We start from the raw sequence: 144,179 nt of genomic DNA on the forward strand, positions 1-144,179 counted from the left end.
CAACTGCTCTTGCAACTGATCTTGTGATTTCTCATTAGACTGCTCCATTGCTTCCATTTGTTTGTTCATGATGATGAGGAACAGAATGAATGAATGATCTTGTTATTATTATCACATAATATTTCATAATTTATTTTCATGTTTTCATGATTAATGCATATAAGATGCTTAAATACGTACATGCAATGCAAATGCAAATGCAAATGCAAATGCAAATGCAAATGCAAATGCCAAATGCAAATGCAAATGCAAATGCAAATGCAAATGCAAATGCAAATGCAAAAGGTGTTAATTCCAAAAGTGACCACTATAGAACAACCTTCATTTAGACAACAAGATTTCATTACGCCATATAGTCAAAATACAATTATGATTCTTCATTTCTTCATTTCCTTGAGTCGTACTCTTCATGGAATCTAACATTGCACCCGTCAGTTGTTGACGTATTTTATCACCTTTGATGACGTCAGACGTCCTTAAATTGAATCTTGGGATCTCCATCTTCACTTTCAATGCAAAATAGTCTTCATGTCTTTGTGCATGGTCTTCTCGTCTTTATGAATGGTCTTCTCGTCTTTATGAATAGTCTTCTCATCCTTGTGAATGGTCTTCTCTTCCTTGGTATGGCTATATATATATCTTCTAAGTCAAAATCTCGGCCTTTGCACCTTTAAAGGAAATCTTCAATCAGCTTCAGATTCTTCATTCATCGGGTGTCTTTCTTCGTGAATCATTTGAATGTCTCTGGGTCTCCCGATTTTGACTCCATGGCTAAGAATTTCTTGCCTCATTATGACCAGCCTTCATATTAGTCAATCACTTGCGAATTAACATCTTTGAATGACATGAAGATGCACATGCAATAAATCAACAATAAAATAAACATAAAATAAAAAATGGATTAGTACTCATAAGATAAACAACAAAATAGTAAGTACCGTAAATATCAAATAAAACCTATCCTTACATACTGACTACCCAATCATGCTTAGTAGATCCTACCCAACATGATATCTACCCCCATGCTTTGTTATTCACAAAAAATCCTAACCGCATGATATCTAATTCGCATGCTTGTTCGAGAAAATAAACCTAACCGCATGATTTCTAGTTCATATACATTTATTTAAAAAGCGAAAATAAATGACTCAAAAACTTTTCCTTGTGTACCCTCCTCACAGGATTCTTAAGGTTCGGGTTAGGCTCGACCTAAGTTCAGGCTCTACATTCACTATATGATGGGTTCAGTTCTAAAGCAATAGGTTATCGAATTGTCCTTGTCAGTGCCCACTTGGGTTGCTGAACCCTCAATCCTGGCCCATCATAGGCTTTAGGGATCAAGTACAACTTCGAGGGAACACACCTCCTTATGTCCATGCGGAGGTGATTACCATCATGAGGACCATAAGGCATGAGCTCCAGGAGTGATCCACTATCCCATGCGGAGGTGAAAACCACACGAGGGAGTAGTCTCTCACTCCTACTTAAATAGAATGGAGCGGGGTTTTAGCTCATGTCATGCAAATGCAACTGTGCAGTGTGTGAGGAAAAACGAAAATAAAATAACACATATTCACAAAACACTCAAAAGATCAATCCTCTTTAAACACATAATTAATCTGAAACCATTAACAAACATATCAGTACAACTATTTATTAGTTAACCAAATTATGAACAAACGATATTAAAACCAAACAGGGGATCAAAAACCAAATTAGAACGGATTTATAAATTTCAATTACAAAGACGATTAATTAATCGACTATAGGCCTGACTCTCTAAAAAAAAGTCCCCAGCGGAGTCGCCAAGCTGTCGAAACGATTTTTTAAAGTGGGGGGAAGTGAGATTTGGAAAACCACGTCATTTTGAATTATGATCTTTATAATTGATTTTTAATTAAAAACAATGCAATTTTAGAAAACCTATCGTTTCGAATAATTTGAGATTCTTTTTAAAATAAAACGTACGGTTCGAGGAGTCGCCACCAATATTTGATTAGGGTGTGATTTGACACCCAAAAATGTTTTGCCATTTTAAATAAAAGTCAGTTTTAATTAAAACAACAATTTAAAGTCTGTGTTACCAGAAAATGAGTTCGGGAGTCGGTTACGCATGGGGAAGGATTAGCACCCCCACAATGCCCTAAATTGTTACCTCGTCGATTAATTAATGTCTTTGCAATGAAATTTACAAATTCGATTCTAATTTGGTTTATGATACCCGACAAAACAACAACACACTAACTTTATTATATTCAAAAGCACCAAAATTGATTAAGTTAAAATTACCCAACCTTTAGAAAGATAAAGAATATTCGATTATTTACAAATATCGAGACCAGATCTTAAATAGTTATAATAACCTTTCTCGATAAATTTAAATAGCCGAACATTTCTTTTCCTTCCATTCCCAAATTTTAAAGTGATGAATCAATTTCATAGGTGTCACTGATGGGATACACTTTTAATTTAAAATTGTTAGAAGCGGATATCTAATAAGTTAAGACAACCCGCTTAAAATAATTTTAAATTAAAAGGGTATTACCCTTAATCTAATTATGAATAATGTCGAGTTGTGCAAATGAGGATATCATGCATATTATGCAAAAAATGATGTCGTACAAAGATTAATTAAATAAAAGGATACATTACATCTAAATATATGCATATGAACCACGTAGTAACATATACACACACATCACCATCGCTCAAACCTAGGATAAGCATACACCCTAAACGAATCCTAACTAATCATACATGCATACACATAAGAAACTTAAACATGAACTAAAACGTAACATGTAAAAACTTGGAGCCTTAATGTCTAAATGACAAAAACAAAATAACAAATATTTATGACCTAAATTAAATGCGCATGAAATACAAAGATCAAGTTAGAAACACAACAGATTAGATTTAAAGACTAAAACACCAATTAACCAAAATTACGTGCCAAATGCAAAAAAAAAACAGATGACTAAAGAAACACTTACAAACATGAAGATCAAATTATAAACTTGGAAAATGTGATTTAGTGACTAAAACGTGGCATGCAAAACAATGAAAGTCAAAAGTCTAAAATAAAAAAATTTAAATAACATAACACCTGGGACCGAAATGAAATGCATGAAAGATACAGAAACAAAATTTAAAAACATACAAACTGCGACCTAGGGACTAAAATGTAACATGCAAAAATTAACAGTTCAATGTCTAAAACAACAAAGATTAAATACAACAATACTTAGGACTAAAATTAAATGTGGGTAAAATAAAGAGACCAAACTATAAACATGCAAATGTTGATTTATGGACTAAAATGAAAATGCAACAATTTAGCAGTTAAATGTCTAAAATAACAAAAACTAAATGACATAACAATTGGGACTGAAATTAAAAAAATGCATAAAATAAAGATGCAAAATTAGAAATAGGGAAATATTCAGTTTAGGGACCAAAATGCATGAAACTTGAATTTTGAATGACTCACTCACTAAATAACCCAAGCGCGAAATGGGATCCTAAACTCCTATACGACGTCGTTTCACTTAAACCTTAAAATAATACCCAACCTAAAGACAAAACCCTAACATCTAAACCAAACAATTTCCCCTCCCATCTGCGCCGTTTCTCTCTTCTCTTCTTCCTCACTACCTCTATACAAACCAACCCCTTTCCTATCTCTCATAAACATCGACGCTTAACCATTGAAGAAACCTAAACGACAGAGGGCCAAACTCTATTGCTTTTCCTGGTGACCCGAGGAGACCTCGACTCTAACGATGAACACTCACATAGCAAGGTAAGCTTAAATCGATCCCCCCTTCAATCGGTTTTGTTCATATAAGAAAAGAAAATATTGATAAAAGATACCCGAAAAGGCAAAGGTAAAAATAACTTTGAAGATCCCTAATTTCATTTATTGTATTACTTCTGCTTGGGTTCCCCTATCGACCAAGGTTCCAGCTACTCAAAGAGAATGACGCTCCGACGGACCCGATATGAGGTCGAAGAGAACCGAGCCACCCAGGTAAATATACTTCTTCCTTTTGGTTTTGTTTTGATTTAGAAATGTTCTTTTGAAAATATGTTGTTTTTGTGTGTTTCTTCGAACGATTAAAAATGAAAGTAATGCAGGGTGCTTTTTTGTGTTGTTTTTTTTTGTCAAAATGGATGCAAGAAAAATTGTTTTTATTTCTTTTGGAATTTCATGCTTACACGAACGAAGGGGAGCCCCTTGTTTTTACATTGTTTTCCAAACAGGAAATTCAAGATGGGAAGTAGAAGCCCCTGTTACAATTTTTTCTGCCCTCTGTTCTGTAGAAAAGTCGAGCCTCTCACTGTTGGTTTCTGTTCCTTGCTCTCGTGAACCTCTCCTCCCCTCTGGTTAATTTCGGTCCTCCCTATTATATTCCATTTTTTCTTCCTTTTTTATCCTTTGATTCCACGTTCTATACCCTACTACATCTTTGAAATATGTTGATTTCCACTGAATCTTCGTAGTGGAATGATAGGTACTGCCTTTTTTATTTTCGTCTTTGCATGCATAATTGATGGATACTAATGGGTTTAGGCGAATTTGGCTTTAATGATAATATTTTTATTGATTTGGTGTAGGCTTCACGTGAAATATGGGTAATAGTAGGGTAATGGGTTAGGTTTGGGGATTTGTCTCTGACTTGGAAATTTACTTCAACTTTCGGTGGATTTGTTGGTGTAGGTTGATAAAAATGGCTTTGATGGTGGCATGATTGGTGGGCGGCGCTGGCAGATTGAACTGGAACGAGTATGGGTCTACAACAAATAAAAATAAACAATATTAATAGTATTAATTATATAATAATATACCAGACAAAACGAGTGTCTACAGAGTTTCCTCTATAACCAATTGCCTTAGCGGAATAGCTCAGCTTTATTGTATACATATAATATAATCACCTTTATCAGGCTTTATTATATACATATAATATTATAACCTGGGCATACACATTCAATTTCTTAAGCTTGTCAAGAAGAACCTGTCATAGTCTAGGTGTTGTTGAAAGTTAGAAAATCTCATCATTAGAGTTCAATTTCCAAGCAACTGACCTAAATTACATTCACTTACTTAACTATTCCATCTGTAAAGATTATAATCATCATCGAACGTCATCAACAAAAGTATATTCTATACAGTTTTATGATGTTATACACAAAAGATGCCCCATGTTTTCCGCTCCTATACATACCTGAATACCAAGCCTATTGTTCATTTCCTTATAAGAGGAGAAGGCTATATCGGTCCCTGCAATAAAAAGGTATGGTGTTCGATTGTATCTTCTTGGGATAAGGTCAAAGTCCTTGTTTTATCAGGTTTCAATCTTGTCACTTTGTCAAAGATTTATAACTCTAATCATTAAAAAGATTTTAATTCAATTGATATTCAAAGAATTTCAAGTCATAAATTTGATTCAATGCTCACCATCCTTAAAGTAACATGAATTCATTTAAATATCATTACAAAGAACTGATGAGAAAGTAAAAAACATGTTCAAACAAGATGTTGCAAATGACATAAAGTTCCATGAAATGACTTCTTCCTAATTAGGATGCCCCACTCTAGCTCGTCATCCACTGTTTCACCAATTCTTGTGTCAGCGTCCCATTTTCCACAAACATCTCTAATTTTCCACAAACATCTCTATCTCCTTTAACAACGGACTACAATTTCCCGTAGAATGCCCTAATGCCCCCAAGTGAAAATCACAAACACTATCTTGATCATAGCTGTGAGCAGAAGGGTCTGGTTGTACTTTCACTGGCCTCGGTGTGAGGTATTGACCTTTAATCAAATGGGAATACAGATCCGAGATAAAAGTTTGGAACACTTTCAAAGTATTTTTTGATCTTGGGACTTTCTTTAGACGACTCGAGTAACTTGCTCCTCATTTTCTTTTGCGGTTGTGGGAGTTCTAGATGTGATATTCATTCACCTCACCAGCCTTTCCTTTTGGTCGGTTGGACGTTTGGAAGTGACTTTCAAGTTTCCTTTATTGATTGCATCTTTAATTCACTTTCCAGCCATCATAAGATCCTTAAAGCCATTCGTCGAATTTCCCAGCATTAACTCAAAGAAAGGAGCTGGGAGAGAATCGTGAAACATACATGATATTTCTTCTCCTAACAAAGGCGGCTGAACTTGTGCTGCCACTCCTATCCAACTTAGGGCATATTCTTTAAAGCTCTCAGTAGCTTTTATCATTATCCTTTAAAGGGAATGACCTTTTGGGGCTAAGCCTTTAACATATCGATATTGCCCCAGAAAAGCATCAGCTAGGTTGACCCATGTCTTGATCTGCTCTCTATTCAAATGATTGTACCATACTAAAGCTGGACCAGCAAGACTATCATGGAAGAAATGAATCATCAAATTATCATCTTTTAAGTATCCTTCCATTTTTCTATAAAACATCTTTAGATGAATTAGGGGGCAACTGGTGCCATTATATTTCTCAAAATTAGGCACCCTAAATTCATACAGGATGCCCAAATCAGGGACCAAACTGAGTTCCCTAGCTTCTACCTCCTTGTGAGAGGAATTAACAACCTTCATATCTTTAATGGCTTCATTCAACCACTTAAACTCGACTTCAAATTACCCAAAATTGACGAGGCTCATCCCTAGGTCTGAGTTAGATCCTCTAGGGAAAATTATCGCTCTTGATGTACCAGTCTGATGAGATTGATTTCCTTTATCCTCTATTTTCTCTTTACCAACATCTTGTGGTGCCAGCACCTGGATCATTTGATTCGATGTGTCTTGTAGAGAACCCGATGCTTGATTCCTCGTATCTAGTTGTAACCCGACCAACTGCTCTTGCAACTGATCTTGTGATTTCTTATGAGATTGCTCCATTGCTTCTATTTGTTTGTTCATGATGATGAGGAACAATATGAATGAATGATCTTGTTATTACTGTCACATAACCTCACATAAGTTACTTCCATATTTTCATAATTAATGCATGTAAAAATGCTTAAATAAATACATGCAATGCAAATACAAATGCTAAATGCAAATACAAAAGGTGTCATTTTAGAGTGACCATCTTAAAACAACTTTAATTGAACACAAAGGTTTTGGTACATCAAACAAACTTTTACAGATAATGGACAACTTTCACTCCTAGCTTTTCTATCTCCTTCAAAAGCCAATTTAACTTCCACTCATACTCATGGGTTGAGTTGTCAATCTGCTTCAATTCTCTTGCAAAGCCAGCTAAATCAACCCATTTGTGAGCCACGTTGCTTGCTTGGGTCATAACCTCTTTCATGGCGTTGTCATTTTTCTCTATCTTGAGTGTCGATTCTCGGAGCTGTAGGCACTGCTGTTGATTTTTCGTTGTAAGAAAGCCATTGTAGTTATGAAACTCTTGCATAAGATTACTACAATCATCCACCATCTTCATCAACTTCTTGTTCTTGGCTTTAGTGGATTCTAGCTCAGCTTCACTCTCTCGCTTGTGGCGTTGATGTGAGATTTCCATGTTAGCTATGGCCAAATTCAACGTCTGATTTTCGGCTTGATATCTACCCAAATCATTGATAGTTGTATCACGTCTTTTCTCTGCAATCTGTAAATCATAAGAAAACTTATCCGCTCGGCCTTCATGCACCTTGCAATTCTTTCTCCACTGTTCAACATCATTATTCAATTTAGCGACCCCTGCTATCCACTCCTCTGGGGCATTTCCTATGCAGACAAATTTAAAGGCTTGGTTGATCCTTTGAAATCTATCTCGTATGACTTCTATCTCTCTGCTCAATCTATCATTTTCGCTCCTTAAATGACGAATCTGAGCTTCATATCTTGACAAACTATCTTCTTCTTGGATGTCCTCACTAATACCCTTACCTTTGAACACTTTTGGCTCCACCTTAATTGGATAATCAGTCACCAAACCCAGTAGACCTTTCATTTCAAACTCCAAAACTTCATGATCCAAAAGATATTGGACTCGATGTTTGAAGGCGGTGCAATTCTTAATGGAATGTCCTTGAACCCCGGCATGATATTCACAACGAACATTAACGTCATACCAATTTGGATACGGAGGTCGCAAAGGCTTCACATAATGCGGGGCCATTTATCGGGCTTCTAACAGTGCATCATACAACTCCTTATATGATATTGGGATAGAATCAAAATGAGAGCCACCTCTCGACTTGGGTTGAACTGTAGTTTCAAGTTTTACTTCCCCTGATGTCTGGAGTAGACTATCAAATACCATTGAGTTCTGATCACATGGCTTCTTTTTATCCTTCTGAATTTCTGTACTTGTCAATATTTCTTTGGCGTTTCCAAACAACTTATTGATACGAACTATGATTGTGTGTGGCTTCTCATACTGACTAAAATCAGCAGGCTCTAAAGTAGCCCCTTGCGTATTTGACACCTCAAGGTTACTTCCGTCGAGCTCTTTCTTTCTTATTGTAGAAGTCCCACTTCCTTTGGCCAAAGCATCTATCATATCCATCATCCTGGACATCTGCTCTTTTATCTCTCTTATCTCCTTTTGCTTTTCCTCAACCATACAATCTTTGGGTGCAGAATAGTCATCCACCATTCTCGAAGCTTTCTCAGGATGCCAATTCTTGACTATGTTATAGCTTGCTTGATCATAAAACCCTTTGTCTGTCATGAAAACCTTTTACTATGATGAACACTCACAAATCAACACCTTTTGATTATGTCATGATCATGCAATGCAGACAAAGAGAAAAATAACATAAAAACAAGTTAGTACAAATAAGACATCAAAATGATCCAAAAGTAACAATAACACAATGAATAAATTAATAATCATTATAAGAATGCAAATGCAAATGCAAATGCATAAGGTGTTAATTCCAACAGTGACCACTATAGAACAACCTTCATTTAGACAACAAGATTTCATTACACCATGTAGTAAAAATAAAATTGTGATTCTTATTTCTTCATTTCCTTGTATCGTACTCTTCATTGAATCCAACATTGCATCCAAATTTGTCGGAATAACTTGTCACCTTTGATGACGTAGGATGCCCTTAAATTGAATATTGAAATCTCCATTCTTACCTCCAATGCGAATTGGTCTTCTTGTCTTTATGAAGGGTCTTCTTATCATTGGCACGACAGTATCCTTCCCTTGAGTCAAGATCTTCTCCTTTGCACCTTTAAAGGAATATTTAGTCAGGTTCAGACTTATTCATTCATCAGATGTCCTTCTTCATGAATCACTTGAATGTCTCTGGATCTCCCAATTTTGAGTACACGGTTAAGAATTTCTTGCCTCATTATGACCAGCCTTCTCATTAGTCAATCACTTGCGAATTAACACCTTTGAATGACATGAAGATACAAATGCAATAAATCCAAACTAAAATAGACATAAAACAAAAATGGGTTAGTACTCATAAGATAAACAACAAGATAGTAAGTACCGTAAACCTACCCTCACATGATATCAACCCAATCATGCTTTAGTAGATCCTACCCAACATGATATATACCCACATGCTTTTGTTATTCGCAAAAAATCCTAACTGCATGATATCTAATTTGCATGCTTGTTCGAGAAAATAATCCTAACCGCATGATTTCTAGTTTGCATACATTTATTCATAAAAGCGAAAATAAATGACTAAAACCTTTTCCTTGTGTACCCTCATCACTGGACTCTTAAGGTTCGGTTAGGTTTGACCTAAATTTAGGCTCTATGTTCACTATATGCTGGTTCAGTTCTAAAGTAATAGGTTCTTGAATTGTCCTTACCGGTGCCCCTTGGGTTGCCGAACCCTCAATCCTGGCCCATCACAGGCCTTTGGGACCAAGTTCAATTTCGAGGGAACCCACCTCCTTATGTCCATGCGGAGGTGAATACCATCACGAAGACCATAAGGCGTGAGCTCCAGGAGTGATCCACTATCCCATGCGGAGGTGAAAATCACACGAGGGAGTAGTCTCTCACTCTTACTTAAATAGGACGGAGTGGGGTTTTAACTCATGTTATGCAAATACAACTGTACAGTATGTGAGGAAAAGCGAAAATAAAACAACACATAATTACAAAACACTTAAAAGATTATTCCTCTTTCAACACATTATTAATCTGAAACCATTAGCAAACAAATCAGTAAAACTATTTATTTGTTAATCAAATTCTGAACAAACAACATTAAAACCAAATAGGGATCAACAACCAAATTAGAATGAATTTATTAATTTCAATTGCAAAGACAATTAATTAATCGATTATAGGTCTGTCTCTCTAAAAAAATTTCCCCAGCGGAGTCGCCAAGCTGTTGAAATGATTTTTTTAGGGGGGAGCGAGAATTGAAAACTACGTCATTTTTAATTATTCTCTTTATGATTGAATTTTAATTAAAAACAATGCAATTTTAGAAAACCTCTCGTTTCGAAAATTTGGGATTCATTTTTAAAATAAAATGTACGATTCGAGGTGTCGCAACCAATCTTTGATTAAGATGTGATTGGGCACCCAAAAATGTTTTGTCATGTTAAATAAAAATTAATTTTAATTAAAACAACAAATTTAGGTCCGTGTTACCAGAAAAAGAGTTCGAGAGTCGATTACACGTGAGGAAGGATTAGCACCCCCACAACGCCCTAAATCAGTACATCGTCGATTAATTAACGTCTTTGCAATGAAACTTAAAAATTCGATTTTAATTTAACTTGATCCCCAACGAAACAATAATACAAATTTTATCAAATTAAAAAACACCAAAATAGATTTAAATTAAAATTACCAAGTCTTTAGAAAGATAAAGAATGTTCCCAGATCTTAAATAGTTATAACAACATTTTCTCAATAAATTTAAATAGTCGAACATTTCTTTTTATTCAATTCCCAAGTTTTAAAGTGATGAATCAATTTCTTAGGTGTCACTGATGGGATACACTTTTATTTTAAAATCGTTAAAAGCGGATCTCGAATGCGTTATGACAACCCTCTTAAAACGATTTTAAATTAAAAGGATATTACCCTTAATCCAATTATGTAATAATGTCAAGTTATGCAAATGAGGATATCATACATATTACGCAAAAGGATGTCATGCAAAAATTAATTAAACATATGATTAAAATAAATGAACAATTAAATCTAAAGCTGAAATCATAAATTAAACAAAGATCACGAAAAAAAAACTCAATACATTACATATACTAAAATCAAAATAAACCCGAGACTGCATATAAAACTAAAATGTAAGTCTGACAAGAAACATACCAAATGTATAAACAAAAGAAAATTCACAACTAGATTCTGGGACTAAAATATCAATTAAAGAAATTGCATGCTAAATGTAAAAATGACATATAACTTAGAATCATCATAACAAAGCACCAGATTGAAAGTCATACTAAATATAAAGGCATAAATAGAAAATCGAAAAGGCTTAATCTGAGGACTAAAACATAGCATACGTAACATATGAAGACCAAATTAAAAAGCGTGAGATACTCTATTTGTGAACTAAAATGAAAAGCCGAATAAATGCTTGACTACCTAGGAAATAAACCCACAATTACATGCTGGACCAAAATGTAAATTTCAACAGCCGCATAACAAATGTACAAACAAATAATAATTCAAAATAACTATGTTCAAGGACTAAGATGAAACATACACAAAACTTAGTGATTAAATGTCTAAACAACAGAAATTAACAATCAACATTTAGGACGAAAATTAAATGCACATAAAATAAATAGACAGAATTAGAAACGTGCAAACTTCGACCTAGGGACTAAAACGAAACATAAAAAAAAAGTGAAATGTCTACACGGCAGAATTTAAATACATTTATATTCGGGATTAAAATCAAACTCGCACGAAATATAAATACCAAATTAAAAATAGAAAAGACTCGATCCTAGGACTAAAATAAAATAGATGGCAAATGCCTAGTGTCCTTAAAGCAATTAACCCTAAACACCTAATATAAAACTTACTTTAGACTAAACCTAACCGTCATTTACTCCCTCAGCCGTTCTCTCCTCTTCTCCCTCACAAAGGCGCCGTTCCTTAGCTCTCCAAACTCTCAACCTCGTCCTCTCGATGGAAACCCCTCACCCTAGCCTCCATCACCGAAAATCGATGACTACGATCACCAAACACAGACCACCAGCGGTTGTTTTAACCGCAGCTTAGACCTCAACAAAACCCGAGCCTTCCCTTCGAAACCACAATCACACTAGGCCGCCGTGGCCTCCGCCCTATAGCCGCTCCGACGAGGAGCCAAGGTTCCTAAAAGAAACACGAACGAAACCCCAATCCTAAATCCCTCGTTCTCACGACACTCCGGTGACCACCCCTCACGGCTAAGGTAAACTACTTTGCTTCCTTTCTCTATTTATTTTCTGTTTTACACGAAATGAAACAACATGCTCGCCCCAAAACGGGTCATCTACTCCACTCAACATCCCGACTCACCGGCTACCGATTCCTCAACTAGGTAAATAAACCATCACTTGTACCTTCTATTTTGTATTTCGAATCAAAAGAGGAACAAATGATGAAATGGCTGCTGGAAAATAGAATAAAAACTCAAGAAATGTTTCTCAATATTGTTTCACTTTGATTCTGTTATATTGCTTCATTACGAAAATAGGGAAGGAAACCCCTGTCTTTACACTGCTCCGAATGGGAGGAAAAAAACTCCTTTACACACTTGTTTGTTTTTGTTTTAAATCCCCTAGCCTCTGTTTTTTCTCCTTTCTTTTCGAACAATGCTCTCTCCCTTGCTGATGGTTAGTGTTTTTTTTCCCTCTCTCGATGATCGCCCCCCTTTTGTTGTGCTCAAAAAAATGGTTTAATATGCTACTCGTGAGCTATTTGTTGCTGCTAATGGTTGATGTCTCCTCACTGATGATCAATCCCTTAATTTTTTAATATCCCCATAATATGTTGTCCCCCAGTTCATGTGTAATCTTGTATTTTGCAGGGGATGGGGTCTTCACGAGGGAGCATGGGCAGCATGGGTGGTCTTCAAATGGGCGTTGTAGTGCTTCACATGGGCAGCTCGATGGTGGACCACTATGACACTAAGTATGGGTCTTTCTTGGTGGGTGACAGCAGCACGGGCTTTGGTGAGTGGCGCACTGTCTCGGTGCTCTGAAGTGGTGTTGGGCGTGTAGTTGGCAGTGGCTTCTGCTCGGTCAGTGTGGCGCATCATAGGTTCTTCACGTGGGCAGCAGTAGCATCGTGTTAAAGCTGGAAATGGTGCAAAATGGGTACATTATTTGTAATTTGGTTTGGGCTTGTAAGATGGACTCTAGACAATTAATTTGGATTTTTGATTGAATTTGGGCTTCAATTTCCAAAACAAAATAAATATGGTTTCAATCTAATTAAGCACCTAAAATCTTTCAAATGTAGGCTTTCATGCTTCATCATTTGAATTAATTTTTCATCGAGCACCAACACCTTTCAAATTATTTCTCGGCCATCTTCAAACAGTTTTAAAAGGTCCAGATAAAATTAAGGTTAGGGTATTATAACTGTCCCTCTTTGCTTGTTGTTGTGAACACAAGAATGTAGCTAAGATAAAAATAACCTAATTTTGTCTGACCGCAACGTCTGTTTCCATTCTTCAATCTTCTTTTTGACTTTCGTCTCAATCTCACGTGTATAAACCCTTTTAATTAATTGCTCTGCTTCTTCGTACCCGAGAATCTTCGATTTCTTTCCACATCTGATGATATGGTGGCTTGCTCCAACACTCTTTCGAGAAGGTTTAAAATGACCCGAAGGATTTATTATTTTGCTCGAAAGACTTACAAATGACCCGAAATATTTCATCATCATGCTCGAAAGACTTACTGATGGCCCGAAGGATTCTTAATCATAATGCTCGAAAGACTTACAAATGACCTGAAGGATTTCATCATCCTACTCGAAAGATTTACTGATGGCCCGAAGGACTTATCATCTTGCTCTAAAGGCTTACAGATTGCCCGAAGGATTGAAGCATCATGCTCGAAAGACTTATTGATGGCCCGAAGGACTTACTAAGTGTGAAAATTTGGAAATCAACTTCTTAATTTTCAAAAATTTCATCTTCTTAAAACATCATTTTCTCATTTTCATGTGAAAACATCCTACCCGAAGGTCTTATGGATTGCCCGAAGGACTTATCATCTTGCTCTAAAGGCTTACAGATGACTCGAAGGATTTAAGCATCATGCTCGAAAGACTTATTGATGGCCCGAAGGACTTATTAAGTGAAATTTTGAAAATCGCCTTCTTAGTTTTCAAAAATTTCATCTTCTTAAAACATCATTTTCTCATTTTCAAATTCATTTGAAAACATCCTTCCCGAAGGTTTTATGGATGGCCCGAAGGACTTATTATCTTGCTCTAAAGGCTTATAGGTGACCCGAAGGATTTAAGCATCAAGCTCGAAAGGCTTACTTATGGCCCGAAGGACTTACTAAGTTTGAAAATTTGGAAATCGCCTTCTTAGTTTTCAAAGATTTCATTTTCTTAAAACATCACTTTCTCATTTTCTCAAATTCATGTGAAAACATCATACCCGAAGGTCTTATAAATGGCCCAAATGACTTATCATCTTACTCTAAAGGTTTACAGATGACCTAAAGGATTTACTCATCACACTCGAAAGACTTAATGATGGGCCGAAGGACTTGTATAGCGCGAAATATTGGAAATCGCCTTCTTACTTTTAAAATATTTCATTTTCTTAAAATAATACTTTCTCATTTTTCAATTTCATGTGAAAATATCCTACCCGAAGGTCTTATGGATGGCCCGAAGGACTTATCATCTTACTCTAAAGAATTACAGATGGATTTGCTTCACTACTCTTTGGTGAAGGCTGAAAATGGATTCACTTCTTCATACACGAAAATCTTTGCTTTTTCTCCTACGTCTGATAGTCCTCACTTCAAAGTAATACTTCTACTGTGGATTAGACCCCTACGTTCCTCAGGGTATGCCTATCTAAACATGATTCCTTGCGTTTGAGGTTTAAAATCTTCATTTCAATCATCGAGATTTTAACATCCTGCATCTTCTATTTTCACTGGAAGATCTGACAAAATCATGTGTTTATGCATGAAACACGAATGCAATTAAATTTATCAGTGTAATGCATTTTCTCTTATGCAAATGATGTTCTCATGAATGCATAAATGTCGATATAATCTTCATTTGCCTTCAAAGTAGCGAACTCAATCTTCTTCTTCTTGATCATTCTTTCTAAGGTCTGCTTCATATACCCGTGTAGCAACTCATAGTTTCCAACTTGCATTTTTGACGAGCCCTCTGATCTTCTTCTATCTTCTTATCGTCTTTGGTTTCTGCCTTCATTTCGGAGAAAATGTTTTCTCTCTCAACTTAGTGATTAAATGTCTAAACAACAAAAATTAACAATCAACATTTAGGACGAAAATTAAATGCACATAAAATAAATAGACAGAATTAAAAACATGCAAACTTCGACCTATGGACTAAAACGAAACATAAAAATAATAAAAGTGAAATGTCTACACAGCATAATTTAAATACATTCATATTCGGGATTAAAATCAAACCCGCCCTAGCCTAGCCTCCATCACCGAAAATCGATGACTACGATCACCAAACACAGACCACCAGCGGTTGTTTTAACCGCAGCTTAGACCTCAACAAAACCCGAGCCTTCCCTTCGAAACCACGATCACACTAGGCCGCCGTGGCCTCCGCCCTATAGCCGCTCCGACGAGGAGCCAAGGTTCCTAAAAGAAACACGAACGAAACCCCAATCCTAAATCCCTCATTCTCACGACACTCCGGTGACCACCCCTCACGGCTAAGGTAAACTACTTTGCTTCCTTTCTCTATTTATTTTCTGTTTTACACGAAATGAAACAACATGCTCGCCCCAAAACGGGTCATCTACTCCACTCAACACCCCGGCTCACCGGCAACCGATTCCTCAACTAGGTAAATAAACCATCACTTGTACCTTCTATTTTGTATTTCGAATCAAAAGAGGAACAAATGATGAAATGGCTGCTGGAAAATAGAATAAAAACCTCAAGAAATGCTTCTCAATATTGCTTCACTTTGATTCTGTTATATTGCTTCATTGCGAAAATAGGGAAGGAAACCCGTCTTTACACTGCTCCGAATGGGAGAAAAAAAACTCCTTTACAAACTTGTTTGTTTTTGTTTTGAATCCCCTACCCTCTGTTTTTTCTCCTTTCTTTTTGAACAATGCTCTCTCCCTTGCTGATGGTTAGTGTCTTTTTTTCTCTCTCGATGATCGCCCCCCTTTTGTTGTGCTCGAAAAAATGGTTTAATATGCTGCTCGTGAGCTATTTGTTGCTGCTAATGGTTGATGCCTCCTCACTGATGATCAATCCCTTAATTTTTTTAATATCCCCATAATATGTTGTCCCCCATTTCATGTGTAATCTTGTATTTTGCAGGGCATGGGGTCTTCACGAGGGAGCATGGGCAGCATGGGTGGTCTTCACATGGGCAGCTCGATGGTGGACCACTATGGCACTAAGTATGGGACTAAGTATGGCTCTTTCTTGGTGGGTGACATCAGCACGCGATTTGGTGAGTGGCGCACTGTCTCGGTGCTCTGAAGTGATGTTGGGCGTGCAGTTGGCAGTGGCTTCTGCTCGGTCAGTGTGGCGCATCATAGGTTCTTCACGTGGGCAGCAGTCGCATCGTGTTAAAGCAGGAAATGGTACAAAATGGGTCGGGTCTGATGTAGTGGGCTTCCATTTTGAGAGTGCTGTTGGGCTCTGTAATTGGGTACATTATTTGTAATTTGGTTTGGGCTTGTAAGATGGACTCTAGACAATTAATTTGGATTTTATATCGAATTTGGGCTTCAATTTCCAAAACGAAATAAATATGGTTTCAATCTAATTAAGCATCTAAAAGCTTTTAAATGTAGACTTTCATGCTTCATCATTTGAATTAATTCTTCATCGAGCACCAACACCTTTCAAATTATTTCTCGGTCATCTTCAAACGGTTTTAAAAGGTCCGGACAAAATTAGGGTATTACACAAACATTTAGGTAGATTTTCGTTGATTTTAACTATGTTTTGTGAAAAATCAACTTAAAATGATGATAAATGAAATGTGAATATTTTGGTACCAATCTTGTTATAAGCATTTATTGATGGTGGGTGGCGATTGATTGACGGTGGATATTAAATGAGTTGATAATTTTCTCTAAAAATAGGAAAGATAACTATATGAGCCTTCAAACCGTTAATGATTTAACGATTTAGTGACGGAAAATCCAAAAAGTTTAATAGTAGAACTAAATTTTGTTATAGTTTAGTGACCAAAACGAGACAACGTCTATAATTTGGTGGCTAATGGAGTAGTTTACTTTTTTTAAAATAGAAACAAATAATTTTATTAAAAAATAGAAAATATCCAAAATTATAGTAAAGATTTCCAACAATTGTAAACTAAACACATAATTAGGATATTATTCTATAATCATTGACACAAGAAATTAGTCACTAGAGATCATACAAGGAAAAGATGAAAAACCATCCAAAAAACTTGAAAAAAAAGATAGATACGAACATATCTTACTGCATTAAAAAATGAACCACAATATGAGACAAAACAACTGAAAGACCATAAAAAACAAAAATTAGAGCCAAATATTGTGAGAAAATTTTCACGAAAGCAAATCACGTATCCAAATCCAATCTGAGGGTCCAAAGCAGGGAAGATAAATAGGATAACAAATAAGTGTCATCTTACTCAATCGTGATGACGTCAAATTCGACCCAAGAAATGTAAAACAAAAACGACCAAAAGATCAATAAAAAAAATAAAAAAATATGTCAAAAACAAAGAAAAAATGTCATAAAAATAGAGTTATTAAAAATTTAAAAAATAAAGGAAAAACAAAAATGCGATATAAGAAAAAAAATAGAAAACATAAACTATAGACAATCAACATTAAAATTAACAGTATCGTTGTCTTCCAAATAAAGATGAAAGAAAGGAGTAAGCGAATAACAGGGGCTGATACATATGATCCTATAGGTGGCCAAATGCATACTCATTATTTTATATTAGTTATTAAATATAGTTTAATATAGTAAGAGAATAAAAAAAATTAAAAAAAAATTGTATACTCATTATATTGAAAAAATAGAATTAAAATTTTTGGACTCATATTTATAAATTTTTGTATCCGCACTCATTTTAATTTAGAAGTATGATATACCTTTTATTTCATATGTATCGTCTCCTACTTTTGTAACTGTAATGGAGGTGTTATTATTTGAAAATGAATCTAAAATTGCTTTTTATTAAGTGTGGAAACGTATATGACTAAAATAATGATTGTAAGTTATATTACAAAGAATATGAGTAATGTTAACAATAAAAATTTCTTGACTACTATAAAATATAAATATTAATATTTGTAGAATGATTAATTATGTTAAAATCATAATTAAATCTCTAATGTAACGTAAACTATGACAGGTTTATTATCGAAGAAGAAGAAGAAGAGCGATAAATTTGTTGTCATGGTCCATTTCAATATATAAATGTGATATGCAAAGACTCGTATTATTTTCTAATCTACTCATTCGATAAGCATGAGATTCAAAACGTGCGTAAAACTTCCAAAAATAAATAAATAAAGCAAAAGATAGTTTGGAAAATAGACGTAGATATGAAAGGATTTTATAAAGAATATTTTATAGATTTTGAACATCCACCAACCCACTGTTCATTCATGCTTCTTGAACATGTTGCCCTGTAAATATATCAGTAACCCATACACAATTGTCGGACCAAAACCCGTGGATTACAACCAAAATTTGAAGACCCAATGCTGGAAGCAAACCCAATAGTTCGTCTCAGGTCTCATGGTGGAATTAAAACCCATCGACGAGAGACTTTGGTCGGGTTTAGACGTTAAGTTGATGTTTTATTTAAAATTTAAGGGTTGAATTGATGTTTTATTTAAAGTTTAAGGGTTGAATTGATGTTTTATTTAAAATTTAAAGGTTAAATTTATATTTTATCTAAAATTGAGTCTGATTAATATTTTATCTAAAAATCAGGAATTAAATTAAAAACTAATTATTTTTACTAATGTGTTACGTCATCAAACTAAAAGCATTTAACATCTCAATGATTAAAACATTTGTAGACACTCATTTTCATCTGGATTATTTTTAATACAATATAGTATTATAATATATTATATATTATTTCATATAGCATATATTATATAGTATATAGTATGATATTATATAGCATATATATTATAATATTTATATAGTATGTAGTATTATGTATTATGTTTATATTATATATTATAATATATATATAACATATAATTATATAGTATATTATTATATATATTACAATATTATATTATATATTATATACTATATGTTATATGTTATGTTATATATATTAGTATATATATTAATGTTATATACTATATTATATATATTTATATTATAATATATATTATTTATTTAATCATTTCATGTCGAAATCAAAGGCAAAGTCCAAGTCCAGCCGGTCCAAAAACGGAGCCCAATCAGGTAGCCTGGCTCAACAAGCCCGGTTGAAGCCCAGTAAGACCCAAGCCCGTTTGCCTGACCCAGCAAGGGCTAGGGTTTCATCCTTAAGCATCAGCGCCGCAATCAACCAGGGTCGTTGGAACTGGCCTTTTGATCCAACGACCGAAAATGCACCAACCGGCCAATAACGACGCGTGGAGGCCACACGCCAGCAAAGTTACCCATCGGCTGAGATTTTTGGCACCTGAAATTGGAAAAAAAAACAAAATCGGAGTAGAGAGGAGATATCATCCCCCATTTTCGGTGATGAAATTAACAAAACAACCAATATACTTTAAAAAAAATCAGAGCATGGAGGAGATATCCTCCCCCCATTTTTGGCGACGAGATTAACAAAGGAGCGACGAGTTCCAAACGTGTAGAAATGAACAAAAAATCCCAACAAATCGAGACTGCACCATCACCGATTTAAGGGGAAAATAACCCCGGTGAGGGGCTATATATACACAACAAACCAATCGAAGCAACACACAACGAAAAGGAGAAAACAAGTTACAAAAAAAAAACATTGAATGCACAAAAATCATCAAGGTTAAGCTTCGGTCTCGGTTCGGAAAGGAGGAAAGTCGTCGGAATTCGGAAGGTCACTGTCGAACAAAGGTCAAAATCGTAACTTTAGGCTTAGATCTACTTCGATTGAGGTGTTATTTCGATTTTTTGGGGCTAGATTCGGTGTCGGGGAGTTGAGAGGAGTATTTGGGGGGTGTTTAAACCGGTGGCCGAAGCGGCGGTCCCGACGACGGTGTTTCGTCAGGGAGTGGCCGATATTCGACCGGCTAAGTGAGAGTTGAGAGTATTTTGGGGGGTTTAATATTTGAGAGAAAGAGTGAAAATGAATGATTTTTCTGATTTTGTGGCTATTTATAGGGGACCTTGGTGTAATTAGTAAATACTTAAATTATTTCCGCAGTCTATGCAGTTTTGATGCGTAATTCATTTTGGTCACCTGTTGTAATTTTACCCTTGAATCTTGAATTAATTCAATTTAATCTTTGTTTATATTTCTTATATTTTGCAAATTAACCCCTAACTTGTTTTATTTCTCCTTGTAGCTTTCATTTAGCATAAATTTGACCCCTAATCTTTTGATTATTTTCAATTTAATATTTCTTTAAAATTTAATACTTTTTTATTTTTATTTTATTTTCTTGTTTAACATTAATTTTATTTTTAAGGGCAGTTTTAAATTGGTCAAAGGTAAGTAATTCAGATCGATTTTTTTAAGTTTTAATTTCAATTGTAATTTTCACAATTAAGAGAACCGAGAAATCAAATTGACACTGAAAGGGCAGTACAAGGTTGTTAATCCTTCATTAACTATAATCGGCTCTCGAATCTGATTAATTTCTGGTAAAACGTAGATAAGATAAATGGTGAGTTAAGGTGTCCGATCAACCTAATTTAAAATGATCGGTGGCGACTCCATCACTCATTAATTCAAGTCGGAACCCGATTCCGAGACCACCCGAAGGACGGTTACGACAACATTGTATATCGATAATGTAAGTGACCAACTTATTATTTCTTTTAAATTTGATGACCAAAAGTAAAGGCTTATAAAATGAAAGTTACCGTTTTAGTAGTTCCATTAAAGTACAACACCTAAAATTTTGGATGAATAAAATAAATATAATCACTAAAATTTGAGTAAATTTTAATTTTAGTCACTAAATGTTTTAAAAGTTATATTACGGGCATTAATTTTATTGATAGATTAAAAATTAATTATTGTGTCCTTGATTCATGTTATAATAACAAGCATACAAGTTAAAAGATGTTAATATCTAAATTAGCTCTTAAATTACAACTAAAACATCAATTAATAATGGGTAAAGCATATAAATAGTCCCCAAACTTTTAGGACACTTGTATTTCGGTCACCCAACTTCTGAAACTTGTAATACAATCATCGAACTTTTAGTTTGTTTTCAGTAAGGTCCCTGCCGTTACATCCCGTTACTTTTTGCTAACGTGATACTTAACTCCCGTTAACCCCTCCTCCTCTTCTTCTTCTTCTTTTCTCATTTTTCTCATTCTCATTGTTACCAACGACGGACGAAGGAGGGACGATGTCTAGGAGGCATGATCGACTGGGTTTTGGTTGGAACATTGTAGGACTCAAACGGTGGTGGCGGTGGTTGAAACAATTTAGGACTCCAATCGACCGAAAATCAATAAAAACATAAAAGCGGCGTTGGGGTTTTTTGGCGAGATTCGTGGTCCTCTCCATGACGAATAGAGGTGAGTTTCGATGAGTGGCTAGCGATTTTTTGGTCGAAATGGGGCGGCGCTTCTACTGGTACCGACGTTGACGGTCAGCGGTGACTGACGATAGAGATCAGAGATGGGTGCTCAAACGGTCTTCTTGCGATTTGGGATGAACGATGGAAGGTGAGTATGAATCGAGGGTTGTCGGGAGGCGACGCCGGTGACGATGATGGCGGTGTGAGTCATCGCTGACCAGAGATGGGGTGAACGAAAGTTATTTGTGAGAGAAGAAGAAGAAGAAGAGGTTTAAATGAAAAGAACCTTAAATAGGAGGTAACGACAGGGACCTTATTGAAAACGAACTAAAAATTCAATGATTGTTTTACAAGTTTCAAAGTCAGATGACCAAAATTTAAGTATCTGAAAAGTTTGGGGACTATTTATATACTTTACCCAATAATATATTAGCTAAAACAGCTTCTTGATAAGCCTTTTACATCAACCATCAACCATGTTCCCCAAATTCATTTGGTGGTTTGATTCTTATAAGAATCATTTTCCTTTATGGTAGTTGTTTCGATGATCTAAATCCCCACTTTTCGAAACGCAAACATTATTCTATTCAAAATAGATTCGTGTGCTCGTTCTTAAGAGTTGATATTTAGCAAGTTCAGGATATCTGATTGAGAACTATGACTCCAAGTCAGAGATGGACCAAGGTTGACAGGACCATCATCTCTTGAAAATTTTTAAATTCTCATACAGTTTAAGTGTTTTTATATTTGAGAAAATCGCCTCAGTGACCAAAAAAAAGTTATAATATACGATTTTAACCAACTTTTTTTGGATTTGCCAAAATGACCAACAAAATCGCAACGCGAAATAAAAATCGCAACGCGATCCCCAGAATCGCAAATCAGTTTCCAAAATCGCAACGCGATTCTTGAAAATCGCAATGCGATAGTACAAATTCGCATTGCGATTTTCCAAAATCGCAACGCGAATATGAAAATCGCAACGCGAACACATAAATCGCAACGCGTATCCGTAAATCGCAACGTGTATCCGTAAATCGCAACGCGTATGGGTAAATCGCAATGCGTATCCGTATATCGCAACGCGTATCCGTAAATCGCAACGAGAATCTGTAAATCGCAACGATAATCCGTAAATCGCAACGAGAATCTGTAAATCGCAACGATAATCCGTAAATCGCAACGAGAATCTGTAAATCACAACACTGAAATTTTGGGTATATAACACTGAAATCATAAACTAAATCCCTAAATCGCAACTCATTCCATCTCCATCTATCACTCTCTCCGGCGACATCCGTTCCTATATCCAACGACATCCTTCCCAATCCGGCAACAGGTTTTAGTTTCGCAGCTCGTCAGTTTAGTAAATTAATTTACAACCATGAAATCATCTAATGTTGATCATGTTTGGATAGATTTGTGTTTTGGAGGGTCATGGGATAATGTTCATGGTGTTTTACAATATATGCCTTTACCCATGAATCTTCAACTAAAATTGTCTTTACAAAAGTTAACTTATGAAACTCTAATGCTACGTGTTTCAAATAAATTGAATTTAGAGCCCCTAAGTGGATTTAGGCTATCTTATCAGAGAAATGGTAAAGTTTATTTGTTAACCGACAATGAAGATGTTGAACGATTCATTGCTTACATTAGTGTTTCACAAGATGATGTTACATTGTATGTTGTTGAACCTAGAAGTAGTATTGTTGGGTCAGTAGCGGGTAGTAATCAACTAAGTTTTTCTCAAAACCCACAACCTTTCTCTAATCCAAATCCCAATCAACTTTCAGCACCAAATTCCGGTTTTCGTATTGACCAGTTAGACGATGATGAGCCAACAGAAAAAATTGTGAGTACTAGTCAGTATTCGAAATTTGGTCTTGGTCAATATCCGGACTTTGATATTGGTCAATACACGGATTTTGATGATGTTTCAGAAGAAGAAACAGACCATGTGTGTAATGATTTTAATATTGGTCAATACCCGAATTTTGATGATGAAACACCCGTTGCCGAGGAAGATGTTGTTGATGATAATGAGGAGGAAGTTACGACTGTGAATGAACATGTTGAACATCCATTCTGTAATTCATATAATCCTGAAGAAGAAAAAGAAGAAGAAAAAGTCCCCGAAGAAAAGAAAATGCCACGGGAGTATAACTGGAATATGCCAGAATTACTTCAGTTACCGGAAGAAGAGTTGGCAAAGAAAGCAGTTGATTGTTACACAAAAGTTATTCGTGTCAAGAAAGATGATTGTTTTGATACAAAGGAAGACTTGAAGATAGCTTTGTATACGAAATGTGTGGAAGATGGCTATCAACTAAAAGTTAACAAATCAAGCAAAGATCGTTTCGAAACAAGGTGTATGATTGACAAAAACTGTACGTGGCGTATGATTGCAAAGAGAATAAAAGATTGCAAAATGTTTCAAGTTAGGACTTTTATTGATAAACATACATGTTCAAGAACCCAAGTTTTTCCTCACCATAGACAGGCAAACAAAAAGGTGTTGGGTGGTTTTCTGGCTGAGTTAATGTTTTTGAATGGCAGGGTATATCGGGGACATGAAATTATGACTGACATGAATGCTCGGTTCAAGATTAGTATATCATATTCTCAAGCTTGGAGAGCCAAATGTTATGCCTTGGAATTGTTGAGGGGTCGCCAGAAGCATCGTTTGCCCAACTGCCGGCTTATTGTCACAATTTAAAGCTGAAAAATCCTGGGTCGGTAACTCATATCAAAACAGATAGAGATGGACGCTTTGAGTTGTTGTTTATCGCCATTGGTGCTACGGTTAGTAAATCAATATAATTTTGTTGACTCATTTTTGTTAGTTACATGCATTTCACATTTAAATGATTATATTTCTTGTGTATATTATTTTGTAGATTCGTTCGTTTATTACTTGCATGCGCCCAGTTATTATAGTTGACGGAGCACATTTGAAAGGTCGATACCTTGGAGTAAACTTATTAGCAGTAGCCATGGATGCTAACAATGGGATATTGCCAATAGCTTACGGGGTTGGCAAATCTGAAACCTCTGATTCATGGACATGGTTTATGGGGCATCTTAGGGATTGCATAGGTCCTATTAGCAATCTGACAATCATATCCGATAGGGCAAACTCAATTGACAACGATGTTAGAAGGTGTTTCCCAGATGCTTTTCATTGACTTTGTGGTGTTCATTTGTATAGAAATCTAAAATCAAGGTCTGCTGGTATAAAAAAGCACAAATGGACATACTGGAAGGCTGTAAAAGCTTATCGGGAAGTGGATTTCAATAAGCATATAAATTGTTTAAGACGTGTTTTGCCTCAGTGTGCTCAAACACTAGAAGATGTCGGGTTTGAAAGATGGTCAAGAGTACATCAACTTGGAGCAAGATATGGTTTCATGACGTCTAATAGTGTAGAATCAATCAACGCTCTAAGTCGTCATTCCCGGAAATTACCCATTACTATGTTAATGGAGTTTTTTCGAGCCTCTATTCAACAGTGGTACTACAAGAAAAGAAACCATGCAGGTATTATTTCTTTGAATTCGTAACTTATCATATTTATATTTTACTAAGTATTGTTTATTTAAATTTACAGGAACATTGGAACATCGTGTTACACCATGGACTGAAAAAAAGATAACGAAACGTGTTGTGAAGTCAACGTCATGGAGAGTTGAACCATGTTCAAACACTTTGTTTCAAGTACTGGATAATAACTTAAATGGGCTAGTCGATCTAAATGAAAAGACGTGTAGTTGTATGAAATGACAAACATCTGGTTATCCGTGTGGCCATGTTATAAAAGTTGCTCTTCATTTAAACCAAGATGATTCAAGCGCATACGCTATGGATTGCTACACTACAGAAGTTTATCGACAGACTTATGCCGAGATTGTCTACCCTATTCCACATCCTTCTGAGTGGGACATACCAGATGACTTACAAACAGTTTTGCCACCAGCCATGGACAGAAGGCTACCTGGCCGACCAAAAAGTCACGATCGTATACCGTCTAAGGGTGAAGAGAAGAAGAGATCGACATGTAGTCGGTGCAAGGAAAGTGGTCATACAAGGTTGACATGTGGATCACCAGTGCCATCAAAATCATCTTTTCCTCTACCAAAATATGGATCCTCATCAAAATCCAAAGCTCATATGGTGTCAAGCAAAAGGCAACCATCTTCAAAATCCCAATCACAATTGGCTTCACCTTTTGGGACTGTTAACTTAGGTGATTTTTAAATGCAAACGTTGTATTATGTGGATTTTATGTGTGAACTTTTAACATTTTCAGTTGAATTAATGACTCAGGCCAACCATTTTGACTTAACCAACTCTTGTTATTCAGTTGTTATCACTATTAGGCATGCATTTGACTATCGCAACACGGAAATTACAATCGCAACGAGAGAATCGCAATGCGAAATGAAAATCGCATTGCGATTCTTTCGTTGCGATTTTCATTTCCGCATTGCGATTTTCATTTCGCATTGCGATTCTCTCGTTGCGATTTTCATTTCGCATTGCGATTTTTATTTCGCATTGCGATAGTCAATTTTGCCTTCAACATAATGCAGATTGAAATCAACAAAATCAACCATTACATTTCAATCAATTAAACAAGCACAAATAAGAATTATATTCGCATCAATTACACAAATCAACTTTTACAAATCATCTTTTACAAATCAATTAAACAATCAAAAAATAAGCAATAATTCTTATTTCCGATCATCTACTATTGAATCAACTTTTACAAATCAATTAAACAATCAAAAAACAATCAATTAAACTATTGAATCAACTTTTGCAGCCATACATCATTTTCACGCAGTTCACTTCTGAGATTAACCTGCAGAAACCAAACATTTGCTCAAACAACACTTTCTACACATCTAAAACCTACAAACAGCAAATTATTGAATTCTAGGTACTTAACCAAACATTTTCAAACCAAAAGTATATAAACTTACCAATTGTTTATGGACATTTTTATAACGCGGATGCAGGTAGGCAGCGTCTCGTATATATCGATTTAGCCATATAATGCCGAAACCACAAGCCTACTGCAGCTCTATCTCTATCGGTGGGAGGTAGATACTTGATGCTTCCCGTCGTCAAACGCTCCAACGCCAAGCATACGAGAGGACCACAATCTCCTCTGGCTCCGCTCGTTTGTTGTGGCGCGGTCTCGTCTCTAATAACTGTAATATTGAGCTTCTTTGGCTTCTTGTTTCCAGAACGAGTCCAATAATTGATCGCATCCAAGAATTTAGCCAAATGAGAGCTCCATCCCTTAATAACATCTCTTAAATCAGCCAATGATATGTAATTTATCATGCTGTCATACACTATTGTCTTAAGGGATGGGAGCTGAAGCTCGACGAGAATCCAATGTTTACGTTCCAAAACAGGGATAAACACCTGCAATCATAAGTAATAATTCATTCATTTGCGCACTTATTTCATAAAACCTTTAAACTCAATCTAAAATAAATACTAACCTTATCGACCTCCCACCATGCAGGATAAAGTTTAGCTTGTCCATTGCCCAAATCAAATGATTCATTTCGTGCATTCTTCAAGTGAACGGCGTGAAAAGACGTCGGCATAATTGTATATCGTATATTTTTATTTTTCTTAAGTTTTCTTATTATTAGAAGACGTGTCACCCACGCATCGATATGCTGTTTTACAAAAAAAGACATATATTAGTGACTTACATAAATTTAAAAAAAAATTAATCAAATTGAAATATAAGAAAAATATAAGACTTACCCCCCCATCGAAATAGCCATTGTCTTCGACCCCTAATAATACGCCCCACCAAGACCGATCAAGCAACAAATAGATATCATCGGTGAGCTTGCATATGTCAGTGAAACACCCCTGGCTCCGCTCATGTAGATAAAAATCAACAGCGGTCTTAGCCCAAAGGGTGTTATCCAGAATTGTGTCCGGTAGTTGTTCCCTCTCCTCTTCAGATACCGGTATGGTACTGGCCGGTAACTCATACAAGAGCCAACTTGAATCCATCATGTCCGGCACGTCAGAGGGTTTCTCAAGAAGCCTACATATGACGCCATGTGAATCGGGCTCTTGAATGGTGGGAGGGACCTCTTCAATGATGACAGTGGCCTCTTGAACGGTGGGAGGGGACTCTCGAGGAATGATAGGGGGGCCTCTTCAACGATAGGAGTGGACTCTTGAGGGATGACAGGCGAGTCGGGCTTCTTCTTGCGGTGTCTTCGCACTATTGGGGTGTACGGAGACTTAATAGCACGTGCACGCTGTCTGATGCGTGAACTCCGTCGTGCAAGCATAACCCGACGTAAAGCATCCACTCTATCGGGCCGCTAAATAATTAAATACAAAAATCAGTAAATAAACAGACATGATATTTAAACAGTGAAAACAAAGACAAATATGTTTCAAACTTGCATTGTATTCACCCAAGTCATTATTCTATCATAGTTCACAAAATGCATCAGATAACAAAGAAAAATATGTTTCAAACTAATACCCTGAAGTTAGTATTTGTCTTTGTTTTGTCTTTTGGTTGAAAGTAAATTTATCCATTCAAGTTTCAATTTGCAGAAGAAGAAATAGTTTACTTTCGCAACACGAAACTTAAAATCGCAACGCGAAATGAAAATCGCAACGACAGAATCGCAATGCGAAATGAAAATCGCAACGAAAGAATCGCAACGCGAAATGAAAATCGCAATGCGATTTTGGTTTCGCGTTGCGATCTTGTCGTTGCGATTTTGGTTTCGCGTTGCGATTCTGTCGTTGCGATTTTCATTTCGCGTTGCGATTTTGGTTTCGCGTTGCGATTTTAAGTTTCGTGTTGCGAAAGTAAACTATTTCTTCTTCTGCAAATTGAAACTTGAATGGATAAATTTACTCTCAACCAAAAGACAAAACAAAGACAAATACTATTTCACAGTGTTAAAGAATACACAGTTTAGCAGAATTGGTAGCAACCGAACAAATTTACTTTCAACCAAAAGACAAAACAAAGACAAATACTATTTCACAGTGTTATAGAATACACAGTTTAGCAGAATTGGCAGCAACCGAACAAATTTACTTTCAATCAAAAGACAAAACAAAGACAAATACTATTTCACAGTGTTAAAGAATACACAGTTTAGCAGAATTGGCAGCAGCCGAACAAATTTACTTTCAACCAAAAGACAAAACAAAGACAAATACTATTTCACAGTGTTAAAGAATACACAGTTTAGCAGAATTGGCAGCAACCGAATAAATTTACTAAGCAATCTAAGTGAAATGGCTAATCTAAGTGAAATTACGAGTAAATTTATCATTAAGTTAAATATGGAAAATCTTAAACTTACCTCGTTGCGTAGAGTATGAACCTCATTCTGCAACGATACTATCATCTCACGTAGAGCGGCAACCTCACCACGTAAAGTTGACACCTCCACACGCCATGCACCATCGTTATCGCGTAGAGTACCGATCTCCTCACGCAAGGCATTGACCTCATCACGTAACTCCCTTGACTCATCCCGTTGAGGTGGAGGTGGAGAACAGGGATATAGGAGTCGTGGCATCTTTGTCGGTCGCCTATCATGAGGTGATGGTGGAGAAGAGGCTCGATGATGTGACGGGATAGGTGATGGCTCTCGTTCTAGAGGTGTATAGTCGGGTCGATCGGGTGATGGCTCTAGGTGAGGTGATGGCTCTCGAATTGGAGGAAGTGGATGCTGCTCATCATCCGTGCCATTAAAAAAATTCTGACTAGCTTGCCACCAATCAGTGGCTAGCTCTTCCTCCGTGGGTGTCAGTCTTTGTAATGGAATGTTAGCCTCCTAAAATATAAAAACTCAAACAAAGTTAAACGTCTACTATTAATAACTTGTTTATATATTATATGAAGTATTTGTGTTAACTTACATTATTTATTGTGGCATATGGTATTAAGTCTTCCCAATCCAACAGAGTTTTCCTCTTCCAGGAAATAGCCCTGGGAATATCATTTGACGTTTTTATTGCATATGTACGCATGCTGGGGAAAGCCTCGAATATCCAAATCTACAAACAATATAATAACAAAATTAGTAATTGTTAAATAATTAATTATAATTTTAGAAACATTATATAGAAATTCTTACCTTAAAGGCCCAAACAAAGCCTGACAAAGTGTATTTGGACCCATCGCCCCGCAAACTTTTGCGGTCATCAAAGGCAGACGACAACTTAGTCCAGGTAGCTTTCCATATATACGAACCCCACGGAAACAGATTCCATGCATTCAGGTCCTCTACCAATATTATTAGCTCCCGATGAATAGGTTGTCTGGCCTCTCTGCCTAAAAAGCTGGCATACACAAGTAGTAGAAGGCATACTCGGACAACATCGACGTCATCCATCCGAGTGAAACCAGCTTTCTTATTAAACAATTTCTTCAGGTCGTCGACATGTAGGTTCGGCTTCTCCATTGACTCATCCGGAAAAACCCGGGATAACCATGATGGGCGGGCGATATGACGAGTGTACCGGCCTACATCATCGTGTCCGAATCGTAGACCAGTGATTAAGCAGAACTCCTTCCGCCCAAAACAAGTATACGCTGGTGGAAAATGAAACCATATCTCTTCCTCACCACGTTGTATACTGTCGGGTAGATTTGATGTCATGGTCTGAAGCCACAAATGGGTCAAATTAGCATCTCCACCCGGATGCTGTACTCTCAGCCATGGCCCGAAGCAGGTTTCCTCAAACAATTGTCTTTGAGCAGGTGAAAGCTTCTTTGCAATTGTAGTGGCCAGGCTGACTTTATTTCTCAAGGTCAATTGAGCCGAAAAAAATTTCTACAAAAACAATAAACATACCAAGTTAGATATACCAAAAACTACACTGTGAAGATATACCAAAAACAATAAACATAAAAGTAGTAGTTTATTCTTGAAACTAAAATTTGCAACACTGTTTTGTCTTTTGGTTGAAATGAAAATCGCAACGAGAGAATCGCAACGCGAGATGACAATCGCAACGAGAGAATCGCAACGCGAAATGAAAATCGCAACGAGATAATCGCAACGCGAAATGAAAATCGCAATGCGATTTTGGTTTCGCGTTGCGATTTTCATTTCGCGTTGCGATTCTCTCGTTGCGATTGTCATTTCTCTCGTTGCGACAGTCATTCTCTCGTTGCGATTTTCATTTATCTCGTTGCGACTCTTCTGCAAATTGAAACTTGAATGGATTGCATTACTTCAACCAAAAGACAGAACAAAGACAAAGACAAATACTAACTTGAAAATCGGAACGAGAGAATAGCAACGCGAAATGAAAATCGCAACGACAGAATCGTAACGCGAAATGAAATCTAAGTGAAATGGTTAATCTATTATTGAAATGACCAGTAAACTTATCATCAGTTTCAATATGAAAAACCTACAATAATGCAAACATTTCAAAATAAAAATAATTAAAAAAACTAACCCTCGGAGGTTGATTTTCCATTTCTGAATATTGTGAGGGATTTCTGACCGTGAATGGTTGTGAGGGATTTCGCCGGAGATGGGGACGGAAATCTTCGGAGATGGGGACGGATTTCTTCGCCGTAGAGAGTGAGAGATGGAGATGGGACTGAGTTGTGATTTTAGGTTTTAGGTTATGAGTTGCGATTACGGGATTTTGTCTTAATATTCTTTTTGTAATTTGAAAATAAAATACGCGTAGCGATTATAATGGCGCTTTAAATATCGCGTTGCGATTTACGGATACGCGTTGCGATTTTATGTATTATCGTTGCGATTTACGGATACGCGTTGCGATATACGGATACGCATTGCGATTTACCCATACGCGTTGCGATTTACGGATACACGTTGCGATTTACGGATACGCGTTGCGATTTATGTGTTCGCGTTGCGATTTTCATATTCGCGTTGCGATTTTAGAAAATCGCAATGCGAATTTGTACTATCGCATTGCGATTTTCAAGAATCGCGTTGCGATTTTGGAAACTGATTTGCGATTCTGGGGATCGCGTTGCGATTTTTATTTCGCGTTGCGATTTTGTTGGTCATTTTGGCAAATCCAAAAAAAGTTGGTTAAAATCGTATATTATAACTTTTTTTTGGTCACTGAGGCGATTTTCTCTTTATATTTTCTGTTAAGAATGTATTTGCATTCCTATAATTTTATAAACTCGTCCTTAATATAAAATCTCATACTCTAGTCTATGTGACTTCAAGCATTAAAATCCAAGAAAATTTAAATGGTAACTTTGACCTTCATTATTTTGAGAAATGTGATAATATACATTATTGAACTGATATAGATGGAGAAAAAGGCAGCTCTTATTTTGTTAAATAAGTATTATATTTTTAAGATAAATAATGAGATTTAAACTCACACAAAATGAAAATATAAGCAATCTTAATTACTCGACTAATTAATGGATTAGAAAAAAGTCTTTAATTTAGCTTATCAACACTGAACACAATGGTCTAGGACAGCTCACTGGCAACCTGCAATAACTCTTCTATGTTCACCAGATCAAACAGAGTATGGCCTCCACAAGTTTTCTGCTTGCCACTTTTTTTAATATCTGCAAGTTCATGTCGAGATAGTTAAAACTTTTATTTTAAATGCAACTACCGATGATGACGGTGCCAGAGAAATGGTTCCTTTGGATTGCATTTCAAGGAATAGGTGTTAATTTTTCAAATTACAGTTAACAAGATTTGTTAAAGGACCGAATTGATGTTTCAGTTATAATTTAAGGGCCAATTTAGATATTATTCCTTTATTAATGTACCACGCAATCACTCTACCTGACATTAATAATACATTGACCAGCCAATTTAGACATTAATCAGTGTAACGAACTTTAACCATACAGCTAATATTGTGATTTATCGATAACTTTAATGATCATAATATAAAATTTAAATATTTAATAATTAAAATAAGCATTTATTCAAACTTCAATGACCATGTGCGTAGTTTTCTCAATTTGGATATTACAGTGAATGTCCACACTGGTTGCAGATTGCAATGTGCTTGACGGATATCGTTTTTTAACAACAAGGTATTCAACTACGAGGATTCTTAATACATTTTAAACATGTTTTAATTGCTTTACATATTATCATAAATTATAAGATAATCAATTGAGTACTAGTTCTACTAAAAGTTCTTAGAGATTGTGAATTCTAGTCCACTTAAATATAATTACATCTGATTTAGTCCCAAAAGTTTGCCGGTGAGGCGGCGGCACCAGCCCTTAAGGCTGGTCGTTGGCCGCCGATCTTTTTCTTTCTTTTCTTTTTTTTTATTCCTTTTATAACTTTGTCTTTCAGCAGCAAGGATGGTGGTGGAGGCAGCCTTCGCATCGCGAAATAGGCCATTTCCGTCTTTCAAGCGGTTCTTTGTTCGTCGCCGTTGTTACCTCTTCATCGTCCCTTAGATTTATTTGAGTGAGTGGGTTTGGTCGAAAGGTATTTCTATCTGCTGAAGCTTATCCTATTTTTGATTTTCATTAGTCGTTGCTGGTAGAAGCTTGATTTGAGTGAGGGGTTGTTCATATCGAATGGGTCTTTCTGGAATTGAGTATGAAATTAGGGTTGTTGGGTTTGCTGTAGAAGGATAATGCTTGTTTTTGTTGTTGGTTGTTGTTGGTTTATTCTGTTTGGCTATATCCATGGAGTGAGCGTCAGGAAGATTTCTAGTTTTGGTTAGCCTTCTACGGTTCCTATGTGTTGGCCGTTTTGTTCTCAATTTCGTTAGTTTAAGAATTCATTCGTCAATGCCTTAAGGATGCATTTCATTATAAGATATTCAGTTGGATTTTCTTTTGCTTTTCTTGTGCTTTGGTGAGTTGTTAGATGCGTTTGAATGCGTGATGTTGCTGCAGCCGTCTTTTGTTATGCTTTGGTTGGATTTTTGTTTTTTTGGTGTTGCTATTAGATGCCGTCCTTTGGCAGCTCCTGTGTTTGTGTATGCATTGTGAGTTTTGATGGCTGTCCGGCCGGTGGTGGAGAGGCGAATTCTGTAGTAGTTGGTGCTGAGATGCTGCCTAGGATGAAGGAGGTTTCTGCTGCATTTGCTGTTTTCGAGATCCTGTTGTGGGCAATGAGATGGCTGTCGGTATTATTTTATTCGATGTGCCCATACTGTCGTATGATGGGCGTTTTGTCCTGGGCTGAGTTTATTGGCCTTTCTATTTTTTGAAAAGTGTTCATGGAGTTTCAGCAACTGTTTTGTATTTCGAGCTGCTTTGTATGGGTGAGGCAGTGTGTGTCACTTTCCTCTGCTTTTCAGGTTATCCAAAGAGCGGGTGTATGAGCCCTTGAGTTAGCATTGTTTTGGAAAACAAGTATGTTGTCGGAGATGGTGCTCTGACATGTAGGTCCTCGCGTGATGTTCTGCTTGTGGGACATAAGGAGGTTGTCGGGTGTATGTAGTCCTATTTCAAGCTTCAATTTGTCCGGCCTTGCTCCCAGATTTGCTTGGGGTTGGTTTTCTTGTGTGTCTTGTTTCTATTCTGGTTTCGCTAGGGTTTGTCCCACGCTGTGCTGCTCTTTTTTGTTTGTGTGTAATGGTCTGTTCTTTGCTCTATTGCACATACTCTTTTTCCTCCAAGTGGGATTAGAGAGGTTTTTTAATGAGGGCCATGGGGTATTTACTTTGTTAATCCCATAATACAAAATAACCTTTTACAAAAAAAAAAAAATGTTAATCACATTCTGATCTCTTAATATCGTTAATATGGAATTCACTGCCATACAAACTCTGTAGAGCTGGTATTTTTGGGGCTATTTAAAACTAATTAACATAATATTTATATTAATTATGTATTTTAATACAATTAGATTTTATGACACACATACAACATGTGTGCGAGCAAATGAAATATTTAATTTTTAAAATAAAAATAAAAAATAATTTTAATTGTTTAAATTAATTAAAATAAATAATAATCTAAACATTCACGATTTATGAAATTAATAAATTTTAATGATATTTTTTACAAGTACAAATAGAATTGAGTCAGTACCATAATTTTATAAATATATATATATATATATACTTTTTATTCATATATTATACTCTAGTTTAATTGTAATTGCCGATTTGAAATTATATTCATAATTTAATGACATCAAATTGAAGTAAACGTTTTAAAAATATGCATTCAAAAATTAGAAGAAATATCTATTCAAAAAAATTAAAAGGAAAAGTTTATATAAATAATTTAATTTTTAAAAGTTAAATTATTAAATAATTATTTTTTGTATAATTTGAGATAATTATAAGGTAGCATCTGTTTGTCGTGTTTCTTATTCATTAATAATATATACACATCTTCTTCTTTTTTTTGATCAAATTATAAAACAATTATCAGCGGAGGTGATAGTAATATTTATGTGTAATTGTTTTTGATTATATATTCAGTTTCGAATTAGATCTTAAATAATAAATTTTATTTAAAAGCTTATAAAATGTTAAAGACAGGTACATATTTATAACAATATTTATTGCAGCTCATAAATGAGTAAATGACAGTAACTTCAGAATTTTGAATTAAATTAGTAATGAGTTAATCTATGATAATAAATTTAATTAAAACGTCAAATAATAATAGTATATACAAGCATAAAAAGGAAAACGATATATTCAACCAACTACCAAGAAATTTCACTTGCAAGTTGCAAATCGGTGCAAACTGAAATTCCTTGTCAAGGATACTTTCGTCTTTCCACGTCTTGCCTCTTTAACGCCTATATTTTTTATCCCCCAATTTAGCTGGCCAAGTCATCAGAACACAATTCTCATTTCTCCAAGTTTTTTTTAGGATTCTCTCTCACTGCTTAAACATTCTTTCTCTTTTCTTCTCTCTTCTCAATGCAGAGACTCAAACGGGGTCAATCTTTTAATTTGAACCCATCTTTATAAAGAAACCTCTCCCCATTTTTTTCCTTTCTTGTTTCAAAATTTGTTCACAAAGCCTTTGGGAAAATGCGGGCTCCCAGTCTGCTGCTGATGTTGGAATTTTTAGCATCGTTGTCGGTGGTTCAATGTGTTGTTATCCCACTGGAGAGAGCTTTTCCTTTGAACGGTTCAGTTGAGTTGAGCCAACTCGTAGCTCGTGACCAACTCAGACACTCTCGAATCTTGCAGGGTTTAGCTGGTGGAGTCGTCGACTTCTCTGTTCAAGGCTCCTCTGATCCCTATTCCGACGGGTGATTTGAGCTTACCCCTTTTTTTGTTTATTTATTTATTGTTTTCACTTTTACGGCTTTCAGGTTCTCCTTGGGTTCTAACTTTTCTCGCTTAATATGAATTTATAGTTTATGTTCTTCATTGGGTTTTCTTTGATGAATTTGTAGAGTACGAAACTGGCTGAATTTAAGTTCTTTGTTTATCAATTTTGTTTCCTGGCTGTTATTTACTGAATTTTGCGTTTACGTATTTACTTTGTTTCGAGCTTTATCTTTACGCTTCTTTTGAAAGCTGAAGGAGTGGAAGGTAATGAATGTTGAAGGAAAAGAAAAAATATTACTTTTTAACCCCTTTGGGTTATCCAAAGATGAAAACTTGTCTTATTTTTCCTTAATTATTTTCGTCCAATTGCTAGCGTTATTGTCATTCAATTTTGTCTACTGTTTTCTTGAATTGCCTTTTCTTTTCATCGATTATTTTAACACGTATTGGAATCTAGATAGTTGCATTGGTTTTCTTATTGATTTTTTTTGTATTTAATTTGTTTGTTTAGGCTTTATTTTACAAAGGTGAGAATTGGATCGCCTCCTAGAGAATTCAATGTGCAGATAGACACTGGAAGTGATATATTATGGGTGACTTGCAGTTCTTGCACTAATTGTCCCCAATCCAGTGGACTTGGAGTAAAATTCCTTCCTTTTACCTCAATAAATTTGACAAGTTTTTAGGGCAAAGTGACAGTCGAGAATGTAACCGCTAACTTGTTTTGTTGTGAACTGTACAGATTCAACTCAGTTTATTTGACTCTTCAAGTTCATCATCTGCTAAGCTGGTTTCTTGTTCGGATACAGTGTGTTCTTCAGAGTTTCAAACAACTGCAACTCAGTGTTCTCAGATTAACCAGTGCAGTTACTCATTCCAGTATGGAGATGGAAGTGGGACTTCTGGTTATTATGTAGCTGATATGTTGTATTTTGATGCTATTTTGGGACAATCTTTGATTGCCAATTCTTCGGCTCTTGTTGTATTTGGGTGAGATTCCATGAGTCAATAGAGATTTGCTTTTTTCTGATAATATAGGATTGGAAGAGACCATTAAGATAAATGGAAGAGAAGGAGGAAACATAATAAAGGGGTCAATCATGTTGGTCTATTATGAAACTCTGGCGTGATCCTCAATGACAGTGGTGGATCATAAAGTTAAAATGCTTAAATGCCATGCCATGACATGGATTGGATATTAGGCAACCGTAAGTAGTTGAGCAATTGGAATGAGGTTAATGTCAAATTGGTTGAGTTCAGCTAGTGCACTTTGATTTTTCCATAGAAGAAGGAATATGAACTTTGTCATTTAAGTTCATAGTATCTTTCATCTTCCAAAAAAGCAATTTTGTTTATATCTTCTGTTGGCTATATCTTTCATCAAATAATATCTTAATTGCTGTTTGGCTTATGCTAATCTCACCATGTTATAAAAAACTTATTCCTATCCGGACATTGTTGGAAACAGGTGCAGCACATATCAGTCTGGTGACTTAGCTAAGACGGATAAAGCCGTGGATGGGATATTTGGCTTTGGCCGAGGTGATCTGTCTGTTATATCACAATTGTCATCACGGGGAATAACACCTAGAGTTTTCTCACATTGTCTGAAAGGAGATGGCAATGGAGGGGGTATAATGGTTCTTGGTGAGATTTTGGAGCCAAGCATTGTTTATAGTCCACTTGTCCCATTACAGTATGTCCACTTTCTTGCATACCTTTTGTAGCCTTTGGTACTTGCTTCTTCTACTATGATGGTTTTGTTCTATTTTCTTGAAGCAGAACATTTATAAATATTTTTGGTAAAGCAGTTCAGATATGTTCTGCAATGACATAAGTTTTCTTATTTCCTCGGTCTAAACGGGTCAGATGCTTTTGGTTATTTTGAACTTTATTCTGCTTATTAGTGCACGTTCCTTATATTACCACTACTTCTAGGAGTCAAGGTTTTCAAAAGCTTGGCCTTTTTCCTATCTCGTTTCATTTTATCGCCCACTTTTTCTGATAGTGGGATGGGAAGGAGTTTATGCGTATGAAGGGGTGATGGAAATGCTGTCAACTTGCTTATTTGGTTATTTCTTTTTTTGGCGGTGAATAGATGTTTACATGAATCATCTCTGGCTTTACCGTGCCAGCATTTCTTTTGCGAAAAATATGATCTTTCAGTTTTACTTGGAATATATGGCTACAAATTTTGCAGCAGGCTTGACAGTTTCTTTGTTTAACATTTTCAGGCCTCATTATAATTTAATTCTACAGAGCATTGTTGTCAATGGGCAGTTGCTGCAAATTGACCCAGGAGTTTTTGCAACATCTAGTACTCGTGGGACTATTGTTGACTCTGGAACAACTTTGGCATACCTGGTGCAGGAGGCATATGATCCATTTGTTAGCGCTGTAAGCTTGAATACCATGAATGTTTATTCAGTTCTTGTCAAACTAAAAGCAATGTTGAGACCTCCTACTTTTATCAAAAAAAAAAAAACAAACTATAAGCAATGTAAATGGTGACATAGGAAATTCTTGTCAAACTAAAAGCAGTGTAAATGGTGACATAGGAAACAAACATGTCTTCTGAGATTGCCACCCTGAAAGCATTAGATGTTTAGTTATATTACATCACTTTATTAGTAATGTGTTCTGAAGCTGACTTGCTTGTTTGAATTTGCAGATAACTGCTACAGTTTCACCATCTGTTACTCCCATCATTTCTAAAGGAAGCCAGTGTTATCTAGTCCCCACCAGGTCAAGTCTATAGCTTTATCTCTTATGTTGTACTCTCATAGCTATCTTTACTTTTTGTTATCCCATGCTAAATAAGACTGATATTTGATTTGTATTCAGTGTAAGTGAGGTATTCCCCCCTGTTAGTCTAAATTTTGCGGGTGGTGCATCAATGATGTTAAAACCAGAAGACTATCTTATGCGTGTAAGTTTTTTTCTTTTCTTTTCTTTTCTTTTGGTTAATTCTATGTAAGTTATTATGAAGTAATAATGACCGATGTTAATGGAAATTCAGCTGCATGTAGTGTAATGGGTCCTTTTTGTTTGTTTGTGCAGGATGGTGCTACAATGTGGTGCATTGGTTTCCAAAAGGTTCAGAGTGGAATGACAATTTTAGGAGGTTAGTTATGGTTTTCTTTGAATTGAATATAGTTTGGAGTTTGGGACTTATTTTTTGTGTTTTCTCCATAGTATATAATGAGTGCTGTATTTGTGCATGAACTCGTAAAAATCATCAAAGTTGAGACTTTTTTATGGGGTTCTTAAATACAATAGGTTAATACAAGGCTTAAAAAAGGTTGCAATTGGTTGTAACCAAAAAACTTACCAAGTGTGTAGCTCTTTAGAGTATATTGGGTAATATTTCAGGTTGAAGGCGGAAATGTTACATTCTCCATAATAGATCATGTAAATTGTGTAACTATTTTGGTTGCAACCTAAAAAGTTACCGTCAAGAAACGCATGTAACATTCTCGATTAAATCCAAAATTATTACAAATTGTATAACTTTTTAGAGTAGACATGATAACATTTTAGGTTAAAACCCGCCGCAATGTAACTTCTCGGTTGTAACTGAAATTATTACCAATTGTATAACTTAACTTTTTAGAGTAGACATGATAACATTTTAGTTAAAACCCGCAGCACAGCAGAACTACCGGTTTTTTATTGGAGGTTATTGACAAAATTGTACCTTACATCGGACTGGTGTGAGGTCCATGGTCAGCGTTCGTTGATAATCTCAGTAGGAGAGTGCTTCGAACTGCATTATGGAAATGTTTTAGTTATCATGGCAAAGTTATTAAGGTGTTCATTCCTTTTATTAATAAGAGACCGAAATATAAAGTGTGTACTTTTGCATTTGTTCATTTTGCAAGTAAGGAGGATTTGCACAATGCAGTGGATAAGATGAACAATGTTATGTTGGATGGGAGAAAAATAACAGTGGTAGTAGCAAAATATGAGAAGGTATTTGGGTCGAGGAGTCGGGTAGGTGTTAGAAGAGAGGGTGCTGATAGTGCTGAAGGAGGAGGGGTGAAGGGAGGAATGCATCCATCTTCAGTGGAAGTGGTGGGGAAGACGGATCTGTTAAAAAGGTTTCTTGATGGAAGGACGTATAAAGAGACGCTAGTAGGGGTGAACAAAGATCAAGAGGGTGTTAAACAGAACAATCATAGTATCTTGAAGGAGGTTAGAAAGCCTTTGGAATTTTTTATGCCGGTGGAGGAAAGGGTTTGGCTGAAATCATCCCTGACTGGGATTCACAAGGCACTTTTTGAAGTGGAGTTCGTGCAAAAGGCCATTTGGAATGATGGTTTCAAAGCTAAGGTGATAAGGTGGGGTTTTGCAATGAACGCTTGCCTGGTAGTTTTTCCGTCGGAGAAGGAGATGAAAACTGCGCTGGAAGAGAGGTGGGATGCTTTGTCTTTCTGGTTTGAAAGACTGGAACCTGTTTCGGATGATGGGATTATTCCCTTAGCTTATTGTGCGATCTCCATGATAGGAGTGCCTCTAAACTGTTGGTCAGTTCCTTTCTTTTCCAGTTTGGCATCCAGATGGGGCAAGCTAGTGAAGATTAAGGAAGAAACTGCTCAAAGAGCGGATTGTAGAGTTGCTCAGATGCTGCTTAGGGTCCAAAGTCCTTTTGATATTCCAGAACATGTTATTATTAATACGTATGGGAGGAAGTTTTGTACCAAAATAAAGGTTGAATGTTATGAGGATTTTTTCCCTGAATTAACAGACTTGGTGGGAGATGATATTTCTGAAGAAGATCCATGGAAAGATAATTCTTCGGATTGGAGCCAGGAAAATATTCATTCGAGACAGGCAGAACAAGTGGGATTTCAGGATTTGTCAGATTCACAAGAAAGGGTGGAGGCATGGGTACAAGATTCCCCACTAAGAAAAAGCTCAGATTTTGAGGAGCGTTTGAATTTGAACAAAGATTCAAAAAATATGTCTTTTGTTGACTTATGTGAGGGTTTGACAGCTGTAGGAGCTGTCCACACTCACCAGAATGAGCCAGGAAATTCAAACGAAGGCAGAGGTGATTTTATAGAGCTTGACAATGTTGACCGGGATAATGGGCTGCAAACAGGCCTGCAAACTATGGGGAAGAATGGGTTGGATAAAGAGGGTATTAGAACTAGTATTGTTTCTCATGGTTCAACATCAAATAATATAGCAGAGAAGTTTCAGCCTGCTGTTCAGTCAGGGACTGTCCTCTCGTCCCAACCCAGAATTTCCAGCAAGAATGTTGCCGTCAGTAAATCGGAAAGAGGATTATGTAATCATGTCTATTCGAGATCAAGAAGGGGGGGAGTGAAGAGTTGTGCTGGTACAACTTCAGATCATGTATGTCAAGATGAGATTGAGGGAGAGGTAGAGGCTTTAGAGTGTTGGAATGTGAGTAAGTTAATGGGAGTTACATTCAGAGGGGGAAAAAAAGCATTCATGAAAAAGGCAGTTTCCTCTGTAAAGGGGAGAGAGTTGAATGGGGGAAGTTAAGGGGATAAGCCTAATAAGGTTGATGATTGCGAATGATGATTAATTGGAAGATAATGTCCTGGAATGTTAGGGGTTTGGGTAGGAGGGAAAAAACTAGAGCTGTTAGGAAGTTTATTGATGAGAAGAAACCTTTAATTTTATTTGTACAAGAGTCGAAATTGGAAGTCGTGAGGAATTCTGTCCTGAGGAAAATGGGAGGAAAATTCTTAACAGGTTCGTTAGTTTCACCAGCTGAAGGTTCTGCTGGAGGAATAATAACATTATGGAATGAGAAAGAGTTTGTAGTGCAGCAAGAATTTATACAGCAGAGATTCACGGCAATTATGGGCTCTTTTGAAGGGGATTCAGAGGCTTGCTGTTTTATAAATGTGTATGGTCCAAGTGTGGAGTCAGAAAAGGAGCAGTTTTTTAGAGAGCTTTTGGATTTTGTGGAGACTGTGAATGGCCCGGTCTGTTTAGAAGGGGATTTTAATGCAGTTCTAGCACATGAGGAGAAAGTAGGTGGTGCTGTAAATTCGGTTTCATTGGGATTATTCAGAGATTTTGTGTATAAAGCAAATGTGGTTGATTTACCGTTGTCAGGAGGTCGTTATACTTGGTGCAATAACAGGGAAGAACCTACGTATATCAGATTGGATCGTTTTCTGGTTAATCAGAGGTTCCTATCATTGTTTCCCAAGATTATTCAAACCTTACAGCCGAGGTCTGTTTCGGACCACAATATGATTCTGCTGGAAAATTGTGAAATTAACTGGGGTCACAAACCATTCAGGCTGTTTAATTATGTAATGGAAGAGGCTGGTTTTAGCAAGATGATGGAGGAGGAATTGCAGAATTTTCGAAAACAGGGAAAAAATAATGACATTACTAATCTGTTGATGGGAGTCAAAGGGGCGGTCAAAAGATGGTCTAGTAAAAGTTATCTTCAGTTTCCTGCAAAGATTAACAGCCTTGAGAATGAAATTCAGGCGATGGAATTGGATTTACAAAAAGGTAGTTCTTTGGTTTCTATGAAGGTTTTAGTGGAAGCGAAGAAAGAATTATGGGATTTGTACAAGAAAGAAGAATCGATTTGGTTGCAGAAATCAAGAATGAAGTGGGGTTTGAAAGGAGATAAGAACACAAGATTTTTCCACCAAATTGCAGGAGCGAGAGGAAGGATGAATAGGATCAAGTCTCTAATTGTGAACAGTGATGTTATTTCGGATCCTATTTTACTTAAAAAATCAGCGAAGGATTTTTTCCAAGGGGTGTTCAACCAAAACGATACCTTGGTTGTGGAGGAATTGGATTTGGAGTTTTTAAAACTTTCATTAGATCAAAACAGGGCTCTTGAAAATTCATTTTCTGAAGAAGAAATTTGGGAAGCAATTGCGCATTCGGACAACAATAAAGCACCAGGCCCAGATGGTCTGAATTTAGGGTTTTTCAAGAAGTTTTGGGCAAATTTGAAAGAAGACTTGGTGCTGTTTTTTAGAGAATTTCATCGAGGGAAGGTATGGGACTCGGAGGTAAACCATTCTTTTATCTCTCTCATTCCAAAGAGGGTGAATCCGGAGGAGCTACAAGATTTTAGGCCAATTAGCCTTGTTAGAGGATTATATAAAATTCTTTCTAAGGTTCTAGCTAGAAGGTTAAGCCTTTGTATAAATGAAATTATTAGCCCTTCGCAATTTGCGTTTATACCGGGAAGACAGATTATGGACTGCTCGTTTATTGCAAATGAGGGTATCGATTATTGGAGGAAAAAGGGGTTGAAGGGGGTCGTATTCAAAGTAGATTTTAAAAGAGCTTATGATTCTGTGGATTGGGCTATATTGATGAAAATAATGTGCAAAATGGGGTTTGGGGATAAGTGGTCTTCGTGGATTAATCAATGCGTTTCAACAGCCACAATTTCAGTTCTCGTTAATGGGTCACCGACAGAAATATTTAAAACAGTAAGAGGTCTCCGACAAGGCTGTTCATTATCTCCAATGTTGTTTAATTTGGTTGGAGAGTTGCTTCATTTGATGTTGGCTAAAGCAATGGAGATAGGGTTGTTTTCGGGCTTTGAGTTAGGAAATCAAGAGAGGTTGTTTATGCTATCACATTTGCAATTTGCGGATGACCTCATTATCTTTAGCAAGGCTACTGTTCGAGACTTGAAGAATGTCAGAAGGGTGATGTTAATTTTTGAATTGATGACATGTTTGCAATTGAATTAATCTAAGAGTAAAATCTTCGGCATTAATGTGGATCCGGATGAGTTAGCAAGTTGGGCAGTGGAAATTGGCTGCACAGTGGGACTTTTTCCAACAGAATATTTAGGTTTACCCTTGGGATCTAAGAGGAATTCTGCAGTATTGTGGGAACCAATAGTCCAGATATTTTATTCTAAATTGCCTGGTTGGAAGGCTAATTCCTTATCTTTAGCTGGTAGGGCAGTTTTAGTGAAGTCAGTTTTGTGCTCTCTTCCGACTTATTTTCTCTCCCTTTTTAGAATTCCAATTGGTGTGGTTAAGAGATTGAATTCTATAATGGCAGCCTTCCTTTGGGGCGGTTCGGCAAATAAGAGGAATATTCATTGGCTGAATTGGAAGTTAGTATGCAAGCCGAAGAGGTTGGGGGGTTTGGGAATTCCGAATTTGGCACTTCTAAATAGAGCTCTTTTGGGTAAATGGGTATGAAAATTTGCATCAGAGAAGAATTCGTGGTGGAAAAAAGTTGTGTGTTGCGTGTATAATTTAGACTTTAATACATGCTTAATTACGAATTCTTTGTCTAATCGGGCATCTTGGATTTGGAAAGGAATAATTAATAATTTCTTTTCTAATGATGATTTTGGGGACTGTATAAGGAAGAATTTGTGTTTGAAGGTGGGGAATGGAGAGACAGTGCAATTTTGGCATGATTCTTGGTTGGGTTCGTTCCCTTTAAAAGTTAGGTTCCCAGGGATCTTTGTTCTATCACTGAATAAAGGGGGCAAAGTTGCAGAATTCATGGAAAATTCTTCTTCAGGGTGCTTCTGGGACATTAAATTAAGGAGGAATTTGGTGGACTGGGAGGTTGAACAGTGGATGCAACTTATGTCCTTGTTGAATTCTACCTCTCTATCATCTTTGCAAGATGACTGTTGGGTCTGGACAGGGAATGGGGAGGGTTGTTTTTCAGCTAAATCTTGTGTGAAGTGCTATTTTGATTGGGCTGGTAATGAGGAAGATGATGGTATTTGGGACAATATTGTATGGACAGGGGTTGCTCCTCCTCGAGTCGAAACTTTTGTTTGGCAGGCTGCTCATCAGAGAGTGGCAGTTAGAGAGGAATTGATAAAGCGAGGAGTTTCAGGGATTGAAGACTCGTTATGTCCTTTGTGTGGTAAGTGTGTGGAGTCGGTTTCTCACCTATTTGTTCATTGTGAGGTTGTCAGCGGCCTGTGGTATAGATTCTTGTCATCTTGGAATGTATCTTTTGTGCCACCTCAGACTTTGTTGGATTTCATAATCGTTTGGAATGATTTAATCCCGAAATCCACCATTTGGAAGTTCATCCCTAGGGCGGTGCTTTGGACGGTTTGGAAGTGTAGAAATGATATTATTTTTGGGAAAGGAAAGGTGGATGGCCCGTTATTGTTCTTCCTTGTTCGTTTTAGAATTGCATCATGGTTTGTCGCGAGATTCAATGATGTGCAGATAAATTTTGATTCTCTAGTGGGTGATATTCAAATAGCTGATTTGGGGGTAAGAATGAAGAAGGATTCTATTTCTTCCTCGTGTTGGACTGCTCCTCCCTTGGGTTACGTTAAATTAAATGTTGATGGTGCGATGTTTAAGGAGTGGGATAAAGGAGGCATTGGTGGATTATTAAGGGATGCTCAAGGGTTGCAGCAGGGTTCGTTTTCCGAAAGGATTGGGGGGGTCCTCCTATTCTTTCAGAGCTATTAGCTATAAAAAGAGGGCTGATGTATATCGAGGAGAAATCTTTGGTTTCATTTCCAAAGGTCATATTGGAATCAGATTCCCTTAATGCACTGAAATGGATTAAAAATCCGGGTGTATGTACTCCTATGTTCCAGCCGTTGGTGAAAGACATTGTTGCATTAGTGGAGAGTAGAGGGGTAATTGTTAGGCATATTTTGATAGCTGCTAATTGTGAAGCGGATAAACTAGCTAAAGAAGGAATAGGATGAATATTAGATTATTGGCTAGGTTGCACAATTATTGAGCTGGTTTTTATGTTCTGTGTTGGTTTTTAAGTTTTATGTTGTAACAAAACTTCTTAGGATGGATATGTATTATTCTGGTATTAATGAATTTTTAGGCACTCTTTTCCTCCTTCCCATGCCCTTCATGTTATTGTTGTAACATGGAGGTGAAGAAGGGGGTTTTTAACGAGGCCTATCCAATTTCTATCAAAAAAAAAAAATGAATCATCTAAAATTTGGTTGCATACCGAGGAATTCTCACTAACTCTTTGAATATGGATAGTAAAAGGGGAACATTCAATTTATATAGAATCAGTCTAAAATTCAATTTATTATTATTTATTTGTTATTGTATATCATTTCTGTGAAATTATTGGAAAAAATATTGAAATAGCTCCTTTCCTTTCCACACACACCAAAAAAAAAAAAATCTAAAATCAATCTACTTATAAGGATTAATTAAGGAAATGGGGTTTTGTTGATTTTATCCTTATCCATTGAAAATTGAAGAAGCCTTTTTTCGGTCTACTCACATGATAACCCAATCATATGGTATCGAAGCTAAAACTTTATGACTCTAGTATCAATTCGGGTCTCTCGGACCCTAGTTCGTGCCTGCTATTTTGCATTAGTGATAATTTCACCATTTTGTTTACTTTCTTAAAGATGATTGTAACCACTTTGTAGCTTACTCATTTTGCAGATCTTGTCTTAAAAGATAAGATATTTGTTTATGATCTTGCTCGTCAACGAATTGGATGGGCTAACTACGATTGTAAGTTTAGTTTATTAATTAGATTATATCCTTTTTTATCCTGGAGTTCTATTACTTCATTTTTTGCAACATTGTATCTGAAATTCAACTTGTTAGGTTCATCATCTATAAATGTCTCCATTACTTCCAGTAAAGATTTCATAAATGAAGGACAGCCGAGTGTGAGTAGCTCGACGCGAGAGATGCTCTTCAAGCTTATGCGTTTCAGTTTTATAACTCTCCTTATACAACTTTTAGAGTTTGTGGGATTTCAGGTTATGTGATTTAAACTCTACAGTCTGTAAAAGTTCATTCTTTCTTCAATCTATATAGTAGATTGTCCGATCTTTATTTTCGGTGGTCGGGAAGGCATTTACGCTTTTTACTTGGATAGAAAAGGGTAGTTATACCCCAAAGTGTAAGGTTCTCATCTGGCCTAGATTGCTTGTGAACGGATGGGGACATACATCTAAACTTCTTACAGATATCTTGGCTTGCTCCTTGTAAACGACCCTTCATGTCCAGGCATTGCGAAAGCTGTATATTATCTCTCTACCGGAATTGAGGTGTAGCAAAACACACTACTTCGGAAGCAGGAAAAAACGGGTACTCGGTTCTCTTTTCCCTGTCTCTAGATTAAATAGGCAATCAGTGTCCATGTTGTAAACATCATTTGTTTGTCTGGTTTTTGGTGAAATAGGCAATTAATGATGATATTTTTCCTTTTCATTTCTTGTGTTAAGCCATAGGCCCTAACCTTGTTGGTAGTAACAAGTAAATACAAGAAGTTGCTTTAAAATCCTTCATGTTGAATGTTATTTCATTTTGGGGTTGGGAAATTTCTGAAGAAGTGATGGGGGTTTACCAACTCCAGATTTTAAATATACAAAATTCAGATTTTGCTAAGCAGGCAACTGTGAAGGTGTTTAAGAAATTGTACATGTAGGAAGGTGGCACAAAACAAAGCAGCACAGGGCATATATTGCGCCATATTTTTGAGCAAGGACTCAATCAAATTACTTTTATTTTAAAAGATATTTAATATTATTATAAAGATGCTTTTATTTTTTCTATATAAACAAGTAAAAAATAATATTTAAAAATAATATTATCGAATGAATGCTATTTTATTTATAAAATTATAAAAGAATCTGAATAAATAATTTTTCAGCACAACTAGTGGAAAATTGACATGGGGTCGTGCAAAATTTTGGTTCCAGAAGTATTCCAGTTAAACCCAAGATTGAACACTGGGGGAATGTTTTAGTTTTAAAAAGAAATAATTTCTTATTTTACAAATTTTATATTATTTATAAGGATACATTACATGTTTAGTACTTAAATTATCAATTCTGGCCCGTTTTAGTACTTATACTTTTAATTTTTTAAAAAAATCATATCTAACGTTTAGTTTTTATTTTAGTACCTCGTCGTTAAAAACATAGTGAATTGTTATAACTTAACACTTTTTATGGATAAATTACATCATTCATCACTCAACTATCTTCTCACTCCTATTTTGGTCATTGAATTTTTTTTAATTTAATTACTTAACTTTTAAATTACTCCTAATTTTTAAATTTATATTTTATTTTAATTATATATTAATAAAATAATAAAAATATCACGTATCAATATATTATAAATAAAATAAATTAAATTGATTAAAACATGAGCAATTTGAGAGTTGAGTAGTTAAATTAAAAATTTGTAAACTTTAATGACCAAAATAGGAGTGAGGAAATAATTAAGTGATGAATGATGAAATTTACCTATAAAAATGTCACATGGAAAAGTTCCGTTAAGTTTTTAGCGACAGGTATTCAAATGAAAACAAAAATTAAACATTAGATACGATTTTGAAGAAATCAAAAGTTTAGGTATTGAAACGAATGAAAACTAATAGTTTAGGTACTAAATGCATAGTTTACCCTATTTACAATGCACTGATACTGATACCATGTTCAGCCTCTTTGTAAACGTAAGGTTTTCACATGCAGCTGGACATCTTTGCACACGTGTTTTACACACGCATCCAGCAATCAAATACAAATGATTATGAACAGATTTATTTGGAAAACCCAATGATAAAGAGAACGTTTATTAACTTGTTTGAATCAGTGAGATGACACAACTTACAAAAATAATTCAAAAGACACCAAACAAGTTTCAAGTTTATGATTTCGACGCCCCAAAATTTAAGCTCCAGCACCACTTTGATCTGTTTTTTTGGTGCTTATGAGATCCCTGAACTCACAGCTCTACTACCTTCAAAAGAAATCAACATCGATAGGGAATATGATGAATGAAACAGGGTGGGTAAAGGCTCAATTCCTGCAATTCTTTTATGGGTATGTTTGGAAAATCGTGAATCCCTTTGTTTTTAAGTACGTCAAAGTATCCTAGTGAAATGGCCTCATCATTTGTAACATATTTTAATCAATTAAGTCAACCTTTTAATTTTGTTTGCAACTCATATTACCCGGGTTTGAGAAAAAAATGTCAGACAAGTGTACGAGTTCACATTTTTTAAGCTTTGGGGGTCTTTGGAGTCTAGACATACGACAGAGACAAGTATGGGGTTGGGAAATAAAATAAAAGAGATGAATCAACATAATTGGTAACCAATGGATATTAAAAGAGAAGAAACAACTTCAAAATTGGCCACCTCTGGATGACGGGATCATGCTCGTAGAACACGATTGGAAAATTTGTTGAAGACACGCAACCCTCGGACGTTATGCAAAATGTGGATGAAACGGCAACCAAGCTCTTTTTAAAAAGGCACTTAAAACTTTAACTAATTCTATTGTCACCTGAAGAAAAACGGTAGGACATGGACTGCACTTTGTTTGTTAAGGCTAATGGCAGAAATTATGGGTCCTTACGGAATGCTAAAACATGTCTCTTCTCCTAGAAATAAGCACCTTTAATGGAACCATTCTCTTAAAGACATTTGTATCAGTTTCACCATAACTCTCACCCATGGCTCCTTCTCCTTAAATTCTCCTTCACCTGCCCCTCCTTTCACCCCCCCTCCATTAACTTCTCTCTCTCTCTCTCTCTCTCTCTCTCTGGTATACAAGCACTCAGGTTTACTGTTGAAACAAAGGGCAAAGGAGAAAAAACAGAAATGAGAGTTTCAAGTGAGTTTTTGGCTACCTTGGTTATTGTACTGGTTTCATCACTGGCTAATGGCGATCCCCTTGTTCCTGCACTCATCATCTTTGGGGACTCGGTTGTTGACGTCGGGAATAACAACAATCTCAATACGCCTATCAAGGCGAACTTCCCACCATATGGAAGAGATTTTGTTACTCACAGGCCAACCGGAGGATTCTGTAACGGGAAACTTGCCACGGACTTCACCGGTAATGTTTTCTTGAGAACCGTGTTTTTCTCTCTCTCCATTCATTTACGTTCTTTCACTCTTCTTTAATGGACCTTTTTCATTCCTGCATGCACAGCTGAGTACCTTGGATTCATGTCTTACCCACCAGCTTACCTTAGTCAAGATGCCAGAGGAAATGCTCTCTTGACCGGAGCAAACTTTGCTTCGGCTGCCTCTGGTTTATATGACAGAACTGCAAACCTATATGTAAACAATTAAGATCTCAACCCCTCTCTTTTTCTCTATCATTCTGAATATGAAGCCTGCTCATCTAACAAGATGAACTGTTTTGTTGAATCCTGTAGCGTGCCATTATATTGAGCCTGCAGTTAAACTACTACAAGGAGTATCAAACGAAAGTGGAGAACATGGTAGGAAAAGCTAAAGCTAACGACAGTCTCTGGTGCCATACATCTTTTGAGTGCAGGAAGTAGTGATTATATTCAGAACTACTACATCAATCCTCTACTCAACCGAATCTATACACCGGATCAATTCTCTGATATTCTCATGAGATCCTACTCTAGTTTCATTCAGGTATCATTTAGCTTTCACTTATAGGGGATATTATGCTATCTTCGGCAATATCTGGACCATTTACATGAGAAATTAATGCCTGTTTTGAATTATGTTTGTACCCTTACCTAATTCTGGACAGTAGACACTATGTAACTAGAAATGTTACAACGATAATAGTAAAAAGAAATGCATTTGTAATTGAAGCTCATAGCAATGTTTAATGAAAATGAAAGAAAAATGAGAAGCGAGCTTCTTACATGCCGGTTTCTATAAAGCACACAACTATTTCATGTTTGAAACAGAATCTGTATGGACTGGGAGCAAGGAGGATTGGAGTGACATCCTTGCCACCAACAGGTTGTTTACCTGCAGCAATCACCCTATTTGGTGGAGGAAGTAACGTCTGTGTTGCAAGGTTAAACCAAGATGCCATAGCCTTCAACAATAAACTGAACAGCACATCTCTAAGCCTACAGAATAAGTTTCCTGGTCTCAAACTTGTAGTCTTCGATATATACCAGCCTCTCTTGGACATGGTCACAAAGCCTAGCGACAATGGTAAACCACCTATTGTGCAAAAGACTAGTTAATCAACAGAATGAATCAACATGCTGTATGAGTAGGAATAATTTAATTTTCTTTAAATATTACTCTGCTAACTTTAAGCGAATAGAATAAACAAGATCATATATTTTGAAAGCAATTTTTAATTACCAAATTTCATTATTTAACTGAGGAAAACCTAGTACTAAAAGATAAAGTTTTATTCACACTAGTAACATGAAACTAGTAAACTTTTGGGGTTATTATCTGATAATTCATATCAATTTCAAAACGATGTAGTTCCTTTCAATGTTTTATTCAAGGTTCCATCATGCATGATTTTCCAGTTGAATGAAGTGACTTATTAATATAATTTTCCCCTGCGAATTTGGTATTATTATTGTTGCAGGTTTCTTTGAGTCAAGAAGAGCTTGCTGTGGTACGGGTACTCTAGAGACCTCCTTGCTTTGCAATGCCAGGGCCCTGGGGACATGCTCCAATGCTACATCATATGCATTTTGGGATGGATTCCATCCCTCTCAAGCAGCTAATGAAGTATTATCAGGCAATTTGCTAGCACAGGGAGTGGGACTCATCTCTTGAAGCTATTTCCTTCATGGTTGTAGAAAGGGAATAAAAAGAAGGAAACACTAACAGCAGTTTCTGTAATCTTCTCATATGTAGGATATTAGACATTATAATGAGTCTAAAATATTTGCTTCATCGGTATGGCTGTTTTAGCAGGAGAATTTTAGTGTTTTTCACATGTAAAACCTCCTTATTATGCTTTTAGCAGGGGTAAATTGCTGCATTTCTGTCGGGGAAATTGATGCATCAATCCTTGCGTCAATAAAATGATATGGTTGCTTTGTGAACAATTTAGTTAGCTTTCTTAGAGTATGCCAGAAAATGCAGATTGTTAAATGATATAGACATGGTAGTGTAAACATTGTGAAAGACATATGAACTAGTTTTCCCCGACTAGCACACGACTTTGGGTTCACAACTATCTCACACTCTGCCCTATCATACAACTTTGGGATTCACATCTAGCGCATATTCCTACATAATCAAATTTTAAGATTGTTGAAATCATTTCACATCTCACACGCTATTTAATCAATTCTTCCGTTCCTATAACAATTCTGTTCATCCAGACAGTCTACAAAATTAACCATCAATAAACTAGATGACAATTGAAATTTGAAAGAGACATGATCTTTAGTAAGGGTATTTCTATAAAAAAATTAATATATTAAAATCCTTGTAGCAGATAGAAATGAATTTAGACAATAAGGAAGTCGAACTCAAATGGTACTAGAAGTTCACCTGCACAATTAAATATCTCAGGCCCCTATGAAAGTTGGAATCCAGCATTAGAATTGATTGCTTAACGAAGCTTTGCTTTCAGAGTTCTTAACCGCTTATATGTTGGAAGCTGTGACCCTTCAACAGAGCAAGAAAGATGGATGTGATTAGTTTAGAATTTAGAATCTCAATTCACCCCTCCATTACGCAGATATGAGATGTTAAATCACGTGTCTTAAACTTTGATATTGTTATGAAGCCTTTTAACATATTAATTACTAGGCTTGAGGGCATCCAATCCCAATTTTAATACCTTGAGAGTGTTATAGCACGTAGAAGCTGATGGAAGTCGCTCTAAATCTTAACCTCCAATCGCAGCCAGAAAAAGGAGCATCACCTGCAACCTATACAAGATCAAGATCCTGACTTAGTTTAGCTGTTGACAAGGTATAAGATGGTCACGTACCCCTTTCTGCATTTATAATTCTCGTTTATCCCTCGTCTTTAAAATATATTTTCTTTTAAACTTGGGGAATTTCCTTTTTTTATTCATTTTGTTTTTTGTTTGTTGCAATCTAATTCATTAAATTGATTTAGCAAATGGGAAAACTTTTAACAGATATAATTGCATACCTTATGAATTGTGAAAGATGGTTGCAAGCATTTGAACCCCAGTAAAGGAGCTCGGGAACAGCTGGTCACAAATTTTAGCAGCATACATCGCTCTATTGGCTCAAAATCATTCATAACCTAAATGAAATTTTAAAACAGAACTGCTAAATGAAATTTTAGCAGTAAATGAAATTTTCTTATGAATTGCTGTTTTCATGATTAAAACATTTGAGGGACTAAGCCAAACGTTAGAAAAATCAGTTATACTTCCATTATGCTAATACCTCCCAGAAAAGTTTAACCATTCGACTTCCCTCGGAATAACCACCAGTATACCGTGTGTTATTTCTTAAGTCATCAACATCAATATCATGGTCTCCACCAGAAAGTAACTGCATAAAGAAATGTGGGTCAATGTTGTGTGCTATTAGTCAACCTCTATCATTAAGTGATAGGATAGGTGAGGCAAATTGAATAGAAAACTATTCGGCGTATCATTAAGTAAAACTATGCACAAGTATGAATCCTCAAAAACCACATCGAGTAAAAATACCTGATTGAATTCACTTACATTAAATAACTTCAACCAAGAGGGAGATATAAGATCAGTTAACTCCCTATAAAATGCATTTGAAAAGGGAAGTACTGCGATCCAACATTAAAAAGAAGTTAATATAATGATTTTATGATGCACAGATATATTTCTATAATATTAATGAAATAACTAAAAATTGACCTGTCGGTTGAGTTAGTAATCTGCCATTGCATGAACATACTGCCTCTTCTTCGTATTGGTCACACAAACATTCTTGCCACCAGGTTTAAGCTCGATAAAGTGCCGTTTACCAAAAGATTCTTCAGTAACTGTGAAAACTAGACAGAGCTCCTCAACATCACCATTATAGTACTGCAGTTAAAGCATTTAACAAAATTACAAATTTGTAGGATTTTCCTTTGACAAAAGCCATGAATTTTACTGTAATTCACTCCTATTAAATGTGTAGGAAACTTACAATTATATATACAAGCCTAAGCCTTATCTTAGGTAACTTCTAAACTAGGTAAGAGACTAATTCTAGTAATAAAAAGAATCCCTTAGATTTAGGGATACTAACTAGATAGAATATTTACAAATCCAACTCAATCTTCTTAACTTAGGTAACTAATCTCTGACACTCCCCCTCAAGCTGCGAGCATGGATATCTTCCATCCTCAGCTTGCCTGTTAACTTCTGAAAATACTTACCAGGTAGACTCTTGGTAAGTATGTTTGCATGGATATCTTCCATCCTCAACTTGCCTGTTAACTTCTGAAAATACTTACCAAATAGACCCTTGGTAAGTATGTCTGCAACTTGATCTCAAGTGGTCACATAGGGAATACAGATCAGACCACTGTCAAGTTTCTATTTTATGAAATGTCTATCCACTTCAACATGTTTTGTTCTATCTTGTTGAACTGGATTATGAGCAATGTTGATTGTTGACTTGTTATCACAGTAGAGTTTCATTGGTCCATTCCACTTTATCTTCAAGTCTTCTAAAATAATCTTCATCCATAATAACTCACAAATTCCTAATGACATAGCTCGAAATTCAGCTTCTGCGCTTGATCTAGCCACCACATTCTGTTTTTTGCTTCTCCAAGTAACTAAGTTTCCTCCCAAGAAAGTGCAATAACCTGAGGTTGACCTTCTATCAATGATGGATCCTTCATAATCTGCATCAGTGTATGCTTCCAGAGTCAAGTTCCCCCCTCTTCTAAATAGAATTTCTTTTCCTGGTGTACTCTTCAAGTACTGCAAAATTTGGACTATAGCCCTTAGTTATGATTCCTTGGGATTGTGCACGAATTGGCTCACAACCCCAACAACATATGCTATGTTTGGTCCAGTGTGTGACAAATAGATAAGCTTTCCCACGTCTTTGAAAAAAAAACTTCTGTCAACTATCATATCATTCTTCTTTGAGTCTCCAATCTTGTGATCGACTTCTATAGGAGTTTCTGCTGGTTTACTTCCTAATTTTCCAGTTTCCTTCAACAAGTCAAATGTATACTTCTGCTGAGATATAAAAATCCCTTGTTATGAGTGAGCCACCTCAACACTAAGGAAGTATTTTAATCTTCCAAGGTCCTTTCACTTCAAACTCCTTTATAAGACACTTCTTTAAATTCCAAATCCTTCAGAATCATTACTTGTAACAATTATATCATCTACATACACCAACAATGTAGTTACTCCCCCTGAAGGAGAATATTTCACAAACAGAGTAGGATCATCTTGATTCCGTTTGAAGCCTTATTTTAGCATTACTTTAGTAAATCTCCCAAAACAAGCTCTTGGGAATTGTTTTAGACCATAAAGAGCTTTTCTTAACTTACACACTGCCTGTCCAGTATTCGAATCAAATCCGGGTGGAATATCCATGTAAACTTCTTCAAGGTCCCCATGAAAAAAGCATTTTTGATGTCAAATTGTTGTAAATTCCATCCCTGAATAGTTGCTAAGGACAATAGGACCCTCATTGTGTTCATCTTTGCAACAGAAACAAAGGTTTCAAGATAATCAATTCCATAAGTTTGAGAGTACCCCTTAGCCACCAATCTTGCTTTGTACCTTTCTAGAGAACCATCTGATTTATACGTAACAGTAAGTACCCATCTGCATCCTACTATTTTTTTCCTTTCTGGCATCTTCACTAAATCTCATGTCTTATTCTTCTCCAGCGCCTCCATTTCCCCTTTCATAGCCTTTTTCCAGTTCTCATTTTCTAATGCCTCAGATAAATAGCAATGTCATTTAGGCTACAAGGAAGGTTCTGTAATTGGGGGATAGGTTTTTATAGGTCAAAAACAGATAAATAGGATGTTTGGTGGTGCAAGTTCTTTTTCCTTTTCTAATAGCAATGGTAAATTCAAAATCATAATTAGATATAGTATTTTCAGCATCACTTTGTTCAAAAAGAGTTTCAGAGTGTACCTAAAATTGTATAAGAGCATGAGCATGAGAAGGGGATGATTGAATCTGCATAAGTGCCTTTTTCCTCGAATAGACCCTTAGGGGACAAGTAGTGTCCTGAATATTGGGTTGTGATGTAGTAATGTTTGGTTGAGGAGTACTAGGTTTTGACCGGGGAGAGGATGAAGTAGAAGCAGGCTGTGTTTATGTCTGTGTTTCTGTAGAATGTATAGGTATAGGTGTAGGTGTAGGAAAATCAACGAGGGGTTGAAGTATAAAAAAATTTGCATCCTTATCTTCCCTTGAAGATAAGGAACTGTAAAATAACTCTATTTTTCCACAAAAGTGACATCAGATGAAGTGTAGTATTTTCTTGTAGGAGGGTGGTAGCCCTTTTAGCCCTTTTGAGTAGAGAAATACCTAATAAAAATACATTTTAATGCCCTTAGATCAAGTTTACCTCGGCCTTGAGAATGAATATAAACAAAAGCAACACACCCAAATACCCTTGGTTTTAGGTTAAGAGAGAGAATGAAATTTGGAAAGAACTTTGTAAAGGTTTGAAGGGGACTTTGGGATTCAAGGACTTAAGTGGGTAGTCTGTTTATCATGTAAATGGTTGTTAACACAGCTTCCCCCAATACCTTTTAGGAAAATTGTTTTGAAATAAAAGGGCCCTAGTTATGGCAAGAAGATGTTCATTCTTTCTTTCTGCTACCTCATTCTGTTGGGGAGTGTTTACACAAGAGGACTAGTGTAGAATACCTCTTTCTAAGAAATAAGGATACAAGACTTGATTAAAGTAGTCATTGGCATTGTCTTATCTGATTCGTTTTATTTCAGCCCCAAACTGAGTCTTGATCATGGTGTAAAAGGTTTAAAGGTAGATGTAACATCATAGTTTTGTTTTGGTAGATAAATCCAAGTAACCCGAGTACAATCATTTATAAAATACACAAACCACCTAGCCCCGATTATGTTAGGAATAGTGGATGATCCCCAAACATCAATATGGATAAGGGTAAAGAGATTGTTGGTTCATTTATTACTTGCTGGAAAAGTGGAACGTTTATGCTTTGCAAATTCACAAACTTCACAATGAAATTCTTCAACATTTAAGGAATTGCACAAGGAGGGAAACATAGTTTTTAAGAGTCTAAAAGGTGGGTGACCAAGGCAAAAGTGATGTAGATAGATTTGGTTTTTATTGGTTGTATATTCGAATAAAACAAACAATGGCTGAGTATTCAAAACTCTAGTTGGTCCACTAAGATCTTCAAGGTAGTATAACCCATTTATGTCCCTAGCACGCCTAATCATCCTCTTCGTTTCTTACTCCTGAAAAATACATTGTGTAGGATGAAATAGAACACTGCAGTTAGTGTCTTTGATAAGCTTTGGAATAGAGATAAGGCTAGTAAATAGTTTTGGCACATGTAGAACATTTTTAAGTAATAGATTTTTACTGATGGCAATATCTCCTTGGCCAGCAACCGTTACCATAGTATCATCTGCAATCGTGATTTTCTTGTTGCTAGAGTAGGGTATGTGGGTGAGGAAGTTCAGTGAAGAATTAATCATGTGGTCAGTGTCTCCTGAGTCAATTACCCAGGTGTTTTGTCCAAGGCGTTAGAATTCTGAGAAGAGGAAGAAGATATATATGAGAAAACTAAATTTCATGTACCTGAAGAGGATATTTTTCTAAGGATTCCAGTAGGTTCTTTAATTTTTCTATTTCTTCCCGATTGAATTTAACAAATTGTTCATCAGACTCTTTAACCACATGTTTAGTTGCTTAAGCTCTGTTTTATCCTCTTACTGAACCTACTTTCTCTATAGAGTTCTTATTTGTAGTCTGAGGCTTTCCATGCAACCTCCAATATTTCTCTTCGGTGTGACGAGGTTTTTGTAGTAAATACACCGTAAAGAGTCCTTGTTAACCGTCATTATTCCTTATCTGCCTTCAATATTCTGCTGCTCCATACAATTTGTTTCCTCATAAACAACCCTAGTAACCAAGGATGAGCTTTCTACTTGATTATTTTCAACCACCGTCACTCATCTTCTTCTTTCTTCAGCACGAATGACAGCAATAGTTTCATTCAGTGAGGGCATGTCTTCTTTTCCTAGAATCTGGACCCTTACTGCATCAAATTCTACATTTAGTCCAACAAGAAAATCATAAATCCTATCTTTTTCTACAAACCTTTTTAGGATTGTTCCATCTCCACTGCATTTCATCTAAATGCATTGATAGTGGTCCATTTCTTGCCACAAATTCTGCATCATATTAAAATACTCTATTATAAATTTGCTTCCTTGTTTAGTGGCAGAAATCTTGCTATTAATTTCATAAATCTGGGTAGCATCTCAAACCTTTGAATAGGTTTGTTTTACAGCCTCCCAAATCTCTTGGGTTGTTCCAAGAAACATGTAGGTGTCACTAATTTCAGGTAACATTGAATTCCACAACCAAGACATAACCAATGAGTCTTGTTCATCCCAAGCCTCAAATCTGGGATCTCTTTCCTTTAGACCCGTTTCGAGGAAATAACTAAGTTTAACTCTCCCTTTTATGAAAGTTTGAATCAGTTGTGACCACTTAAGGTAGTTTTTTCTATTTAACCCAAGAGCGACTTGTATGTTTTGTAAGTCACTTATTGAATTAGTGACTTCCCTCACCTATTGTGCCTTGAGCAGTTTCTGTGCTACTGAAATCACCTGTACCGCCTATATTTTGCTGATTAGGTGTCATACTCTCTTAAGAACTATGAAAAAATGCTCAACAATGAGATTAAGACCCAAAAACGACTAGCTCTGATACCATGAAAAAAGTCATGAATTTTAATGTAATTCACTCCTATTAAACGTGTAGGAAACTTATAATTATATATACAAGCCTAAGCCTTATCTTAGGTAACTTCTAAACTAGGTAACAAACTAATTCTAGTAATAAAAAGAATCACTTAGATTTAGGGATACTAACTATATAGAATATTTACAAATTCAACTCAATCTTCTTAACTTAGGTAACTAATTAGGATTTCACTTTAGTTATGTTCATAGTAGATATATTGTAATATTAGATTTAATTTGCTAATACTTAATTTTCCTCATTTTCCTTGTCAATTTGTTCGTGCATATAGATCTAGACATTTCAAATATGTATGAAAGCCTCATAAACATAACTCAATCAATTTCATAATTGGATTAAGGGTAGTATTTATTTATTTTAAAATATTAAGAAATGACCGTCTTAAAGTAACTAGATGTCATATTCCGATGTTTTAAAATAAATGAATACCCTACTAAAACAAACCCTAAAAAATTAATTACATTTATAAATTAATCAAGTTTGAAGGGAAAAAGGAAATATTCGCTTATTTAAACTTATCGAGACAATTCACCTAATTTTATTAAGGATTAAGTCTTGATATTTTTAAATAATTGAACATAATTTATCTTTTCTAATCATATATAATTTGGATAAATTGGCTTAATTTCTTATTTTGGTCCAATCAAATTGTTTAATCTTGAATTCTTGGGAGAAATTATTATGTTCCTTTTATTTCAATTGGAAATAGAAATATTCATCTTAAAGTATTTTAGGATTATTTTCTCTTCGATTGGAAATATTGGAAAAGTTTATATTTCTCCTTAGAATTTTTCGTTTAATAAATATTACATGGTTGAATTTGGAATAATGGGATCGTAACTTAAATTTGTATTTGAATTCTTAGATTTCTACTATTAGAGACAATTTATAATCGATGAGGTACCAATTTTGGGCGTTGTGGGGGTGTTTATCATTCCCCACACGTAATCGATCCCTGAACCCCTTTTTATTACAAAAAAATAAATCTCTAATTACACGTAGACGAGTTTATCTTTTAAAATGATGTTTTCTTAAAAAATCTTTTAAAAGAAAATTTTTAGGTATTCGACCTATATAACTCAAAAGGTCGATGGCGACTCTTCACATTTCAAAACCTTTTCAAAGAAAAACCCTCAAGTCGTACTAAGTTTTTCCTCGCCCGGGCGAAAAATGATGTCGACATATATATATATATATATATATAATATTGTAGTAGTTGGGGTTATTAATACCCCAAACAACCCTTGTAAAAGGCTTCCCCTTTTCCCCGAAAATTTTAGAATGAAAGCATATTTTTTATTGATTTTTTTTCTCTGTATTTTGGCATTCATTCATTATTTTCTTTCTTTCTTGGCAGTTTGTTCGTAGCATAGGGAGTGGCCACCACTGAGCGGTGGCCGGTGGGCGAGGAAGACTGACCTACGGTTAAACAATGCCGGTTGTTGGTAGCCGACGGAGGTTTGGGAGTTTCGACCAAGAGGTCAGTGTTTGAAGCTTTGTTTTTGGGGTTCAATTTTGTAAGTGATGAGCGAAGGTTGGGGGGCTTTTTACGTCAATTAGGTCTTCGTTGGTCGGTTAACGCTAATAGTGAGGGAGTGAGGGGGTCACCAAGGCATGGTGGCTGGCGTTGAGGTTTGTTTTTTAGCCTCCTCAGCCTCTAAATGAGGAGGAGAAAGAGTGAGATTAGGAAGAGAACGGGAAAGATTTTTGGCCGTTCAAGGAGTTCGGCCGACCCTCCTCCGGTCACGGTCGAGGTCACCGGTTGTTTTAGGTTAGTCACCGGCCCGGTGGTCGGTGTATAAGGGTCGGTGTGTGGCTGGAGATAAGGAGTTTTGGAAGCTTAGTAAGCTTCGGCTGATTACGTAAAGAGAGGGGGAATGTTTTCCGTTTTAAAGAAAATGGTAAATAACGATTGGTTCCTTATACTTTAGGTGCAAATTTACGTTTTAGTCACTATTTTTAGGGTCAAATCGCAGTCCAGGTACCCCTATCTTTGTTGCGTTTTTGCATTTTTGGTCACTGGACCTTTTGTTTCTTATTTGTTGCACTTTTATCGTTCTATTTTATTTTATTTTAATTTAGTCACTATTATTATTCTTATTTATTTGAATTTAGTCATTGGTTTTTATGATTATTCATTTTAGCCACTATTTAGATTATGCTTCTTATTTTGTTATGATTTGGATGTGATATTTGCAATTTATTCATTTTAGTCACTTTTTAATTTCTGATTTAGATGCTTTTATTTTTCTTGCATTTTAGTCACTATTATTTTATTTTATGCAATTAGGTTCTTGTACTTATGTTTATTTTATTTTATTTTATTTTTTATGTTGTTTTCACTGTTTTTTTATTGTTATTTTTTATTAAGTTTATTATTAATTGTCTTGATATTTCATAGCTTTAATTCTTAGAATTAGTTTTAAATTAGATTAACATTTGAATCAAGCTTAGAAATTAGGATTTCACATTAGTTTTAATTAGGGAGCAATTTGAGTCGAGTTTTCGCAATAGATGCTCAATTACTCGAATCGATTGCTCGACTTTTAAAATTTATTAATAATTAATATTTTCTAAAAAAACTTTAGGTTTAATAATTTAGATAAAAATTAAATTTTTAATTAGTCCTCAATTTTAGAAATTATCAACATAGGTCCTAAGCTTTTAGATCTTTTAGAAATCAGTATTTTCATATCTTGACCTTTCAGTCCCCGAATTTCGATTAGAATTTTATTTTTGACATAATTAATTAAGATTAATATTAGAGCCTCCATCTTAGGCTTGATTTCACATATAGTCTTTTAATTAGGTAAATTCTTAATTTTGTCTTCGCTTTTGCTCGAGGTTCCAATTTAATTATTCAAAATAATATTTATTAAAATTAATTTAAGGTAATGTAAGAACTTCTACTTTAGGTTAGATTTCACGCTAGTCTTTTTAATTTAGGGGATAATTTGAGTTGGCCCTCGCCTAAATGCTCGAAGGACCATCTCGATTATTCGATTCAATAATTGATTAAAATCAACTAGGATTAATATTGATTGTATTATTTTTTTAAACCTAAGGCAATTTCACTTATTTGGGAATTAATGGTATATCTCCCACAAGTATTCTTAGGGGTGACTACTGGTGATTCCCGAAATAGGTCGACATCCATTTCAAAGACCGCATCATGATTTTCTAAAAACGAGGCAATATTCAGTTATTAGATACAATAGCTAATCTCTCGCATTTACGCTTGGGAGCGAATGTTATCGGTCTCAATAAACAAATACCCTTTTCAACTTTGCATCCGTAATGATTTTCAAATTAAATAAAGATTGAACTCAAAATTTCTGATTTTAAATATAAGGTAATCAACTAAGTACCAATTTTTGGGCGCTTGTGGTGGTGCTAATCCTTCCCCATGTGTAACTAACTCCTGAACCCTATTTCTAGATTTTCACATACCTTAAAACTTGATATTTTGATAAAAATAAAATGTTCTATTAAAATCACTCATTTTTATGGTGTTCCAATCGCACCTTAAATGATTGGTGGCAACTCCTCATATTTCGAAAATTCTTTCAAAGATAAAACACCCGAGTCGGTATCGGTCTTTTCCCTACCCAAGCGAAAAACGGTGTCGACAAAGTCCATCATCTTTGGTAGCAGATAGAGAGAAACAAATATTCTTCTTGTTCTTGTGTAGAAATGGGTGGTGATGGGTTTAAAATCCGCATTGCATGTTGTTTTTCAGCTTCATCATCTTCATCGTCGATTAAGCTCTTGTTGTTTATGGTCCCATTGATTCTTCTTTTCTTGCTTGTTTTTGCTTTGGTTATGAGGAATTCGACTTCGGTTTTCACTTCAACCCTCCCCTATGCAAGTAGCACCAGGGATTCAAATAGCGGAACGTAACTGCAATAGAAGTCGTTATTTCGCGGTAGCGCCACCGTCCGAAACCGATATTCGGGAAAATTACGGTGCGTAGCGGAATCACGTCAATAGAGACCAGTTGCGCATACAATTTAACCGGTAACAGTGTATAGTGCTGATAACGAGACGATATTATCATTATCTAACTGTGAGAAAAAAAAGACAAAACTGAGTGCGCAGTTGAGCTTCTCTGCCAATGAAGAAGTTGAGCAGTAACGATGGGCTTCCACTTTGTATATGATAAAACTTGAAACTTTTTTTCCTTTGTTTTAAAAAATGAAAGGTCAGGGGGAGAGGAGGAAGGGGGAGTTGAGAGTAAAAGCAGAAATTTTATTTTTGTTTTAGACAATGAAATCGAGGGGGGAAGGGGAGGGAGAGTTGAGAGTGAAAACATATTTTTTTTTCAGACAATGAAAGGTTGGGGAAGTGGGGAGAGGGAGTTGGTTTTTTATTTTTTTTAATAATTTTTAAAATATAATTTAAAGGATATATTAATTTGGCATCCTTCCCACTTTTTAGAATTTATAATTTGATCCCTAGTTTAAAATTTAAACTTTAATTTTTATTTAATTTAGTCTTAATTTCAGTAATATAAAATTTTGTAATTTAAATATTACAATTTTATTTTAATTATATTTAATTTAGTCATTTAGGATAAATTGTGCGACATTTTAAAAATATTACAATCGCGACACGCGTAATGATCACAATGACATCCGTATGTTCACAATCGTAATAAATACGACGTGACCTCAAACGTTATTTAAATCTCTGAATTACACTGTGAATTTCGGTGCACTTACGGTCTCGGGATTGCAGTCCACGGCGGCGGATATTGTTCATGGTAGCTTGGAAAAGCCGGCTATTTCGGATGAGACGGCTGCGGCGCTTAATGGCTCAGCTTCCAAGGCGCTTGATGTTGAAGCTGAAGTAGCGAAAAATCTGAAACTTGTAAGTGAAATTGTCTTTCATGCAAAATAGTTTTAATCTTCATATCCTATTATGGCACATGGGGATAATTATATTCCTTAATGAAGGCATATGGAAAAAATACAAGAAACATTGACTAAATTATGATATAATTAATGTTCAAATAAAAACAATAAATGCTAGCACGAATCAACTTATTTTAATGTTAAAAAAATCGTTATTGTTCTCGGAGGTTACGGGTTAGAGAACTAACACCAAATTATCATATGATTGAGAGTAATTAAAACAGATACTACTTTATAATTATCTTAATTTAATAAAAAAATAATAAAAACTCCTAACAATTAAATTTCATTTTTATTGTATGTTATTTTGTTTTTCCCTTTAATTATGATTGAGAGTAATTAAAACAGATACTACTTTATAATTATCTTAATTTAATAAAAAATAATAAAAACTCCTAACAATTAAATTTCATTTTTATTGTATGTTATTTTGTTTTTCCCTTTAATTTCCCCCTCACGTGGACAGATAGTTACCTTCAACTTCAAATTAGATTGCTCTTTAATTGGTTTCTAAGGTTGGAATATGAGAAAGTACAATTATGCCCTTAACCTGGTCAACACTAATTTTTTTAGAAAATGACGAGTCCTTTCTTTTTGCAAAATTTCATAACTGTTATCGTTCGGTTCCAACTGAGTTAATTGTTTAAATTAAAATTAGTTTAGTTGATTGATCGAGTAATTAAATGTTAGATCAGTTAATGGTTAAAAAAATTTAAAGTTCCTTTGAAATAAATCCAAATTATTTAATTGAATTAACTAAAAATATTAAAAATTTAATATATTATTTAAGAATCAAGATTCAATTATTTTTAATCATACTAAATCTTTTAAACTTTAAAAACCAAATTAACTTTTAACCTAGATAAAAAGAATGGCTCTATTAAATTCAAATTAATCGAACTAGAAAATTTATAACAAATTTTGGTTAATTCGAAAATTACTTGAATTTTGTTTAGTTTGGTTAATAATTTTTATAAAAAGATATAAATTTTGAATAATTCGCTTTTAGCTAATTTGGTTTGGTTAGCCGTTTCAACAGCCTACCAGTGTAGTGCTCTAACTTATTATTATTATTTGTGTCCTTAATCTGTTTTTTTCACAAGTGATGACTCCTCCGTTGCATGAATCCAGCAGGAGAAAACAAAGGAAGATGGTTTGAAGATCACCATCAACGATCCCAATAGCTTAAACATTTCAATAGCCGGAACTGTTCCGAACGCTACGATATCCCTTCCCTCTAAACAAAGCCGGCCAGTTCGAACTAAACTCGATAAAAATGGGGCTCGATTACCAGACCCCGACTATGTTCCTATAGGTCCTATGCATTGGGATGCAAAGGCCTTTCACATGTAAAAAATCTAAGGAAAATATGTATTATCATGTGTAATAGTATAGAACATTGATTCGTTTTCAACGTCTCTCATAACCATTTTTTTTAGAAAACAATTAAGAATTATGACTATATTTGAAAATTTGTTGATTTTGAATTATTTGAATTAAATTGAATAGGAGTCGCCATCGATATCTGAGATAGGTAGGTCGAATACCTAAAAACGTCTTTTAAAACAATTTTAAGAAATATCGTTTTGTAAGACAAAAATCGGTATGCGTTTACCAAAAATATGATTTAACGGGTCCGGGAGTCGATTACTCGTGAGGAAAGATTAGCACCCCACAACTCCCAAAATTGGTACTTAATCGCTTACACATTGTCGTAAATTATGGAAATTATAAATCGAATATAAAGTTAGAATTGATTCATTTATTAAAATTTAATTAATTTACTTCGAATTATTTATTAGGAAAAATCCTTTAATTCAAAAAGAAATATCGAAATTTGCTCATCCTCCGACGGGATGGCTAACTCTTCTATTTCTTGTCTAAAAAATATTCCCTCATCGATAAAAACGTGAATCGAATATAATTGAACATCGACATTTACATAAAATAAATTTCTATTTAGAGAAACATATATTGCATTATTTGACTTAAAATAAAAATGAATTAATTAGCAAAACAAACTCGATTTATTCAAGTTCACATTCCGTTCGAATGTCGTATCGGATTGCACTACTTCAACCAATCAATGTTTTCCACGCCCATTCTATAAATTGGTGTTCTTGAAAATATTTGAATAAAAATTTACTTAATAAACGAGCATTTTATAATAACTAACATATATTACTTAATTATGTAAGGTTAAAAACTAACTAAATATATATACAAGTGATTTGAAATAAGTGAGACTTATACAATAAATATATTTATCCTACAAAAACCTTTAAAATCATGGTCCGTATTCCAAACAAATACTTATACACATATTAATATACATATTTGGGACATAAGTGATAATTTGTAAACATGATGGATTAGAATACAAAGTAATAAAAATTGAAAAAACCAAGCTAATATATGAATACTTGACTAATCTTAAAAAAACAGTAACTTTAAAAGTGTATTAACAAACATGGTAAAATTATGGCAAGGATGTAAGTATCACAAAATAGTCCTAAACGAAAAAAACACTTAAATAAAAGAAAACACTTAATCGAACTAAAGAAAAGGCAAAGGTTAAATTATGGTACTTTTAAATAGAACAAAAAATGTACAAAATAAATAAAAGAAAATAAATACAGAATCTAAAAAAAAAACAAGGAGAGCGAAAAAAATAAAAAAAAATAAAATAAAAGAAAATATAAAATAAAGAAATAAAATAGAAACAAAAGAAAGGGAATAATAATAATAATAATAATAATATATACACATGAAACAAAACGAAAGGAAAGAAAAACAAAAAAAATGAAAAAATGAATATATATATATATATATATATATATATAAATGTTAGATAAAAAATAAATAATGAAAAAACAGAAACAAAGAAAAGAAGAAAATAAATAAATAAATAAAATACAATATATATGCATATAAATAAAATGTTAGGAAAAAATAAAAAAAGAAACCAAAAATGAAAAATAGTAAATAAATAATATATAATAATAATAATAATAATAATAAGGGACATGGAAAAAAGAATAAGGAAGAAAAAATATAATAAAAAATGAAAATAATAAATAAATAAATATATATATAAATAAAATATATTATTAAATAAAAAGAAAAAGAAAAAAATGATTAAAATATGAATTGAATTAAAAAAGGGACTAAATTAAAAGAAAAGAAAACTAGGGGTAAATTTAAAAGGAAAATCGAGGTAAAATTCGAATTTAAGGGTCAAAATTGACTTTTAAAAACCACGGGGGACCAAAAATGAAATTCCCCCTTTTATATTGAAAACACGCAAATCCTAGGGTTGGATCGGGTCAACACGCGGGTCATCCAACGAGCTGGCGGGTCAAGTATAAAAGTTAAAAATCACAAACACCTTAATTCATTTTTCATTTCTCCTTGCTCGATCAAAAGGGTAAAACCCAAAATGCTCTCAAGTGTTCTTCATTTCTGAAGAACACAGCCGCTGGGTTCATATGAACCCAGATTTCGACCGGTCGCCGCCTCGGCGAAAAAAATTCTTTTTTTATTTTCCGAAAGCTCTTGACTCCCTTATTTCAAAAACATATTTAGTTTTTAAAAACGAGCCTTAGGGAGGGCTAGATCTGATAAAAAAGATCTCGAAACCCTTTTCCGATCATCAGTCGATTCCCTTTTTTTTAGTTTTTTGAGTTGAAATCGATGAGAAATAACAATATATCCTTCATGCAAGCACATAATCGAGAAAATGTGAGAACTTTTACCTTTTTATTGCTTTTCGAAACTTTTAAAATGCTTGGAATTCTCTCGTATTTCTTCTCATTATTTCTTGTGTGTCCCTTCTAGTGTTTGGTTTACATCTTATTTATAATCACAAAATATTCTATTTTTAGTTTGGTAGACTCTTAATGGGACTAAACTTGTGTTTGTTGCTTGTTGGTGCCCCACGAGAACACGTCGTCGGGAAACTCGGGGGCCTTGTTGACTGGTGGTTGCGGTTAAGACAGATCTTCCCTTGTGGTGCTGAGAAGAGAAAGGATTAGGGTTGGAAAACCCTAATTTGCATCGGGTGATGGATTGGTCGGTTTGGGTCTTGCATCGGGTCTCGAGTTGCTGCTTGAGACGATTCAGGTCACTCCAAGACCCGGGTCTATTGTTGTTGGACCACTATTGGGCTTCTGGATTACGGATAACTCCCTCGTCGTGAGGTTGAGTTGAACCGGAAAATTGTGAGCACGATATCCATCGTCATGAAGTTGAAACCGAGCTCATAGCATTGGAAAGTAGTCCCTGTATTATCTTCTAGCCCAATATACTTCGTCGTGAAGTTGAAATTCGACCTGAAGATACTGGTTTTTTTCATTGTTGTGACAAATGACTCATTCGTCGTTAAGTTGGGTCAATCCTTTGGGTACGATATCCTTCGTTGTGAAGTTGAAATTGTAGGTAAATCGGAAAGTGACTTTTTGTTGCCAATCTTGACCCTTGTCTTCTTCTCGATTTAAAGACCTAGGTGTGAAAATTTAATCGAAAAATAGTTCCCTGCTGCTACCCTGCGGTAAATATGCTCTCGAGCTGAATGAAATCGATCTTGAGAGCTCTTGTTGACAATTAACTCTTCTCGCCTTGAGTTATGTTGTACTTGGCTGGGGAATAAACCCCTGTTGTTGCAGATGACTTATATGCTGTGAAATTAAGTCGATCAGTTGGGCACGATATCATTCTTTGTGAAGTTGAAATCGTGGATGGCTCCTTCATTGTGAAGTCGAGCTTTGGATTGGATATAATTCGTTGTGAAGTTGAAATCCCATCTTGTGAATTTATCATCCCGAGTTCAATATCCTTCACTGTGAAGTTGAAATTGAATCTAACAAGAATCTGCAAAATTATGCATATATACGATGCTATGGATGCAATGCTCTTAGGTGTGCCTAAAATGCATATGCAACATATGTTATTTTGGGTTCTGGAGAGAAATATCAATCTCCGGTTGTTAGTCTTGACGATTCTTGATTTGGGAATCTTGAATTTCTGATTCTTGATCTTGAATTCTTCAACACATTTAAATCTGATATGCAGAATTTTATTTTTATCCTTGATTTGGGTAATGTTGCTCAACCATCTCAAGTATAGTGCATAAGCCTTGATCGGCTTCCGAGTATCTGTACTTTTCAAAAAAAGCTTTGTACAATAATATGCAATTATATTTTTCAGAAGTGAATAAATCATTAGGTTTAAATTCAACCCAAGATGCTTAAAAGGAATTGGTTTAGAGAAATGGTCGTCTTTATTCATAAGGGAAAAAAGAACAAACAATACATGACAAACATTCTGAAAAGTGAAAACATAAATTAAGTATGAATGGATGTCTTAGATCTCAATAATGCGGGCACTTCTTGAGCTGACATGCCGTTAGATGACCTTGAAAGTAGCATTTGTCAAGGGATCTTCGAAGATGCGACAATATTCAGGAGAGTTCAACCTTTCTCTGACTCGTTAAGTATGTAGAAGATTCGAATACTATCTGGATCAAGGATCTTTTCTGAATCATTATCTAAATCGCCCTTTCAAGTTTTCAACTTGGACCCATCCTTGGTTTCAAGACGTCTTTTTCGGGTTTTCATCTTGGACCCAACTTATTTTTTTTTTAATTTAGGGCGTATTTTCGGGTTTTCACCCTAAACCTTTTTTTCTCTTTTTTTCTTTTCTTTTTTCTTTTTTCGACTTAGGGAACCCTCTTGGATTTTCATCATAAGCGAAGTATTTCTTGATTGTATCCGAATTGACAAAATTTGGCAGTTCCGACCAGTCCATCTCAGCCAGGACAAGCGCTCCTCCCGAAAAAGCCTTTTTCACGACATAAGGTCCCTCCCAATTTGACATCCATTTTCCTCTAAATTCTTTTTTAATTGGACAAATTCTCTTAAGCACAAGATCTTCTTCACGAAATACTCTCAGGCGCACATTCTTGTTATGTGCTCGAATTATTTGTTTCTGGTAGATTTGACCATGATGAATGTCTTTCAATCTTTTTTCCTCTATTAGATTCAGTTGATCATATCGAGATTGCATTCATTCTGCATCATCTAGTTTAACTTCTGACAAGACCCGGAGTGAAGGAATTTCTCCTCAATGGGCACATAACTGCTTCAATCCCATATGCCAATGAAAACGGAGTTGCCCTAGTCGAAGTTCATACAGAGCAAACAAAGTGAAAATCAATTTCTCGTGCCAATCCTTGTATGTCTCAGTCGTTTTCTCCACTATCTTCTTGATGTTTTTATTTGACGCTTCTACTGCTCCGTTCATCTTCGGTCTTTAACCAATAGAGTTTTGATGTTTTATGTTTAATTGCTCGCAAGAAGCATCCATCATTTTATTGTTTAGGTTTGTAGCATTATCAATAATGATCCTTTCGGGTAAACCATACCGATATATGATCTCTTTTTTCAAAAACTTACAAATAGTGGACTGAGTGACACTAGCGTATGATGTAGCCTCTACCCATTTGGTGAAATAGTCAATTTCCACAAGAATGAACCGCTAACCATTTGAAGCCTTCAGATGGATTTGCCTGATAACATCTATGCCCCACATAGAGAAAGGCCATAGTGATGTCATCACATGAAGAGGCTGAGCTGGAACATTTATTTTATCCCCGTAAATTTGAAATTTATGACATCTTCTAGTATAGTTGATGCAGTCACTTTCCATTGTAGACCAAAAATATCTGCATCTCATTATTTGCCTTGACATCATATGTCCATTCGCATGTGTTCCATAAACTCCGTCATGTACTTCCTCTAATATCATCTTTGCCTCTTCCGCATCTGCTCACCTTAACAAGACTTGATCATGGCTTTTCTTGTATAAGACCTCACCATCAAGGACATATCCAGCTGTCATCCTTCTAATAATTCTTTTATCAGTTTCGGTGACTTCCTCTGGATAATTTCAATTCTTGATGTATTGCAAAATGTCGTGGTACCAAGGCATAGTGTCTTTCACTTCCTCGATTTGGTAACAATGAGTCGGGTACTCATACAACTGCATATCAATTGACATCATTTCAGACTCCCCATCAGCCTTGAATGTGGCTGCCAAGGTAGCTAAAGCATTTGTCATTTGATTCTCTTCTCTAGGCACATAATGGAAGATGACTTCATCGAATTCTTCAAGCATATCCAGTATTACCTTTCGGTACTCCACCATCTTTACATCCTTTGTTTCCCATTCTCCACGGAGCTGATAGATTACTAAAGCTGAATCTCCATATACTCGCAAGGTCTTTATATTTTTCCCTATTGCAGCTCAAATCCCCAAAATACAAGCCTCATATTCTGCCGTGTTGTTGGTGTAATAGAAATTTAGTCTGCTAGTAAATGGGTAATGATTCCCTTATGGGGAGATCAGTATGGCTCCGATGCCATATCCTAATGCATTTGATGCACAATCAAAATGCATTTTCTAGGAATTGTCTATGGAAGTACTTGTTTCTTCTAAGTATATGGCCATTAAATCTTCTTCTAGGAAGTCAAAGTTTAGCGGCTCGTAATTGTCATCAGTTCTTCTTGCCAAGAAGTCCGATATGACACTTTCTTTTATGGATTTCTGGCTCACATACTCGATGTCAAATTCAGATAACAACATTTGCCATCGGGCTAGCCTTCTAGAGAGTGCAGACACTCCCATCAAGTACTTTAGTGGATCTAACATGGAAATCAACCAAGTGGTGTGATACAACATGTATTGTCTGAGTCTTCGTGTAACCCAGACTAAAACGCATCAAACTTTTTCGATGAAATGAAATTTTAACCTCACAATCGGTGAATTTCTTGCTCAAGTAGTAGATGGCTCTTTCTTTCATTCCAGATTCATCATGTTGACCCAGGACACACCCCATTGAATTCTCGAATATGGATAGGAGTGTGAGACAAATACTCCTTTATTTTCTCAAATACAGTCTGGGAGTTCTCATCCCATGCTCCAGGGTTGTTCTTTCAGAGAAGGTGAAAGATTGAGTCACATTTGTCGGTTAACTGAGATATGAACCGTGCTATGTAATTCAATCTACCCAAAAAACCTCAAACCTCTTTTTTTTGTTTATAGGGGAGGTAGATTCTGGATAGCCTTAAATTTATCGGGATCGACCTCGATGTCCTTGTTGTTGACTACGAAGCCTAACAGTTTTCTAGATGTTACTCTGAAGGTGCACTTGCTTGGGTTCAGTCTCAGTTGGAACTTTTTTAGTCTCTGGAAGAGCTTTCATAGTCTCTGGAAGAGCTTTCTCAGGTTCTCGACATGTTCATTCTCAGTTTGTGCCTTGACAATGATGTTTTTTACATAAACCTCGATTTATTTGTGCATCATGTCATGGAACAAGGTCATCATAGCTCTCTGATACATTACCCCAACATTCTTCAAATCGAAGGGCATCACTTTGTAGCAGAAAGTTCCTCACAATGTAACAAATATGGTCTTTTCCATGTCTGCAGGATGCATCTTAATCTAGTTATATCCTGAAAATCCATCCATGAACGAGAAGAAAGCGTTCCAGGAAGTATTATCCACCAACGTGTTTTTGTGTGGTAGAGGAAAGTTGTCTTTGGGACTTACATTGTTAAGGTCCTGGTAATCGACATATATGTGCACTTTTCTGTTTTTATTCGGAATCAGTACTATGTTGGCCACCCACTTTGGATACTTGGCCACTTGAAGGAAATCATCATCGAACTGCTTCTTAACTTCTTCTTTGATCTTGATGAGCATTTCAGGTTTTATTCTCCTTAGTTTTTGTTGTACGTGTTTGCATTCTGGTTTAATAGGTAGTTTGTGGACTACCATATCTGTGTCTAGCCCTGACATATCTTGATATGACCATGCAAACACATCTCTGTATTCCTGAAGCAAGATTATCAAGTTTTGTCTTGCTTCAGCCAAAAAAGTCATACCAATTTTAACTTCCTTTTTCTCCTCTTCGGTGCCCAGATTCAAGATTTTGATTTTCTTCTCGTGTGGCAGTATTTTCTTGTCCTCTCTTTCTATCATTGTCAACAATTCGGTAGGAAAGTTGCACTCCTCTTCATTGTTGCATTCATCAACTTCTCTGAGACAAATGGTCGATTCAAAATCCATCTCCAGATCATGATCATCAATGCCTGCATTATTTTTATCTGGGGACCTGAAGGAAAAAAGAAAATATGTATGCGTGAGAGGAATATATCCCACATGGAACAGTCGAAAATTAAATTCGAAAGAGAATGAAATAGAATACTAAAATGAAGAAAAGAAAAAGTTGAATTCAAAAGAAATGAATAGGAAACTTGTTTGCCATGAAAGAAATTGCATCTTTTATTGAATTTAAACCAACACGTTTATTCACCCTTACAAAAGATCACCTATTGCCCCGAGTATAGTCGAATAGAGATAATTTGAATATTACTCTGAAAGAACTTTGAAAATCATAGGTAGTTCTTCCGCCGACCAGTTGCTAAGTGCAGACCCAGGTGGCAGTTGACAGATTCCAGATCTATCTGCATCTTCAACATTTTCTGTGATTACGACGTTAATACATAGGTCTTTCAGAGACACTTCCAAATCTGGCGAGTTGGTCTCAAATACATAACCACCTGACTTGAATGTATCATAAAGAGGTGGGAATACCATAGGTTCCTATTGGAATTTATTTCCAGTTAACCTGGTCATTCTTCTTTCTCAATTTTTTTGAATTTCCCTCCTCTTTTGTTGGTGACTGGGCTGAAAACCAAGCCCAAATTTATCTAACTTTAATATAGGAAGGACTGGATTAATTATTCCTTTCAACAGCTTCTCAAACCCTCTTCCTATCTTGGCACTTCATCCCAAGGTCTGCTTAATCTCCATCTTTGTGTACTCAGAAAATCGGGGTTTAGAAATATTTCTTCCTTCAACCACGAATATGGCATTCACAAATTCTAAAGAGAGGAATGAATATTCTACCGCCTCCTCGTCTACTTCGATGTATGTAGCATCGATGGTCACACTTGCCAGAATATCTTATTCAGCGTTAATAATCATCAGGGCTCAATCAATGATAAACTTGACTTTTTGATCCCAAAAGACAGTTGTAGGAAGGAATAATATCTATTACTAAGAACTCAATATTGTAGGTGGCAGGTTTGATGGTTAACGACACTTCAATCTTGCCAACTACCTCCCTCTTAGTCCCATCAAATTCTTGGACCACGCTCTGACAGGTTCTCATATAAGAGGTATCTATTGGCAGCCTTTTCAATGTGACTAAAGGCATTACGTTAAGGGCTGAACCATTGTCGATTAACACACTAGGTAAGGTGTGCCCCTTATAATGGGTGGTGATGTGCAACTCCTTAGCTCGACCTCTTCCCTCAGACGGAATCTCATCGTCTAAAAATGAGATGAGATTATCGGCTTGAATGTTGTTAACCAGTCGATCTAACTTGCTGACTGATATATCTTGTGGCATAACCGTCTGATTCAGGACCTTTAAAAGTTCCTCCCAGTATGCTTCTAAGTTCAACATCAGTGCCAATATTGAAGTACGTGTCGGTAGGCTATGTAGATGTTCTACAATGTTATATTCGTTGTGCTTCAAGAATTTAAGGAACTCTCTACCTTCTTCCTCCTTTATGGGCTCGTTAATTGCTAGCACATCCTCCTTGAAGGGTTCAAGTGGTCTATGGAGGAACTAGTGTTTCCCCGCAGCCTGCCCTACTTTGCTATCATCTTCTTTTGGGGTGCTTACTTCGCATTCGTACTTTCAAGGCACTTGCTAGTTGTCCTTGTAGTGAAAAGGTAGGGGTAGTATGATTACCACATTTACTTGTGTCATTTTTGTTGTCTTTGCTTTAGGGGTAATTATCAAAGGACTACCTCTTCCGTATCTTCTTTATGATGACTCTCCGGTAGCACAAACGTCTGCTTCTGGAGAATCTCGAACTTCTTTGTAAAACTCAAGCTTCTTTCTATCCATCATGAGCTGGAACAAAGCTTTGAATTCTGGGCATTTCTGCACCTCATGCCCCTCCTCATTTTGGTAACAACAGTGGTTACCATCTCCATTCCTTGTTGTATATGACTGTGGTGCGGGAAGCCATGTTTTCACCATTTGGCTCCATACCCAAGCCAAATAAGACTTTATTTCCGAAACACCAGTTTTAATTTTCCTGCGGTGACCGCATTAATCCCAGTATCCTGATGATTAGGCAAAGGATTTTGGAAAACATTCGGTTCTCCTAAGTTAAAGTGGATCCAATTCTTGTTGCACATTCTTTGTACAATCCTTTTGAATGTGAGGCAGTTTTTGATCGTGCGCCCTGGAACACCACCATGTGTTCGCAGTGAGCGTTCTTATCATACCATCTGGGGTAAGGGGGCTTCATTGGTTCCACAGGATAAGGTGACACTACATGAGTGTCAAAGAGTTGTTGGTATAATTCCTTGTATGGCATGTGAATAAGATTGAATTGCTCATTCTCTCTTTCTTTCCTAGGTTCCCTCTAAATTTGTCTAGGAGTACCTCACGATACAACTGCAGTTGTTTTTGTGCTAGAGATCGTAACACCTTTGCTAGAATTGTAGGTGTTGACGATGTTTATATCTCTATCATTGTTCTTCATGGGAGGTTTCTTGTTTGATTCCCCTCAATCAATTTTGCCTTGTTTTATGGCAAATTCAATAATTTCTCCGGCCATAACTAAATCTGAGAAACTTCCTGATGTGATTGCAACCAGGTGCCCTAAGTAAGGAGCCTTCAGTATCTGTACAAAGAGCTTCCTGGTTTCTTTTTCATCCAAGGGTGGATGAACTTGCATAGCCAAATCCCTTTATCTCTCTACATACTGTCAGAAACTTTCGTTATGTTTATTCTCCAGTATAACTCGGTCTAGTCTCATATCGTTAATGTGATTATACTGTTCTAGGAAAAACTTGGCTAGATCTTTCCAGGTCTTGATATGAGATATGTTCAGCTGATTGTACCACTGGATAGTTGAACCGGATAGGCTCTCCTGGAAGCAATGAATCAAGAGTTGATCATTTCCCACATATCTTGTCATCTTTCGACAGAACACAGTGATGTGGGCTGAGGGGCAACTATTTTCGTCAAATTTCTCGAACTTAGGGACTTTGAATTTTGGTGTAAGCACCAAATCCGGGACCAAGCTTAGCTCCAATGCATTCACTCCATAGTAATCATGGTCCCGTTTGACCACTTTCGTTTGGTCTTCCAACAGTTTAATTTTCTCTTCTATCTTTTTCGCCTTGTCCTCCTCGTCGAAATACGATATGTGGTAATCATCTGGATTATTGTCAGGGTTGGATATATAAGTCTATATTTTCAAAGCAGATGAGGCTTTCCTTTTTACAACAGATAAGTCCCCTTGCAGTCCGGGTAAGATTTCGGGTGAGATAACCACCTGTGGGGTCGGTGGTATAGTTACCCCATCAGATGAACCTACACCTGTTGCACTTGCTTGATGTCAACCAGATAATTTGGCCACAATCTAATTGACCAATGACTCTTGGCTCTTCGTGATTGTATCCAGGGTACTCTGACCATTTTGGTTTATTTTTTCTTCCAACTCTCACTATAACTTCAACATGTTCTCCTCGAGTTGAGCGAATTTGGCCTCCATTTGTGTTTTCTTCGTTTGGGTGTTGTGAGGATGATGCATGTCTAGAGCTTATGGAGGTAAACTCAGTGTTTGTTCTTTCTTCTGATGAGACATTTTCTGTTAGTTAATATGAATGTAAAAATACGGAAAATAGAAAAATTAACATGGAAAAAATAAAAATACTAAGTATGAAATGCTTGATGTATGAGATTTAGAGGCATTGATCCAGAAATGTGTCAGTTATTATAAATAATCCTTATTTAAACAAAAATGATTTATCTTTTAAAAGATAAAAATATATCAAAGTACATACGAACTAAATCCTCTAGACCCCGAACAGCTTCTAATAGTTTGACAAGTCTTCTTCCTTCATCTGTCACTGGTTGAATGCCTTGTTGAACCACTCCAGCTTCTATTGCGAAACCATGCAAATAACGAGCTGCCTTCTGTACTTGCTCCAAGAAATCACGGATGATTGCATCTCTAGCTTTCACCCTTTGCTAATCTTGTTCCTAACGAAAACGCCACTGTAACCCTCCATCAAAGGGCACTATCTGAAGCTCACTTGCTTGTTTCTTGAACTCGTACACAATGAATTCTAACTCAGCTATTGTATTGTCATCCCGTTCTTGCTATTTCTGAAGAGATTTCTCTAAATCAACTACTTGGATTCTCAAACGCTTGTTATGATGCTGGCTGTCTATCAAACGCCTTGAAGCAGTCTTTAGATGTTCTTTCAGAGTCTCTCTTTCATCATGCCCTTCAAACTTCATTTTCAGTCTACTAGCTTCACCTTTCCAGTACTCATAAGTCCTCTTCATATTGGAATTGCTCAGGACTTGTTTTCGATATCCTTTTCTCAAGTTCAAAACAAGTTTTCTACTGTTCCTTCTTTAACTTGTCCGCTCGATCCTTCTAAGTATCGACATCTAATTTCCACTGGTATCTTTCGGCCTCAAGTTCCCTTACCCTCTATTTCAACTCGTTCTTTATAGCTTCAAATTATTCCCTTGCTATCTCCAACTCGGAAGGAATGAGCTTAAGATATTCCTCCATGGTCCGAGTATCCTCATGATCTGACACTGGGATGTTGTCCTTTTTCCTTAACCTCTACTATTCTAAATAGTCCGGAGTAAGCATGTCCTTGGCATCCACGACATCCATTTGGAATACTTTCTTCCATGACTCAGCTACTTCCTTAACAATTTTCTTGTAGTTTTGCCCATGGTATGCAAATTCTGACCTAGATATTCCATATGTTGTTAGGACAAACTGGCATGCTCCAAACTGTCGAAGTGACAAAAGTGGGGAATATCTGACTCCTCCTCATAGATCAAGTAATGACATAGTGTCTGAATCCCCACATCGAAAAAGAATGTCACTGTGGTTCAATCAAGGGGCTCTCCAGGCAATATCCCTGTCCTGAAGATGTGTGAAGACTTTAATCCATTTTTCTTTTGAGGTACTTTCATGCCATTTTAGAGTAATGAATTCTCCCAAAGGTGAATAAGTGGTGCTGAATCGGCGGTAAGCAATCCCGTTAGATTTCTAGAAATAACTGTGAATCCAAACTTGGAGAAACTGAGTACACCCTATGAATCTTCCTCCGCCAGTCTTTCTGTAATGGTTGAGAGATCGTAAGGTTTCAGATAAAATTGACGGTGCTGGATTTACTCGCCTCGAGATTTGTTCAAACAGTTCCACCACTGCTGCATCAATGCACCCCAAAGTCTTCAGGAAGATAACCAAACCATAAAGGCCCATTGCGAAGAGATCTATTATCTTCCATTCATCAAGGTGGTTCATCATCAGTTGCTTGATATGGATCCACTCAATTCCTTCCCAACTACCTTTGTGTCGGAGTCGGTCAGTTACCCATTTTTCATCTACCTCTGCAACATTTGTCAGTCCATTCTTGAAAGGCTGACTTTTGATGTGCTTGATGTAGACCCGCTTTAATCTGATACCCTCAAAATGCAATAGTGTAGTATACTCTTCGATTGTGAGCACCATGTCCTCCCGGTTAAAGGTGAAATAGTTGTACCCCGGATTCCAAAATTGAACCAAGGCTCTGATCAAGGGCTCATCGATCTTGACATAAAGTAAGAGTGCAATGTCACCATACCGTTGGCTGAACTTCCATTTTCAGTCGCTCTTCCAATTGTCCCAAATGTTCTGTAGCTCTTGTACATCATTATGCTTTAGGCTAACTGAGGCATAGCTAACCAATTCTGACACATAACTTCCTTGAAGAATGTCTCCCTTTTCTTTCTGAGTCTTTTCGAACCATAGTCGTACCAAATCGTTTTTTACCTCTTGCATTACAACCCCTTTGTCCATTAATACAAATTATTTATGTGTAACTAACACCTTTTATGGATCAATGACCTCTTTTTATGATACAAATGCTAAAAATAAAAAGAAAAACATTAGTAAGATAAAAGAAAATATAAATGACGAGAGTAAAAATAAATGAAAATAACAAACTGCATGATTAGGGTGAAAACATCATAGGTTTTGAAATGGAGTTTTTGGGTAGGCTCTAATTCGTTGTCGTCTCCCGGTTTAGATTCTGAAGAAGGTACCAGAGTTCTCCTTGCCAGTGCCCCATTGAGCTTGTCAGACCCTTAGTCCTAAGCCCATTACAGGCTCATGTGGACTAAGTTAAACTAGAGAGGATACATTTCCTTATGCCCGCACAGAGAATAAATTCTCACGAAGACATAAGGTATATGAATCCCGAAGGCTACTTGCTAGGCTCGCACGGAGAATAAATTCTCATAAAGGCATCGCTTTTACCCCCACTTAAAGAGGGTTCGAAGCTCGGGTATAGAGCCTTAGATGGAAAAACAAGTTTGATAAGTTGAAACCATTGAAAGAAATCGTCAGTACAACTATTTATTTGAAAAGATAATCACAAGTAAGTAATAAGGATTAAAAAAATTACCTTAAAATTTAAACTTACCCTTTTCATTTAAAAAGACAACTGGAAATTAACCGTAGCTTGACTAACTTACCTGTTCCCAGTAGAGTCGCCAAGCTGTCGCGACCGTCTTTCGGTTGGGCCCGAAATTGGAGTTCGACTTGAACAAAATGGTTAGAGTCACCTCCGATAATTTATTTTAAGAACAAATGGGTTGATCGAATACCTCGATTTCTTACCTGATTTGCATCTTACCAAAGATATGTCCGATTCGAGAGTCGGTTAGAGTCAAGAAAGGGTTAACACCCTTGAACTGCCCTTTCGGTACTAACTAATTTCCAATTGTCTTAATCAAGAAAATTGAAAGTTAAATTAAAAGGTAAAAATTGATCCAAACTACTTACCTTTGATTGGTTAAGATAGTCCTAAAAGGTCAAAAAGACAATAAATAAAAAACACTTAATCGAACTAAAGAAAAGGCAAAGGTTAAATTATGGTAATTTTAAATAAAACAAAAAATGTAAAAATAAATAAAAGAAAATAAATACAGAATATAAAAAAAGAAAAAAACCAAGGAGAGGAAAAAATAAATAAAAAAAATTAAATAAAAGGATATAGAAAATAATGAAATAAAATAGAAACAAAATAAAGGGAAAAATAATAATAAAAATATATACATATGAAACAAAACGAAATGAAAGAAAAACAAAAAATATGAAAATATGAAATATATATATATATATATATATATATATATATAAATGTTAGATAAATAATAAATAATGAAAAAAACAGAAACAAAGAAAAGAGGAAATAAATAAATAAAATAAATACAATATATATGCATATAAATAAAATGTTAGGAAAAAATAATAATAAAAGAAACCAGAAATTAAAAATAGTAAAAAATATATATATAATAAAAATAATAATAAGGGACAGGGTCAAAAAAGAATAAGGAAGAAAAAATATAATAAAAAATGAAAATAATAAATAAATATATAAATATAATATAATATTAAATAAAAAGAAAAGAAATGATTAAAACATGAATTGAATTTAAAAAAGGGACTAAATAAAAAGAAAAGAAACTGGGGGTAAATATAAAAGGAAAATCGGGGTAAAATTTGAATTTAAGGGTCAAGATGGACTTTTAAAAATCACGGGGAACAAAAAATGGAATTTCCCCCTTTTATATTGAAAACACGCGGATCCTAGTGTAACACCCTTAACCCGTATCCGACCCGAATAAGAGTTCGAGGTGTCACATTGACTTTTCAAACTTTGACACTTAAAGAAAAACAGGGAAATTTTAAACTTTCATTAAAACAAAATATGTTAATTTACATAAGAGAGACCACGAAATACAAAATCGATCAGAGCATTCATAATTAACAACTTATTACATGCCAACACTCTATGCATAACCCAAAATACCTACTTTGTCAATTACTTCTGATATGATCTTTTAGTAGTGATGTTGTTATTGTCACTTCTAGTACTTCTCTTATTGTTTCTTGGTACCTACGTGTAAATCACTTACACGCTAAGTCATAGACTTAGTGAGGCAATAGATAAACATGTAACAATAGATTCATGAATATGCATTTTTACCTTATGATCATGACATTTCAATATGCATGTATTTATTACAGTAAACATATATAATCATATCATGCACTTATAAGACTTACCTTCTTGTACCATTTTCACTTTAATTTATTTTTCATTTGCCCATGTACATTATTGAGAATAAAGGTACGTGAGTACATTGAGGTTGTGCACTAACACTGTCACCACAGCTCGATAAATTCCCACTAGGGGTAGTGAATATTTGGCCCAAAGGACCATTACGTCCCTAAGGACCACTGGATATGTCCCGAAGGACCACTACGTCCCAAAAAACCACTGGATATGTCTCGAAGGACCACTACGTCCTGAAGGACCACTGGATATGTCCCGAAGGACCACTACGTACCGAAGGACCACTGTATATGTCCCGAAGGACCACTGGATATGTCCCGAAGGACCACTGTAACCCTCGACTCTTGGCATGCCAACTATACCTACAACTCTCATATCATATAACATGGGCTTAAATATGAATACATTTCTCATTTCATATCTCTTTCATCACTTTTCATATAAACACATATAATCATTTCCATTATTCCACTCACCTTAGCCTTGTTTTGATTCGATTCTAGTCCTTTGATTGTTTCGGAACAAGATTATGTTCTATATCTAAATAGTAATACATTGATACATATCAGAATACTAATTGATATATTCTAAACTATTACTCCTTAGGCTAAAAAGGAAGTTATTTTCATCTTTTAATGAAGGTATGCATCGATGCACTCTACAGTGTATCGATGCATCCCTTAACGGGTGCATCGATGCACTACCTGTGCATCTAGGTACACAAATCTCATTCGATGTTTGAATATTAAGGGGTGCATCGATGCACTACTTGTGCATTGATACACTGATGGCATTCGATGTTTTTATTTTAAAGTAGTGCATCGATACACTTCATGTGCATCGATGCACCTTCAACAATTTATGGAATTTTATCCTTGATGCATCGGTACACAATGGATGTGTATCGATGCACTCTGCCCAGAATTCACTTCTTGAACCCGAAACCTTATCCATTTTAGCTTAATTCCTTCATCTTTCATTCCCTTTTATATTCTTAACTCCAATACACATACTTAAACCAATTTATACTCACTTATTTCATCTTAAACTTCAAAATCCTATCCTCCTCATGAAATTCAAGAATTATACCAACTTTGCAACATGATTTAATTCCACTTCTAACACTTAATATGTCTTAACTAGATTGATGACAAGTCAAATTTAACTTCTAATTCTAGATATGAACTATATTCCAAGATTTCATTCAAGAACCTCTAATCTTTAATCTCTTCTAACTTTATCATCCTTTGATTTTAAGATAACTTAAGCTTTCCTTAAGCTTAGTTATCATCTAATAATCAAAACTCAATCTTAAATTTAACAAGAAACTCAATAATCAGAAAACTCACCTTTGTTTTTCTTTACTCGTAAAGGAAGAAAGAAGAATAAAAGAACTCTGGAAGCCTTTGTGTTATCCCCTCTTTAACCCACGTGGATTAATATATAACCCTTCCTTTCTTATTTCCTTGTAAATGACCTCTTTCCCCTTCCATTATTTCTTCTTTTCAATTCAATTCTATACAATAATTTACAAATAAATCTTTATACTATTCAATCATTCTATTTTAATCACCAAATTATAAGACTTTACAATTTAGTCACTAATCCGATATTAAGGATGTTAGACCTAGGTTTAGATCGGGTCAACACGCGAGCCATCCAACGGGCTGGTGGGTCAAGTATAAAAGTTAAAAATCACAAACACCTTAATTCATTTTTCATTTCTCCTTTCTCGATCAAAAGGGTAAAACACAAAATGCTCTCAAGTGGTCTTCATTTCTGAAGAACACGACCGCTGGGTTCATATGAACCCAGATTTCGGTCGATCGCCGCCTCGTTGGCTAACGTTCATCGACGGCAAAAAAAATTCTTTTTTTCGAAAGCTATTGACTCTATCATTTCAAAAACATATTTAGTTTTTAAAAACGAGCCTCGGGGAGGGCTAGATCTGAGAAAAAAATCTCGAAACCCTCCTCGATCATTGGTCGATTCCCTTTTTTTGGTTTTTTCCAAGTCAAAATCGAAGAGAAACAACAATATATCCTTCATGCAAACATAAAATCGAGAAAAAGTGAGAACGTTTACCTTTTATTGCTTTTCGAAACCTTTACAATGCTTGGATTTCTCTCGTATTTCTTCTATTTTTTCTTAGTATTTCTTATGTGCCCTTTCTAGTGCTCGATTTACATCTTATTTATAATCACAAAATATTCTATTTTTAGTTCGATAGACTCCTAATGGGACTAAACTTGTGTTTATTGCTTGTTGGTGCCCCACGAGTACACGTAACCGAGAAACTCGGGGGCCTTGTTGACCGGGTGATTGCGGCTGGGACAGATCTTCCTTTACGGTGCTGAGAAGAGAAAGGATTAGGGTTGGAAAACCCTAATTTGCATCGGGTGATGGATTGGCTGGTTAAAGTCTTGAACCGGATCTCGGGTTGCTGATTGAGTCAGTTTGGGTCACTCCAAGACCCGAGTCTATTGTTGTTAGACCACTCTTGGGCTTATGGGTTTGTAACCATTGAACTTCTGGGTCTGTAAAAAACAAAAAGAAAGGAGTAAATATGTAATTACAATAATAGTATATTATAGTATATAGTATAATATATTTATGTATATGATATAAACGTAACACATTTATACGATACAAATTAATACTATATAATATAATAAACTAATACAATTAAATGAATAACTCGAGTTGGACAAAAATATGTGTCTACACAAGAAATCACGACGTTAAAGTTTCATTTAGTAATCCAAACAAAATATTACAAACCTTGAATGTCCTTTTGCGTGAATAACCCCTTTACAAGGTGGGTTACTCTTTCCCCTTCTAAACGACCACGCTTTGGTCTTATAATAGAAGCCTAATTTTTTTCTTTTTTATGTAGGGTTTAATCTAATACTAATTATCATTTTATTTTTTCCCCTCTGTCGCATCTTTCTTTTCCTTTCTTTTTTCTTTCTCTCCACCTTGAGAGAAAAACAAACAACCTCCCCTTTCTCAAAAAATTGAATCTTTGGATCGAATCTAAGCATGGGTTAAAAAATGATTACCTTTGATGGTGTTGGTGAAGCCACATGTCTCCTCCGTTGAAGAAAGGTAAGCTTTTTGTTGTGTTTTGTTTTTTTCTCTTTTTTTTCTGGTTTGAACCTCTTTGGTTTCCCAGATCTACCATATTCGAATCCTCCTCTTCTTTTTCTGGTTGCATGCTTCATTTTATGGAAGTTTTAGGGTGGAAATTATTAGATATGTTGGTAGGGAATGATTTTCCTAGGCTTGGGTAGGTTAAATCCCAAAAAAATGGGATCTAACCCATTTTTTTATGGGTTTCAGATTTGGTTTGCTATTTGACTTGATTTGGTGTTATTTATTTCACTGTTGACGACGACAACAGCTCAGGGAGCTTACGACGGCAGCTCACGCGGCTGGGGACGCGCCCAGTGAAGCTCACGCGCTGGTTGGGTGCTAGAGGACGAGCGCGTGTATCTCAGGCTCCTGTCGGACGGTTTAGATTCCATGGGCGACGGCGACTGATAATTCTTTAGGGTAAAAACCCTAATCTGTTTGGGGTTTTCCAGTGGGCTGTGTAATGGGCCTGAAATGGGCCGAATCTTGGGCTTGATTGTTTGTTGTTGGGCTTGGATGCTTGAACCGAGTGGGCTTGTACTGGGCTTTGTAATTTGGGTTTGGTCCAATTTGTAACCTGAAAATAATAATAATAATAATAATAATAATAATAAACAATTAAAACCGGACAAAAATGAGTGTCTACAACGTCAATCTGTTTAATTTTGTATGAGTTATCTGGAAATGGAGAAACAGTTCAAGGTGTTTGTTTACAAAGAAGGGGAGCCTCCGGTGTTCCATGACGGGCCTTGCAAGAGCATATATTCCATGGAAGGCAATTTCATGTACATGATGGATGTTGATACCAAATTCCAAACTGATGATCCCCAAAAGGCCCATGTCTTTTACCTTCCCTTCAGTGTTGCAAAGATGGTCCAATTCGTTTATTTGTGGGACTCGCGCGATTTTAGTCCCATCAGACGGACTGTTGTATCGCAGAAATATCCCTACTGGAACCGAAGCCTCGGCGCTGATCATTTCATGCTTGCCTGCCATGATTGGGTATGTGTTTGATTTCTTTAGTCTTCACTAACAAAGGATAGTATCTATTTATATACATGTTGGTATAAATATCCCATATGTTATACAGGGACCAGAAGCTAGCTTTTCGAGTCCGTACCTACAAAAGAACTCGATTCGTGCTCTTTCTAATGCAAACACTTCCAAAAAATTCAACCCGGTTAAGGATGTTTTGATCCCCGAAATCAACCTCTAAACTGGTAAATTATCCGATTTGATCGGCAGAACATCATCATCTCGAAGTTCGATCTTGGCATTCTTTGCTGGAGGGGTTCATGGACCGATAGGACCTATCCTTCTTGAGCATTGGGAAGGCAAGGATGAAGACATTAAGGTACATAAATACCTTCCGAAAGGGGTTGATTACCATGAGATGATGAGAAGCAGTAAATACTGCATTTATCCGAGTGGTTATGAAGTTGCAAGTCCGAGGATTGTTGAGGCGCTCTACAATGGATGCATTCCGGTGTTGATTTCGAAAAGCTATGTGCTGCCTTTTAGAGACGTGTTACGGTGGAAGGCTTTTTCAGTGGTGGTTTCGGTGGACGATATTCCGAGACTGAAGGAGATGTTAACAAATATATCGTCGAGGCAACATATTCGATTGCAGAGACGAGTGTTGCAAGTGCGGAGGCATTTCGAGTTCCATTCGCCGCCGAAGCGTTTCGATATTTTTCATATGATCCTTCATTCAATTTGGTTAAGAAGATTGAATGTTAGAATTAGTGATGACCGTGATGTTATGTTTAATTGATGAATAATTGTAATTTATTGTTACAAATTATTTTTTTATTTTTGTTTAATTTGTATTTTGTGTGTATAATATATTTTATAAGTTATTCTTAAAAGAAAGTTGATTTGATTGTAGTTCCTTTATTTGATTTTGATTGTGATTTTTTTTGTTAAATTTGGTCAAATAAATTTAGAGTAGTTTCGACTAGGTAATATTGAATGTACTTTTATTATTATAATTTCTTTTTTATGTATGTATATTTAAAGGGGGTAAACTACACGAATGAATAATCGACATTAATGTTTGAGTAAATTCTTGAACCTTCATTAGTGTTTGAGTAAATTTTTATTTTTTCTACTGAAATTTTAAAAGCAACAAATTAGTCATTAATATTATCGATTTATAAAAAAATTGATCACTTATCGTCTAGAGTCATTACGGCAGTGATAGCTGTCGTTTCGAAGTCAAAATAATTTCCTTATTCTCGGATAATAAATAAAGGAAAATTCGTAGCGTAGAGAAGTAGGGTCGAATCCACAGAGACTTAGAAAATTCTTAATTTATGTTTGATTGGTCTATGTCAGGCGCGAAAGATAGTAAAATGGGGGGTTTTGGTAGAATGAGATTTAAGTAGTAATAAAAACGATTAAATAAATAAAAGCAATTAAAGTAAAAAATAAGAGAATAAAGATTGTGAATAAATACGGTAAAAATAGCCTCAAGCCTTGCTTTGACTCAATTTCCTTTAGATCATCGAATAAGATTTTCTCTTTGGGATTCATGTCGGTTACTTTGTCTACGAGGGCTATCCCCGTGACTCTATCTTGTATACCGAATACCCAAGGCAATATTTGATTCCGGCTTCGGGAATTGATTCTATCAACATCTATTGTCGTAGACCAATTACCGTTTAAGTTCGTGACAACCGACTTGGATTGTTGCTTCTATAACCGTAAATTCCGATCTCAAATCCCTCTTGGCGAAACTATCTCGCCAAGTGTGTTCCCAGGAAGTCTAATTGCTTTCTATAAGCCGAATCTTCCTCCCACACGTTTAATCGCAACAACCTCTTGACCAAAGTCAATCTTTGATTTAGAAAACTGTTTTGATTTTGAAAAAGAATAAGCACAAAGATTAAGAGAGATTTTCGAAGATATTAGGGACCGTTTCAATTCTCCCGTTGGAATTGAATCATCGCGACAGCTCTCGACTTTTGAAAAGTTTAGCTAAGCATGACAAAAGTCATACTTAGCATTTTAAAAACAAAGCTTGAAAATAAAAGAAAAAAAGGAAAACCTTGAAAAGTAAAAAGAGAAAACTTTAATAAAACTAGAGAGAAAAGAAGAATGTAATTTGAGTGATGAGTTTGGGCTTACCCCAAGTGGGTATTTATAGTCTCTCAAAGCCTAAAGGATAAGCAAATAAAATAATAAAATAATACAAAAAATAATTGTTTTTAAATTTAAATTCAAACTTAAACTAGTCTCCTAATGCAACTCTGCTCGTCAATCTTCCAGAAGGCGTGCGGTCGAAGTCTTCTAGAAACCGCCGCTGACTGGACCTTCTAGAAACTGCCACGTCATACCGCGTCGTGCCCAGAGTTGTGCCCATGTCTCCAGCTGTTACCAAATAATAAAAAAAATGCAGAATTCGCCCGTTTTATCATTAATTCTGGAAAGTAAGGACCTGCACGAAAATAGGCATAACACAACCAAATCAGAAGCAATAACTCCACAAAATCGAAGAAATAATGAGCAAAGATTAACGATTCTGAACACTCATCAGATTCCCCCTCACTTATCTCATGCTTGTCCTCAAGTATGATTAACCAAATTAGTCAAAGACATCATTAAACGTTCTTTGTCAAGTTTGATATTCAAGGAAGCAAGGTAGAGACCACAATAACTATTCAAGTCAAGAAATCAATCAATTGAACATCACCAATTGGAACAAGTCAAGTGCAATTGTAATATTCATTCATTCATTAATCTCAATGCTCATAACTCAACACCTTACCCGGATTCACTCAAATCACTCAATGAGTTTGGGGTAAAGAAACGCTCAATGTCAGAATTGACACGGTATTACCATAAGCCTGCAAGTAAATCAAATCTCCACTACTAATAAGAACAAAATGCATAAATCAAATGGTCTTTTATTGGTTGTAACGGGGCTTACGTAAAGGTGGGGAAAAGGCTAAAAATATGGCTAAAAATTCAAGGCAAGGAACTAACAAATAATAATTTCAACTCCATCAAAACATTAAGCGCAACAAGATAAAAAGACGACATATCAAACTACAAATTTCTTGTCGAAATGCATTTTTTTCTTTTTCACACTTTCATGTTTTTTCCTCTCTTTTTCTTTCGAACAACCCTTTTTTTTCTTTCGAGCTACTATTTTTTTCTTTCATTCAACATTTTTTTTCGATGGAGAATACAACGGTAAAATTATTCACTTGCCCTGAAAAAGGTAGAAAAGAGGGATAAAATAAAAAGGCTCGGGTTTATGAATATGGTGAAAACAAAGAAACAGGAATAGGCTCAAAAGTGGTTAGCTAAGGGGAAAATGCATAGTTAGGCTTTTTAGTCGGGAAACGGAATGGTTAATCCTAAGGTGCCCAAATCATCTTTAAGCATCATGTTCATGTGTAATCTCGATAGTATTTAACATGCAGGTTCTAGAATACCAATGCCAAATTCGACACTCTCAATCCAACAAAATGAGAGCGAAAATGATATGCTCGTAAATGCTCAAAACTCGCCAAATTGTTTCATGCATTGAGCTAATCATATTTTAATCAACAAAGTCATGAAATATCACAAAAACACCAACTTATCACAATTCATGCTATTCGCTATCAAGAATATCCCAACCTAAACAATCACGTGTTGCCAAACAAGCATAACATTCCAAAAATTTTCAACAAGAAAAATAAATTCAGTGAAGTTTCCGCAAATTCAACCAACACATACTTGAATCAAAACATAAAGATAAGCAAAGGGAAATTCAATCCTACACTCTACTCTACTCCCCCTCACTTAAAGCGTTTTTCCTCAAAACGAAAAAAAAATTAAAGTGCAAGAGAAGGAACAGAGTACTCCCCAGATTTAATGTCGATCGGTCTCCTTAGAAGTGTGCTAACGTGCGCCGTTACATGCTCCTAGGGGTAGAATTTGGCATTGTTCGGACGATAATCTCTCAATTCTTCGTTGTTTAAGTTTGAATAAAAATCTTCGGTTCCTGCATAATAAAAATAGAAATTAAATTAAACATGTTTGATCGAATAAAAATGAAACAAAAAGTGAAGATAAAAAATGTAACGAAATTGAAAACAATGGGTTGCCTCCCATGAAGCGCTTTTGTTTAACGCCGTTAGCTCGACGACCTGATTTAGACTACAGGTTCTTCTAAGTTGAGATCTTCAACCAAGCAAACTTTGTTATTCGCATAATACGGTTTAATCCTATGTCCATTTACTTTAAACCGAGTGCCCAAATTGTCTTCAATTTCGACTGCGTTATGAGGAAATATTCTAGTTACCGTATAAGGTCCGTTCCATTTTGATCAAAGTTTACCTACAAAAAGTTTCAATTTTGAGTTAAAAAGAAGAACTTTTTGTCCGATAGAAAAAGATTTAGAAACAATCTTTCGATCATGAAATTCTTTAGTTTTGTTCCTTATATATCTTGGCGTTGTCGTAAGCATCTCTCCGGATTTCCTCAAGCTCTTGTATATGTAGCTTTCGTGTTTCACCAACCGCTTCTAACTCCATATTGCACTGTTTTACGGCCCAATATGCCATGTGTTCTAGCTCGACAGGTAAATGGCACGGCTTACCGAACACAATGCGATATGGTGACATGCCGATAGGTCCTTTATATGCAGTCCGATAAGCCCACAAAGCGTCAATTAATTTCAAGCTCCAATCCTTGCAATTTGGCTTAACTATTTTCTCAAGAATCATCTTTATTTCTCGGTTTGAAACTTTCGCTTGTCCGTTCGTTTGCGGATGATAGGCCGTGGCAATTCTATGATTCACTCCATGCTTTTTCATAAGCACATCAATCACCCGGTTGATGAAGTGTGTGTCGCGGTCGTTTATTATCACTCTCAGTGTGCCAAACCTGGAAAAAATACAATTCTTTAGAAATTGAACAGTAGTTTTAGCATCTTTGTTTCGAGTGACTTTAGCCTCTACCCACTTCGATACATAATCAACCTCAAGAATTATATAACAATTGCCAAAAGAAGAAATAAATGGACCCATATAGTCAAGTCCCCAAACATCAAATATTTCATATATATGTATAGGATTAAGGGACATTTCGTTTCTTCGACTCAAATTACCTGCACGTTGATAATTGTCACATGACTTGCAAAACAAGTAAGCATCACGGAAAATATGAGGCCAAAAAAATCCGCATTCCAAAATTTTATGAGCAGTTCGTTTCAGTCCAAAGTGTCCGCCACATGAATAGGAATGACACAAATTTAAAATTGAGCTTACCTCGCTTTCAGGAACACACCGTCGAATTACCTGGTCTGAACAATGCTTCCAGATATATGGATCATCCCAAATGAAGAAACGAGATTCTCTCTTGATGCGGTTTACTTCGGCTCTCGTTAAATCAGATTGTAATTTACCTGTAGCTAAGTAATTAACTATATCTACGAACCAAGGTGTTGACTTCCGTGCCATCATCAAGCTTTCCTCCGGGAATTCTTCACGAATGGGAGGATCAACTGTAGTGATTGGAAGCCGGCTTAAGTGATCGGCCACTAAGTTCTCACATCCTTTCTTGTCCTTGATTTCCAAATCAAACTCTTGGAGGAGTAAGATCCAACGGATTAGTCGTGGTTTCGCCTCTTTTTTGTTGAGCAAGTACTTCAAGGCTACATGATCAGAGAAAATAATAACTTTAGTGCCAAGAAGATATGATCTAAATTTATCTAATGCAAAAATAATAGCGAATAATTCTTTTTCAGTTGTTGAATAATTTCATTGTGCGGAATCCAAGGTACGAGATGCATAAGCGATAACGTGAGGTTCTTTCCCGATCTTTTGTCCGAGCACAACCCCAACACTTCCATCCAAAGCATCACACATAACTTCGAAGGGAAAGTCCCAATTTGGCGGTTGGACTATGGGTTCCGAAACTAACTTTTCCTTCAATACGTCGAATGATTGTTGGCATTTTTGGTCGAAATCGAAGATTTTATCTTTTTGTAATAGCTCGCACAATGGTTGCACCACTTTAGAGAAATCCTTAATGAATCTACGGTAAAAGCCTGTATGACCAAGGAAATAACGAATTTCCCTCACCGAAGTGGGGTAAGGAAGTGAACGTATTATATCAGTTTTTGCCTTATCTACCGCAATTCCTTTAGATGAAACAATATGTCCTAGAATCAAACCTTTATCAACCATAAAGTGACACTTTTCATAATTCAAAACAAGGTTAAATTCTAGGCACCGACGCAACACATTTTTCAAATTTAATAGACATTCCTTGAATGAGTTACCGTAAACAGTGAAGTCGTCCATGAAGACTTCAATACCTTTCTCAATAAAATCATAAAAAATACTGATCATACACCTTTGGAATGTGGCAGGTGCATTGCAAAGTCCGAAAGGCATACGTTGGTAAGCGAAGGTACCGAAGGGGCATATGAATGTCATCTTTTCTTGATCTTCAGGTGCTACTGGAATCTGGAAGAAACCTGAAAAATCCATCAAGACAATAATAATGAGATTTACCGGCTAATCGTTCTATCATTTGATCTATAAATGGAAGAGGAAAATGGTCTTTCCGAGTTAAAGAATTCAACTTCCTGTAATCGATGCAGACTCTCCATCCATTCTGAACTCTTGTTGGTACAAGTTCTCCTTCAGAATTTTCAACCACAGTAACTCCTGTTTTTTAGGAACTACATGTACCGGACTTACCCATTTGCTATCCGAAATTGGGTATATAATATATGCATCTAGGAGTTTTTGTATCTCTTTTTTTACCACTTCCATCATTGGTGGATTCAACCGGCGTTGACCCTCACGTGTTGGTTTTGCCCCTTCTTCGGTTTTAATTTTATACATATAAGTAGATGGACTCAAACCTTTTATGTCAGCGATGATCCATCCTATAACCTCCTTGTATTGGCTCAAAACCGTGATCAAGTCTTTTTCCTCCTCCTCGGATAACCCTTTTGATATGATTACTGGCAGAGTGTTGTTTGGTCTGAGGAAGGTGTATTTCAAGTGATCAGGCAACTGTTTAAGTTCAACTTCGGGTGCCTGCAGAACAGAAGGTAAGACTTTAGGCTTAGAAGAAATCAAATTCAATTATGTATGATCATAATTCATGTTTTCATCATGACCCTCCAGCTCCCTACATATATCAAAGAAAAAATTAGTCTTTAAAAATTCATCATCCAAAGAATCAATTAAATCGACTGAATTTAAACTTTCCACTTTATCAGGATATCTCATTGCCTTATATACGTCAAATTTAACGATCTCACCGTCGAATTCCATAGTTAAAATTATGCTCCTCACGTCAATTTTTGTGTGTGCAGTGCTCAGAAAAGGGCACCCCAAAAGAATATCAGACGATGTGCTCGTGCGATCATTCTCCATGTCGATTATATAAAAATCGGCGAGAAATATCAAGTCGTTTACCTCCACCAATACATTCTCTAAGAGTCCTTTAGGATAGATTACTGACTTGTCGGCAAGCTGTATCGAAATCTTTGTGTCCTTCAAAGGATCGTTAGTGACCATTTTATAGACAGATAGAGGCATTACATTAATTGATGCACCAAGATCACACATAGCTCATTTAATCTCAACCTTACCAATTTTACAAGGGATTGCAAACATACCTTGGTCCTTTAGTTTAGGTGGTAACTTTCGTTGGAAAACGGCTGAGACGTTTGCTCCTAGGCTTAATTTCTCGACTCCGGTAAGCTTTCATTTTGTTGTACAAATATCCTTTAAAAATTGGGCATACCTTGGAATAGGGATGGCAAACGCATACAGTTTCGTGGATTTCGCATCCGCTCCAATTGGAGCGGGGATGGGTATAATTTTAGCGGGTAGTGGGCGGGTGTGGATTTATAAAGTGGTACCCGTCGTGGGTGAAGGCGGGTAATGGGTTTGAGACATTACCCGCCCCGCATCCACCCGCCCAGCTAAATATCTATTAAATTTTGGACCATTATGAATTTAGGTGTAATTTTAGAGACTAATTTATAAATTTTAATATTGTATAATATATAACATATAATTTAACCAAATATTAAGGATATTTAGTCTTTAATTTGGTCTATAATTAGGGAAATATTCGGCTCTTTGATTAAACCCATAATCTCACTAACCACGTCACTTTCCATGTTCTTTAGCCCATGCTGCCCATCCAAACACAAATTAGTCGTACTAGATGCATTAACATCAAAAGCAGCAGTTTTCATGTTCTTTAGCCCTCAAAACCCATATTAGGCACACTATGAGCATTAACATCGAAAGTAATTCAACAATCCAGCTCTGTGATTACATGCTCCCTACAATCTGACTCCATAACATTCGTAGAGCCACTCCTCTGACAAATTGAAGCATGCATTGCTACCCCATCACTAACTGTCTGGGAACCAACTCCAACATCCTATTAGTTTGCTTTCAGGCGGGTCTAGATGGGTATGTCGCTAGTGGGTAGTGGTTGTAGGGATGGATTTGAAAATGTACCCACGTGGGCAGGTGTGGATTTGAAAATTTGTACCCATCATGGGTGGTGGGCGGGTGGTGGATTGAAAAATATTATATGGGTATGGGGATGGGGGAGGGGGTATCCGCACCCGACCCGCCTATTTGCCATCCCTACCTTGGAACCTTCCGGATAACCTCAAGGAGAGGTATATTAACTTCCACCTTCCGAAGTACGTCTAATATTTCCTTTTCCTCGGTTTTTTTATCACTTTTGACTAGCCTCGACGGAAAAGGCGGTGGCACGTCATAGGGAGATGGCGTTGGGTCATCTATTTGTTCTTCATTATTCTCCTCCTGGGACCCTGAATCATCAATATTCTTCTCTTTCTGGGTCACTTCGTTCGATGGAATAGGTGGTCCCACTACTGTACCGCTCCGAAGACTGATGACGCTGATGTTCTCCTTTGGGTTTACTTCAGTTTGAGATAGAAGCTTACCTTGTGATTCCAAGTGGCTTACGGTTTGAGCTATTTGGCTTATATGTTTGTCAATCTCTTAGAAGTGTGCTTAAGTTCGAGTCTGGAATTTTTCCTGGGAAAGTGCTAACCTCTCGACAATCGATTCTAATGATGACTTCTGCGGTTGTTGCGGTGGTGGAGGTCTCGCTTGATAGCCTTGATTCGGTCTCGGGTTCTGAGCGTAACCGAAGTTTGGATGATCCCTCCATCCTGGGTTATATGTATTACCGTAAGGATTATAAGCTCTTTGGGGAGGTCCCAGAAAGTTTCCAACTGTGTTGACTTGAACTGATGCGTCGTCTTAAATCAATGGACAACCGTCTGTTGGATGATCAGGCGACGCACATATTCCACATACTCGGTTTTGCCCTATCTTTCCTGCAATAAGAGAGTTTACGATTTCAGTTAATTTATCTATTTTATTTTCCAAGGAAGATGAACTTATCTCATGAACCCTTCGAGAAGGTTCATTATTTGTGCGAAATTGCTGCGAATTTGCAGCCATCGTCGATATTAAGTCTCTAGCCTCAGTAAGAGTCATATTCACCAAGGCTCCACTGCTGGCAGCATCGATCATCTTCATTTCCAGGGGAGATAATCCTTCATAAAAGTATTAAAAGAGTGTTTGTTCGGTTAACCCATGTTGTGGGAAACTAGAACATAACTTCTTAAACCGCTCCCAGTAGTCGTAAAGTGACTCTCCATCAAGTTGTTTGATTCCGAGTATTCTTCTTCGTAGTTCACTTACTTTTACCGTAGTGAAAAACCTGTCAAGAAAAAGACGAGTCATGTGAGCCCACGTAGTAATAGAATTAGGAGGAAGATAAAATAACCACTCCTTAGCCGAATCAGCTAAGGAAAAAGGAAAAGCTCTAAGTTTGATTTGGTTCTCGGTTACTCCCTGTGGTCTCATGCTGAAGCAGACCATGTGGAATTCCTTGAGATGTTTGTGTGGATCCTCGTTTGGCAATCCGCTGAATGTAGGGAGGAGATGAATAAGGCCAGTTTTCAACTGGTATGGAGTTTCGTCTTGGGGAAAATCAATGCACATAGGTCATTGTTCAGTGGGTGCCGCGGTTAACTCCCGAATTGTAAGTTCGGCCATCGGATTTGTATTACCTGAATTTGATTCTTCTTCTGAATTTGTTTGTTGTCTCCTTCTTTCCCGAAGTGTCTGTACGGGAAGTCTCCTAGCTTTAGCTTCAATCTCCGGGTCGTACTCCTCTAATGCTCCCGGATTAGACCTGGTCATAAATCAAAAAACAAACAAAAATCAGTAACTTTGGCGAAGTCCCCGGTAACGGTGCCAATTTGACAGCTGTCGTTTCGATGTCAAAATAATTTCATTCTTCTCGGATAATAAATAAAGGAACATTCGTAGCGTAGAGAAGTAGGGTCGAATCCACAGGGACTTAGAAAATTCTTAATTTATGTTTGATTGGTCTATGTCAGGCGTGAAAGATAGTAAAATGGGGGGGTTTGGTAGAATGAGATTTAAGTAGTAATAAAAACGATTAAATAAATAAAAGCAATTAAAGTAAAAAATAAGAGAATAAAGGTTGTGAATAAATACGATAAAAATAGCCTCAAGCCCTGCTTTGACTCAATTTCCTTTAGATCATCGAATAAGATTTTCTCTTCGGGATTCACGTCGGTTACTTTGTATACGAGGGCTATCCCCGTGACTCTATCTTGTATACCGAATACCCAAGGCAATCTTTGATTCCGGCTTCGGGAATTGATTCTATCAACATCTATTGTCGTAGACCAATTACCGTTTAAGTTCGTGGCGACCGACTTGGATTGTTTCTTCTATAACCGTCAATTCCGATCTCAAATCTCTCTTGGCGAAACTATCTCGCCAAGTGTGTTCCCAGGAAGTCGAATTACTTTCTATAAGCCGAATCTTCCTCCCACATGTTTAATCGCGACAACCTCTTGACCAAAGTCAATCTTTGATTTTGAAAACTGTTTTGATTTTGAAAAAGAATAAGCACAGAGATTGAGAGAGATTTCTGAAGATATTAGGGACCGTTTCAATTCTCCCGTTGGAATTGAATCATCGCAATAGCTCTCGGCTTTTGAAAAGTTTATCTAAGCATGACAAAAGTCATACTTAGCATTTTAAAAACAAAGCTTGAAAATAAAAGAAAAAAGGGAAAAACTTGAAAAGTAAAAAGAGAAAACTTTAATAAAACTAGAGAGAAAAGAATGTAATTTGAGTGATGAGTTTAGGCTTACCCCAAGTGGATATTTATAGTTTCTCAAAGCCTAAAGGATAAGCAAAGAAAATAATAAAATAATACAAAAGATAATTGCTTTTAAATTTAAATTCAAACTTAAACTAGTCTCCTAATGCAACTCTGCTCGTCAATCTTCCAGAAGGCGTGCAGACGAAGTCTTCTAGAAACCGCCGCTGACTGGACCTTCTAGAAACTGCCACGTCATAACGCGTCGTGCCTAGAGTCGTGCCCATGTCTCCAGCCGTGACCAAATAATAAAAAAATGCAGAATTCGCTCGTTTTATCATTAATTCTGGAAAGTAAGGACCTGCACGAAAATAGACATAACACAATCAAATCAGAAGCAATAACTCCACAAAATAGAAGAAATAATGAGCAAAGATTAACGATTCTGAACACTCATCAAGCAGTAACAAAAAAAATGATATTACACATTAAAGTGATGACCTAACACTATTTTTTTCATACATTTGACTTGAGGAAATTTTTTCTACTTCTTTTGTTATTTATAAGTGTAGGATAATGAGAGCTTAAGGAAACGAAAAGAGCAACTTTTGAATATTATCGCAGCCACGGCTGAAACCGTGGTGTTTTTGTTTAGGTATTTGTATAAATTTACGAAACTCATGAACTTGACAATGATATTAGCGATTAAAGAATTGGAAGTTGGGAATTACAGATGGGGCTCATTCCTAATCATCATGGTTTTTCTTTGGCTGAAACCTTTGAGAATGATGTATGGCTTATCGTGTGTGATTTTCACCTTCTTCCTGAAGGCACCAGGATTAACATTGATGCAATACTAGAAATCATTGTTTGATGGAATGAAGTTTATAGACTATTGAATACTGAAAAAAAATCTTCACGGCTAGATTGATCAACCTTCACCGTTTTGCATTTTGCTGATATTTGTTAAACTAAGATGGGTAGAGTGTAAAAGCAGTGGATCAGTGTCATCTTCAAACTTCAATTGGTGTAAAAAACCAAATTAAAGAGAAGAATATTAACGGTGTATAAAAAAGTATAAAAACGTCAATAAAATGATACTAATGTTCATCAGCATCAGCATCGCAACAAGAACATCATCAGTTCCATCACCATATCTTGGAAGAAGATGAACAAATATGCAGCAGCAGTGCAACCCTAGACAAAGAGCTCAGCATCCATGGTGGTGAAGGTGAGATGAGTAGAAGGCCACGAGGCAGGCCTACTGGATCCAAGAACAAGACTAAGCCATCCATCATCATCATCATTCAAGACAGCACTAACGCTCTACACACCCATAGAATGCGATATCGTAGATGGTGCCACCATGTTCACCGGACAACGCCATAGAAGGGTTTGTAACACGAGTGGGACTGTGACTTTGTGCATGTTACTAATGTTACGCTTCGGAAACTTGTCTTGGTTGGTGCAGTTGTGAGCTTACATGAGCGTTTCGAGATATTATCATTGTCGGTTTCGTTTTTCCCTCCTCTGACACCGCCTTGGACGACGGGTCTAACCATATACTTAACAACGAACAAGGCCAACTCGTAGGTGGAAGTGTTGTTGGGCCACTATCTGGTTCAAGTCCTATTGTGATTATGAAATATGACTGCTTCTTTTAGTAACGCCGCTTATGAGCGGCTTCCATTAGAAGAAGAATCGTCACTTTCGATGCAAGGTGGTGCGATCGAATCGTCGCAGATGCAATCAGTGGATAAAAACAAGTGTCGTCCGAGTCAATTGTGTCATTTTTTTTCATAGACTCCAACAAAATCTTCTCAATTCTATTCAGTTACCAAATGAAACAGGAATTTCCTAAGAAAATTTCTACGAAGAGATGAACAAAAATTGGGTAAATTAGATTAAGAGGGATTAGGTTTTATTTGAAGTTAAACAGTTGATCAGTCAAAAAGATTTTGATTTGCAACGTGGCCATCAACTTTGCCAAGTAAGCAGTTAAAGAGCCACATAATTTTTTCGTCACCCATTCAACGGTTGTTAAAGACGAGTAATCGATTTATTATAAATCAATGACGTTAGTGATCAATTTATCACTTTTAAAACTTTTGTGAAAAAAAACAAAAGTTTACTCAAATATTATTGACCATTTGTGTAGTTTACCCTATTTAAAATTCATCCTAATTCTAATAATTACATACGTTGAGTGTGTACGCGTTACTAATTTTTCAAAAAAAATCTAAACATATATTATCTTATAATTACCTTATATCATTCAAAAAAAATATGTATATTTAATCTTTTTTTTATAATAAAAAGTATTTTAATTTAAAATTAGTGAAAAAAAATTACTATTATTTTTAAAAGCTAACGATTCAAATAAGTAAAATGTGTTTGTTAAAATTGGATTAAATTAGTATAACGTTAATTAAATAACAATATTCTGTTAACGTTAGAGACAGAACGATTCCAAAAAAAAATTTTAGGGAGAAACTCAATAAAACAAGTATAATTCAAGGGACAATATTGCTTTAAGCTTTTATTATTTTATTGCTTTAAGTACTCAAATAAGCACCTATCTTTTTATTTTTGCTCAATTTAGCCCTCATTTGAAGTGAGATAATGATTTATGCTCATCAACCACGAAATCTTTCAATTCGGGGCTCTTTTAAATGAACAAAAAATGTTTAATTGATTTTTTTAAGTGACTGAGCCTTTTTAATCCTAAACCCCAAAAATAAAAACCGTCGCAACCTTGAAAAAACTTAAAACAAATTAATAAATATAGGAATTTTCCAATAATATATGAATGTAATTTCATTTTCAGTTGTATTCTATATGAAACATAAATATTGTTAAAAGAATTGCATGTCTTACCTGGAAGAAGTTGCTGCCTTTGAGGGTTTCGAAGTAGACTAGAGATCTTTGGCAGGTTTAGAATCTGCACTGATGGCTATTTTCCCCATTGCAACCTCCATTGCATCCATATCATGCATCTCCCGCTTCTTTTTCTCGGAAACTGCAACTTGGGTTTGCGATGAAGATCCCGATGGCTCTAAAAGTCGGGGGCCTGCATCGATCCGTGGATGAAAAAGGCACTGAGCTGCAGTGGGACGTTTATCGGGTATGAAATCAAGGATCGGGACCAGGAAGTCAGTCATGCCACTTGCATCTTGCTCGTTGAACTCATACTTGTCCACGAGGACCTTATTCAATGGCCAGAAACGCAACCGGCGAATGTGTCTTAAATCACCATGTCGATTAAAGTCCCGTGAATAACGGCCACCCAAGGCAATCTACATATATTTCATGATATAAGTTGAAATACAGGAGTTCTAAGAAAGCAAACTTCTTAACAGGTAGAAATCAGAATTCTCACCTTGCGAGGCATCATTCCTAGAAGCTCCATCATCAAAGCTAAGTGGTCCTGCACAAAGGGGATAAGAACATTACATCCATCAAAACATTGTTATAAAGAACAACTTTCGGTCCATTTGTGTTTTAAGGTTTTCGAGTCTAAACTTACTCCATGGCATTTTGTAGAGGATTCAAATGTAAATCAAAATAACAGTTTTCCTAAAAGTCCATGCTTTTCATTGGGCGATATACTTTTAACATTTCAAAAGACCCAAAATCAGCTTAAGTTGAATGGTTAAAGAATAACTCAGTTGTCCTGTTATGGAACTCAGACCTGAAATTTAAACAGATAAAAATAGGGGCTCCGAAATCGAGTATATCTATTAGTTGTTCCCATTAAAAAGCCCTAAAAAATAGGGGTCCTAAAAAATAAAGGCCCTAAAATCGAGTATATCTATCGGTTGTTGCCATTAAAAAACCCTAAAAAATAAGGGGCCCAAAAAAAAGGGTACCGAAATCGAGTATATCTATCAGTTGTTACTATTAAGAAGTCAAAAAAAAATAGGGGTCCCAAAAATAAGTTCGAAATCTAAAGGTCCATTTATAAGAATTTGCACAGAGTCTCCAACAACCTAACCACGACCCTGGTAATAAGTTAAATCAGTCATTACTCATTAGAGAAGTAAAACTAAAACAGACAACCTAAAGAATAGGTAAATATTATGCCATGCTTCCGTATGCACACAGCTTAACAAAAGTATTCAGTGCTTCCAAAATACACATATACAAATGCAGACATAAGTACATGCATACACAAAAAGTATATACACAACACAAATATTCTCACATACATAAAATTACTATTAACTAAATACAAAATTTGATGTCACGGTCCAAAGATTTAAGAACAATTTAAAAATGCTACCCCACCATTCAGCATGTTCAGCTGTTTGTAGCTCTTTCAAAACAAAAATCTGAAACAGCTGCATTGAGCAGTGACTACTCTGAAAGTTGCAAGAGAATATGACCCCTTTCAAGTGCATAAATACTTTTTTTGGGAGGGTGAAGGTGGATGAGAGACAGAGAACCCATAGAAGCACATAACCCGAAGTAATAAACGCCCTCGATAAAACTCATCTTCAAACATAGTGTTCAAAAACTATATCCTTGCACAATCATGTAGGGGTGATCATTCGATCGAATTGAGTCAAAAAATTTCGAGTTATTCGAGTTGACGAGTCCTATTTTACAACTCAGAGTTGACTTGAAAATTTTTCAAGTTGAATCGAGCCGATTTTTCGAGTTTTTGTTTAAATTTAATTGTAAATATTTATAATATTATAACATTATTTGATTCTAATTTAAGTGACTTTCTATAATCATATATACAATACCAATATATTTCTTCATATTTTTTCATATGTGATATACATATATCATACAAAGTTCAAAGACTAGACTCAAACTTGAAAATATCTACTAATTACTAAAAATTTCGAGTTATTCGAGTTGCATTTTACAACTGGATTTGAACTTGAAATTTTTTCGAGTCGAGTTTATGAAATTGCAACTCGAAGTCAATTCAAGTCGAGTCAAATCGAGTTTTGCTCAGCCCTACAATCATGAGCTTATAAATGTACAAGAACAATGTTATTCTTCTGAATAGAATCAGCTTCCAGAAAAAGGAAGCAAAAATGCAGGGCAATAGCTTCCAGAAAAAGGAAGCAAAAATGCAGGGCAATACAAACCAACAAGATTCCCCGAGTGGGAATGACCAAATCTTACCTTTTAAAAGGTAGATCCGTAAACGCTGTCAGAAAATGACTCCATTGATCATTAAACTTTTATCTCAAGAATGGATAAGCTTACATTCAGCTCAACTATCATTTCTAAATAATATAATACTGAAGTATATTGAGCTGACTTTTTACTTTTTCTTGAATACCTTGTTGACACATGTGAATATGGGGATATAGTGCCCCAATGATCCTCCAAATGCATGGGAGAAAAACTTAAAGAGAAAAAAATTGAACATACACATAGCAAACACATCTATACCTAACAATCATACCCAAGTCCGAGTAACATAGACACTACATGCGCATTTCAGGTTACAACATTGTAGAAACGAATAACAGAATTCCTTGGGATCAAGAGAAGTGGGAAACCTGAAGTGAAACAACTAAATGAAAAATAAGCGAGAATGGGCTAGAAGAAAGATTTCCCATCATTGAACTTTTTAAATCTCTCCAAAAAGTGAAGAAACAAATTTTCAGTTTACCACACCTCTATAGTTTTACAAAAACAAGTAGCCTAACAAAGCCTTACTGGGTCCACTTAATGTCAAAATTTCAGCTGGGAGCCAAATCAAAGTAACGTGATTGTTGAATTAAAGATATGGCATCTCCAAAGAAAATCCCTCCAAACCCGTTTTCAGCATGGTTTTTAGAACCGGACCGGTTAGCGAACCGGACCGGTTAGCGAACCGGTTATGCTATCGGTTCACTAGTTCAACCGGTCAAATCGGTCCGACCGGTCGGAAGAACCGGACGACGTCATAATTATTTAAAAAAATTAAATAAAAAGTATCAAAAATATTTAATAAAAAATAATTTTTTATATCACAAGTCATATTCAAAGCAAGTCATAACATATATAAGTTAAAAATCATAAAATCAAGTGAAACAAAATGATTCAAATTAACTACAACATAATATTTAAGGTAAAACATATTAAATAATAAATATAATTATATAACTATAATTAAAAAATAAATTTTGGGTTAAAAAAATCATAACAAAATGATATTGTTTGGTTTAATTTTTTTTTAAAAACAATCTCACATGACTAAGAAACATAGAAGAGCATCCCAAAAGTCTAAAGAGTAAAAATATGAAAACAAAATAATCTCACATTGCTAAGAAACATAAAAGCGCATCACAACTAACTTCTATAAATAATAGAGGTAATTTGACATTCTAAATCATGGAGCCTTTTGGTGAGCATTGAGTGAACTATTCTTTCACTTCAATCAAGCTCGAATTTTAGGCTTCAATCGAGCTTCTAAATTTTTTTTAGTTCAAACCTTTTTGAGTTCAAGTTTCAATATTATATTTCGAGTTTGAGTTGAACTTGATAATTTTTAGCTTGTGAGTTTGAGTTGAGTTGAGCTTACTTTTAAAGTTTTCAATTTCGAGTCGAGCTCAGCAATACTTGAGTTCGACTTGGCTCGTTTAACAAACGACGTTGTTTGATTTAATTTTTTTTTTTAAAAACAAAAATCCCGGGTTTTATCGATTTTTTCCGGTTTTCAGCCGGTCCGGTTCGAACGGTTCAATGGTTCTGGCCGGTTCACTAATAACGGTTCAACTGATTTAGATTAAACCGGACTAAATAACGATTCCCGATTGAACCGACCGATCCGGTCATATTTTCAAAACAGAAGTTTTCAGTGACATGAAAAAGAGAACAAACTTTTATCCCTGTTTCAAGCAACTTTTCTTTTTCTTTTTCACTTTTCCAAAAAAAGGAAATAAATAATTTTAAAACTTTAAAAGTGCACACTGCCTTTAAAGATTAATGTCACGTGTTGAATGTACTTTCATTAAGAGAGACTGTGAATCTTAAAACGATACACAAACATCACATGTGATGCAAAAAAATATATAAAAGGATAAGATCATTGTAAATAAAATACCTCGTCCCTGTCGAAGTTCTCGCCGCTATGAGGATCAAAGAGTACATCACCCGTTGCAAGCTCAAAACAAATGCAAGCAAATGACCAAAGGTCTGCTGACGTAGAATACTTAGATCCCAGGATCACCTCAGGACATCTATACTGCCTCGTCTGGATATCATTAGTAAACTGTTTATATGTCCAACATGCATTCCCAAAGTCAACTAATTTGCACTTTAAGTGAACTGATGCCAACAGTTTCTGCCTTGTGGTGCGGCTTCCTCTCTTATTACCTTGACTTGCTTGACCGGTATCCTTTGAACCATCAGCATCAGACAATCTATTGGCATCGCTAGAACTAGTGGGACGTTCCTTAAAAGAACCCACATTTGGGTTTTCACTCGTTGATGGCTCAGCTGCACCTGACGTTTCAGGGTCCATACTGGCTCCTGCAGAAACTTCCTTCTCCACACACCCTTGAGCTGCTCTCTTAGCCTTTCTCCGAATCTTTTTCTTTTGATGTCTACTCAAGTCCCCATTTGTCGACTTCAAATAGTCCAGCAAAACTTGTCCTTGCTACTGGGAAGGATGAGAGGAGTGCCCGACTTTCTTGGATCTTTAGATGGATCGATCATTGACAACAGTAATATATTTTCAGGCTTCAGATCAGTGTGTATAATGGAAAGCTCCCTATGCAAGTAATCCAAGCCCACTAGAATATGAACACATATCTCCTTGACCATATGAACAGGTATGCCACGATAATCCGAGTATTTGATGAGTGTCAAGAGATTATCTCCCAGGTATTCAAACACCATACAAACATGCTGTCCATTCGGACCTGAATGCTTAAAATGATCTAAAAGCTTCACTACACATTTTTGATACTCTTTATCCCCATCTGCAATCTGTTGTAAGATCGTTATCTCATCCATTGCAGCCTCAGTATAATGTTGTGCACTTTTCTGTATTTTCAATGCTACATAACGCTGTAGTTAAAAAAACAATTAAATCCAACATAAAGAAAAGCAGTTTACCTAAGTTTAAAAAAAAAAATCATATTTCTTAGAGATTTTTGCTGTTCCATTGTCAAAACTGAAAAAGCAAACAAATGCATTATCTGGAAATTCAGATAAAAGATTCTTCTTATTCTACTCAGCTCAGATAAAAGCTTTTAATTGGTTCTTTTAACCCTGCATATTCTCTCCTCTGTTTTCGAAAAATAAGTCAATAAAATATTACTAACAAATAAAGAGAAATAGTTTTTTTTTTTGGATAAATTTCTTGAACTACAGGATCGGAAAACACACAAATCAGCTATTACTAAAGGAAACAAAATAACTACAGCTAAGAAGCCATAAGCTAACTTGTTGAACAAAGTAGATAGATTAAGATGAGAAGAGAAAGGGATGTACAGAGAGCTGAATGTCCCAAACGAGCCAAACGGTGGAGAAAAGGCCCAACCGAGCTTGCTTTGGACAACGTAACGTCCGTTCTTGAAAGTGTCGCCGATTCTAACGGCGTGATAACCGCCTCGCCGGTAATCTTCCGCCCCTTCGTCTTCCGACGTGTTATCGCCGCTCTCACTTCCGCTCCACTCTTCTTCCTCCTTGTCTCCCATTCCCTCCTCTTTCAAGTATAAAAATAAATAAATTTAAAACTATTGTTTTACAATTTTTTTTTAAAAAAAAAATCAACAGTTTGTCGATGAGATTCAGCTAGATAAGTACATGTTGCAGCCACAGCTAAGAAAGCGAAAGACAGAGGGAATTTCCTTTTTCTGTTTGGAATGAAGGAAAAACTAAAGAAAAAAAGAAAAGAAAAAGACGCTGCTGTTGTTTGTGTGGGCTGCTATGTCAGGAGGTACTTCGAAATCGGTGATTTGACATAACTGATATCTTTTGAGTCTAATATCTTTTATCTAACATTAATTGATTAATATTTCTTTAAATATTACATTTGGCATAAAGGCGTTTCTCTAATGATGTACTTTATTGAAATTTGTTTACGTGGATGTAAGACGTAATTTTAAGGATATATTTTTTAATCACGTGTAAAAATCGAATGTTAATATTATAAATATTTTTAAATTATTGTCAAACATGTAATTAAATTTTATTAGAGTGATATTTATGTAAAAACGTCAACATTATTTATTTATTTATTGTTGTGAAAAATCTTTCTAATTTCAAATTTTTAAATATTTTATTGTAAATTATTTTATAACTCGACAAATTTTGATTTTTGCATGAAATAACATAATAAGTGTAATATAGTATAGGAAAACTTTGATGATAAATAATTTAAAATATGAATAATTTTATAAAAGTTTTATAACTAGTATTTTTTTTACAAAATGATGATGATGATGAGAAATATTTTATAATTTAAAAAATTATAAATTTCATATATTTTTGAAAAAATTATTGACTTTTAAAATTAATTGTTTAAAAATATAAAAAATATTAAAATAAACTTTTAATTACAATTGAGGGATCAAATGAATTATTATTCATTAATTATTAATATTTATTTTATATTTTTTAAAATTAATATTAGAAAGAATATTTTAAATAAAGAGGTGATATTTTAATAATTAATGAATAATAATTCATTTGATCCCTCAATTGTAATTAAAAGTTTATTTTAATTTTTTTTTTATTTTTAAACAATCAATTTTAAAAGTCAATAAATATTTAAAATATATATAAAATTTATAATTTTAAATTATAAAATATTTATTATTATTAAAATCATCATCATCCTTTTATAAAAAAAATACTAGTTATAAAACTTTTATAAAATTATTCATATTTTAAATTACTTACCTTCAAAGTTTTCATATACTAGATTACACGTATTGTGTAATTTCATGCAAGAATCAAAATTTGTCGAGTTACAAAATAATTTGCAACATAATATTTAAAGATTTTAACGTAGAAAGTTTTATTCACAACAAAAAAATAAATAAATAAAGTTGATGTTTTTACATTAATATCATCCTAATATAACTTAATTACATATTAGACACAATTTTAAAAATATTTACAATATTAGCACTCAATTTTTACACGTGGCCGAAAAGCGCATCCCTGGAAACGCGCCTTACGTAAAGCGCATCTCCGGGGACGCGCTTTTGTGCCACCTCAGCCGAAGGGTGTTAGTTCGGGAAATATTAATCAAACGATGTTAGAAAGAGAATATTAGAGTCAAAGGGTATCAGTTATGTCAAATTATCCTTTGAAATCGGGGTATCTTTTTCTTCTCCATTTTATTAATTCTTTGAGTAACTACATCATTCATTGTATTTTTCTTTTTTCTAATTTATTCATTAAACTTTTGAGTTATTTCTATTTTGATCACTCTAAATTATTTTATTATTTTTATGGTATGACGTGATAATTTTTATTATTTAATATAAAAATAATTTAAATATAAAATAAAAATAGAATGTGGTCGTACACTGTTCGTCAGCTTTAGATGCCATCGTCAATAGTAGAAGATGATAGTCGTTCGATCCCAGATTTTATCGACCACTTCACCTCAACCTCTTGAGCCCGAATTCGATCTTCATTTTGACGGAATATGCTCTAAATCCTATCAAATGTCTAAAAATAGAAATATAGATCATCATAGTAGTTTGGTCCCAAATATTTTTGTCGGAATATGCTCCAAAGTTTATGAATTGGAGATGGAAAGTGAGGGACCTGAAATGTTTTGATAGAGATTCAAGGGATTTTGACATTTTTTTGATGAAACAACCACCATATTCGGACTCAGGATGACAAAACAAGTATCTTGATACAACTTGAGATCGAACAATTGTCGATTCTGAAGGTCGACGGTGATCGATAGTAAAGAGAAGGAGTTGTGGTCGTCAATGGATGTTGGAATAAAAAAGATAGAGGGGTTAGGGTTAGGGATATAATTTTATTATTTATTTTAAATTATTTATGTATTAAATAATAATAATAAAATGCAATGTCATAGAATAATAATAACAATAAAACAATTCAAAATGACCAAAATAGAAGTAATTTGAAAGTTCAATTAGTAAATTGAAAGCTCAATTAGTAAATTGAAAAATTAAAAGTACATTGAATAAAATATAAGATATAATAAAATTCATTAAGTAATGGTGTAGTTTACCCTAAGTCTTTTAAAATAAATTACGTCATATATCACCAAATTTTGTTCATTTACTGATTTATATTATTGAACTCTTAATTTTTCTAATTATAATATTAAACTTCAATTTTATATTCAATAGTTATGTTCCATCATTATATGTTGAACTATATTTTGATATAACAAATTAAGATAAAATGTTTTTGGACTTGAATTGAATTTATTCAAAGTTTTTCAAAAATAATTTAAAGTCCATTTAACTTGGAATTGAGCACAAAATGCTTTTCTAGACAAGAAGTACTGATATTTACAGTATCTATACCTCATGAATAGTATAAACATTGTTCATATGGTACCGATACCAAAGGTAAGGAAAGTATCGATACTCATTAGGTAGTATCGATATTACCAACATTGCTCAGATTCCAGAATGCAAAAATGGTACGGATACCCAAAGGGGTACCGATACTATTTTACATAGTAGTATCGATACCATAGGCTTAGTATCGATACCGTCAGGCCCAACGACTAATAACGACTAGTTTTATTTAAAAATAAAAAAGGTAGTACCGATACTCCCTGTAGGAGTACATGTACACTCTGTACTGGGCAGTTTTATTTTGCAGATAAATCATTCCCAACGGCTAAAAACGACCACAAACTCATTCCAACATATAAATACAAGTTCAAGACACTTGAAGAAGGGTTAGAACACCTATATATCCAAGCATTCAAACACAAGAGAAGAGTTTTCATTCTTATTTTCTTTTCTCTTGTAAATATTTTGTTCTTGTGAGCTTTAAATTTGTAAACACCCTACCTTTTAGAGGTTTTATTTGTTTACTTCTTTTTATCCTTTTGTAAAGGGGATTGGTTCTAGTTTAGCCAAGTGAAAAACTAAGGAGTGTAAATGTTATATCTTTGTTCTTGAAATAGAAAGAACAAATTAGTGAATTTGTTGGAAAATCCTTAGTGAGGAGCTAAGGTAGTGGAGGTAGACTTAGTTGAGAAGTCGAACCACTATAAATCGTTGTGCAAAATTGTCTATCCCATTTTTTCTCCTTACTCCCTAATCATGTTTTACTAATTCAACTCCTTGTGCAATTTTCGGTTGTCCAATTTGAGCTTAATAAATCCCAACACTTGGTATCATAAATTGACTCATTAGAAGGTTTAACCACCTTGAGACGTTCCTAGAAGAAGCTCTACCGATTCCCGACGTAACCGACAAAGAGATGGCTTCAACCTCCGGTGCTTATTATATTGAAGATTCTCAAACAGTCAACAAGTCACCCTACTTCAATTGAGAAAATTATGTCTATTGGAATAATAGGATGATACACTTCATTCAAGCCAACGATCTAGGAGCTTGGAACTCTATCATGAAAGGATCCACCATTCCAATCGGCGAGATGGACGATTGTTGTGATGGAGAGAAGAAGAAGTTCCAACTTAATGCTAAGGCTATGCACATTCTATTTTGTACATTAGGCACAGATGAATATGAAATAGTCTCCTCTTTTTCCAATGCCAATGAGATATAGGACAAGCTCCAAGTCACTCATGAAGAAACCGATGAAGTGAGGGAAACCAAGATAATCCTTCTTAACCATAGCTATAAAAATTTCAAGATGAAATCGGATGAAGATATCAAAGCTATGACAGATAGATTTTCCGTGATTTTCAACGATCTAAAGGGATTTGGAGAAGTAATCCCTAATGAGAAGCTTATGAAGAATATGATATACTCTCTTCCAAAGTCTTGGCAATCGAAGAAGACGGTGACCATTGAGGCTAAGAATCTAAAGTCTCTCACTCTCGATGAGCGGATTGGATCTCTTCTCACTCATGAGTTGATGGTGAATGAAGAGGAAGAAGATGAAGAGAAGCAAAACAAAAAGAAGAAGAAGAAAAATGTAGGCATTGCCTTTAAATCCACTAATGAGAGCAATCAAGATTCAAGTAAAGAGGTGGATGAAGACAATGATGATGAAGAAGAGATGACCAAGCTCTTCAAAAGATTCAAGACTTCTAAGGAAGTGAAGCATGAATTGAACAAAAAGAAGAGTCCCCCGGTGTGCTTCAATTGTCAAAGAACGGGGCATATAAAGTATGAATGTCCCCTCCTAAAGAAGAAGGGATCAAGCAAGAAAAAGGCATTTGTGGCAGCTTGGAGTGATGAAGATGACTCTAATGATGAAGATGAAGTAGCCAACCTATGCGTCATGGCCATCAATAAAGATTCAATGGTAATTTCTAACTCAAATGAATTTGATTCTTATTCTTTTGATGAGTTACAAGTTGCTTATAATGAGTTGTATTTGGAATTTGAGACCATGAATTCCAAATATAAGAAATTAATTTCAAAACTTAAAATTGAAAATGATTTGGTTTTGAAAGCAAAAGTTGATTTTGAAAAACAAAATGAATCTTTGAAAAATGATTTAGAGCTTTCAAAAGTCAAAATCAATGATTTGGAAAAAGAAAATTTTGATTTGAAAGTTAAGCTTGAAAGCTTAACAAAACAAAATGAATTAATTTCTAAAAACAACTCATTATGTTTAAAAATGCAAAAATGCTCACATTGTCATTTTCATGGTCACATGGAACATACTTGTCCTTTGAAGAAAGGAAAACGTTTTAAAATTAGACAAGTATGGGTTCCTAAGGGAACAAGGGACATTGAAACTAACGTTCCAGGATCCAAAGCAATTTGGATACCAAAATCTACTTAAATGTCTCTTGTAGGTGTGTGGGAGCAATGTTGATGAAAATGAAGAAATTGATATGCTTTAGCTACACTTTAAAAGGAATGAGTAACCTCTAAGCTTAAAACTTTTTTATTTTGATTATTTGGTTGCTCATTTAGTTTAAGCATGCATGAGTTTTGATTTTAAATGATTTTATGTTTTCTATATCATGTATGTTAAAAAGGTGTTATGATGAACACTTTTAATATTTAATGATTTTTCATAATTTTTAGTTTATCATAATGAATTTTGGTCAAAATTGGATTTAAATGCAAATGATATATCTCTAACAATTGATATCAATTTTCAAAATTCTTTGAGTTTAAATTTTTTAAGTTTTTGACATAAATTTAAATGTTTATGCATGTAATTTAAAAATGCAAATGATATCTCTTTAACAATTGATATCAAAATTTTCAAATGCATAACATTTTTGGAAGACTTTATGCATATGCACTAAATTTCAACATTTGGTATTGTATAAAGTATTTTAGACTTCAATATATTGAATTTCATATGCTACTAACATGTTTTTTATTCTTTGTTAAAATTCAATTTTGCTTAAGTGTCAAGCTTTTAAAGTCAAATTTTTGTTTGAAATGCACTTTTTGATGGGGAGCTTTGATTTTTTAAATGTTTATAATATCAAATGTATCACTTACTCTCCAATGTTATTTTTAAACTTTAAAGTTGAATTATTTTTTATATAACAAAAAGGGAGAGAAATATGAGTTTGAAAAATTCAATTTCTTAGTGAAAAGGGGGAACTGAATATTTTCATACATTTTCAACAATTGGTATCTTTTTCATTAAATATTTTATTAAGAGGGAGTTTTGCCAAAAATAATTTTTCAAATGTTTTGTTATATCAAAAAGGGGAGATTGTTGAACTATATTTTGATATAACAAATAAAGGCAAAATGTTTTTGGACTTGAATTGAATTTATTCAAAGTTTTTCAAAAATAATTCAAAGTCCATTTAACTTGGAATTGAGCACAAAAAGCTTTTCTGGAAAAGAAGTATCGATATTGTTCATACAGTATCGATACCTCATGAACAATACCGATACTGTTCATATGGTACCGATACCAAAGGTAAGGGAAATATCAATACTCACTAGGTAATATTGATACTACTAGCATTGCTCAGATTCAAGAATGCAAAAAGATATCGATACTACTTTACATAGTAGTATCGATATCGTCATACCCAACGACTAGTAATGACTAGTTTTATTTAAAAATAACAAAGGTAATACTGATACTTCCTGTAGGAGTATCAATACCCTATGTATTAGGCAGTTTTATTTTGTAGAGAATTCATCCCCAACGACTAGAAACGGCCACAAATTCATTCCAACATATAAATACAAGTTCAAGACACTTGAAGAAAGGTTAGTACACCTATCCAAACATTCAAACACAAGAGAAGATTTTTTTATTCTTATTTTCATTTCTCTTGTAAATATTTTGTTTTTGTGAGCTTTAAATTTGTAAACACCCTACATTTTAGAGGTTTTATTTGTTTACTTCTTTTTATCCTTTTGTATAGGGGATTGGTTCTAGTTTAACCAAGTGAAAAACTAGGGAGTGTAAAGGTTATCTCTTTGTCCTTGAAAAAGAAAATAACAAATTAGTGAATTTGTTGGAAAATCTTTAGTGAGAAGCTAAAGTAGTGGAGGTAGACTTAATTGAGAAATCAAACCACTATAAATCGTTGTGCAAAATTATCTATCATTTCTTTCTCCTTACTCCCTAATCAAATTTTGCCAATTTAACCCCTTGTGCAATTTTTAGTTGTCCAATTTAAGCTTCATAAATCCCAACATATACCTTTAATAGTATAATGATATATATATATTATTTATTATGACAATAATGATATGGATCATTTAATAATATTATTTCAGTGCAATTTCCTTCCTCCCCTCTTTTCCTTTTTTTCTTTTTTTACAGTGTGTGTCAATTTTATGATCAATCTAATTTTTTTTCTTTAATTTTGTTTAATCAGCGACACCGGTTTTGATTCTGGTTGCTGTCTGTCGGTTGTCTTTTTTTCTTTGTTTTGTAGTTTTTAATAAGAATAATTATGTTTTTATGACATGTTCTTTGTCTTTATGGCACGTTTATTTCTGTCTTTGTGACACGTTTTTCTCTACCTTTTGGTAGTTTACGGTTTTTTTCGTTGTTTTCGTTTATTTTTCTCAAGGTTAGATTTGACATCGCCACGACTGATCAAGATGTCACTTATTTGTTATCATGCTGATCTTCCATGCTTTGGACCCTAGGATTGATTTGGATACACGTTTACTTTCGAGAACAGTTTCCTCACGTCGCTTGACTCTTTTTTACGATTTGTATGTGACTTTTAGTAGTTTCATCCCCTTTTGTGGTTCGTTTGCCGATGTAGTCAAATTTGTTTGTATCTTTATTTTGTTCGAGAATTAGTTAGATTTTTTAATCTTTTCTTTTTTTGGTCATTGTGTGATTTATATGACTAGTTTTTGTGTCAATGGTTATAGGAAAATGTCCTAATTATAATTTAGTTTATGTTTACGGTTATGCTTGTAAATATTCATTGTAATTCTGGATATTTTTTATTTTTAATAAAACTAACGACTTTCTAAAAAAATAATATTATCTTAGTCAAATAAGATTCACATATTTTTTTTTTCATATAAAACCCCCTCGATTTCAAATCCTAAATTCCCAATTCATTTTACCTTAAATCTCAAATAGGAAACTTACGGTGGCAGATATCTGAAATTCATGCTCGATGGACTCCCTATGTTTAATTTCAAGGCCACTCAAAGTCATTTTCAACAAATCCGTCAACTATTGGACCGTCGCCTTTCCCATTGGCAACAATCGTCTCGGTGTGATTTGGGATAGCGTGGCTTCCGAACTTATCCGGCTCAATTACGTAAGTAAACGAATCAAACAAACACGAACGAATGCATATTTATTTTTGTTCGTTTGCTTTTAATTGAATAAACCAATGAACATGAACAACTAAACAAACATAATTTTATGTTAGTATTCATTCGTTAAAAAATATAGCTTGTTTGTGTCGTTCATATTCGTTAATTGAAAAGATAAACGAATATAAACGTAACGAATATAAACGAACGAACCTAAAATGTAATTTTCTTTTAAATCAAGTAAAAATTCTGAAAAGAGTATAAATAAATAAACATAAATGTAAATTTAATTAATCGAACGGGCATCAATAAATCGATTATCGAACATGAATGAACGAATTACCAAATGTAAACAAACATAAACGAATGGATTATGGAACGTTCACGAATGTAAATGAACCAACGAACCCTTTGTCCGTGTTCGTTCATTTAATTAAAGGAACATAAAATCTTGTTCAAGTTCGTTCGTTTAATAAATAAACGAACATAAATGAATTTCTTTCCAAACTGTTCGCTGAACGTTAAGTTCGTTTACAGGCATACGCTCAACTATAAATTAGAATTATATTTTTATTTCACTTTTTATGAAAATTTGTTTAAATTTCTCATCGTCATTTCATATTCATGGCATCGAGGTTGAGAAAGCGAACAAGCGAATGATAAGACCTTTAAAAATGATATACATTACATGATGGTATAATGTTTATCTTTGTCTTAGAGTTATGGGAAATATTAGTGTAAAATGATTGTACATTATAAGCAATTTTATAGAGGACACACTTTAGACTGGGAATCCTGGATACAATACAAACCCCAATGCCCCAAATTGCGGTCGTGATTTCGGGTTTACCGTGATTGTGGCCGTCACGCGCTATTGGGTGCTATTGCGGGTGTAGCGGGTAACTCGGACGGCGACGAAACCGCTATTTCGCGGGTGCTATCACGTTTTCGGACCGTGATTTGAAACCCTGGTTCATATGCTAATTGTCTAGTTGTGTATGTGTTGTGCATATTCAACGCATTTATCGCCTCCATTTGCATTCTCCACCCCTTTGAATCACATTCTCGGTCTCGAGGGGTTCTGGTTCAAAGATGACCTGGTTTCGTCTAGTCCAAAGACACCAAATGATTGAGCCAAGGAGGAGGTCTCTGTCCTTTCCTTTCTTCGGAAAATATCCCGGTTGTTCTAGGTTCAAACGAAGCCATTCGGTTAGTTCTATTTGGAGGAATTTATCAATCACCTCAGGTTTGTACTTCCTTCCATGTTGTTATTGCAATTGGACATTCTGTGGTGTTTCCACAACACGCGCAGCTTTGATCATCTGATATATGGCGCCTTACTCATTCTTCATTGGTCATAAGCCGAGTTTTTCCTATTAACCAAAGTAGCATGCGAACTCTCGGGTGGTCTCGATACTTTGCTATCGAAACCCAAAGTTGCGCGTTCTCATCCGCATTGCAGTTCTTGCGATAAGCATAAGCGCTAGCAACGGTGAATCTTCTTTTCTTTTTTTTCCATCTCCACGTTGATGTATCATTTTTACTGCAGCCAAGCTAAGTAATGCTGGTTCTTGAATCACGTTGTGCACCAACTCCCACCTCCAGTCCCCTTTCGGGGCAACCATGGATTGTATAGTAGTCATTCCAGAATTTGCCAATGACTTGTCCATACATGTGTCGATGAGGGCGCGTCACGGACTTAGCCTAGTTGGTTCGGTTGCTAATCCGTGTGGCACTCGAAAGGGACGCTTCCCAACCAAGTCAGCCTTAATCTCGTAGATCTGATCAAGCATAAACAAACATTGCGTTAGATCTTTATAGCCACATGGTCCTTCGACCAATAATCCAAGCCCGTGGGGCATAGGGGATGCACACCTCAACCCCCGGACTTCTCCGAGAGAAAAATGTTTTATTAATAAAAGAAATATCGGGTTACAGAAGACTCACCCACACCACCGATTAGGCCGTAGGGGCGGCCCTTGATGGTGTTCACAAGACACGTACCTTTACATGTGGATCAGCCCAAACTCTGCCGGCTGTCCACCCCCTACATATATGCGAAAACAAAATAGTAGAAATGCTACCTATAGACGTTGAAATGCTCGAACAAGGGACAGTAAGTCATACTCCTACTCCCTACCTAAAACATTAAAATGCTTGAAAAGAGGACAATCTTATTCTACCCTGCCACTAGGCCCTATACATGGTTGGCCTTGGCGTACCTACCCGGTTGTGGCCCCATAAAAGGGACGGTCACGACAATCTCCCCCACCTAATTTGTCGACGTCCTCGTCGACTGCTTGGCCTGAAACTCTTCAATCTGTTGCTTAAATGCCCTGAGATCATACTCTCTTTCCCAAGTGTTCTCTTCCTGATCAAAGCCTCCCCACTTGACTAGATACTCCCGTCTTTGCTTTCCACCCACCTTAACAATTCTCCCTGCTAGAATCTCGTCAACATGACGCTGTGAGGGTGGTTGTGTGCCGATTGACTCCCTGGCAGACATACTCTGATTATCGATATTGGGATCGGTGTGAAACGGCTTCAAATTGCTCACATGGAAGACAGGGTGAAATCTCATCCAAGTAGGAGGGTCAACTTTGTACGAAGCATTCCCCACCTTTGCTACTATTGAGACTGGACCCTCGTACTTACGCACCAAGCGACGATCCCTCTGGCGTAAAAATCTAAGTTGTTCTGGCATCAACTTGACTAGCACCAAATCTCCAACCTGAAAGTGTAGGTCTCGCCTGTTACGATCTGCGCATTTCTTCATACGCTTCGTTACTTTCTCTAAGTAAGCCTTGGCAATCTCCATATTCTGCTTCCACTCCCCCACAAAATTTGAGGCACGAGGGCATCTACCTTGAGAGGTCTCATCCACAGTGTGAGGAAGTCTTGGCTGCTGACCTGTCACCAGTTCAAAAGGGCTTTTATTAGTAGACGAACTCTTTTGTGAATTAAAACATAATTGCGCCACATCCAATAATGGAGGCCAGTTCTTCTGATTGGCCTGAATAAAGTGCCTCAGGTACTCCTCTAAGAGTCCATTAAATCGCTCAGTCTGACCATCTGTTTGAGGGTGGTAACTCGACGAAAAGTTGAGTTGTGTCCCTAATAACTGGAACAATCCTTTCCAAAATTTCCCAATAAATCTTCCATCTCGGTCACTGACTATGCTCTGAGGAATGCCCCAATATTTCACCACATGTTTGAACACCAACTTAGCAGTCTCTTCCGCCGAACAATACTTTGATGCTGGTATAAAAGTGGCGTACTTCGAGAACCTGTCCACTACCACCAAAATTGATCCAAGATCTCATACTGGAGGCAAGCGTGATATAAAATCCAAGGAGATACTCTCCCAAGGTCGGGCGGGTACGGGTAGTGGCTCGAGCAACCCAGCAGTCCTCTGTCGATCTACCTTATCTTGTTGACAGATAAGACATGTCTTGGTGTAATCCATCACATCTTGGCGCATTTGAGGCCAATAATACCCTTGTCCCAACAAAGCAACAGTACGCCTCCAACCCGGATGCCCGGCCCATGGGGTATCATGACATTCCTTCAACAGCTTCTGTCGTAGATTTCCAGCTCGAGGAACAAACATTCGTGGCCCCTTTGTCATCAATAAGCAATTTTCTATCCAAAAACATTTCGAAACACCCTTTTTAACCATCTCCATAAGGGCCTCCACTTGCGGATCTTGCTTGGAAAAGTTCACAAGGAGCTGACGAATTTCATTGGACACTCTACTAGCGGATATAGGGGCCACACATCGGAGTGCTGCCAAATCTGCCCTGCGACTCAAAGCATCAGCCACCTGATTCTTTTTCCCCGCCTTATGCTCAAAGTTGAAGTCAAACTCGGCCAGAAACTCTTGCCATCTAGCTTGCTTTGCTGTTAGTTTCGGTTGTGTAAGGAAGTGGCTAACTGCTGTATTATCGGTCTTTACCACAAATTTGGAACCCAACAAATAATGCCTCCAAATCCTCAAGCAATGAATTACTGCGAGAAGTTTTTTCTCTGGAGCCGTATATCTCGCTTCAGTTTCATTTAGCTTCCTACTCTCAAACGCCACGGGATGGTTGTCTTGTAAGAGTACGCCTCCAATTGCATAGTCGGATGCGTCTGTCTCTACTACCAGAGGTTTTTCCAGGTCTGGCAAGGTAAGCACTGGTTCACTGATTACAACCTTCTTTAAATCGTCAAAGGCCTCTTGACAGTCCTTGGACCAAACCCACTCGCAGCCTTTCTTCAGCAAATCGGTGAGTAACTTTACTCTACGAGAATAACCTTCTACGAATCGTCTATAATAATTGGCCAAACCAAGGAAAGATCTAAGCTCACTAACATTTTGTGGGGTCAGCCACTCCTGGATAGCCTTCACCTTCTCTTTATCCATACGAATGCGCCCTCGTTCAATGATGTGGCCCAAAAATTGGACTTGCGTTTGGGCGAAAGCACATTTCTCCTTCTTTACAAACAACCGATTTTCCCGTAATCTCGTCAGCACCAACCGAAGATGCTCCAAGTGCTCTTCTATCGAATTGCTAAAATCATTATATCGTCCAAGTAGATGACTACGAATTTATCGAGATAGTCATGGAACACCTGGTTCATTAAAGTGCAGAAAGTAGCGGGAGCATTGGTTAGTCCAAAAGGCATAACGAGAAATTCAAATGCTCCATACCGAGTTACACATGTCGTCTTTGGCTCATCCCCTTCGGCCACTCTCACTTGATGGTATCCCGACCTGAGATCCAACTTCGTGAAATACTTAGCATTACTCAGCTGGTCGAACAAATCGGCAATCAACGGAATGAGATATTTATTCCTGACAGTCACTTTGTTTAATGCTCTATAATCAACACATAATCTCAAACTCCCATCATGTTTTCTCTGGAATAACACAGGTGCCCCGAAAGGTGACTTCGAGGGTCGAATAAATCCTGCTTGGAGCAACTCATCCAACTGTTTCCTCAACTCTGCCAACTCCGGAGGACTCATCCGATATGGGCATTTCGCAGGAGGTTTTACTCCCGGAATTAAGTCAATCTCATGGTCCACCAACCGTCTAGGGGGCAACTCTTTCGGCAATTCACCCGGCATTACATCCTCAAAGTCTCTCAGCACTTCTTGAATATTCCTGGGCACCATGCCAAGATTGTCATCCTCTTTGGAAATTGGAAAGACTAAGAAGGAGGGCTCCCCCTTTTTCACCCCTCTCTTAAATTGGATAGCGGACAATATCTTCTTCCCAGGACGAGGGAGAATCGTAGCTGGTACCACACATGGCTGCTCCCCCATGAACATTAAACAACTTGATGCCGGAACAGGAATCACATGGGATGCCATCATAAAATCGAGCCCTAATACCACGTCAAAATCATCCATATGGGAAACAGTGAAATCTACACTTCCTTCCCAAGACCCAAGCTTGATACTGACCCTCTTCACACCTCCACATATCATTGAAGCGGCAGAGTTAACTGCTTTCATTTGTCCCACCTCCTTGGTGACAATCAACTTACATCTCTCCGCTTCCTCAGGAGAGATAAACGTATCTGTGGCCCCTGTGTCGACTAGAGCTTTAGAGGTTTTCCCATTTACTGAGATGTCCACATACATCAATCCCCTCTCTGGTTCTTTCCTCAAGTTACTCAACTGAGACTGTAATGCAGTTATGAATCGGATGGAGCCCATTCTAGCCGGCTCAGGCTCAGTATCTCCCATCGGAGCGTTCACTCTTTCTCCGTCCTTTGTTGTTGCTACCATGGCATTAAAAGCACTTCGTTGTGGACACTCTGCAACTCGATGAGGTCCATTGCAAAGAAAACACCTTAACGAGGGTCTATTCCCTCCATTGCTCGATCCAGGACCAGTAGGGACTTTATTTTGAGCTGGGTCCCTTCCAGGGACTCTTCTATTTGCTCCCCAACTCGATGTATTCTCCCCTCGAGCCAACTTGTTCCCACTAACCTGTTGGGTGTTAGCTCCACTCCCAGAAGGCATCTTGCGCTTTCCAGGATGATCGTTATAATCATTAAGGCACTCGGCAGTAGCTATCGCTACTGTCAAATCTTGAACCTTTTGTCTCTGCAACTCGAGTCTAGCCCATGGCTTGAGCCCTTCAAGAAAATGAAACAACTTATCTCTTTCTGACATATCCTTTATATCCAACATCAAGGTTGAGAACTCTCTCACATACTCCCGTATAGTCCCCGTGTGGGATAATTCCCTTAGCTTCTTACGAGCGTTGTAATCAACATTCTCGGGGAGGAAGGAGGTCTTCAACTCCTTCTTTAACGCATCCCAAGTCGTAATGGAGCACACTCCATCTTTGAACTTGGACCGCCACCATAACTTGGCGTCACCACCTAGATACATCGAAGCCATTGCCACCTTATCTTCCTCAGACTCCGTGCGCATAGCCCGAAAATACTGCTCTATGTCAAATAAGAAATTCTCAAGCTCTTTAGCATCCCTCGCTCCATCAAAGCGTTGAGGATCAGGGATCTTGGCTCGTATGCCCACTCTTTCAATAGGGTTTGCGGTCAAACTAGCTACCGCTGCCTGAAGCACACTGACTTGAGCCTTCAGCTCATCATACCCAAGTTATATCACGCCTATGGCATCTCTTGCCTCATTTCCCAAATCAGTCACTGTCTCAAGCAAATCTTCTTGGGTCTCCTCTACTCTCCTCATACGATCACCAGATATCATATGAGCTCTAAGGGCAGCTAGTGCGACTTCGATCTCTTCTAGCTTCCGTCGATCAACCGAACCAGTCTCTTGCACAACTGGCTCGGTAGCTTCCTGCTCTACACCTCTGTGAGAGCTTGTCGATCCGCCATTTCGTGTGCGAACCATTCTTGGTGCAACCGGCTCAGTAACTTCCTGCTCTACACCTCTGTGAGAGCTTGTTGCTCCGCCATTTCGTGTGCGAACCATTCTTTGTAACTCGCTGGCACCTCTATGCCTGCAACACAAATAAGCACAATCGTGCTTAAATTAGGAAGGAAAAGAGCACCGCTGTGCTGAATCCATAGCACCTCTGTGCTAGAATTAACGATTGAGCACCTCTGTGCTTCAATCGAGAGCTGACACCTCTGTGTAGCCAAAAGTGATTGAGCACCTCTGTGCTTCAATCGAGAACTGACACCTCTGTGCAGTTAAAAAAAAATGACTGAGCACCTCTGTGCTTCAGCCGGGAGCTGACACCTCTGTGTAGCTAAGTTGATTGAGCACCTCTGTGCTTCAATCGAGGACTGACACCTCTGTGCATCCAACTATGACTGAGCACCTATGTGCTTCAATCTAAATTCTGGCACCTCTGTGCATTGGAATGATTGAGCACCTCTGTGCTACAATCTAAAATCAAGCACCTCCGTGCTTTTACAAATGACCGAGCACCTCCGTGCTGCGGCTTGAGGCGAAGCACCTCTGTGCTAGGTTTAGCACTTGTGCACAGCTGTGCCACAAGTAGGTAACAAGCACTATCATGCTTTACTCAACAAAATGAGCACCTCTGTGCTTTTAGTAAATGAACACGCACCTCTGTGCTCTGATACCAAGTGTCACGGACTTAGCCTAGTTGGTTCGGTTGCTAATCCGTGTGGCACTCGAAAGGGACGCTTCCCAACCAAGTCAGCCTTAATCTCGTAGATCTGATCAAGCATAAACAAACATTGCGTTAGATCTTTATAGCCACATGGTCCTTCGACCAATAATCCGAGCCCGTGGGGCATAGCGGATGCACACCTCAACCCCCGGACTTCTCCGAGAGAAAAATGTTTTATTAATAAAAGAAATATCGGGTTACAGAAGACTCACCCACACCACCGATTAGGCCGTAGGGGCGGCCCTCGATGGTGTTCACAAGACACGTACCTTTACCTGTGGATCAGCCCAAACTCTGCCGGCTGTCCACCCCCTACATATATACGAAAACAAAATAGTAGAAATGCTACCTATAGACGTTGAAATGCTCGAACAGGGGACAGTAAGTCATACTCCTACTCCCTACCTAAAACATTAAAATGCTTGAAAAGAGGACAAGCTTATTCTACCCTGCCACTAGGCCCTATACATGGTTGGCCTTGGCGTACCTACCCGGTTGTGGCCCCATAAAAGGGACGGTCACGACACCATGGTCACCTAACCACACGTCCTTCCATAAGTCAAATGTAAGCCATTACCAAAGTTTCAAGTAACTCCATTTCTTACATATTTTCAGACTGTTTCGATACCTTTTCAAAATAGAGAACTTCCCTTCTTACATCCATTAAAAAAGCCTCGTTATGGCCTCCCATCTCAACCGATTGACAAACCTCGTCTAGTCGGACAATGTGTACACCCATTTTATCCTCAGTATGACCCAAAATAAAATTTTCTAATTAGTCGTTCCATTTCCTCACAAGTTCTCTTCGGTAGCTTGTTTGCATTTTTGAAAAAAAAATTGTTGACAGCCGGATATGCTTTTTGTTTTGTTTTATTTTATCAGCCTGCTTGCAATTTAACTATTGTTTATCGATTGTAGTTAAATCATTATTCCAGAAATTAGCTTTTCATCTCTCTCTCTCTCTCTCTCTTAATTTCCATTTTACGTGTTCATTTTCTCGGCAGCCAGATTGTTGTTTATCTTTCGTTTTTGAAGTATTATATATTTAACTGGTTAGTTTTTTTATGAGATTGTATCAGTTTATCGAAGCTGAATGTTTTGAATTCATTTAGTTTTGCAGAAAATAAAATATAAAATATATTGGCTGCTAAAGTTTCATGGAAAAGAAATATAATTAGTTCTTAGCTATGCGAATGGAAATGGAATGTTGTTTTAGTTCTGGCATCGAGATTTTGGCAGCTAATGTCATTGGGGGGTTCTAGTGTTCATTTCAATTGCAAATGAAATCTTATTTCTGATGGTGACAATTGTTAAATATAGCTAATAACATGATGGTTGAAGTGAATGATTAGGCTTGTGTATGGTTATACATTAGATTTGGTGTAAATTGCCTTGTGGAAATTGTTATTATCTATAGATGTTCTTGCATTATGCATAATGATTTTATATTTTCAATATCCCAAACCTCATACTCAACTTATGATCATGACATGTTAGGACGGAGCTTTGCCGATTTAGTGGTACCAAGATATACCCTGGGAAAGGCATCAGTTTTGTCCGTTCTGATTCTCAGGTAAGTTTTCTTTTAGTTGTGATTTGAAGCGGTAAATTATATAGTCACATTTGTAATGAAAAGCCTTCATGTACTCTTTTAGTTCTGATTCGCAGGTAAATTTTCTTTTATTGCTGATTCTCGGGTAAATTATATAGTCACATTTGTAATGAAAAGCCTTCATGTACTCTTTTAGTTTGATTCTCGGGTAAATTATATAGTCACATTTGTAATGAAAAGCCTTCATGTACTGTTTTAGGTGTTCCTCTTTTCGAATTTGAAATGCAAGAGATACTTACATGGACAGCCATGTACAGGAAGCAACATAAAAAGGTGAGTATCAACATTACAATTGCACATATCTAGACAGAAAATATGATTTTATGACTACATATCAATGTTTGGTATAAAATGAACAATTTTAGCCTTCTTTTTCTTTCTTTTATCAATATGATAAAAGCTGGAACTAGTGTGCATGATTTATAGTTCCTGTCCTGATTAGAAGTGACTGCCTTCTATATATTTCCAAGCCCAGTGATTTATTTCCGTGTTGTTTGCATTTAGGACATCGCCCAAAAGGCTGTTAGGAAGAGGAGACGTACTACCAAGAAGCCTTACTCCCGACCAATTGTCGGTGCCACTTTAGAGGTTATCCAGAAGAAGAGGAGCGAGAAACCCGAAGTCCGTGATGCTGCCAGGGAAGCTGCACTCAGGTGTGTGTATTTTCGTTTGACATATAAGCTTCATTTAGCATAGTCATTGCTGGTTTTCATGTAGTAAGCTTTTGTATTTGTGGGGAATACATCTGAATCCTGCAGAGAAATCAAAGAAAGAATCAAGAAAACTAAGGATGAAAAGAAGGCAAAGAAAGCTGAAGTAGCGTCAAAGCAGCAGAAGACACAGGGCAAGGGTAAACTTCCAAAGGGCGGTGCACCAAAAGGTCCCGAGCTCGGTGGTCGTGGCGGAAAGTGTTGAGTTGCCAAATTATTATCTGTTTTTCGCTGGCCAGAGAAATGGGGTTAGTATTGTGTTAATTTTGAAGTCATTTTATGGATTTAATGGCATCGTTAGCCATCTTGTTTTTTGAATTTAAGATTTTGGTATGCTATGAGCTCAGTGTTAAAGTTGAGTGATTTTATGGATTTTATGGATTTTGATTTTGTTTCATCAACCTACATGCTTGGAATTTGATCAAGTTGAGAATGCAGTTTTCCATCCTTAAGTCACAGCTTAGTCATTTTCCTTCTCTCAAACACCCATCATTGGTGAATCATTTGAAAAATTGTTGGTACTATTTCATATTTTTTTTAATATTCGTGCCACCAAGAGTAATTGAGCATGTAAGACTGTGATTGTGCTGATGTCAAGCAGCAACTAAGAAGTTCGATTCAAAATTATAAGCTCAGTTTCTCTCAACTTCTATCGGATTTTATTTTTTTAATCAAGTTCAAATAAATTTGTTTATACAATAAAAAGTTGTAATTTTTATTTTAATGGTGTCGGTTATGCTTGCAAGGAAATTTGACTTGATTGACCTGAATTTAATTTTGGTCTTATTTCATAACGAGCTTGTTCAATTTGATCCTATTTTTTTTTATACAAATTGTTTATAAATTCTTAATTCTTAAATCGAAAGTAAATACACTTAGATATTGTTATAGTAAATTAATATTTCCACCTAAAGCCATCTCATGGTTCACCCGAAAATCTTCATCAACGATCAACATCAAAGGAAGACCACCATTTTGCATTTTGGTTAAATAACACTTCAAAGCCACGGAAATATGAGAAATTTGATCATTCCTTATATAATTAAGGGTTAACTATGCCACTAATCCTTTTTGTTTTCGATTTGACCGATTTTGATCACGATTTTTTTTAATTATGTTTTGTCTTTTAGGTCATCTATCTGTCCGGTTTAAGTCCCTCATCCGTTGTTATCTATTAACTCATTAACGACCGTATTATGTGGTAATTTAAAAATAATAAACAAATCCACGAAGTCACTTGGAAGTGACGTGAAAATAAAAGTTTATTAAAAAATAAAATAAAAATCTCAAGAAGCTCACTTCTCCTCCTCCTCTGTTAGAAAAGTCTTTGTGACAGAGATTCAAGAATATATGTTAAGAAAGGAAACTTCTTCTTCTTCTTCTTCTTCTTCTTCTTCTTCTTCTTCTTCTTCTTCTTCTTCTTCTCTGTTAGAAAAGTCTGTGACAGAGTTTCATGAATATATGTTAAGCAAGGCAACTTCTTCTTCTTCTTCTTCTTCTCTGTTAGAAAAGTCTTTGTGACAGAGATTCATGAATATATGTTAAGCAAGGCAACTTCGTCTTCTCTGTTAGAAAAGTCTTTGTGACAGAGATTCATGAATATATGTTAAGCAAGGCAACTTTTGTTCCTCAATTCAGCTGTCTTAGCCCTTCACTAGATTCGGAAGAACACCCTACCAACAATGATGGAGAACCTCAGACTAATCAATAGGATTTCGTTAATATGGTTGCTGAAAATAGACCATTGGATCCAACAGAACATGACAATGCTGTTGAAGAAGAGCCTCTGACTCCAGCCAATGCTAGATAACGCTGAAATTAGGAAGGCCTCGGAGATGAGGGTTCAAAGATCTACTGATGATCTCTTGTTTACATGGGCGTCTAGTGGACTTATCATTACAATCTCAGTTCTTTTGTTCAAAAAGTCCATGAAACTAACGGACATGGTGTTGTTTTCATGGGTGGTTCATAATTCTTCCCGGAAAAGATGGGTGGTTCAAAAAGTTCATGAAATCTAGAGGACATAGTGTTGTTTTCATGGGTGGTTCATGAAATCTAACAGACTCCATAGGTTGAAAACTGGAGAGGAAAGGAAAGAAATAAGAGACCGATAACCATAGTACTAAATTACGGCCGTAACGCAGCGTAACGGCAGTATCGTAACGTTTTTTGAGGTTATCGCAACGGAATATTGGTGTTACGTAATCTTTTAGAAATAGTGTGATTTTTTAAAAATAAATTACACCCGCAATAAGCGTTGCACGTTATGTACCATCCACAACGTCCGCAACCACAACACCGTAACCATATCCGCGACGGACACCGCAACCGCAATTTGATAATATGCCGAAAACATATAGATTGAATACCTTAAAAGTAATGGAAATTAACGACATTGCCGATGGCACCGGGAGAAAAAAAGAAACCAAGAATACCAGAAAAGAAAGAAAGAAAATGCTATAAAACAAAAGAGAACAGAGGATTCAAGGAAGAAGTACTATAGGGGTTTCCATTTTATTGTAAAATACCAAAACACCGACTCCCATTGTTCTAAGAAAAGATAATTGTAAGCCCAAAAAGATAGAATAAAAAAAGAAACATGAGAAAGGTGTTATAATTTTACTATAGTAATCAACAATCATTGTAAAGAAACAAAACTAAGAAAGCAAGAAGGAAACCAGATTACTGAACTACATTTATTTCATTAACATACCTCTTTCAATCATAGAGAGGTGCATTTATACAATTGATAAGAACAACTTTAGAAGCTTTAACAGCTTACAACCAACTTAACCAACTCTTAACAACCTAACCGTGAGAAGCCAACTAAGCAAGTAGCTTATTCCAGATCGTATACACCAACATTCCCCCTACTGTAAACTTTACTACTAATTTTCCTCAACACTCTTCAACACATGCGAGGCCATGCACCAACATTCCCCTACTGCAAACTCTCCTACTAACAACATCCTTCAACACACCACCTTGTTTAAACACAAACTTATGTTCAACACATGCGAGGCCATGCACCAACATTCCCCCTACTGTAAACTCTCCCACTAACAACATCCTTCAACACACCACCTTGTTTCAACAAAACTTATTCGACTCATTCCTCAATCCTCGAAACCAAAGACTTGTATTGAATTTGAGAAACAAGCAATCGTTGTCTATGTTTAAGAAACATAAGAGCAGACATTGGTTTAGTTAAGACATCAACAACCTGTTCAAAAGCAGGAACCTCCTGAACAGAAAGTTTGCCAGCAATAACCATTTCCCTAACAAATAACATATCAAGCTCAACATGCTTAAACTTGGAATGAAGAATCGGATTGGCACAGACTGCTACAACACTAGAATTATCACACCATAAGATAGGTTTTCCATGAATGGTCACATGTAGTTCACTTAGAAGTGATTCAAGCCATGCCATTTCAGCAGCAGCATACGCAACACTCCGATATTCAGCTTCTGCTATAGAACGAGCAACTACTTGCTATTTACGAGAGCTCCAAGAAACCAGATTTCCAGCAAAATAGATACAGTAACCCAAGGTCAAACGTCTGACATTTGCATCCAATCCCCAGTTTGTATCAACAAGCCCTGTTAAGGATAATTAGAAATATGCTGAAAATCGAATACCAAAATCGACAGTAGCTTGCAAGTATCTCAATATTCACTTTACTGCCTGAAGATGGATATCACATGGAGATTGCATAAACTGACTTACCCTATTCACTGCAAAGGCAGTGTATGGACATGTGATAACAACGTATCATAGAAGGTTCTATTAAATCATTACCTATATATGTGTTGTCCTCCATAGTGACTATTGCTTGCAATGAACCAAGCAGACATAAGCCAGGGTTTTGAGCATAGTCATGAACTGAATTAGATGCTACTTCCACAAGTCTATTAAGCTGATCATTACCTAACACTTCTGTTGACTGTATTATAGGTAAAACATTGGCCGAGGTAACAGTGCCACCATGAATTCGATCATTTACTTTTTTCTCAGAATAAGGGAAAACTTCTTCATCAAACACAAAATGTCGCGAAATAAAAATTCTCTCATTCTCATCTAAACACTTATACCCTTTATGTAAAGGGCTATATCCAAGAAATATGCAATGTTTTGACCTGGAATCTAGCTTACGCTAATTAAATGGTCTCAAAAGAGGAAAACAAGCACACCCAAAGACTTTGAGCATAAAATAATCAGGAACTTACTAATAAAGAACCTCAAATGGTGACTTGCACTTAACACTTTAGTTGGCAACCGATTTATCAAGTACACTGCTGAAACAAAAGCATGACTCCAGAATTTCAATGGCAGTGCAAACTCAGCTAATAGTGATAAACCCATTTCAACAACATGTCTATGTTTCCTCTCCGCTTTTCCATTCTGTTCAGACGTACTTGAACATGAGATTCTTTGTTGAACACCATTTGCAAGAAACCAACATTTAAGAGCTTGATACTCTCCACCTCCATCAATCTGAAAATTTTTAATTTTATAACCAAATTGAACTTCAACCATCTTGTAGAAGTTTAGAAAACATTGCATAACCTCAGACTTTCTCTTAAGTCGATAGATCCAAGTATGCCTACTATAAACATCTATGAAAGATACATAGTATGAAAAACCATCAGCATAAATAATTGGTGTTAGACCCCACACATCTGAAACAACCAACTGAATCGGTTCCTTATATTCAATTAAGGATTTACAAAATGGTAGTTTATGAGATTTGCTTTGTAAGCATGTTGTACAAACACGAGACAACTTATTTTTACTAGAAACAATATTACATGTCTTCATTACAGCTCGAACAGTAGCCATCAAAGAATGACCAAGAAGTTTGTGCCATAAGTCTAGTAAACTTGATGCTTTCGAGACATTATTCAACTGCAAGCGATAACCATCGTTTTGTTATCAAAATAATTTCGACTTCTTAATTAAATAGAAAGAAAAAGGTAGTATAGAGAAGCAGGGTCGATCCACAGGGACTATGGTTTTTGTGATTTAGTAAAACTGTTTCTTGATTTTAGGAAAAGATAGAATTTCAGGTAAAGTTGAAAAGATTTAATTAAATAAAATAGATAATAATAAATAAAAGGGAAATAATAAAAAAATAAATAGTAATAGTAATAAATATAAAAGGGGTTTTACATTATTTAAAGAAGAATAAAAATTAAATAATCAAATAAATAAAATAACTGAATTGGGATAAAGAAAACTTATCGTGAAAGCAACCTCAGACTTCAGCTTCGCCTCAAATTCCTCGGATTATCGAAACATATTTTTACTTCAAGATTCATGTCGGCTTACAAGGATAATTCTTCGCTGCCAACTCGGATTGTGTCGTTTCAACAATAACTGATTCCGAGCAAGGACTGAATTCTGAAGATAGACTTGGGAATATTGGTTTAACGGAAAGAAAAGTATGTTACAAGGGTTGGGTCTTATAGACTGTAACCGACATGAACCCCAGAATAAAATCTTTATTGATGATCGAAATGAATTGAGGTAAAACGAAACTTAAGGCTATTTTTCATCATTATTATTTTCAATTATTTACTTTCATTCTTTGTCATTTTTATATTTAATTCATTTTACTCAGTTTTTATTACCAAAACTCTTTTCTTACATACAATTTTTCCTTGGATCATGATCAACACAATACGCCATTGGAAATTTCTAAATCCCTGCAGATCGACCCTTTATTCTCTATAATACTTTTTATTATTTCATTTGAAAAAATGAATATTTATTTGTTAATTAAGATGCTTGTCAAAATTCAAAACCATGTCGTCCTATTATATGAATCGATTCTTAAAAAATGAATTTAAAGTCTAAAATAATATTAATGAACATTAATTCGATATTGACAAAATTCCAACAGTTTTAAATCGGAAGAGTGAATTTCATAGGAAATTGTTTCTCTAATACAAAACTGAATCCATTATGTTAGATTTATAATTTTTTATTAAGCCTAGGTGATTATAAAGTAGTATCAGTTCTAAATATTTTCAACCATTTAATAATGAACGTCTAATTACTTTTGCAGTCGCTAGTGTTCAAACTCATAAGTTATAAGAATAATGATTCATTTAACCACTGAGGTAAATTAATTCATTCATGTTAACTTTATGATTGAGTTTGAAGCAACATATATAAATGAATATTTACTTATTAAAAATTATAAAAAAAAATCAAATTAAAATTTGATCAAAGTTGTTTAATTATTTTTAAAGGGAAACATTGTCAATAATGTTTTATTTATTGTTTTGGCTCAAAATTTAAACTTGAAATAGTTTTAAAAATTCTAAAACACCTATATCTTTAACATTTTGAAGCACAATTTTGAAATCATATTATAGGTTTCGAAACTCTTAACAAGATAACTTAAATTTTTTCTAATAAATCCTAATATTATTATATTAGGAATTTAAAAAATGTGTTTGAAGTCTTATTAAAATGGATTAATATTTTATATATAAAAACTGTGAATGTCTAAAATAAGTATAATGTTTGTAACAATTTTCTTGAAAACACACGCAATCATGAAGTAAAACAAAGAGAGGTAAACTGAAATCCTCAATTACGGAGAAAAAAATGTAGTTTTTAAAAATATTGAGAAAAAGTCATGGCTATCTTACTCGTATGTGATCCTTAAACACCATACCAATCAACAAATCCAAAAGTCGCCGCAAATATCTCATCCTAAACTCTTTAAATTTCATTTCAATTTCATTCTTAATTATCACTTTCGAACAATTGTTATTATTTTAGCTTAGCATTAAAGAAAAGAAAAGATGGCAAGGATTGCTTTTGTTGTGTTCTCAATGGCCCTGATTATCTCAATGCAATTCATGGGAGGACAATCCAAAGAAGTGTCTCCCAAAGAAGAGAAAAAAGACATTAAAGAATCGGTCCCAGGTGTTAATAAGGAGGAGGATAAACAAGTAGAAGAAAAGGAAGTGATAAAAGACATTTCAGAAGGGCTCCAAGATGCCGTCAACAAAGGCCTTGTGAAAGATACAAATGAAGATTTGGAGGCATCATCTTCACCACAACAGGAGGAAGAATTTCTGATGAAAATATTCTTTAAAGTCATGAAAAAGATGGCAGCCGAAGGAAGGCTGAATCCTAAAGTTTTGAAGGAGAGACTTTTTTCACGGGGAGGAGAAACAATTGATCCTAAGATTAAACGGGCAATCATTGAAGCATATGGATTGATCCAAGTAGAGAAAGTGGAAGATGGTACAACGAATTCCAAAAAACATGCATTGTAATTGCTTTGTAAATGCACATGCAATAAATATGCATGTATGCATGCATGCATCTAAAGGTTATGAAATTTTCTCAAAACAATAATAAAATTATATGTTGACCTACAAATTCAACCTTTTCTACATAACTCTTCCACTATTGTCTTATGATGATTTCTATAAAGATATCTTTTAAGGAAGATAATAATAGTTAAAAATAAATAAATGTAGTCGTTTATTACTTAATTCTTAAGTACAATAAATGTAGTCATTTATTAATTAATTCTCTTGAGTATAAACTATTTGACAGGGATAAATGAAAATATGAGATTATCTATTTCTTGGGGACCATAACCCCTTTATATAGCCAATTTAATAATCAATTATTGTTTGTACTCATAACTCTGCCCACCATCAAATTATAGATAAACTTTAATAGTATGTACACTTTTATTTTCATGACACTTCTAATACCTTATGACTTTATAACATAATTGGTCACTTAATTTATGTCATATTTTTTTTATAACAATATACATTAAAAATATTATGGATTTAATCCAACAATCATAATTATGGAATTTAATCTAACAATTTCCCACTTGGGCAACTTATGTTTCTTGATAAATGTACAACTTTATTGTTTAAAGTTTGTTATCATACAATAGGTATTCTATAACAATCTCGTCCATCAACTATATCCATATAGGATCAAAGTGATCTTTCCCATATCAATCATGACTAGACTTAACAATGGTCACGTGTATAAACACAAATAAATAACATAGATCAATCATAGAACGTAGCATAGAAATTACAAGCAATGTGAACCAAACATGTCTATTTCCAACTCGTCCTCTTTAAATATTATTTTTTTTATTGGTAAAATAGATTTTTATTATGAATAACTCACTTGGAAGTATGGATCGTTAATAAGCCTCCAAGCCTAATTGGGGAAAACTCTTTAAACATTAGTGGGATGTAAAGTTAGGCAAGATATGTGTTTTATTGAATAGAAAACCAGTGTATAAATATACAACCTAATTCCTTACTCCTAACTTCCCTAATTACTCGTAATACCCCCTCAAGTTGGATCATGGGGATTCACGATGCCCAACTTGCCAAGTAAAAAATCAAGGTGATTCTTTCCTAATTTCTTAGTGAAATATATGCGGGCTGAATCGTAGTAGGAATGTAAGAAGGCGTAATCAAACCTATGTTATTGAGTCATGAACTAAGTGGCAAACCATTTTAATATTCTTTGTTCTCTCATGATATACCAAATTTCTGGCAATATGCAAAGCTGATTGGCTATCACAAAATAAGGGAATAACCTTGAGATGATGAACACCCAAGCTAAGTAACGAGCCCTTAAGCCATTTTAACTCACATGTAACATCTGTCATGGATCGATATTCTGCTTCTGTTGATGAACAATAAACAGCGTGTTGCTCTTTAGTCTTCCACGAGATAGAAGAATGATCAAGGAAAACAAGCCAACCTGTCAATGGACATACAACCCAATCAGAGTCACTCTACCCTGTTAGCGTCAACTCACTATCCGAACGCAATAAGTTACCTTTAGGGTTTTAGAACTATAAATACCCCTTCGGTATTGCTTGAACATGGACTATCTTTTCATTTTTCTTTTATTTTACAAAAATATTCTAAGGTTTGTTTTTTTATTTTTCTTTCAACGTTTATTTTTATTTTTTTACCTTGTTTCTTTTAAAATGCTAAATATGATTTTCATCATGCTTAGCTAAACTTTCAATTAGTCGATGACTTAGCGATGACTCAATTCATTTGGTGAAAATTGAAAAGAGCTTAATATCTTTGGATATCTTTCTTGATTTTTGGCAAACTTAAATTTAGGGGTGAAATTAGGAATTTATTATTGCGGGGTTAAAATATTTTTTATTTTCCATAAGCAGAATTTTTTAATTGAGGGGTCTAGTAATTTTTTTCTTTATTTTTTTAAAATATATATTTTTTTATATTAATTAATAATTAAAAATGAAATTGGAGGGGCCAAGGCTTCCCTTGGTTCTGCATATGCTTGGATTGGAAATAGGCCTTCTCCTTTAAAAATCTCAACACTTTCATTTTAAAATAGCTCGTTGGTTTGAATGTTGTTCTAATTTACAGTTGGAGGAAGAGTTGGTTGGTAGCAAATTTGACTTCCTATGAACACATTTAGCGGCGGTTCGCTATGGGGAAATGAGATCGAATTTGATTCTCACTAAGACAACATAACCCGAGTCGGTTTTTTCCAGCCCTTAAAGTTGTATTGGTGCTAACAACAATAGTCGTGGTTAGTACAAGCAATGACTGAATTTCGAAGATAGACTTGGGAATATTGGTTTACCGGAAAGAAAAGGGTTGGGTTTTATAGACTATAACCGACATGAACCCCGGAATAAAATCTTTATTAATGATCAAAATGAATTGAGGTAAAACGAAACTTAAGGATATTTTTCATCATTATTATTTTCAATTATTTACTTTCATTCTTTGTCATTTTTATATTTAATTCATTTTAATCAGTTTTTTTACCAAAACTCTTTTCTTACATACAATTTCCTTGGATCATGATCAACACAATACGCCATTGGAAATTTCTAAATCCCTGCAGATTTACCCTTTATTCTCTATAATAAGTTTTAATTATTTCATTTGAAAAAAAATGAATATTTATTTGTTAATTAAGATGCTTGTCAAAATTCAAAATGATGACGTCCTATTATATGAATTGATTCTTAAAAAATCAAATTTAAAGTCTAAAATAATGTTAATGAACATTAATTCGATATTGACAAAATTCCAACAGTTTTAAATAGGAAGAGTGAATTTCATAGGAAATTGTTTCTCTCATACAAAACTGAATCCATTATGTTAGCTTTATAATTTTTTATTAAGCCTATGTGATTATAAAGTAGTATCAGTTCCAAATATTTTCAACCATTTAATAATGAACGTTTAATAACGTTTGCAGTCGCTAGTGTTCAAACTCGTAAGTTATAAGAACAATGATTCATTTAACCACTCAGGTAAATTAATTCATGCATGTTAACTTTATGATTGAATTTGAAGTAACATATATAAATGAATACTTACTTATTAGAAATTATAAAAAAATCAAATAAAAATTTGGTCAAAGTTGTTTAATCATTTTTAAAGGGAAACATTGTCAATAATGTTTTATTTATTGTTTTGGCTCAAAATATAAACTTGAAATAGTTTTAAAAATTCTAAAACACCTATATCTTTAAAATTTTGAAGCACGTGTCATACCCCAATTTAGGGGCTAAATTTTAGAAATTATAAAGTATTGAATTTAAGTGGTATTTTGGAAGAAATTGAGGATTAAAGTGTAAAATTACAAAGTTGGCAGACCATTTTAGGAACTATAGGGAATTTAGGGACCTAATCCTGAATTTACCCATTTTTCTTATATGATGAAAAATAAAACTCCCTCCCCGTGTGATATGATTTTCCCATATTTATTTTCCCATTTCCTTCCCCCGTTGACCTCATTTGTAGCTCCGATTTCTCCACCGTCCAGCCACTATTCATCGATCCGAAACCACCATCGTGTTCGTTGTTGACCGGAGAATAAAACCCCTCAAACTTCATGAATCGTTGCCATTCGCCGTAAAATTCAACTCAAATTTTCAAAGTTTTTAAACTCCACCACCGTGAAAATCGTCGATTCGTCGTCGATCGTTACTCCGTTTTCGACACCTCCCACACCATCATGTTCCTTCCATCGTTCTGAGTCTACCGGTGTCTTTGTCTCCGTCGTTGCTGGCACGTGAGGGGTGAGGAAGTTAAAGGTTCCGACATTTCGGAATCGAGCTATCTGCCAATCAAAATTGTGAATCGAGCTTGGTAAGTGTCTCAAAATCCCTTAAAATAATTTTAGAAATTTTTGTGGAATTGTTCCGACCCTCTACTGCCCTGCACGTGCCCCCACGCACCACCCCTGAGAGTGGGGAAAGTCTGCTGCATGGTGGACTGTTTGGAATAGGCCTGCCCGACCCGCTTGACCCAACTGAGTCAACCCATGCTGAGTTAACTCGATTGAGTCAACTCACCGAGTCAACTCATTGACTGTTAACTTTGACCGAGTCAACTCGTTGACCGTTGACTTTGACCAAAATTCAAAATTTTTGAAAAGTCTTATTTTATGTTTTCGACGTCCTGAGTCTGATTCCGAAGTCTATTTCGCCAAATTGAAACCTGGTAAGCTATTTTTCACTGATTAATCACCCGATTCGAACCGTTTTTCACAATTAAGCTTTATTTTTTTATGAAATTTATGTTGTTATGTATCTAAGGGATTATTGGAAGTTGATTTCAAGATCGAGGGCATTCGAATGATGTTTAAATTGTCGATCGATATGGCACGGAAACCTAGGTAATACATTACTACCTTTTCATGTTTCATTGAACATGTTGGTATTGGTAAATGCATGAATAAGAAAATGTTTGATCTCATTTGTATAGTTAGGTAATTCCTATACTCGATACGAATACGGTAAAAAGTCAGTAACTGAATAAATTTCTGAAGGCTTGTATAAGAAATTAGAAGTTTGATAAGGAATAATTTCAAGTTCATAGATTATTTGGAAAAACATTAAACTCTAGGATCTCTAAATTCTATTTATCCTTGTTAAGAGTTTTAATACCGAAGTTACTTGGTTAAGGAATTACGAAAATACCCTTGATATGTGAAAATAGTTTGAGTTAACTCTGAATGAGAAAGTACCCTGAGATTTCGTACCTAACACAATAAATTATAGATTTAATTGTTAAGATCCTACTTTTATTCAGAAAAAATCTGATAATCCGTAAATCTCCGAGTTGTGAGTAAATACCTGAAGAATAATTTATCGAGGGTGCTCTTTTGTCATAAATGTTCGAAAGGATTGGAATAGATGATAAGTTTGAATTAAATAATAAGGCCGGATGAAAGGAAAGGATTGAAATACCTTGGATTTGCAAAATAACAAAAATACCCCTGGAATGGAAATGAATCAAGAATATCACTAAGCTCAGGAATGATTTGATATCCTCAAGCTATGAAAGGACAAGAATAACATTGAGCAAAAAAATGACCAAAATACCCTAATGGCCTTGACTAAATAAATGTCTTGGATTAATTATTGGATTAATTAAATAATCCAAATAAACATGGGTGTTACACTACCCTTAAAAGTTATGGAACACAGCTTAAGTGAGTCAATCAACCCTAATGATATATCAGTACCTAAATGGTATAGATACCATTTGAATCCTTGTTCGTCTCCTCAAGTTTGGATCAATGATAATTCTAGAAGTACTCAGTTCAGCTCAACTCTAGAGAGCATTTGACACTAAGAAATGGATATTTGTTAGACAAATCAGCCACGAATACCAAATTGAACTGAACGAAATTACAATATGTATCTGAAATTCAGAAACGTCTGAATTACTCTAGAAAACTCTGGAGTAACTGGGATAGACTTGACTACTAAATGAGCTAAGTAAACTCAATGACTGAGTATTAAGTAAGTGATTGGGATAAATCTGGAAACTTGGATAAACTTACATGATGTATCATCCCTATGGGTTATAAACCACAAATCAAGTACGTTGGCATTTCCTGATATAGTTGAAACATGGGAATGAAATAAAGACCATTAGAATATATGTTCGTCTCCTTAAGATCCATTCAGTGATGACTCAGAAGATGATTTATGGACAAGAATTGTTGGTATTAAAGAGTGAATACCTAGAAGGGCAACGAATGGACCGATCAACATTCATTAGTTCTGGGAGTTATTCAGCTTGAGTTATTTCGATAATTCGATAGATCGACACAGACTATAAATGTCATGAACCTTCATTTCTTCTTTATTAGCTCAAATCACATTCTGAATAACTGATGATTCTGTCAGTTAATGAACCCTTTCAATAGTGATTCTAACTTTCGGCATTCTATCAGTATACTGAAAATCCATGTTTCTCTACCTGACAAGATTATCCAGTACCTTTGAATAATATCTATAAACACTAGTGTGTTCCCTAATCACATGAATATTTTATCTGATTTTCGATTTGAATTCTGTTCTGATACCTGACCTGGATTCTGTTCTGATTTCTGATCTGGATTCTATTCTGATATCTGATCTGAATTCTGTTTTGATTTCTGATATATCCGTTTCCTGGCGGGAAAATGTTTTATTTGGGGGGGTTATTGTTGGAGGAAGTATATCTGTAGGCTCCCCATCTTTGTGCTCAGGGCCTTACTGGTTGTGTGGGTTGGGTGTATGGTTCTGGGGAACCTACATAAACAGATTGTGAAAGGATGGGGTAGTGTTCATGTTTTTTAAATATGTTTAAAAAAATATGTTTCTTTTCACTGGTTTTACGGGAACACACTAGATAACCTATTCTGATCTACTGAATCCATACATCCGGAATGTTTCCATCTGAATTGAAAGCTTACTATCTGTTACTACCTGAAATATCCACAAGATCTCCTCTCAGTCTAAAAATCTATAGATGTCTGAACCAATAAGGAAACATATGATTATCTGTTATCTGCACATGTCTTGTAGCATCATCTGGCAGTTTTGTATTACTGAGCTTCCCAAAGCTCACTCTGTTACACACCTTTTCAAGTTACAAGAATTGTATCAGTGCATCTAACGACATCAGTAACAGAGTTCTTTTGTCGTTGCTTGCAGAGTATAGTATATGTAATTAGAGGGCATGTAGCTTGTATTTTGTTTTATATACGAGTCTGAAAATGTGTTTTATTTATAAATATTGGTAAATATTACTTTTGTATTTATAAATGATTTTATGAGTTTACATGTTTTAATAAAAGTTTTAAAATTTCCACTATTTTTACGATGGGTTGCTCCGGTGACCCTAATGTGACACTCTACATCAGATCGGGTTACACGCATTGGTCTGAGGGGTTACAACACGATTTTGAAATCATATTATAGGTTTCGAAACTCTTAACAAATGAACTTAAAATTTTTCTAATAAATCCTAATATTATTATATTACGAATTTAAAAATGTGTTTGAAGTCTTATTAAGACATATTAATATTTTATATATAAAGTGTGAATGTCTAAAATAAGTATAATGTTTGTAACATTTTTCTTGAAAACACACACAATAATGAAGTAAAACAAAGAGAAGTAAACTAAAATCATCAATTACGGAGAAAAAAATGAAAATTTTAAAAATATTGAGAAAAAGTTGTGGCTATCTTACTCGTCTGTGATCCTTAAACACCATACCAATCAACAAATCCAAAAGTCGCCTCAATTATCTCATCCTAAACTCTTTAAATTTCCTTTCAATTTCATTCTTAATTGTCACTTTCGAACAATTCTTATTATTTTAGCTTAACATTAAAGAAAAGAACAGATGGCAAGGATTGCTTTTGTTGTGTTCTCAATGGCCCTGATTATCTCAATGCAATTCATGGGAGGACAATCAAAAGAAGTGTCTCCCAAAGAAGAGAAAAAAGACATTAAAGAATCGGACCCAGGTGTTAATAAGGAGGATAAACAAGTGGCAGAAAAGGAAGTGATAAAAGACATTTCAGAAGGGCTCCAAGATGCCGTCAACAAAGGCCTTGTGAAAGATACAAATGAAGATTTGGAGGCATCATCTTCACCACAACAGGAGGAAGAATTTTTGATGAAAATATTCTTTAAAGCCATGAAAGAGATGGAAGCTGAAGGAAGGCTGGATCCTAAAGTTTTGAAGGAGAGGTTTTTTTCACGGCGAGGAGAAACAATTGATCCTAAGATTAAACGGGCAATCATTGAAGCCTATGGATTGATCCAAGTAGAAAAAGTGGAAGATGGTAAAGCGAATTCCAAAAAACATGAATTGTAATTGCTTTGTAAATGCACATGCAATAAATATGCATGTATGTATGCATACATCTAAAGGTTATGGAATTTTCTCAAAACAATAATAAAATTATATGTTAACCTACAAATTCAACCTCTTCTACATAACTCTTCCACTATTGTCTTATGATGATTTTTATAAAGATATCTTTTAAGGAAGATAATAATAGTTAAAAATAAATAAATGTAGTCGTTTATTACTTAATTCTTAAGTTAAATAAAGTTTCATAATAATATTACTTAGTTATATATTACTTATCAGACCTGGAGAATAAAAAAAAGCAGATCAAGCGATCAAGATAAGGGGAGATTCAAGGTTGTGTTGGTAAGTTGATTGGAGCTGTTGAGTTCAATTCATTCATTGATACAAGTGTAGCAGTCTTGATAAGGGAAAATTGAACATCAGTGTTAGAACCAAACCATAATAAATATGAAAAATTAACCAGGATTTAATCACGACAAATCATCAAGAATAAAATACTAGATGCAAAGTTTACCTGAATTAATTGATAGGTTAAAATCCTTAAATCATTATTTGGTTGAGATCTTCTAAGAAGATAAAATTCTCTTGAGTTTAAACTATTTGACAGGGATAAGAGAAAAATATGAGATTATCTATTTCTTGGGGACCATAAACCCTTTATATAGCCGATTTAATAATCAATTATTGTTTGTACTCATAACTCTGCCCACCATCAAATTATAAATAAACTTTAATAATATCTACACTTTTATTTTCATGACACTTCTAATACCTTATGACTTTATAACATAATTGGTCACTTAATTTATGACATATTTTATGATAACAATATACATTAAAAATATTATGGGTTTTAATCCAACAATCATAATTATGGAATTTAATCTAACAATCTCATAGTTGGGCAACTTTGTTTCTAGATAAATGTACAACCATATGAGTTCAAAGTTTGTTATCATACAATAGGTATTCTTTAACAATGTCGTCCATCAACTATATCTATACAAGATCAAAGCGGTCTTTTCCATATCAATCATGACTAGACCTATCAATGGTCACGTGTATAAACACAGATAAATGACATAGATCAATCATGGAACGTAGCATAGAAATTACAAGCAATATGAACCACACATGTCTATTTCCAACTGGTCCTCATTAAACATTATTTTTAGGGTAAAATATAATAATGGTCACTAAACGTTTCTAAAACTTCCATTTACATCCCCCAACTTTTAAAACTTATAATACAGTCCTCCAACATTTAGTCCGTTTACAATATGGTCCCCGACGTAACCGGTCGTTTGTCACCGTTATATTGTTGTTATTACATTGCAATATGGTCACTAAACTTTTTAGGCACTTGCATTTAGGTCCCCAACTTTTAAAACTTACAACATAGTCCTCAATTTCATTCTAAACGCCAAATTCGTTTTCGATCTCGAATTTCCTTTATCGCTTCTCTCTTCTCATTTCTAACGTAACTTTTCATTCAGAGATGCATGGGAAATTCTAATCTAACTTTGAATTTTATAGAGGTGTTGACTTGAATAAGGGTCCATTGAGAGAAGACCCGACCAAGGGACTATCAGGACCATCAACGATTCAAGGTATAATGTTAGATACAAGTCATCTCAGGTGAAGCATAGATGTTTGATGAAATGCTTGTGAGAAAAAAAAATGGGGTTAGAAATGCAGAGTTGGCAAATACTACTAAGATGAACTAAGTATCATTCTTGAAAGTCACCAACAAAGCTGGAATTATTTTGTATAAATAGAATATAATAATTTTTTCGTTTAACTCTTGTGGTTAAAGATTTTCCAACAGATGATCAAATATAATAAAATCTCAAACAACGTCTTCACCTCTCAGTCTCTTTCACTCACATGCACTCTCTTTTGGTTTTTGTTCTTCAGTTTTCCTTCATATAAAATTGTAAGCCCAAGTAGTGAATTGTCTTTCAGCTTTTTATTTACAAAGAAAAATGGAGGAAGAATTACTGGAACACAACACCGTTTGCATTTATTTCATAGCCTCTCCCCTCACTGTAAGAAGGTATTTATTTTCTCTTTCGGGTTATCCGGAAGTAAGCTTTTCCTCTTTCACACTTCCCCATTTTCAGCTCACATTGTGTGTTTTTTGTTGAAATTTTTTATGTTTCTGGAACTGTATGTCAAGGATCTGGATATTTAGTCTTAGTTTTGAACCAAAACCATCTATTTTTTTTCTTTATTCTTAATCAAAAGTTTTAGTACTCCTTTTGAAAGATATTCAGTCCATTAGAATAAAAGTGAAAAAGGGTCCTAGGCTAAATGTTTTTGATCTTTTTGTTTGGGTTTTCTTTAAATCAGGGAATTGGTTGTGAGTATCGACATAGTGAAATCACCAGGCTTAATCCGAGAGACTTCTAGTAGTAGTTTACTGGAATTGTATTGATCTGACCTATGGTTTTCGGCATCCTGTTAATAAGTTCATGTTGATTATGAGACTGATATATCGTGAACGAATTAGATTTTTTTACATGTTTTAGAAATTTTAAAGTTGAATCTGTATTGAATTATAGCTTTAGAAGACAATTATGCATGCATGCAACTCGAAAGACGAGTGTATTATATTTGGAGTAACTACTTGATATGTTCCCAAGTCATTGCACATTTGCACATTCATTTCTGGCATATATATGTTTGCTGCAGTGTCCTATATGTTTTACAATGTCTTTTATTGCTGACATGCCATGAATTTACAAGAATTATGGGGTCCTATGATTTTAGTTCCATTATCTGCTTTAGATTCTCATTATGTTTGGCTATTTTTTAGGAACATTAAACATGGAGCATTAGAAGCAATTATATGTTAAAAGGGTAGGTCATTAATGCATTTGCAACTGATAATATTGTATTTGACATCTAATGTCTATCTTAAACAACCCATTTGACGCCTTAGCTTTTGGAGTGACTATGACCGAACCTTTTTCCCTTTATTTATTAAGTCCTCCAATTGAATGAGTTATTAATTGATATTCTTGGTTTATTTTTGTTATTTTTTAGTTGTATGTTGTAGTCCTACTGATAAGTGTCTAATTTAGTTAATATTTTTCTTTTAAATTACTCCTTAATCATTGGTTTTTGTGGCTTAATTATTCATTTTCATTCATTTTCTGTCCAGGATGTTAGATTCATGAAATTGCACTAAAAGGAAGTAATTCTGCATTTTTTTATTTTCAGAATCAAAGCTGGATTAGTGGGCATGAATTCGGACATTAAACATCCGACCAGGCGATGATGTCAGCACCTTCTAGAAGATCCAGTCAGCGTTTCTAGAAGCACGAATGAATCGGACGCACGATTCTGGAATTCAGATTTGAACTAAACTCAAGTTTTAGGATAATATTTTAAATATTATATTTTATCTTTGTTTTAAGTATTTTAGTTTAAATATGTTTTAGTATTTTAATTAAGTTTTAGGATATTATTTTTATATTTTATCTTTGTTTTAGGTATTTTAGTTTAAATAGTTTTAAGTGTTTTAATTAGGATTTAAGATGTTTTAGTTTGTTTTTAGGAATTTGATGGCTATAAATACCCTCTAAGGGTAAGCCTAAAAACATATTTCTCTCATCTGAGAATAAAATCTTCTTTTTCTCTCTAGCTTTCTCTCTATTTTTTGCATACTTCTCAATTATACTAAGTATGACTTTGGTCATGCTTATCTAATTTTCTCTCAAGTCGAAGACTGAAGCGAAGGCTCAATTCCAAACGTGAGAATTGTAAGGTACTTAAATCGCTTCGGATTTTTCTCTTTGTTTTTTGATCTTACTTTTCAAATCAAAACGATTTCGACATTGGTCCGGATATTATTATGGTTAATGTTTGAAGAAGGATTTGCTTATTGAAGTATATTCAACTTCCCGAGAACACACTTGGCAAAATTGTTTGCTAAAAGGAAACTGAGATCGGAATCAGTTGTTGTTGAAACGACACAATCTGAGTTGGCAGGAAAGAATTGTCCTTGTAAGCCGACATAAATCTTGAAGTAAAAATTTGTTTCGATAATTCGAGGAATTTAAGGCGAAGCTGAAGTCTGAGGCTGCTTTCACAATAAGTTTTCTTTATCCCAATTCAATTATTTTATTTATTTGTTTATTTATTTTTTATTCTTTAAATAATTTAAAACCCTCTTTTATCTTTATTACTATTACTATTTAATATTTTATTATTTCCCTTTTTATTTATTATTATCTATTTTATTTTATTAAATCTTTTCAACTTTACCTGGAATTCTATCTATTCCTAAAATCAAGAAACAATTTTATTAAATCACAAAAATCGTAGTCCCTGTGGATCGACCCTGCTTCTCTATACTACCTTTTCCTTTCAATTTAAGAAGCCAGAATTATTTTGATAACAAAACGACGGTTATCAAATTGTCGCCGTTGCCGGGGACTAACGGCAAGTACTGATTTATTTTTCTAGTTTTTGATTTATGACAAGAAGAAACCCAGGTGAATTAGTAGATCTAGATCCGAAGATCGAGGCACGAGAACGAAGAATCCACGCAAAAACGCTTCGAGAAAAGAGAAAAAGACAAGAAGAACAAGAACAGAATTCAGAAACAGAATCAAATCTGGATATAAAATCTGAAGAAGACACATACAACGATGATCAAATCCCGATGACAGAAGAAGAACAAACGATCCGATAGCTAGTAACAGCTCTTGTCACTCAGAAGCCATTATGCATTAATTTTCCTAGTGGTGGGACTCTGTTTCAATTAAAAATGGGACTCATTCATCTTCTTCCCACTTTCCACGGCTTTCCCACTGAAGATCCGTACAAACACTTGATGGAATTCTACATGGTTTGCACTAGCATGAAACCACAGGGAGTTACCGAGGATCAAATTAAATTGAGAGCTTTCCCTTTCTCTTTAGCCGACTTGGCTAAAGATTGGTTATTTTATTTACCTCCAAATTCAGTTAATTCATGGGCTGACATGAATCAAATTTTTCTTGATAGGTTCTTTCCAGCGGCTAAAGCAAGCGAGTTGCGAAGGAGCATTTTTTCCATTCAGCAAAAGAGAGAAGAAAGTCTTTGTGACTATTGGGAGAGATTTAAAAAGCTTTGCGCACGTTGTCCGCAACACGGATTAAGTGAGCAAACGTTACTTCAATACTTTTATGAAGGCCTTTTACCAATGGAGATGAAAATGGTAGATGTCTCCAGTGGAGGAGCATTAGTCAACAAGATCCCAACAACAATAAGGGAATTGATTTCAACCATGGGGCCAACTCTCAATAGTTTTCAAGTGAACCCAGCCGACGGGTTCATGAGATAAGTACTTTTTCCCTTTAGAATAAGTTAGACAAATTGACTGAAGTAGTTAATTCACTTGTTGCAGGAAAATTTGGAGCAACAAGAGCATGTGGGATATGCACAAAACTAGACCATCCGACGGATTACTGCCCACTGATATAAGAAGGAGACAATGCAGAAATCAATGTCGTAGGGAACTTTCCAGGTCCTTCACAAAGACAATACAACTCATAGAACAATACTTATAATCCAGGATGGCGAGACCACCCAAACTTCAGCTATGCGGCAAATCAAAGACCAACTTATCAACCAAGACCTCCTCCTAAACAGCAAATGCAAAAACCATCATTGGAGGAACTCATAGGAAAGTTAGCAATTTCACAAGAAAAGTTCATTTCATCCTAGGAAAAATTCCAAAGATGAACCGACACATCTTCAAGAGTTAGATAACCAAGTAAGACGACTAGCTCAAACTATAGGAAAATTGGAATCACAACGAATACTGACTTCTCAAACGGAGTTAAATCCGAGAGAGAATGTTAGTGTCGTCACACTCAGAAGTGGAAAAGTTATCTCACCCGAAGTTCCAGCAGAAAAAGACGCACATCAGGAAGAACAATAGGAAA

The 144,179-nt window shown here is 35.5% G+C and overlaps 1 protein-coding gene, 2 long non-coding RNA genes and 4 pseudogenes across 3 annotated transcripts; 4 read left to right on the plus strand and 3 right to left on the minus strand.

Moving 5' to 3' along the window:
• The first annotated feature begins 35,788 nt into the window (after window positions 1–35,788).
• Window positions 35,789–47,257, plus strand: LOC120154849 (aspartic proteinase 39-like). The gene is made up of 10 exons (XM_039166498.1): window positions 35,789–36,137; window positions 36,671–36,800; window positions 36,902–37,149; window positions 37,628–37,855; window positions 38,394–38,556; window positions 38,831–38,904; window positions 39,004–39,088; window positions 39,220–39,283; window positions 46,560–46,631; window positions 46,728–47,257. The coding sequence occupies exons 1-10, from the start codon at window positions 35,914–35,916 to the stop codon at window positions 46,892–46,894; spliced, it is 1,455 nt and encodes a 484-aa protein (XP_039022429.1). The 5' UTR covers window positions 35,789–35,913; the 3' UTR covers window positions 46,895–47,257.
• A 2,428-nt stretch (window positions 47,258–49,685) lies between these two features.
• Window positions 49,686–51,937, plus strand: LOC120154857 (annotated as a pseudogene).
• Window positions 50,976–52,730, minus strand: LOC120154871. The gene is made up of 3 exons (XR_005518915.1): window positions 52,685–52,730; window positions 52,393–52,501; window positions 50,976–51,087 (listed from the first exon to the last, which is right to left on the minus strand). It is a non-coding gene; the product is annotated as an uncharacterized LOC120154871 (long non-coding RNA).
• On the minus strand, window positions 52,730–53,628 carry LOC120154865. Its single transcript, XR_005518914.1, has 4 exons — window positions 53,537–53,628; window positions 53,268–53,375; window positions 53,005–53,121; window positions 52,730–52,775 (listed from the first exon to the last, which is right to left on the minus strand). It is a non-coding gene; the product is annotated as an uncharacterized LOC120154865 (long non-coding RNA).
• Window positions 53,629–60,249: 6,621 nt separating this feature from the next.
• LOC120154288 lies at window positions 60,250–85,889 on the plus strand (annotated as a pseudogene).
• Window positions 85,890–99,085: 13,196 nt separating this feature from the next.
• Window positions 99,086–119,287, minus strand: LOC120154878 (annotated as a pseudogene).
• A 2,639-nt stretch (window positions 119,288–121,926) lies between these two features.
• On the plus strand, window positions 121,927–123,260 carry LOC120154303 (annotated as a pseudogene).
• Window positions 123,261–144,179: the final 20,919 nt, after the last annotated feature.

This window comes from Hibiscus syriacus, unplaced genomic scaffold (assembly GCF_006381635.1).
Source record: "Hibiscus syriacus cultivar Baekdansim isolate YM2019G1 unplaced genomic scaffold, ASM638163v2 tig00002840_pilon, whole genome shotgun sequence".
Taxonomy (NCBI): domain Eukaryota; kingdom Viridiplantae; phylum Streptophyta; class Magnoliopsida; order Malvales; family Malvaceae; genus Hibiscus; species Hibiscus syriacus.

Excerpts from the sequence above, each read along its gene's own strand:
- LOC120154849 (XM_039166498.1), top strand. The coding sequence starts at position 35,914 with ATGCGGGCTCCCAGTCTGCTGCTGATGTTGGAATTTTTAGCATCGTTG. Across the intron at positions 36,801-36,901 it reads CCCAATCCAGTGGACTTGGA|ATTCAACTCAGTTTATTTGA; the intron begins GTAAAATTCCTT and ends TGAACTGTACAG. Across the intron at positions 37,150-37,627 it reads TCGGCTCTTGTTGTATTTGG|GTGCAGCACATATCAGTCTG; the intron begins GTGAGATTCCAT and ends TGTTGGAAACAG.